The 144,179-nt window shown below is 40.0% G+C and overlaps 2 protein-coding genes across 4 annotated transcripts; both read right to left on the bottom strand.

Annotated features, from left to right (window-relative positions):
• Positions 1-51,641: 51,641 nt before the first annotated feature.
• On the bottom strand, positions 51,642-80,397 carry mrpl23 (mitochondrial ribosomal protein L23). Its single transcript, XM_052120276.1, has 5 exons — positions 80,276-80,397; positions 79,141-79,263; positions 75,780-75,862; positions 71,891-71,964; positions 51,642-52,394 (listed from the first exon to the last, which is right to left on the bottom strand). The coding sequence occupies exons 1-5, from the start codon at positions 80,290-80,292 to the stop codon at positions 52,230-52,232; spliced, it is 462 nt and encodes a 153-aa protein (XP_051976236.1). The 5' UTR covers positions 80,293-80,397; the 3' UTR covers positions 51,642-52,229.
• Positions 80,398-86,376: 5,979 nt separating this feature from the next.
• On the bottom strand, positions 86,377-140,238 carry LOC127637943 (SITS-binding protein-like). Of its 3 annotated transcripts, XR_007969822.1 has the most exons (11): positions 139,281-140,236; positions 136,412-136,583; positions 110,253-110,460; positions 109,020-109,170; positions 94,646-94,840; positions 94,269-94,537; positions 93,864-94,000; positions 92,730-92,851; positions 89,616-89,795; positions 88,134-88,431; positions 86,377-88,013 (listed from the first exon to the last, which is right to left on the bottom strand). XR_007969822.1 is itself a non-coding variant. In XM_052119210.1 (10 exons), exons 1-10 carry the CDS (start codon positions 139,749-139,751, stop codon positions 88,255-88,257), a joined length of 2,082 nt encoding a protein of 693 aa, XP_051975170.1. In that variant the 5' UTR covers positions 139,752-140,236; the 3' UTR covers positions 86,377-88,254. The 3 variants fall into 3 exon arrangements, 2 of the variants coding, with proteins under 2 accessions (XP_051975170.1, XP_051975171.1); XM_052119210.1 differs by having other exon boundaries at positions 86,377-88,431; XM_052119211.1 differs by lacking the exons at positions 86,377-88,013; positions 88,134-88,431 and having other exon boundaries at positions 89,622-89,778; positions 139,281-140,238.
• Between the last annotated feature and the right edge of the window lie 3,941 nt (positions 140,239-144,179).

Genomic DNA, 144,179 nt, shown 5'->3' with positions numbered 1-144,179 from the left:
ATAATTAGTGACTCGAACAAAGGAAAACAGCCAGCGATGCTCAAGGGAAGTGCAAGCCCTCGGAGGAGAGGAAGTGATGACACAGCTGGTGATGCGGCCGTAAAGCAACACCCAGACATTTTTACACCCATCAGCGACAGTTACCATCCAACATGGCAGAAATGTAGCTTTATACATTAGGGCAGTCAAAACAAGCTCAAGTAGGTCGAGTAATATCTTCATTCATTCTGTTTGCTGCACTTTTGGTTAGACTTTCTTCAACTTTTCCAAAGTGTACCATTTGTATGTGTACCTATTTAGGTGTAACTGTAAACTGCACAAAGGAAAAAGTTTAAAATCTTAGCATTCTATAAATGTGGCTATCCGTACGATTGTTAATGTTTTGACAGGAAAACTATTGTTGTAGCAACGGACGCATTTACATAATTTTGCAATAACATAAGGACATTACATAACAACTAATTTGTTTCAATTCAACTGCAGCTCCCATCTTGGCCCCATGATTTTGAGACACCACGGGGCCAGCTGAAATGGCTCTCTGAACTTCTATGCACTTACAAACGTCTTGGGTTCAACAAACAGCTGGGATCCCAATAGGCTGCCTTAGACCTATTGGCCTCCTCACCTATTTTCCCAGTGTGAGCTCTATAAAACAATAAAAGTTAATGTAGTTAATGATAGACATTTACTGGTAGATGACATAAGTAAATAGAAGTTTACTTAATTTACTTGGTAGCAACAGTTTACTTACCATATTTTGCTAAGATGCTTCGGTAAAAACAGAAATGTGAATGTTGATTAATAAGCTTGTTAGCAATTAGATACAATGCTCACACCAGGGATCATTAATTGGTCACACTTTATGTTAGGTGGCCTTAACTACTATGTACTAACATTAAATATATACAAGACTATGTACATACTGTTTGACTACATGTTGTTCTGCAAAAGGCCCACATTTGTTGCTACTGAGATTGAGGTACGGGTGGGTTTAAGAGTAAGGATAGTTTAGGGTTAGGATTAGGAGTTAGAGTTAGGTTTTGGGGTAAGGGTTGGGTTAGGGGTAAAGTTAACAGTGTAACTATAAATGTAATTAAACGCAAGTACTTTAAATGTAATTGCAATGCAACAACATGTATGTACATTATAAGCCAATTGTATCAAATGGTTAAGTACATAGTAGTTAAGGCCACCTGATATAAAGTGGGTCCCATTCATTTTTAAACTGTTTGTAGCAGTAAACTAAAAACACACTAAGGAAAGCCATGAGGCCAACACACCTTTGTCCCATTATCTCTGAGAAATGATGACTAAAATATTAGAAAAAGAAAGTGGAGATAATTTCTTCCTTGAAAATATAAGGGCAGCAATTATTGTAAACCAACATTTATTTCCTAACTAGCTAGCTCCTACTGTCTGAATATTTTAGCCTAAAATTAGCCTATTTTAGCCTAATTTTAAAACCATGTTACTTGCAATCTTATGGAAGCTAGATCCTGCCACGGACTAAAAAAATAGATAATTCTGACTCGATATCTTTATTTCTCCTAATTATGACTTTATATAAAGTCGCAATTCAGAGAATTAAAGTCAAAATTATGAGAAATAACGTCACAATTGCGAGATACAAACTCAAACCCGCATATTTCATAGAAATAAAGTTGCAATTGTGAGATATACATTTAAACTCACAATTTCAAGATATAAAGTTGCTCTTCCGAAAAATTAAGTGGCAATTGTGAGATGTAAACTCAAACATGCAATTGTCATATAAAGTCGCAATTACGAGAAATAACTTCACTATTGCAAGAAATAAATTCACAATTGCGAGATATAAACTCGAACTCGCATTGCAAGATATAAATTTGCACTTCCAAAAAAAGTCCCAGTTGCAAAATATAAACTCAAACATGCAGTTGCAATTGCGAGATTAAAACTCAAACTCGCATTGCGAAATTTAAAGTTGCACTTAGGAAAATGCCTAGTTGCGATATATAAACTGAAACTCGCAATTGGCAGATAAAAAGTTGCAATTCTGAGAAATAAAGTCAATATTAGAAGAAATAAATTCACAAATGCGAGATATAAACTCAAACTCGCAGTTGCAATTGTGTGATTTAAACTCAAACTTCCAGTAGCAAGATATCCCCCCTATTTAATTATTTCTGTTTCCTCCCCTTGTCCCCTCCCTCATCCAGGTAGACGGGGATGACCTGATGGACAGACAGGGAGAAAGGCACGCCCCTCCCCAGGGAAGGGGGGGGGGGGTGTACGTCATGCCGGGGGCTCCCCAGCCTGAGAGAATGAGGGAGGAATGTGGCAGGGTGGAGGGCGGGGCCGGGTCGTGATTCTACACACCCGGTCCCTTATCAGGCAAATTAAGCCTCCGAGAGGGATGAAGGCCAACTGCGGAGGATGGTGCGGGAGAGAGAGAGATCATTTATGGATATGTCCGTCATGTGTGTGTGTTTGTCTTTATAAAATATAACCATTAAAATCTAAACCATTTAAATATTATTTATATATTGCACAGGAAGTTCTTGCCCCTATTTCGCCATTGCAAATCCTTTCTATCAAACTAATAAGAGAAGTTATGTTACACAACATTATCTCGCATTTGCACTCGGTATGGACAAAAGGGTCCAGAGTTAAAAGTCCCCTTTCTACTGGTAGTGGTGGCGTAGTGGCTAAAGCACAGGGCTGTTAATCAGAAGGTCGTTGGTTTGAACCCCACAGCCACCACCATTGTGCCCATGAGCAAGGCACTTAACTCCAGGTTGTTCCGGGGGGATTGTCCCTGTAATAACTGCACTGTAAGTTGCTTTGGATAAAAGTGTCTGCCAAATGCATAAATGTAAATGTACTGGTCAGAGTGGATTGTGAGGGAGGTTAATTCACTCGGTGACTGTGAGTGGAGTGTTGCAATCTTTTGAAAATTTGGTTCAACATTTTGGGATTCCCAGATCTCAGTTCTCAGCATTTATAGCTGCGCCACCTGCCCTGTACTATATTTGGGAGTAGCATACACCCCCCTAAATCGGCAGATACTCTGGGAGTGGTGATTACTGCTTTTGGAAAAGGTCATGAGGCATCAGTGTAATACTCCCTGCTAATCCAGTGTCTAGGGGATGGAGCTTTATCTTCTGTCAAGAGATTATGGGAGAAAGATTTAAACGTGTTATTGGATGAGGGAGTGTGGGCTAGAATTCTAAAAACTGTCAAGTCTGCATCCAGGGATGCAAGGGTGGCCTTATGCCATTTAATATTTTACATTGATTCTGTTGGACCCCCTCTAGATTGTATAGGCTTGGTCTTATCACCACCCCTGCTGGTGATGCCAATCAGAAGATGGAGTCACAACCCATGTTTTTTGGTGGTGTGTTAAATTCCAAGAATTTTGGTTGAAGGTTTAGAATTTTATGTGTGATGTATTGGGCACTCAAATTTCATTTAGCCACAGGCTTTGTATTTTAGGTGATGATTTCATTAATTGGGTCCTAACCAGTGTTATGATTGGCACACACATTTATTTTAGTTTTTTTTTCTCCCCAATTTGGATTGCCCAATTCCTAATGTGTTCTAAGTCCTTGTTGTGACGTAGTGACTCGCCTCAACCTGTGTGGCGGGGGACGAATCTCAGTTGCCTCTGCATCTGAGACCGACAATCCACGCATATTATCACATGGCTTGTTGAGCGTGTTACCGCAGAGAAGTAGTGCATGTGGAGGCTTCATGATATTCTCTGTGTCATCCACGCACAACTCACCACGTACCCCACCGAGAGCGAGAACCACATTTTAGTGACCATCAGGAGGTTACCCCATGTGTCTCTACCCTCCCAAGCAATTGGGCCAATTTGGTTGCTTAGTAGACCTGGCTGGAGGTCACTCAGCATGCCTCAGATGTGACTTTGCGACTTCAGCTACCCAGGCCCCCGGCAGACAAATTGATTTAAGGGGATGGAAGTCGGCTGCAGTGCCCTCATTTCAAAATGGTGCACGGATATGGGGAGGGTGGCGGCTTTTGAGGAAGCGTCATGTAGATGGAAGGGGAATTGGGATTTGTTTGATGGTGCAGCTATTTGGTGTTTTTGGAGGCTCTCAGGGAGGGGCAGTGGAGAGAGAAGTCCAGTTTTAAATGTGTGTGATTATAATGTTGAGGGTCAGGGTGGTGTTGGGGATTAGGAGGGGGAGTGGTAATAGTGGGGGTTTATTCTGTGTTTATTTGTTTAGCTATTCTTTGCTATCTATATGGCTCAATAAAAAAAGTTCATCAGAAAAAGTTGCACTTCAGAAAAAAGTCCTAGTTGTGAGATAGAAACACAAACTCGCAATTGTCAGATATAAAGATGCATCTCTGAGAAATAACGTTTTTAAAAGTTGCGAGTAAACTCGAACTCGCATTGCAAGATATAAATTTGCACTTCATAAAATTCCCAGTTGTGAGATGTAAACTCAAACTCGCAACGCATTGTGAAATTTATCTGTGAAATAAAGTCACAATTGCAAGAAATAAGTTGTGACGGCGAGATATAGTCACAATTGCAAGAAATAAAGTCACAATTGCAATATATGAACTCAAACCTGCAATTTTGTTCCACAGGAACCAAATTCCTGAGATTTGCTATCAACATTTTATGAAGGCAGCTCCTTTCACTGATAATATGCTGAAAGAAAAAACAACAGTATCAAAAACAACAAACTTTACACCCTATTTGTGGCAAGTTCCAGATGCTCAATCATTGGTAGCTGGATCTTATGCGCCAGCCGTGGCCTTGATTTCTCTCTAGAGAGGGTCATTTGGTGGGGTCATTAACACTATTATATGCATCGGGGAAGGTGTTCTTTTCCTTTTCTATTCTTTCAGGGGGAAAAGACCCCATGGAGGCCATATCCTGCCTGAAGGGGAGGAACATGTGGCAATACGACTCACCAGCAGCACATGGAAGAGGTGTGATGGTAGGTCTTGCCTTGAAGGGGAGGAGCTCTACAAACACAGCGACTGGGGTAGAGAGAGCTCTGCCCAAGGGAGACACAGGTCTGCCTACAGGGAGACTGTTCCACAGAAAATACATCACAGGGGGTTACCATAGAAACCAGACCTGTGGAGCACCTATCACAGTACAGGGCATATTAGACCTCATAGGGGGTCCGGCTGCAAAGTCATCCGCCGAATTCACAAGCCACAGGACTAGGGAGGAAGGACATCCAGGGTTCACGGGTTTGTGAACTCGCATGGGAGAAGCAGTGAATGTCTTCAACTCACAAAGGGGAAAGGCGCTATATGCAAGCGATACACCCGGCCAACTGTTAGGGATTACCGAACTTAACTGTTCGTTCTTGACTAAACACGGGACAAAACCGGCTCAACCCAGAGATTGTAAAATCTCACAAAGGTATTGGTATTGCCCAGCCCAATTCTCTGCAGATGACTGCTAGAGAGGTGCCATTGGCCACGAGGATGCCACACTTGCCCACGAGGATGCCACACTTCTTGTAGAGTGTGCTCATTTTCCCAAAGGGGCAGGCTGGTATGCAACAGTGATGGCATCCACAATCCAGTGGGCAAGCCTCTGTTTGGAGACAGCATTCCCTTTCCACTGTCCACTGAAGCAGACCAAGAGCTGCTCAGAGCATCTAAAGCTCTGCGTGCAATCCAAGTAGATGCACAAAGCATGCACCGGACACAGCAATGACAGGGGCAGCGCTTGCAGGCTCACCACCTGATCCCTGAAGGGGGTCGTGGGAACCTTGGGCACATGGAAGTCTCAGGATCACGTGAGAATCTGCCAGACCGAACTCCAGGCAAGTGTCTCTGACAGAGACTGGTCCCCAACCAGTGAAATCAGGACGGCCATCTTCAAGGAGAGGGCTTTTAGCTTGAGTGACTCTTGTCTTGTCATGTCTCTCCGAAGGCCCAGGAGGACCACAGAGAGATTCCATGAGGGGAATAGGTGTGGCCTAGGAGGATTAACCCTTTGGGCGCCTCTGGGCGCCTCTGAGGAACCTGATGATCAGGTCATGCTTTCCTTTGGACTTACCATCCGCGTCGTTGTGGGCCACTTATACCTTCAAGGTGGAGGGGGACAGCCGCCCCTCCAACCTCTCCCACAGGAAGGAAAGCAGTGACCTGACTACGCATCTATGGGAGTCTTCAGCTTGGGAAGAACACACCCTTGTGAACAAATGCCACTTCAGGGCATAAAGCTACCTAGTAGAGGGAGTTCTGGCCTGAGTAATCATGTCAACCACTGCCGGTGGTATGCCACTTTTGTCTTCTGCGTCCCTTCCAAGGGCCAGACATGTAGGTTCCAGAGGTCTGTGCGCGGGTGCCAGATAGAAGGTCCTTCCTCAGGGGAATTTGCCAGGGTGGTGCTGTCGCAAGGAGTGTGAGGTCCATGAGGTCCGAGTAGGCTCACTGGGTAAAATGTGTATTTGTACAGCTGTGTACCAGAGGGAATACCAGAACAGGCAGTGGAAGGATTCCCAATAAGTGAACAGATCTACCTGTACTTTGCCAAATCGTCTCCAAATCAGCTGGACCACCTGGGGGTGGAGTAACTACTCTCCACTGAGTGTTGCCTGCCACAACAGCGCGTCCACTGTGGCGTTGAGATTGCCTGGGATGTGAGTGGTCCGCAGTGACCTCAGACGCTGCTGACTACAGAGGAGATGGAAGGTGAGTTGCGTCATGTGAGGATTGATGTGCCAACACAGCCGTGGTCCTGTCCAGGAGCCAGTGGCTGCGTGCCCATTGCACACGGCACCCCAGCCTGTCTTGGAGGCCTCTGTGGTGACCACGACGCATCTGGACACCTGCTGTAGGGGGACTCCTCAAAAACATGAGGTCTGTCCAAGGGCTGAATAAGTGGTGGCAGATCGTGTGATAGCTACGCGATGTGTGCCATGACGCCATGCCCATCTCGGGACTCGAGTCTGAAGCCAGTGCTGAAGCGGTCTCATATGCATCAACCCGAGAGGCGTGACCACTTCCGAGGATGCCATATGCCCCAGGAGCCTCTGAAAGTGTTTCAGTGGAACCACTGTCCTGTGCCTGAATGACTTCAGGCTGTTCAGCACTGACTGCACATGCTCGATTGTGAGGCGCGCTATCGTTGAGACTGTGTCTAACTCCATGCCGAGAAAAGAGATGCTCTGAACCGGAGAGAGCTTGCTCTTTTCCCAGTTGACCCGAAGCCCTAGACAGCTGAGGTGCATGAGCACCAGGTCCCTGTGTCCGCACAACGACTCTCGAGAGTGTGCTAGGATCAGCCATTCTTCGAGGTAATTGAGTTGGTGGATGCCAACTTCCCTTAAAGGGGCAAGAGCTGCTTCTGCAACCTTCATGAAGACCCGAGGGGACAGAGACAGGCCGAAGGGGTCCTTGTACTGATATGCCAGGCCATCGAAAGCAAACCATAGGAAGGGTCTGTGTCAAGGTCACCTTCAGGTCTACAACCTTGAACCCTTGGCACAATGAAGCAAGGGCTGTAGAACCTTTTCCTCATCTCGGCTGGAGAGACAGGCTCCATCACCACCCACAGGGTGGTGCCATTTTCACTCTGCACCAAAGTGAAGTGGATGGCGCTAAACCGGGCCGGCGCCTGGCGAATTTGGATGGTCCTGACCAGCCACCGCTATGGGTTGGAAAGTGCTAACCACTCGTCCAAGCTCCAGGCGAGGAGCATTAAGGGGACGATCACGTCTAACGTACCTTGGGGGGGGCCCTCGTGGCGGGACTGGGGGGGATGATCAGGCAACGCCATGGTGAGGAATATTGCTTTGACCCGAGGCAGCTGTGCTGAGGGGAACTTCAAAGCACTTACCTTGATCCACGTAGCCACAGGTGAATCTGGATGAATTTGAAAATAATAATAGAGGTTTGGAAACATTTCTAGTCATTATTACAGTGAAAACGTGAAAATCTCCCACAAGGACATTATATATAATGCTGAAATATAATGCCTTCTTTTGCTATTTAATAGCTTTTAAAGTCATGTGTGGTTTCTAATTTCAGTGTAGTTACAATTTTCAGTTTAGTAAGTATTTAGATCGTAAGTTATGTACAGCAGTACCGCCGCTCTCTAAATGCAGAGGACGCAGCCTACGTAGGGCACCAACTCTGGTCGTGGAACACTCACTGTGTCTGAAACCACCCCCTATCCACTATATAGTGCACTGTTTTGAGTTTTCGCTCTTTTGTTGGGGTGTCTGAATTCTGAGTGAACCATTCTTACCCACAATGCACTCTAATTTTAAGTGTACATATCAAGTACACTTGTTGACGATTGATTTCCCACAATCCACCATGGGGAAGATGTACAAGCTAGGAGTTTACTGCTTCCTTCACTCCTGCAATATTTTATGTAATGCTGAATGTATTATATAACCTTTTGACAAATCATTACTTGATTAAAATAACACAACATATAGAGAGACAAAACATACAGATACGTTATAAAATGTACTCTTTTTTTATCAAATGTGTTTACTCTTTATATTAACACACAGAATATATTAAAACTAACAAACAGAATAAAGATTTATTGTATTAATATATTATTTAATATAAATAACAAATAAGGCCCAAGTATTTTAACATTTCATATGTGACGTTTCTGCACCAGCCCCAGAACTAAATGCCATTCACTATACAGAAAATAGTGATTGATTGAACATTTGTGGACACAGCCACTCTCATCGGCATGATGGCCTTGCGCCTGCACATCTCACATGTGCTCCCCCCGCGCACCTCGCTGTGCACGTGCAGAAATGCTGTCTGTTCGCGCTCCAGTTGTCGATCACCTGAATGGCTGTGATTTACGCTCAATTTGGATGTTTACATGGATTTACACAGCTAATCCACCTGAAGTAGCTGTGATAGATTCCAGTACCCCCGCGAAAAATCTGAATGAGAGTGGGCATTCCAGCTCCTTTTATACCCATATGTCCAGGGGAGTGGAATGCAAATTCCACTTGCCAATTCTCATTGGCATTTTCTCAAAGATTGAGGTGTTTTGGGGCGCTCAAGAGCGACCCTTTTGTCACTACATTGACACAACGTTGAGTGAGTGACAGAAGTGGAAGTTAAATCAGGCCCTTTATGTTTTCCAAACATGAAAAACAAACAAATCAACAAAACAGATAATTTAGTGGGTTTAGTGCACTATAACTCATTCTTTGGTACAAGTGGTTCAAATATACATGAGAAACTACAATATTTTGGTGAGAGTTATTACAACTGGTTTTACTTACATAATACTCTGTAAGTACATAGTAAATGCCTAATTTATGAAAACAAACAAACAAACAAACAAACAAACAAACAAATCCCAAAAAACAAAACAAAAACAGAGCAGGAAACCAAGCCAGGTCTTTGGAAAGCACTGGATAGGCCCTTCCTTTGCAGATGGGTAAAAGTGGGCATAACTGCTCACATTTATTGTCCAGCCAAGAGTCAGAACCTAATATTTCTTGGACGTTTGGACAGATCATATAGACACATCACAAGGCAATTCTTTGATTCCAAACATCATCTCACGCTTTTGATGTCAGTAATGTGCTCAGTGGTAAATAAACCAGATGCAATGCATCTCCCAGTGTTGTGGAAGCTTCTTCGAAACTGTATCTTCCCAGGCTGCAATCTAATAACAATTTAAAGTAGTTAAGTTACAGGCATGCTACTTTAAACAAATAAATAAAATAGCTTAAGGGGGCAACTTTAAATATAATATAATATAATATAATATAATAATTATTTGTTTAACAGATACATTTACACTTAAACAAACTAGAATAATTTATTTAACCTGCACTAATTTACACATTTCCCTAATTTGCTATGAAAAAAAGCAATACATTCTTTAAACAGAAGTTGCAATAAAATGTACTTTCAGGCCTCCAAACTCTCAAAGTGGAGGGTAAATTCATTGAAGGGAACTGGGCTTAGGGATGATTGCTTCTAATAGAACGTACCCATTTGATGTCACATGGAATCCAAAGCTGTCCAAGCCTTTTTTATAATAATACAGACATTGGCTTTATCCACCCATGTGCTAAGATACGGTAACCCACATCGCTTGCAAGCCACCACAACGTGATAAGGTAGTGAATGTCTCTCACAAATCTGGGACACTTGAGCAATTTGAGTGCTTAAATACAGGTGGGGGGTGCCCTTTAAGCATTTCTCCATATGGCCCGGTCCCCTGTGGAATGTCATATATATAGTAAATCATTAAATATTACTCAAACTAAAACTAATAGGCCACACAAACATTTTTCACAGCCTCAGATATGCTCAAAGATCTGAATCTGTGTGCTTTCAACACTATGTACTTTAAATAATATTTTTTTTAAAGCAACACTACTGTATTTTGGTCCCTATCGGCTTTTTCTATCTGTAATTTGAAGTACAATAGCCGCATTTCCACTATTAGGCCAAATGAGGGCATGCTAGTGCATGTCAGGGCCAGTTGTGTTCCCATTCTCACTTCAGGGGCTTTATCGTGCCTCCTTGTAGCCAACGGCTAAGCGCCCAAGCCCGCCAATTACCCCTGGGCCAAGATGGCAATTGATGTGTGGTTAATGGCAAAGGCGAAGTTTCGCTAGTCAGGTCAGAGGTTTCAGCACCAAGATACTAATTTCCCAATTTTTCATATCTAGCTACCAGCTTACTTCAACAGATTAACAGAGAATGGAAAATTGTGAGCACTGGTAAATAGACAAAATAGGCTCTTCTGAATATTTGGGCTGATGAAAATGTGCAAATCAAAGGTTCCTGCTGAAACAAAGTCAAGTCAACTTTTATTTATAGAGCACATTTAAAAACAACAGAAGTTGACCCAAAGTGCTTTACAGATCAAACAAACAAATAAATAAATAATGACAGAGTGAAATAAAAACAGATTGATTTAAAGTTAAATATTAAACATAATAAAATAAATAAAAATATTTAGATACAGCATCATGTATATTTATCCATTTCAAACTATTCAATGATCTTGCTCTCCTGCAAGTCCACCAATCCAAGGTGCTAAAAGAAGTGCATGAGGGTTGTTAAGCCCCGGGATTGATGCAGGAACTGCGCTCTGAGACCGACCTCAAAAGTCATGGCGCAGTCTCTCGGGCAGGCTATGTCCACCTTGTTGGTCAAATTTGGCTCAACCTGGTCAAGATGAGAGAGGCCGACAAGGCACGTTTCCTTGACGCCCCCATTTCCCAGGCTGGCCTGTTCAGCAACACCATCAAGGACTTTGCCCAGCAGTTCTCGACAGTGAAGCAGCAGACGGAGACCATCCAACACATCCTGCCCCGGCGCGGCTCAAGATCCCACACCCCGTCAATGGCGTCCTCCTGCAGCAGCCTGCCCCACCAAGAAGAAGGCTTCGAAGTACCCCTGAGATGGCCGACCCAGGGACCAGGAGACTCGCTGTTCTGGAGCTGGTGAATAGACTACTCCATCCCCCGGTAGGAGGCCCGGTAGGAGAATCTTTTGTTCCCTTTACACTTAATTTTGCTGCATGCTCAAGTATCTGCGGTACCCAAAAGTTTAACAAAAGAGCTGTTTCCTTATTCCCTGAGTCCCATATCCGGTGTGCACGACCGACACTATGACCACCGTCCACCATTCCATTTTGGCAAGTCCGGCGCTCCAGCTTCTCCTTCCCCGACCGATCCTCTGGTGGGTATCAGGAGCCAGGTATGTGCTTCGATGTCCCTCGACTCGGCCACAGGGCTCAAACCCCTTCAACGTGTTGCCTCAGGCTCCACCCCGGCACGAGGCCCCACCCAGATGTCAGATGAGATTTTCCCAGGCTCAGTTCCCCTTGATGAAGGCTGAGAACACCGCTACCTTGTGCACGTAAATCGCTACCCTCCCATGGAAGGGTACGATAGAGCCTGCCCCTCCGGCCGAGCTGAAGAAAGGGTTTTACAGCCCCTACTTCATTGTACCGAAGAAAGGCAGTGAGTTGCGGCCAATCTTAAACCTGCGAGTACTGAACCGGGCCTTACACAAACTCCCGTTCATGATGCTGATGCAAAAACGCATTCTAGCGAGACATCAAGATTGGTTCACGGCGGTAGACCTGAAGGACACATACTTCTACATCTCGATTCCACCTCGACGCAGACTCTACCTGCAGTTTGTGTTCGAGGGTCAGGCGTATCAGTACAAGGTCCTCCCTTTCGGCCTGTCTCTGTCCCTTCACGTCTTCACAAAAGTCGCAGAGGCAGCCCTTGCCCCGATAAGGGAAGTGGGCATTTGCATCCTCAACTATCTCTATGAATGGCTAATTCTAGCTCACTCTCGGGATGTGTTGTGTGCACACAGGGACCTCAGCCGGGTAAGGCTTCGGGTCAGCTGGGAAAAGAGCAAGCTCCTCCCGGTTCAGAGCATCTCTTTTCGATGATGGATGCCTCATGAACGATCGCGCACAGTCAGTGCTGACCTGTTTAGTAACCAGGACGTTTCACTTTCATTTAAATGTAAGAAATTGTTTGCCAGCCAATGTTTAATATCTTTGAAGCAATTTATGGAGTTCTCAAATGAACAGTTCTTGAATACACTCACTGTTAAATACAATTGTGAATCGTCAGCATAACAGTGATAAGCTATGCTGTACTTCTGAAAAATAGAACTCAGAGGAAGCATATACAGGGAAAATAACAAGGGTCCTAAAATCGACACCACTGTAATTGAGCCGACGTAGAAGAAAAAATTACCTAAATTTACAGAGAATCTTTTAGACAGGAGGTAAACCACTGGAGGGCCATACCCTGGATGCCAACCATACATTCAAGACAATTAAGAAGAATATTATGGTCGATAGTGTCGAACGTGGAACTGAGATCTAATAAAACAAAGGCGACCGGTGAACCTGAATCTATGGAGAGAAAAATATCATTAGTGACCTTCAACAATGCAGATCCACTACTGTGCAAGGGTCTGAAACCAGACTGAAATGTATCTAAAATGTTAAATGCATTTAGAGAGGAGTAGAGCTGCAAATAAACAACTCTCTCCAAAATCCTGGAAACAAAAGGCATTTTAGAGAGTGGTCTGTAATTGTTGTGTATTGCTGAATCCAAAAAAGCTATTTATAACAAAGAATGTAAAATTGCATTTAAAATGTTTAAAATTACTTGGAACAACTCCACTTGCTAATGAGCTGTTAATTATAACTGTTACATTGGAATTGATAGTCATGAAAACTTCTTTGAGAAAGAATATCCAGCTTGTAACTGGAACACTTCATCTTAGAGACTACATCTGCTATCTGTTCTGACGTAACTGGTTCAAAGTGAGTCAGGGAGCTGGACGGTGAAGGAATTAGTGGTTGATAAAATTTTGTAGGTACAATCACACCTTTAATCTGCACAATTTTGTGAGTAAAAAAGTTTACAAATGTTTTACAGGTCTCTTAGTTGCCATCCAGAAAAGCATTTTTAATGGGTTTAAAAACAGAATCAATTGTTTTGAACAACACTTTTGGTCGATTTGCTTTATCAGAGATTAATGTAGAGAAAAACGTTGCTTTTGCTTCCTTTACAGCTCTCTGAAAGTTAAACACACATTTAAAATATCATAAGAGACCTGAAGCTTGTCTTGTTTCCACTTGCGCTCAGTTTTTCTGCACTCTTGCCTGAGAGCGCAGGTGACGTCATTTAGCAAAGGCTGTGAAACACCCTTAATTCTCCTTAGCTTGAGCGGAGTGGCATTATCAAGCATAAAAGTAGAATATTTATTAAAAGCCTCAACCAATGATTCACTGGCGAGTACAGCTGAGACATCATCTGTAAAATGCGTTAGATAAAATTCTAAAACAAAGTTTGGCAGTAGATGAGTGAATGGACCAGAGGTGACACAAGGGCTGATAAAAAGTAGGGCGAGGACAGGTAGATACAGACACAAACATAATTGAATAATGGTCAGAAATGCCAATATCTAAGACCTCTAAGTTGGATACAGAAAAACCATAAAAACATGCTGCATTATCTGCCTTACAGAAACTTGGATGTCTGCGGAGATTCCAGACTCTGCTATTGAACCCATGGGGTTATCTGTGCACTGAGCAAATAGAGTAAAAGACCTCTCAGGTAAAAGCAGAGGTGGTGGTGTATGTTTTATGATCCACAAATCCTGGTGCAATCAGAGGAACATACATTCAATCAAGGCTTTCTGCTCTCCTGATTTGGAATCTCTCATGCTTCTGTGTCGACCATTCTAGCTACTGAGTTAATTCACAGCAGTCATTATCACAGATGCGTACACCCCCCCACAAGCCGACACAGACCGGGCACTCAAGGAACTGTATGAAAGCATAAGTGAGCAGGAAACCGTGGCCACGTTCATTGTGACCAGGGACATTAACAAAGCCAACTTCAAGTATATAGCACCGAAATACTACCAACACATCAGTAGAAATCCCTCCCCCACCCACCATTTGGCAAATCTGACCACTATTCCATTCTGCTTCTGCCCGCTTACAGGCAGAATCTCAGTATTCAAAACCATAGTGCCCTCCAAGCTTGATGTGAAACTCCAGGCTCTGGGCTTAAATAGATTTCTGTTTAACTCCTTTGTTATCTTGGCTGTGTCCTTAGGGTTGTCAAGCAGATGCCTGGTGGTTAGAGTAGGCAGCAACATCTCCTCATCACTGACCCTCAACACTGCAGCCACACAGGGCTGTGTTCTCAGCCCGCTCCTGTATTCCCTGTACACACATGACTGTGCGGAAACACATAGCTCCAATGACACCATTAAGTTTGCTGATGATATGATTGTGGTAGGTCTGATCACTGACAATGATGAAACAAGAGAGGAGGTGCACACTCTAACACAATGGTTTCAGAGCACAACCTTTCCCTCAATGTCAGTAAGACCAAGGAGCTTGTGGTGGACTTCAGGAGAAAAGACAGAGAACACAGCCCCATCACCATAAATGGAGCACCGGTGGAGAGAGACAGCAGCATCAAGTTGCAAGTTCGGTGTCCAATTCACTGATAAATTCATATGGTCTGTCCATACTGAGGCCGTTGTGAAGAAGGCTCACCAGCATCTCTTCTTCCTGAGATGGCTGAGGAAGTTTGGAATGAACCACCACATCCTCACAGGGTTCTACACCAGCACTGTAGAGAGCATCCTGACTGACTGCATCACTGCTCTCAACCTCAAAGCCCTGCAAAGTGTGCCAGACACATCACACAGTTTTCTTATTTTGTGTATACTGTATATTGTATATTATTTCTATTGTATACAGTCTTCTTATTTTCTTCTAATGTATGACCTATATTGTGAGTAGGACCAGTGACATGTCGTAAAAAATGTAAAGACTCAGTGAGGGAGATAAATTCATTTACCAGAGGTTTTGATGGACAGTATATGTGAATATTAAAATCCCCAAGTATCAGGAGTCTATCAGCAAGAGACACCAGTCCAGAGAGAATGTTCAAAATTGTAGGATGAAGTCCTTATTAAAGCTGGAGGACATGGAGAACCGTAGCCGGCAGAATAATATCCATATCGTTGAAATCCCTGAAGGAGCAGAGGGACAGGATTGGTGAAATTCCTGGATGGGCTCTTTCTGAATTTGCTCGAAAAAGCAGGTCATATGCTGGAAAACGAGCGAGCTCACAGGGTTCCTGCTTGGCAATCCATGGAGGGAGGCAGGCCCAGATCAATTCTGGCCAAATTTCTGAGATTATCTGATAAAGATCTTGCGTTATGCAAGGCGAGGAGAAACAGAGAAACATGATCGATTCAAGGAATGCAAAAAACTTTTACACCAACGGAAGGTCGCTTTTAAACTGATATTCCCAGACAAATTGAGAATAGATGCTAAGGGTGGCCATAAAACATTCACATGCCCACAGCAATTGATGTCCTTCATTAAGTCAATAAAATTAGTCATCTTGTTGTACTCACGTTGCACCCGAGTGGACTGGCTCACTGAACATTCACTTTACTGTTTGAGAATTCTGCGCACTTTGTTTTAGCTGGTTCCGTTTAGTGGCTAGAGTTTATTTTGTAGAGTGGCACACCTTCAGAACAGTTTTGTGGAATAATCTAGATGTTCTTTGTGCTTAATTCTCCTGTTGGCTGGGGTTTGTTTTGTGGAGTATTTCTTGCAAAGACATTGAAGTGAGTAAGTCATTAGCTTGCACTTATGTTCAAGCCAAGTGGACGGCTCACTGAACATTCGCTTAACAGTTTGAGGATTCTGTGCACTTTGTTTGTGCTAGTTCTGCTTAGAGGCTGGAGTTTATTTAGTAGAATAATACATTCAGGACAGTTTTATGGATGAAGCTACATGCTCTTTGTGCTTATTCTGTCTATTGGCTGGAGGTTTTTTTATAGATTATTTTTTGCTGTGTAATTCTGTCTCAAAATATGTATAGAAACACTGGACTTGAGCAATCTATAACAAAGTTGTCGTGGGAAATCTCGTGGGCATGCATGGACTGTTTGAGTCTGGAGGGACAGACACCAGTTGGCACTGTCACGTGCTGGGTTAATGCGCAGGTTTTTTCTTTTTTCTGTTTGTTTGGTTCTTGGGGATGTTCAGGTTTTGATTGTTACAGGAATGTTGGAATATGGTCTTTATAATCATATTTTTGACACACAATCAATTTTTTCCTTATATGTCAAAATGTCAAATGTTAATATGAGTGGAATTTCTCTCTCCACTTGGAATGTTAATGGGTTGGGGCACCCCATGAAAAGAAGGAAGGTTAATTCTCTTCTTAAGCATAAGAAATATGATATAGCATTTCTTCAAGAAATGCATCTTTCTCCACAGGAAGCTGAAAAATTTGGGAGGACATGGAGTGGACATGATTAAGAGCAAGGGAGTCATAAAGCTGATAAGTAAATACCTACAATTCAAGGGAAAAGTCTTATTTTGGCTAATATTTATGCCCCTAACGTTGATGACCAGGGCTATTTTATAGATCTTGAAGGGATGTTGCAAGCCGCTTGCACCCCTCATAAGATTATATTGGGAGGAGACTTTAATCTTTTGATGACAGTCCTTGATCATAGTGAAGCAAGTGTGCAAGCCCCTAGAGCAACATTGACGCTTCACAGGATGTGTAAAAATCTTGGTCTTACAGATATTTGTAGACTTTTGAACCCATCCATATGTTTTTTCATCAGTCCATAAGACTTACTCTAGAATATATTTTTTTAAGTCCCTCATTTCATCTGTTGTTGATTGCTCAATTGGAAACATTTTAGTCTCAGATCACTCCCTGGTGTGTTAAGAGGTGTTGCCACATATGAAGAAAAGGAAATGATATAGTTGGCACTTTAATGTATCCTGAATTCCAGCAAATGTGAAAGGCTGAAATCAATGTCAATATGGAGACCAACTGGTCATCAGTATCTGTGGGCGTGGCTTGGGAGGCACTTAATGCGGTTCTTAGAGGCCGGATCATACAGTATGCCACATTCATCAAAAAATACAAAGCAGAAGAACTCATTGATTTGGAAGGGAATATTAAAAGTGCAGAGGCAGAGCTGGAACACTGGATGTCATCTGGCTAGATATATAAAAAAGAGAGTCTTTTTCTACCTTTCCCTCAGTGAAATCTGCTGGTGGTGAAATATGTACCTCAGCCACTGATATTAATGATGCTTTTAAAAAATTATATCTTGATCTTTATAGTTCCACATCATCGTCTACTAAAGAGGATATTAGAAACTTTATGGAACCATTAGAACTTTATCGGCAGAGAGAGAGCTGGCACCTATTTCCGGAAAACGCTCCAGGAAAGGTGACCACTGGAGGGCACCGCGCAGCCAGTAAGCAGACCAGCGACACCGTCCGTTCGAGAGGAACCCATGCCCACGGACCCAAACCACCCTGAGGCCCGAGTTTGGCTGTCAGGTTGCATCATTCACTGAGAAGTGCCCCTGGAAGCCCCGGAAAGGGAGGTTAAGGTCGAGGGCCACTGTGTGAAAGCCCTCCTGGATTCCGGAAACACAGTAAGCCTAGCCCAGCCCCAGCTAGTTTCCTCCCGACCACACAGCAAAGCCTCAATCCCCATTACCTGTGTGCAAGGCAACACACGCAACGTTCCAACATGGTCAGTTACCATCAATGCCGAACCAGGAAGCTGGCCAGTGGAGGTTGGGATTGTCAAAGATCTGCCGGTGCCCCTACTCTTAGGACGAGACTGGCCAGGTTTGAACAGCTGTTGGCCGAAGCTGTCCAACCTGCCAGCCGCCAGGGGCAATGCTGCAGGGGACCCTGTCCAAGACCACTGAGGCACCCGGTGTTGCTTGCCACTGACAGTGAGCAAGATGGTGAGTTGAGAGTGATTGCTCCTAATGGATATTCTGACCTCTTCCAACAGAAAACAGAAGGGGGGTGTTCGACAAGGAACAACGGAAGGACGGCCGCCTAAGTAACTGCTGGTCCCAGGTCAGAGTAGTCAACGGTAAGGTACAACTTCCTGCCCCCACCCCTCTCCTCTATTCATTTTGGAAAATTGTCTGCTTTACTGTGTCACTCACAGGCAGGGGGAAAAGAAACGCCTCTTGGGGGTGCATTTGAGGATTGAGAACACCATCTGACGAATTAGGGACCGGTTCCATTGGCCCGGACTGGATGCAGAAGTGAGGAGCTATCGCCAGAGATGTGTGGCCTGCCAAAAAACGACTCCAAGACGACCACACCCCAGCCTACTCATACCCCTGCCCATCATCGTGTTGCCCTTTGAGCTCATCGGGATGAACCTGGTGGGACCACTGCCAAAGCCATAGTGGGTTATGCAACTCGGTACTCTGAAGCAGTGCCACTGAGTAAAGCCACCTCCAAGAATATCACTCGAGAGCTGTTACTGCTGTTCAGCCGATTCTGCATCCCAAAAGAGAGCACTCCAATAATATGGTAGTAATCAATACATTGTATTCTAAAGCCGCTTTTTGTATTGTCTTATCAATGATAATCTCTTCTGCCACAAGAATGTAATGCATTTTAATTATCTGAATATGTAAGAAGATAGAGAATAATATATATTCAGATAAATAAAATGCATTACATTCTTGTGGCAGAAGAGTTCATCATTGATAAAACAATACAGAAAGTGTCTTTAGAATACAATGTATTGTTTACTACCATATTATTGAACATAAGTCAATCATTGACATACAGTTCACAGCAATCCATTTCACAAGTGAATTTGTCAATCAGTTTGAGAATTATTATGAGGGCTTGTTTAAGGACCCGTCAATTTCAACAAGCGTCAGACATGCTTTTTAGGTCACTGTGTCAAGTTAAATATAGTTTAATACTTAGAACACATTTTGTTTCTCATGGTCTGAGAGTCCTTCAAGTGCCGGGCTGTCATGTGCCTTTTACTGAGGAGTGGCTTCCGTCTGGCCACTCTACCATACAGGCCTGCTTGGTGGAGTGCTGCAGAGTTCGAATTTGCACTCCATCAACTGTTTTGAACGCAGTAACCCATGTCTGTGTTGTTCTGTCTGCTGAAGGGTTTTTTTCTTCACTGTATAAACTGTGCGTTGCCACACAGCTAAAATTTGAATTACTGCCATCTGGAGTAAACAAGTGGTACTACAAGCTTGAATTTCTCAAGAATCTTCCTTATTACAATCCGGGCACATTGCGATTAATTACGTTACTTTTTTAACGTGTTATTTTAATAAAATTATTTGCACTGAATTAAAGCTTTAAATTGACAGCCCTAATATATATATATATATATATATATATATATATATATATATATATATATATATATATATTTTTTATTTATTTATTTTGTTGTGACTTTAGCTTTGACCACAGGGATGTTTGTTGGGGTCAGGGTGGGGTTGGGGATTGGGAGGGAAAGGGAATAATGGGGGTTAAATGTTGATTCTGTACATATATGTTTTGTTTTTCTGTTTCATTTGTTGGAATCAATAAAAAGTGTTAATCGAAAAGTTGTTTAAACATAGGCCCCTAACACTTACTTACTTAGTATACTAACTTTAAACCATTACTTATACTACACATAAATAACTAATTAAATTCATGATGTTTAGCAAGAGGGGAACTGGCCCCTACAGTGAGCCTGTTTTCCCCAACGTTATTTTTCTCTATTAACCAACATCGTATGGAGTTTTGTGTGCCTTGCTGCAATCACCTTTAGCTTGCTCATTGGGGTCTAAATACAAATATTATTTATTTAAAGGCACAATTAACAAATCACATTTTTATCAAACCGCACAATGATGACTCTTAAGACATTACAGATATTACAGCTTCTTTTTCTGTTAAATCATAATTTTCTGTAAAGCTGCTTTGACATGATGTGAGTTGTGAAAATTCCTATACAAGTCAAATTTCCTTTATTTAAAATGTGCCTTGACTTAAAATGTCATTCATGGTGGCTTGCATGTTCACGTGAAAACAGAATTTTCAGATTTGGTGTGAACTATTCCTTTAAGTTAGTTGCGTCAGTACTTTTAGTTACTTATTCCCCATCACTGGTGCCTCTGTGTGTAAGAAAGGAAGAAAATGAAAAACAACAATGAGCTAGTCATCTGGGAGAAGCATTCCTTAGTTGTTTAAAAAGGGAAAACGTCTTTGGTGGTTTGATGTGGGGAAGCCCTGTTGGTTAATTGAGAGAAGAAATAAAAAAACATCTTCAAATGTTAAACTGGAAAATCCATGACATCATTCCAAAAGAAAGACACAGAGAGGGGGAGAGTGGAATGAGTAAGAGCAAAAACAGAGAAGGGTCAAAAATTTGTTCTGATTAACAAAGGTTTCCAGTGAGTCACACAGTGGGTTCCCTAAATGAAGGGAAACAGTTGTGCATGTTTGCGTGGGTCTCGTTTTCACCCCTTTGTCCCCCCTACTTTGTTCAAGGGGCGACTCGGGTTTGTGTTTAAGGTTCATTGTGGTGGCAATGTGAGCGCTGTGTGATCTCCTCTCACTCTGAGAAGTTTGTGTGTGTGTCTGACGGGAGCAGAGGTCATGCTAAGGTTCTGATGAAGTCAGAATGTAATTATCCCTCAATGAACCAAAAAAGAAAGTAAAAAAAAAACAGCTGCATGTTTTTGATTCAGACTCAAGACATATAGATACAGGTATGAATGGCTCCCTCTTTTTTAGTTGCTTGTGGAAGTGAGATTGTTATGATGTGAGGTTGTTTTTTTTTTTGTTTTGTTTTTTATGGTGTCCCCTACATATACTGTAATAAAGCAATGAGCCACTTGAAGGCATGCATTTACAATGATTTTACTATAGTAAGAAGCATTTTCGGCCACAACTCTTTTATAACCCTGCTGAAAAGACCAGTATGCTGGTCACTAACTTATATTATTTTATATGTTTTGAATGCAGGTCCCTCAGCATGAGATGTGGTGTGCAGGTGACTCCACTAGACTTCATCAGAAAAATTATGCGGTTCAACCAGCTTCACCAGCTAGGTTCTGCTGGTAAAATGCATGGCTTTGCTGGTCCACCAGCTCCACCATTACAAAACCAGCACTAATTAGCTGGTCTTTGTAGCAATAAAAATATAACAATTTTCAAAACTTTGTATCTATTAATACTAATAATGAACAACCCCTTCATCGAGTAATAACTCCCTGCTGAAATAAAATAAATGAATTAAACCGGCCTAAAATGGTTTGCTGTTCTTAGCTGTTTTAAACTGGTCTTATTTATTTAAAATTATTTAAAACTGGTCTAAGCTGGTCTTCCAACCTGGTCAAGCTGGTGTCCTAGACATCATCTTTACTTTCTTCAGTCTTGAAGAATGGAAAAACCTTGGTAACTTTTGTGTGTACTGTCTGCCACATAAGCCGCATCGACATGCCCTGTGTTTGATACCTGTGCGTGTCCTACCCACGACAAGGCATGGTGCTTCTCGTCCAGTATGTGACCGCCTTAACACTTTTTTTACTTAAATAATTTTAAAAATGTATTTAAATCTCCACTTTCACATTCTTCTTCTTTTGTTTTTGGCAATTTGCATTCTTCGTGAATATCGCCACCTACTGGGCAGGGAAGAAAATTCTAGCAAAAAAAGGACTTAAATATTGATCTGTTTCTCACCCACACTTATTTATGCTTCCTTTATGTTCATTTTGAAGCTTCAAAATGTTGGTACCCATTTACTTGCATTGTATGGGCCTACAGAGCTGAAATATGATCTTCAAAATCTATGATTGTGTTCAGCAGAAGAAAGAAAGTCATTCACATTTGGGATGGCATGGTGGTGAGTAACTGATGAGAGAATTTTCATTTTTGGGTGAAGCATCCCTTTAATATGCACAGTTTTCCTGAACAACCACTGGGCGCCGCTATGATGATTTTGTTTTGTTGCTGAACTGTTTTCTGGTTCTGGTCTCCATATTAATTTTTTTTACAATGTAAAAAATATCGAAAAGAGTGATCAAAACATAGAAAAAGAAATAAAATTGGAGTAAAAATTACACGTTGATGAAAACACTGGTGACCGGAAAATGAAAACATGCTTCCGTTATGAGTCATGAAACACTTCCATGTTCAGGGTAAAGGTGGATTCAGAATGTGCGGTCACAGGTGTGCATTTATTAGCATTGTACATTAGCTTTAAATGCAGTTCAGAATTCAGAGTCAGAGCTATAAACTTAATATAAGCAGTTATGAAACATAACAATTGATTTTAAACATTGTTACTATGGAAAGCTTGTAATGATGAAGAAATTTAGCAGAAATTGAATAGGGGGCGGCACACCAGGTGGTTAAATTTTTGTGATCTTGCTACTGCCAACTACAAGAAAAAATCCTGAAGGATTTGAAAGTCCTTTAAAAACAAAAATATTGGGCAAAACTATATCACTTCCAAGAAACCCTCCTCATCATCATCTCCCAATCTGCCATTTCCAGACATGTTTTCCAACCCTTGACATCCACAGATACTGTAGCCACCAACAGTAGCCATGCAGTAGATTGTGGGAAACCGCACAGTGAGTGCAGAGCCGTGGAGGGATAGAGTACAGACTTATATAGATAAGTTATTGGTGTCTGGGGGAAAGGCACAGTGCACTTTTTGTTCCTGAAATAGGGGTCTTGTTACCCCACAAATAAGGAAATACGGAGAATAAGAAACATATAGCACTAAGTATGTCAAAGTGTAACCCGCTCACACACACACAAGACGAGACAGTCACAATGTAAATCAAAACTGCTTTTATTTTTAAAGAGCAGACGAAGGTACAGTGGGGAAAATCCAGAGGGAGAATGGTCGAGGTAAGCGTAGGGTCGAGAGCCGGGGAAACAGGATATAAGAATGACGAGACTAGTGGGAGCAAAAGACAGGGGAACAAGGGGAGCTGGCAAGCTAAGAGGAAGACAAGAGGAGTTCAAAACTAGACGAGACTAGCGGGGGGCAAAGACACAGGAAACTAAATACAATAACCAACCCCCGTGAAACGGATGTGCTGTGGTATTTATAGGGGAAGGTGCAGGTGTAAACAATGAAAGGTGATGAGACGAGTGCAGGTGAAACTAATGTACAGGAGGATTGGAAGCGCGTGAGAAACTCGAGGAAGGGAGATAACCTACGAGCATGTGAGCGAGTAGGAGCAAAAGTGGGCGTGAGGGCTTGAGCGAGCAAAAAGACCGTGAAAAGCTCGAGGGGGCGGAGCGAGGGAGTGAGGTCGAGGGAGTGAGTGTGTGTGCGACGAAGCGGGGATGGGGCAGAGGAGCGGGGTTCAGTGACAGTACTCCCCTCTGAATAGGACGGCTCCTGACGGCCGCGGGAGGCGGTGCAGGATGATCGGGGACAGACAAAGGGAAGTGAGACAGTCCATGGGCAGTTCAAGGTAAGGTCAGGGGGAACATAGTGGACAGGCGGGTGGTCGGGAGATCTAGGGGGCAGCCATAGGGCACAGACTGGGTCAGGGGGTCTGGAAGGCGACTGGAGGACAGGGACTGGGTCCGGGGTCTGGAAGGTGACCACCGGACAGGAACAGGGTCAGGAGGCCAGGGAAGAGGCCACAGGACAGGGAGAGTGTCAGGGGGCCACCGGACAGGGTCAGGGGGCCAGGGAAGAGCCGTGAAAGGCGGAGCCGTGGAGGACTTGGGAGACGGAGCCTTGGAAGACGGAGCCGTGAGAGACTCGGCAGGCGGGGTACTGAGAGGCTGAGGAGGCGGCGCCATGGGGAGCCCAAGAGACAGGGCAGAGGGAGGTGGTGCCGCAGGAGGCTCTAGAGGCGGAGGCCTGGAAAGCTCTGGAGGTGGAGCCGAAGGAGGCTTTAGGGGCGAAGGCCTGGAAGGCTCAGGAGGTGGAGCCGATGACGGTGGCACCGTGGGAGGCTCTAGCGAAGTAGGCCTGGAAGGCTCTGGAGGTGGAGCCAAGGGAGGTGGCGCCGTGGGAGGTCCCCGAGGTGACGACCTGGCAGGCTCTGTAGTCTCGGGGGGAGGAGCCGTAGCAGGCTTGAGGGGTGGAGCTCTAGAAAGCTCTGGAGTCTTTGGGATCAGAGCCGTGAGAGGCTCGGGAGGTGGAGCCGTGGGAGGCTCTGGAGGGGAGCCGTAGGAGGCCCGAGAGGCGGAGCCGTAGAAAGCTCTGGAGTCTTTGGGAGCACAGCCGTGAGAGGCTCGGGAGGTGGAGCCATGGGAGGCTCTAGAGGGGGAGCCGTAGGAGGCCCGGGAGGCGGAGCCGTAGGAGGCTTGAGAGGCGGAGCCATAGGAAGCTCGGGAGTCTCTGGGAGTAGAGCCGTGAGAGGCTCGGGGAAAAAGGTCGTGGAAGACTCGAGAGGCTCGAGGGGGGGAGCCATGAAAGACTCGAGAGACGAAGCCCTGAGAGGCTTGGAAGGGGGTGGAGCCCTGAAAGACTCGAGAGGAGAAGCCCTGAGAGACTCGAGAGGGGAAGCCCTGAGAGGCTTGAGAGGGGGAGGAGTCCTGAGAGACTCGAGAGGCAAAGCCGTGAGAGGCTTGAGGGGTGGAGCCATGAAAGACTCGAGGGACGGAGCCCTGAGTGGCTCGAGGGGAGGAGGAGCCCTGAGAGGCTCGAGAGGGGAAGCCCTGAGAGGCTTGAGAGGGGGAGGAGCCCTGAGAGACTCGAGAGGCGAAGCCGTGAGAGGCTTGAGGGGTGGAGCCATGAAAGACTCGAGGGGTGGAGCCCTGAGAGGCTCGAGGGGAGGAGGAGCCCTGAAAGACTCAAGAGGCGAAGCCGTGAGAGGCTTGAGGGATGGAGCCATGAAAGACTCGTGAGGAGAAGCCCTGGGAGGCTTGAGGGGTGGAGCCATGAAAGACTCGTGAGGAGAAGCCCTGGGAGGCTTGAGGGGTGGAGCCATGAAAGACTAGAGGGGAGAAGCCCTGAGAGGCGGCGCTCTGGGAGGCTCAAGAGGAAGAGCTCTGGGAGGCTTGAGAGGAGCCCTGGGAGGCTTGGGAGGAGGAGCCTTGGGAGACTCGAGAGGCGGAGGCCGCGAGGGCTCTGAGGGGTGAGCAGAGGCTGGCAGAGCCGTGGAAGACTCTGGGGGCGGAGCAGAACCCAGCAGAGCCGTGGAAGACTCTGGGGGCGGAGCAGAACCCGGCAGAGCCGTGGAAGACTCTGGGGGCGGAGCAGATCCCGGCAGAGCCGTGGAAGACTCTGGGGCGGAGCAGATCCCGGCAGAGCCGTGGTAGACTCTGGGGTCGGAGCAGATCCCGGCAGAGCCGTGGAAGACTCTGGGGGCAGAGCAGAACCCGGCAGAGCCGTGGAAGTCTCTGGGGGCGGAGCAGAACCCGGCAGAGCCGTGGAAGACTCTGGGGGCGGAGCAGAACCAGGCAGATCCGTGGAAGACTCTGGGGGCGGAGCAGAACCCGGCAGAGCCGTGGAAGACTCTGGGGGCAGAGCAGAACCCGGCAGAGCCGTGGAAGACTCTGGGGCGGAGCAGAACCCGGCAGAGCCGTGGAAGACTCTGGGGGTGGAGCAGAGGTCGGTAGAGCTGTGGAAGACTCTGAGGGAACCTCTGTGGTCTTGAGCACAAGACGAGACTGGGGAGAAGGGGCCCTCTTCCTTCTCTTACGTCTTCGGCCAACAGGGGACATGGCCATGGGGACAGTCGAGGCTACAGGCTCTGGCTCGCTGACAGTGGCGGACATGGGCGCTGGCTCGTTGGCCGTGGCGGGCATGGGCGCTGGCTCGTTGGCCATGGCAGGCATGGGCGCTGGCTCGTGGGCCGTGGCAGGCATGGCCATTGACTCGCTGGCTGTGCCAGGCTTCGAGGCTGGGGCCGTGACAGGCCTCGGGACTGGGGCCGTGTCTGGCTTCAAGACGGGGGCCGTGTCTGGCTTCAAGACGGGGGCCGTGTCAGGCTTCAAGACGGGGGCCGTGGTAGGCTTCAAGATGGGGGCCGTGGTAGGCTTCAAGACGGGGGCCGTGGTAGGGAATGCTGGTTCAGTGTCTGCCTCCCCTACAGTAAACGAGGAACCAGCGTACAGTAGGGCGAGGTCAATAAACTGAGCCAGGTTAAGGGAGCAGCAACCACCAGGCATAAATGATGAGGCTGGCTTATTCAGTCCATGTTGAAAAATGGTTTTCAGAGCCACCTCATTAAAATTCACCTGGTTGGCCAGGGCACAAAAATCCACAACATAAACCTCCAAGGGTTGACTCCCCTGACGCAACCCCACGAGTCGGGCCGCTGGCTCCATAATGTCGAGGGCGGGGTTATGAGTTACACAACCGCTGCCTCGCATAAAAAACCCTTGGTCAGTGTCCGAAGAGCCATAAAACCTCTCCGGGGGTGGAGAGTGCACAGCGCTCAGAAATGCACTGGAGGCATAAACGGGCTCAGGGGCAGACACAGGTGAAATAGGGTGAAACAAATCAGAAATAGCGATACCTGCGCCCTGGGCGTGAGCGTGGTCATCTCTCACTGTAGCTCCTCGCCAATGTGACGGCTTCTCGCTCTAGTGAGCTGCGAATCCTTAGCTGGGGCATTGTGACTGTCTCACGGTGAGGTTGGTTATTCTGTAACCTGCTCACACACACACAAGACGAGACAGTCACAATGTAAATCAAAACTGCTTTAATTTTTAAAGAGCAGACGAAGGTACAGTGGGGAAAATCCAGAGGGAGAATGGTCGAGGTAAGCGTAGGGTCGAGAGCCGGGGAAACAGGATATAAGAATGACGAGACTAGTGGGAGCAAAAGACAGGGGAACAAGGGGAGCTGGCAAGCTAAGAGGAAGACAAGAGGAGTTCAAAACTAGACGAGACTAGCGGGGGGCAAAGACACAGGAAACTAAATACAATAACCAACCCCCGTACAACCTACCTAAAAAAGTAGGTGTACAACTCTGACTTTTCATTATCCAGTCAACCCCAAACCCCCCACCACCCCCTCCAAATTTTTTGGCGGTAGAATATGCTGTTTCACTTTGAACTGCATCAACAAAAGCATGTACAACAATTCCTTAGTCTGCTTTGCCATTATGTCTCGAGTGCTCAAACGTTAGATGTTTGAGGAGGAAGCGCTGTCAGGGTCGTGGCAATGTTCATTATTGCATTCATTCCCAGTCAAAAAATGACACAATATAGCAAAAAATTATAATAATAAAAACTATTTCAACTGCACTCTTCTGTGTGCTAATGAATTTTAAAGTTACTTGCACCAGTGCTAATACCTAAAAATGTAGGAATACAACTTGATTCCACTGAAACTTGTAGTACCACATGTGACTGAATTGCGTCACATAACAGATGGAAAATTGGTTGCCAATGCTGTGCTGAAATGTTGTTGAAACAGTTCTGATTGGGTTTGGGACAGCCTCCAATATCCACTAATTGCCTACCAGGAATATACTCAAACAAAAAATTATCTTTCTATTTTGTTCATTATTTTTCCTGCTCATATAACTAGCACAAGAATTGTTTAGTTTTTTCCTTAAGGTGCCCTACTTGGCTGGTCTGACCTATATTGCTGGAAAGGACAGAAGTCTGTGTTCAACCCTCTGAATGTTTGTGTTACATGCAATTTTGTCTTCGTCTGTGTCAGCCACCTGGATGACCTGGTAAGGAAGGATTACTGCTCATTGACAGCCCACATAACCTTACAAAAATCGAGAGTTCAATTCGTAACTGATTATTTTGACATGCAAATGAGCTTTGAGGCAAACTTGCGGCAAATTGTCCACTGTTGTCAAAGGTTTGCTGCATATTCACCACTACCGATGATGAGCTACAACCTTCTGGTAAACATTTGTGGCAAATCACAAGCTCATTTGCATGCAGTGTTGCCAACTATTTTCAATGGAAAGTAGCTAAAGCCTGCTCGAAAAGTAGCTAAATGTCGCCAGATGACGTCATGCGTCATTAGCATATTAATGACGTCATCGCGTCGTATTTGCATTCTGCCTAATTTGTCGGTACTGTAGCCTACTTCAGTTTATAATAATGGTTATCTCCCCTAAACCATGCTCATACTGTTTTTATATAAGTATATAGCCGAATGTCCAGTAAAACGGTTCTCAATTACATATTTTCTGTTACGGAACGGAACGGAACTTAGCTAACGTTACATGTTTATGAGTTTGAAGAAGGTTTATTGTTGTGTTTGGATAAGTAAAATGTATAGAGTCTGTAAATATACGATCTGAAGTCGGAGAGTTCAGAAACCGAACCGGAATGAACTAAAACTCTGATTAGTAGTGAATATAAGCACATGCCAGAGAAGGCAGCTGCTATGTGATCACTGATTCGTTCCTGCTAACACAGCGTGCACATGGGCAGCTCATTCATGTCTATGTCCGCTGGCGTGCAGTCAACAGAATGTGCTGCTCCTCTCAGCCGCTCACTGAACAGAGCAGACGCAGCAGGGAAGTAAGACCTCACGCTTGCAGTACTGGCGATATTTGGAATTTGGAAAGTTGCTAAGGTTTGTCCAAAAAGTCGCTAGATTTGTCGCTAGTCGCTTTTTTGAAAAAATGTCGCTAAAGGGGTCTGAACAGTCACTAAAAATAGCGACAAAGTCGCTAAGTTGGCAACAATGTTTGCATGTAACAATAATAATGTGGCAAGTTTGCGGCTAGTTTGCCAGATCTCTAGATGTTTTGTAAGAGTATTTAATGATATATACCATGGCTTTTACAGTTTTAAAAGGGCATTGACATATCTCTGTGGCATAGTAGCTATCTAGGCTAGTATCTAAAAACTTGCTGTTTCAAATTTTGCATAATCTGAGCTGGTGTCTGAATTTGTCAGGTAAAACATGATCGTGGAATAGCATTTGTGTCAAAACATTGTTCTATCCCTAATTACAAATGATGTGGCCTTCACGTGCTATTAGAATTGTCCTACTATTCTTTGTGGTTATGTTACATGTAATGCTTTGTAATTAGTGGGCGTCCACATCCTCCATTATCTCGATGACTGGCTAATCCTAGTTCACTCGTGGGACATGTTTTGTGCGCACAGGGACCTGGTGCTCAGGCACCTCAGCTGCTTGTGGCTTCGGGTCAACTGGGAAAAGAGCAAGCTCGCCCCAGTTCAGAGCATCTCGTTTCTCGGTATGGAGTTAGAATCGGTCTCAATGACGGCGCGCCTCACCAACGAGCGTGCACAGTCAGTGCTGAACTGTCTGCATGCGTTCAGACAGAACATGTTGGTCCAACTGAAATCCTTTCAGAGGCTCCTGGGTCATCCTCAGTGACGCTCACGCCGCTTGGGTTGATGCATATGAGACCACTTTAGCACTGGCTACAGACCTGAGTCGAGAGACCAGCATGGCGCCACGGCACACACTGCGTCCTTGTCACGCAGCCTTGCTGCCGTTTCTTCAGCGCCTGGTCAGACCTAGCGTTCCAACGGGCAGGAGATCCCCTTGGCCAGGTCCCCAGGCACGTCGTGGTTACGATAGATGCCTCCCAGCGGCGTGTGCAATGAGCCCGCGACTGCTTTGGCACATCAACTTTCTCGAGTTGCTGCCGGTACTACTTGCCCTGAGGAGGCTATTACCGTTGATCTGGGGCAAGCACTTGTTGGTCTGGACGGACAACACAGCGACGATGGCGTATATCAACCGCCAAGGCGGCTTACACTCTTGACGTATGTCGCAACTCGCCCGCTAGTGCTGCACGATTAATCATATCATAATCGCAATGTCAGCCTGTGCGATTATATGGCGGCTGGATCGTTCTGAAGGTGGGTGATTCCTGTTTCAGTTTCTGCCTGAAACTTGGATCGCACGCAGAGCTTTAGAAGCTCTGAGCAGCTCTTTGTCTGCTTCGGTGGACAGCGGAAGGAAGCACTGTCTCCAAGCAAAGGATCGGCCACTGGGTCGTCGATGCCATCGCTATGGCATACAATGCCCAGCTCGTGCCAACCCCTGCTGGCCTACGTGCCCATTCTACCAGGGGTGTTGCAGCATCTTGGGCGTTGTCCCACGGTGCCTCTCTAGCAGACATCTGTAGAGCTGCAGGCTGGGCAGCACCTAACACCTTTGCAAGGTTTTATAACCTCAGGGTTGAGCCAGTTTCTTCCTGTGTGTTATCAGGTGACACAAAAAGGTAAGTTTGGGTCAGCTGGCTGGGTGTATCGCTTGTGCATAGCGCCTTTCCCCTCCCTTGAGGCGAAGATGTGTGCTCTTTCCCCAGGACGTTCTTCCTCCCTAGCCTGGTGGCCGACGAGTCTTCGGAGGTCTGCCTGTCTCGCGCCAGTCTGTGTAACTCGGTTCAGCTCTTGTGGCGTTTTCCATTGGGACCCCTAGTGTCAACTCATTGACACAATGTCGAGTGAGTGATAGATAGGGAACATCTCGGTTACTGATGTAACCTCCATTCCCTGATGGAGGGAACGAGACGTTGTGTCCCTCCAGCCACATTACTGAACTAACCGCTGAAATGGCCGGGTCTTTGGCTCGGCTCCTCAGTGTGATACTTGATGTGCACTTGCAGCATCACTCCTTTTATACCCATATATCCGGGGAAGTGGCATGCAAATTCCACACGCCAATTTTCATTGGCCTTTTCTCAAGTTTGGGCCCCCAAGAAGCGACCCCTAGTGTCAACTCATCGACACAACATCTCGTTCCCTCCATCAGGGAACGGAGGTTATATCAGTAACCGAGACAATTTATCCATCTTTTGTAGCTAATTGTCTTATGTCCTATGCAGGGTCACAGGACAAATCAGATATCCTTACCCTAAACCAACACCTAAACTTATCCGATTAGTGTTCTTAAATCAAATGTGACATGAAAAGCACATTTTCTGAAGTAACCAAAGCTTGCGTGCTTGACTAATCTCGAGCCGTGGTCTTTCGAGTCTAAAGTCCAACACTCTCTCAGGTGAGCTATCTTGTAAGTCAATCATGTTGGAATAAGTCTTTTGGCACAAATGTAGGTGGGTGTGTAATACAAGCATTGTTTCGTTTTTTTAAAAGATGTGTTAAGAGTAAAAGTGTATCGATATCCTAACATAGTAGTGTGTGAGTAACAGAGCAAAAATGTATTGCTTAAAAAGTCATAATCAGCCTTTTTGTGTGATTTGTGTGAATAAAATGGAGTGAATAAAAAAAATATTAAAAATTAATAAAGTGAATAAAAACCATAGTTGTTATAGTGCCCTTGAGTTAATTTCACCAAGAAACTGCAGAAAAATATAGAATTCGGAACGTAAAAGTCTGTTTGTCAAAATTAAGTTAGAGTAACAATCATTCTACGAGACTAGGTTGGTTTACGGCTCTCATCCACACTGGAAGTGTTTTCCTCTACTGAAAATAAATGTAAAAACGTTTTTTAATACCATATTCTTTGGAAAATCATGATGTTAGGAAACTGAAGATGTTTCAAATGAAAACAGATTAGTATTGACATTGCCTAAGATATACAGTAGATACGAATGTCATTGAAGTCTCAACCCTAACCCTAACCATAATATCCAATTGTTTGATTGGAATATTGTTCCAGAGCCAACAAAATTTAACTCAGAACCATGTCCTACTTGGTGAAATCCCAGTTACCAACTGTAATAGGTGTACTATCATATGCTTTGGGTAAAAGCATCTGTTGAATGATTGCTTTTGTGGTGGGGCTGTGGAGGATAAAGATAACACTAATACTACGAAATGAGCAAGATAGAAAAGATGACTATACCACCCCATTTCTGTGAAAAGGGAAATTACTACCCAAAATAGGGCACACAGATTTGTTACCACAGAAGGCAGGAGACGACGTGGGTATCAATACAAAAATACTTTTATTTCACAGACAATAAATATATAAAACTGTTAAAATGACAGTGGTGCAAACATTCATTTAGACCCTCTACAATGCAGCTCAATGCAACAACAAAATAGAATACCAACACAAAACAGAGAAGACTGCGACAGCTGAGAAGTGAGTATCCTAAGACCACACCACTCACCCAATTAAACTTCATTCAATCACTCCCACAAACACACACACTAGGTGAGGGAAAAGTGGTTGTCAGTGGCAAAACACTCTGTGAGAGAAACACCACCACCAATGGGCAAGGACAGCTAGCCTCCCCACCCCGGGGCCTTCAGCTCCTGAAATAAACAAAAACATTGCAGTTAGCCACCAGACACACATTCATCTACACAGATTTTAGTAGAACTCAAGACATAAAGAGGTACACATTTGGCATTTCACTGACAACAAGTTACCAACAAGTTGTAGCTCAATAGGTTCACACCAAATGACCAGCAATGCCCAGACACAACCGTAAGGTAGATAATTGCTATAAAGAGAGGAAAAGAACAAAAACATCACACACTACAAATGAAAATTATTAATTGGGCTTCATCCAAATTAAACCAATATGATGAAACAAACCCACGTATACAGCAAATTAACCCAAAGAAAATTAACACATCTGAGCCAGGCCTTCACCAGATTCTCAGATCAAAACATTAAACAAAACAGAAATAAACAAAAGGCACACTTGGTGTTCTTAGGTAGTGTACAACCAAAATATCCCACTCAGTGCCTCAAGGAGAAAACACACACAAACAACAAACAGCGGGCGGTAACACAGTGGGTTAACATGCACAGGTAATGGTACGTTTCACAAATTTAGGTTCTGAAACATGAGCCAATCTTCCACTCAGCGTTAGCGTGAAGCAAAGGACCACAAAGAATAATAAACCAAAAGGAGCAACAGCAGAACAAAACAGTGCCGTCTCATGGCGTTGTCTGAGGAGCACTTGCCCCACGGCCCTAAAGATGAAACACCCTCAAATGAGCAGATTGACACACTAAAATAAAAAAACAATTAATTAATAATCAAAAACTCAACACACACAATGCTGAAATAATTAAATATACCTACCCAACAGTAAATCGCCAAAACCCATAGATCATATGGTTACTTACATTGTTGCCCATGACAGCCAAACCGTGAGTATGCGAGTAATACACGTAAACTACAATATATTTTAGAAGCATAAATTACCGGGGACCACACTAAAACAAAACATTAGCCAGTTGAAAATCGACCGACCTGGGTGTAATGGACAGCCTGCACTCAACTACAAATCTTCAAAAATATGACACTAATCTGGCTACAATAAACTTTAACAGTGCATATTCATCAGCAACAACATTAACCAAATGGCTAGGTACATACCTCCCGCAGAGCCACGCGCATACACACAGGGGCAGACGTAACGATGACGCATACACAGGTGCATAAACTCTGCCTTAAATAGGTAGGGGACGACCGGTAATAGGCTGTAGCTACCGTCGTTCCTGTGACAACCACAAACATTAGGGCAGGACCTAACCTACCTTGCCAAACTTACTTGGCTGTGCCCAAATATCACTTTAAAAGAGAATCACCTACATATACACTACATAGCCAAAAGTAAAAAATCCCTTATAATTATTGGCTAGTCCCCTTAATTTCAGTGAAGTCAAATTTTAATGCTGAAGTATAAAATGACATTCAAGAGAATTATGTGGTTCCAACTTTGTGGCAACAGTTTGGGAAGGGAACTTTTCTGATCCAGCATAACAATCTCCATGTGCACAAAGCACGGCCCATTGAGATGATTTACTGAGTCTGGTCCAAAAGAACTTGACTGGCCTGCACAAAGCCCAGAACTTAATTGAACTATGAGATGAATAAAAAAGTTTTTGCCAATTGCAAGCCAAGTCCCATTGCCAAACATCAGTGCCTGACCTCACAGATGAGGTGAGGACTAGCTCCCTATTTATACAAATGGTTAAATACTTAACAAGCACTTATGGGTGTAATCTTTGGGTGTCCCCATACTTTTGCCATGCAGTGTACCTCAATACGTATAACAGAAGAAGTATAACTCATGACATATATTGAAGAACATTTTGATCTGTGGTCTAATGGTTCAAGTCCCACCCTGCCTTAACAATGGTTAGGAGTTTAATGCCAGATCATGGCAACCCAGGAACTGGACAGTTTTTGAGGACTCTACTTTTACCATTATGCATTATGCTCTGGGGAATGTGGTGCACTGTCTTGGGTTAAACATATCTGAGGAAATTCTCCAGAAAAACTCATACATTCATCTTTTCAATAAATTCTTACATTGACAGAATGGTAATGGAAATGCATTGCTGCCATGATCCACATGAGTTTCAACAAGGTAGTTTTGTTTGTGTTCAAATATAAGTAAATTATACCTTCAGGATGTAATTATGATAAAACCTTGCTTCAGCCAAACTGAGCTTGGAAATCTTTGGAAAAGCTTTAATTCAAGCCTCTTTAGAAGAATGTGACTGTTAGACTGTGAACAAGGTACAGTACATTATACAAAACACTAAAATCAGGTTTTGTGAAACTAATTTAGAAACACTGAAAGATTGTTAAATAAGAAAAACAATTGTTTTTTATCATCTTGGTATTTTTTAACAGGTTTTTTGCTAAAGTTAGCACTTTGCATGATTCCTGATGCCACTCTACTGATGTTGTTAATAACTTACACCACCAAGAACACCATCAAGACCAAAATTCAAAAGGTGTATATAGAGGGCTAAAGGGTTTGACCATTTTATTTGGACAATTAATGAATTTGATCATGAATCACTTAATGGATTCTAATAATTTCAGAGTAAGACAATTTGTCATTTATGTGTAAGATGTTCCTTTCAGTCGTCACAATCAATTCCATTTCGCAATCAGTATTTAATACAAATATTGGCCTCCAATTCATTAAAGGATAAGCAGTACATTACAGTCTTCACATCTTCACAGCCCACAAAGAACATCACCTCCAAAAATGGTGAACCGTTAACTATCATCCCTCAAATTATGAGGAGGTCAAAGAGCCCCTTAGGCAACCTCACAGTATGGAAGACTCCTAAATCTGACCAGCTGCTGCATTGCTGTAAACTTCCGACAAATGTTTTGTAAAGAAAGATCCATGTAAGGTCATTGGTCTGGTTGCTCTGCTTTGTGTACCAATGGCAACTGTCCAAACAGCACTTTTACTTGAAATACCTCCATTATGAGACACAAAAAGTATCAGTGTGTATAAACTTATTCCTCATAACAATTGCTGTTTATTTTATTAATATATCAGTAGGCTATGCATATACTATTGTGGATGCTCTTGTGTCCTTTGCTTTTGTGGAAGACTGAAAACATGTTTTAGTAGGAGGAAACAGGAAATTTGGTTTATTTGTTTCATGGAGACATCAAGTTTTGAATGATCTTCATAAAACCAAAGTAGTCACAATTTCACTAATCACACACTTTGGCTGAATTGTGACTTTCCATTTTTAATTCAATCCAATCCCAAAGTGATTTAAAGGCAATGCCATTTTGTATGTGTTACAATACTATGTTCTATCCCAGCTGAGGATGGCTGTTCCCCCTCAAGCATTTAATTGTCCGCCCAAGACATTTTTACACTACCACACGGGACAAAATGCCTTCAATACATAACATTTCACCATCCAACCAGTACATTATCAATGTTCCCCTCGGGCATTTCGTGTCTTGATGCTAAAATATGGGCCAATAGGCGCTCTATGGTAAATTTCTGCCAAAATACAGGATGTCCCAGCTAATACGGTTTGCAACCCTAATTAGATGTACTGTTTTTTGTATTATGTATAATGTTGTATTTTACTCTACCAAGCTACAGTATGTACCAAGCACAAATTTGATACAGCATACTGAGAGTACTGTACTGTAGTCACAGAAGTATTTCTAGAAGTAATATATCCAGAAATGTATATTTTAGAGGAGGGATTGTTCTACAAGTCTAAAAGCTTGATCATCAAAACCTCTTGAAAGTACACATAAACACTTCTCAGACCTAACATGCATGGTTTGACCTAGTTTTGCTAGATTACTATAAAGCCAGGCAATGACTCAAAAAGCAAAAATAATGTTTTATATCCTCATTGTGTGACCTTAAACTTGTCTTAAAACATAAGAGCTTTTGGGGTTACTTACCAATATATTTATTGTCAGCATAATTGATAACTTCTGATGGATGACATTTCTCTGTTCGCTCATAAAACTAAACACCAGGGGTGAGTTGTGTCTGTGGGGTCAATCATCTGTTTAGTTTCTGCAAAAAACAAACAAGATTTTTGACTGAAACTTGCTCTGTAAACGCAGATTTGCTTGAAGAAAGACAGCTTTGAAGAGCCTTTTTCTAGGAATTCTTGTGCAGATTTCTAAGAATTCAAGATGTGGTAAATGTGCTGACCTCTGGATAAGGTTTCAGGACACTGGGTCATTAAAATGCAATAAGACATGTAATCCATGATCTTTGGCCAAAATATACATCATGCTGACCTCAAAGCAAATCATTGGGAAGGCTGCTTAGACATTATAATGTAATATCTGATTTTTGTTGTATAAAAATCAGGTGTTGTAGAATCACCTGTTCATTCAGCCTCTGCATGAAAAGAAAATCAAACATCAGTTTATGAAAAGGACAGTTCCAACACTTAATTCTGATTGGATGAGCTGGTTCAAGCCATCGTGGAATGCAGATAAACACACTATTACCACATATTCTATGTATATTGTGCCAAATTGCTATTTTGCTTGGCAACAATAAACAGCCTAGAGTTAGACTAATGATCTACAGTAGTATATTAACAAATGTAGGTATTTATTGAATATTGGTGTTTTTAACATCAGCTCTATTACAGGCATTTTAATAAAGCATTAACTAATAAATGTGCACAAGTTGCGTATTTATGTGTGCAATACAATTCTCACATAAACGTTCTACCGGATTCATGACGGGTGTGTTTGGATGCGTATTTCATTTTAACTTTTGTTCTATTGTTGATGAATCTGCATTTATTTGAAATGAAGTTGCACATCCCTGCAGATAGTAATTTGCATTAAACAGTAAATTATCTGTATATAAGGGTTTTCCGCACACTACTCCTGTTCAGCATTTTATCACTCTCTGTAAACAAATCCTTTATTATTTAAAATTATATCTGGTTTTATTTTATCTTATATTTTTATTTCATTTGTGTGCAAACTAGTTGATGAATCAAGATTTCTGAGTTTTAATGTTAGCACACTGGTTTTAAGCATAAATTCTGTATTAACATGGTTAAGAGGGTTTTAGGTACTCCACTCATGCCTAAAAATACCATTTATCCATGGTAAAATCATTAACACATGGCATATTGTGAATTCATGCTGTAATATACAGTACCTTCATAATGAAATCTACAAAATAATATTTGACAGCTATTAGGTTAAGTGATATTCCCAATGTATTTTAAACAAATGCAATATGCAGTACCTGCTGTACAGAGTTAGAAAATACAGTGTAATGACTTTCAACCCTTTAAAAAGTTTAAGTGCTCTCTGTCGAGCTCCTTTACATCAGTTTTTCCTCAGCCCGATACAAAAAAGGCCTGTTGCCAGTAAACATTACACATGAATCACTTCTATTTGTACTGCATGATCTGGAAGCTGCGATTAGAGATGGTGGTAGAAATTTGATGAGTGATTTTTATATTCACAGTAAAGTTATGCTCCATGTGGAGAAAGGCGAACCCATTTGCCAATTCACAATTATATGACTTCACATTTAATGGTGTGCAAAACATTGCAGTGCAGGAAGTTCCATTTTACATTGTTTCTGCCCCCATTAAATGTTTAATGTTCTTGTAAAAGTAGGGGGGAGAGAGGTTTAAAAACACTCTCCAATCGGCTTACAAGGGAAAGCTGAATCATCTGACACGTATGACATGTAGATCCAACACAAGAGAGCATGAGTAGATTCAATGTGATGTGGAAACAAAAACTATAGCTATGACACTCCTGTAGCTCAACTAGAACAGCATGGAAATTTCGATCCCTTTAAAATAATATTCCAGGTTCAATACAAGTGAAGCTCAATTGTATATGGTAAAAAACTCAGTGTTTCAAAAGAATAGCCACAAGAGGTAAAAAAAGATATATGTGTTACCATAATTTAAATATAATGAATTTCTTATCTGTGTACAGCCCTAATTCCAAAATAGATGGGACAGTATGAAAACTTACAATAAAAACAAAAAGGAGTGATTTGTAAGTTCTATTCACACTGTGCTGTATTGAAAGCACAACAACAAAACAGTATTTGACGTTTTACCTTGTGAATTTAATGAAAATATACATTCATTTAAAATCAGATGATTAAACCCCCCAAAAAAAATTATTTTGGAACAGTCAAGTGTTTACCACTGTGTAACATCATTTCTTCTAATAACATTTATTAAGCATTTGGGCACTGAAGACACAAATGCACCACACATTCTCAATTTGAGACAGGTCAGGACTGCAGGCAGGCCAATCTAGTATCCGCGCTCTCCGCTTACGCAGCCTCCTTGTAATCCGGCAGTATGTGGTTTTTGTGTCCAGCTGGAAAATGCAGGGACGTCCTTAGAAATGACTGTGTCTGGATGGCAGCATATGTTGCTCCAAAATTTATACATATATTTCTGCATTAATGGTGCCCTCACAGATGTGTGAGCTACCCATGCCATGGGCACTTACACCCCTGGCCCATACAGACATTTACTTTTTGGACCAAAAACTTGATTCCAGTGTTCTGCTTCTGAATAACGTCTGCATTGTTGGATGTGAGTAGGAGGGATTAGAGGGACATGATATGTTGAAATTCCTGGATCTTTCCGAATCTGCTTGACATAGCAGGCCATAAGCTGGAAATCGAGCAAGCACACAGGGTTCCTGCTTGGCAATCCGCAGAGGGAGACAGGCCCCAATCAATTCTTGCCAAATGTCTGAGATCGTCCGATAAATATCTTGTGTTATGTAAGGCATTTTCTTGTTCCCAGACTTTACAAACTTGATAAGAGAGAAACATGATCGATTCAAGAATGCAAGAAACTTTTACTTCAATGGAAGGTCACTTTTGCACTAATATCCCCGCCCAGATTGAGAATAGATGCTAAGGATGGCCATAAAACTTTCACATGCCCACAGCAAGCGATGTCCTTCATAAAGTCAATGAATTGGTCATCTTATTGTACTCAATGTGTAGCCGATAGGACCGGCTCACTGAACATCTGCTTGACTGTTAGGGGAATCTGCACGCTTTTTTTGTGCTGGTTCTGCCTAGCAGCTGGAGTTTATTTTGCAGAGAAACACACCTTCAGGACAGGTTTATGGATGAATCTACACGCTCTTTGGGCTTATTCCTCCTATTGGCTGGAGTTTGTTTTGTGGAGTATTTCTTGCAAAGTCAATGTAGTGAGTAAGTCATTTTCTACTCATGTTGCAGCCGAGTGGGCCGACTTACTGAACATTCGCTTGACTGTTTGCGTAATCTGTGCGGGTTTTTTTTGTGCTGATTCCGCCTAGTGGCTGGAGTTTTTTGTAGAGTAACAAACTTTCAGGACAGTTTTATGGATGAATCTACACACTTTTTGTGCTTATTCAGCCTATTAGCTGGAGTTTGTTATATAGATTATCTTTTGTTGTGTAACTCTGTCTCAAATAATTTGTATAGAAACACCTGACTTGAGCAATCCGATGGCAACGTGGACAAGGGGGTTCTCGTGGGTGTGCATGGACTGTTTGAGTTTGGAGGGACGGACGCCAGATGGATCTGTCGTGTGCGGGGTTAATGTGCATGTTTTTCTTTATTCCGTTTGTTTGGTTCTGGGGGATGTTCGGTTTTTGATTGTTGCACTAATGTTGGAATGTGGTCTTTATAATCTTGTTTTTGACACACAATAACTTTTTTCTAATATTTCAAAATGTCAAATGTTAATATGTGTGGATTGTCTCTCTCCATGTGGAATGTGAATGGATTGGTACACCACATGAAAAGAAGGAAGGTTATTTCTCTTCTTAAGCATAAGAAATATTATATAGTGTTTCTTCAAGAAATGCATCTTTCTCCGCAGGAAGCTGAAAAATTTGGGAGGATATGTGGTGGGCATTTTTTCTTTAGTGCTGGCTCGAGTAAGAGCAGGGGAGTCATTACGCTGATAAGTAAACATCTACAATTCAAATGTGTCAAACGGATTAAAGATAAATTAGGAAGAGTCATTATTGTTTTAGCTGAAATTCAAGGGAAAATTCTTATTTTGGCTAAAATGTATGCACCTAACATTGATTATCAGGGCTTTTTTGTAGATCTTGAAGGGATGTTGCAAGCCGCTGGCACCCCGCATGACATAATATTGGGAGGAGACTTTAATCTTTTGATGGACTCAGTCCTTGATCATAGTGAAGCAAATTGTGCAAGCCCACTAGAGCAACCTTGACGCTTCACAGGATGTGTAAAAATCTTGGTCATACAGATATCTGGGAGGGGCTATACATTTTGTTTCATTAGTCCATAAGATTACTCTAGAATAGATTTTATATATATATATATATATATATATATATATATATATATATATACTATTATGCCTCACTCACCCAAAATCCAAAGCACAAGAACTCGTTGAATTGGAAAGGAATATAAAAATTGCTGAGGCAGAGCTGAAGTGCTGAATGTCATCAAATGGCCTCAAATAAACCAGATTTAAATACAGATATAATACTATTTTGTCAGGGAAGGTGGAATTTTAGCTATTCAGGGCAAGACAGTCTTGACAGTCTCCAGTCTTGTGGGACAAATCGGGGAAACTTCTGGCTAGATATATAAAACAGGGAGTTTTTCTACCATTCCCTCAGTGAAATCTTCTGGTGGTGAAATATTTACCTCAGCCATTGATTTTAATAATGCTTTTAAAGAATTCTATATTGATCTCTATAATTCCATGTCTTTGTCTACTGATGAGGATATTAGAAACTTTGTGGAACCATTAGAACTTCCTAAACTGATGAATGAGCAAAATACTTCTCTTGATTCTGAGATAACCTTGGAGGAGCTTGGCGAGGTAATTAAGGCCTTGCCTACAGGCAAGGCTCCGGGGCCAGATGGCTTTGCCGCTGAGTTTTTAGATCTCATGCTACAGAACTGACTCCACTTTTGATAGAGGATTCATACTAAATCATTAAAGAATAGAAAGCTTCCACCATCCAAGATGCAAGCCCGGATCAGTCTGATTCTTAAAAAGGACAAAGATCCTAGCGAGTGTAAGAGTTTCCTGATCCAGCTAGACGTTAAAATATTGTCAAAGATTTTGGCTAACAGATTAATAAAGTTATGACATCTCTTATACATATAGATCAGGTGGGGTTTATTCTGGGCCGTAACTCTTCTGATAACATTAGGCATTTCATTAATGTCATGTGGGCAGTGGCAAACAATCAGACTCTGGTCGCTGCCATCTCACTTGATGTCGAAAAAGCATTTGATATGGTAGAATGGTATTATATCTTTATGATTTTGGAAATGTACAGGTTCAGGAATACTTTTATTGGGTGGATTAAGTTACTTTATAGACACCCAGTAGCGGCTGTTCAAATGAATGGATTAATTTCAGATTATTTTACTGTGGATAGGGGCACCTGGCAGGGTTGCCCTCTTTCCCCCTTATTGTTCTGTCTTGCCCTGGAACCATTAGAATAAGGTTAGAATAAGAAAGAAGTATGATTTTCCACGGGTGGTGGAAGGTGTGGCACATAGGCTTTTGCTATACGCAGATTACATTTTTATTGTCTCTGACCCTACTAGATTTATGCTTGCCTCCACAGAATTATTTAATCCTTTTCTTAATTCTCAGGATACAGAGTGATTTGGTCTAAAAAGCGATTGTGAGCCAAAGCTTTGGCTCTGACAGCATAAGCTTTGGCTCTCTCTCAGCTGCGATGAGCCTTAATCCTGAAATTGTTCATTTAAAGCCATTTAAAACAATGTCCTAGCTTAAGTAATGTAGTGGTAATACGAGTGATCACGGAGGCTGTTGTATGTAAACAATGACTAACAGATTCACTTTATGTCACCAACTGGCTCATATTACACACAAAAATGATCTTTTGCCACCACCTGCTGGCTAACATATGTAATTTCAAAAATAAAGACAGTAACTCCTAACAGATATGCACTGCTCTTACACCTTAGTTTAGAATGGCACGAACACAAGCGGATTGATACACACACAGTGAAGCGTCCGAGTGGTGATAATGTCAGACCAACAGTGCTCATGGAATGTCTTTCGTCCAATCAGATTTGAGGACCGGACCTAACTGTTGTATATTTATATAATTTTTTATGTGTGTGTGTGTGTGTGTGTGTGTGTAATTGTTGAGGGTAAGGGTTGGGTTGGGTTGGGTATTGGGAGGGGGAAAGGGAATAATGGGGGTTAAATGTTGATTTTGTGAATATAGGTTTTTCTTTTCTGTGTCAATTGTGTGAATCAATAAAAAGTATAAACTATGCCCATTTATATACAGCAATGTAAAATATCAATAGTCCTACACATTCACCTATACACACTCATACACTGAGGAAATCCCTGAGTTTCAGCTGAAAGGGAATCCCCACTATTGAAGCACAATTCCACTGCAGCTTGCAATAGAAAGGTAAGGAAACAAACAGAGCAACAACTTTGGAAAAAAAGCAAAGCAACAGAGAATAAATATTGAAGTCTTCCTCAGATACCATATTTGTTATGTACCCAAGCGTCGTGGGAATATTACATTGTTGTGGAGAAACCTGATTTTTGCTTTATTTTAAGAAAAGGAGGGATGAGTAAAAATAATTTTTAGTGGTAATCAACATTATGCCACAAATGCTGTCGATTGAGCTTAACTTGTATTGAACCCGGAATATACCTTTAAGCTTTCTAACTGAAATGGAACCTCAGTCATGGGTGGTATAAGGGTAATGGTCATAACTAAACTCTCTGATGTCAGCAACAACATCAGAGTTTCAACAGAGTTTGTCATTAGCATGTGGCTAACACAACAATACTCTAATAAGCATAACACTCATAGGACACACAGACATTAGGTAAAATAGACAATTTAAATTAGATTGAAAATGTTTATTATTGATATTTACGGAAGAGGATTAGGGCCAAGCAATAATTAAAAAAAATAAAGCCATCTCGAGATTAAAGTCATTATAATGCGAGATTAAACTCATTAAATTTCGAGAAAAAAGTCGAAATACAATCTTGAGAATAAACTCATTAAATTTCGAGAATAAAGTCGTTGTGTTTCAAGAAAAAACTCGTTAAGTTTAATCTCGCATTATAATGACTTTATTCTCGATATTTAATGAGTTTATTCTCAAGATTGTATTTCGACTTTTTTCTCGAAATGTAACGAGTTTAATCTCGCATTATAATGACTTTAATCTCGAGATGGTTTTATTTTTTTAATATTGCTTGTCCCTAATCCTCTTCCGTAGATATTTTTCTGTATTGAATTAATGACATTTATATTTCACAGTTTCCTTACTTCGTAAGACATCTTTAATATATTGTCCCTGAGCTCTTTGCAGTGCATCATTGCTTGTAGGAACGGCCTTTGTTTTCGGGAACAAGCATATGATGCCATAAAATGCTTCTTAAACAGAGATTTAGTGTATGTGAGATGCACAGAAGTTTGAAATGCATCTTCAGAAGAAAAAAAAAGAAAGAAAAAAAAACCTAACCCTGTCTACCAAATAATCATACAATAAAGTTGCCAGAAGGTGAAGGAAGGTAAATTTTTTCAGGGGCTAGTTGGGAAAACAACAAATGGATTAAGACATTGTAAGGTAAAAATTTAAAATTAAAACATTTTAATTACAATTAGATTGGCTGCTATGATGTTGTTGTGTGGTCTTTTTGTAAACAGAAAGATTTGCTTTGAGACTAGATGGATCCGTTCCCTTTGTCTGCCCTCCAAAAAACAGAATTACGCAGGACCCGGCCAATGTTTGCACAACACCAAACTCAGGACACCCCCAGAGGCAGAAAATGTTCGATCACATGCCTTGTCCTGGCCTCAGATTTGCGTAGCTAACGTTGTTTTTCCTTTTCTTGTTACTGGGCCCAAAATTTGAGGATTCGCTTACAATAACATTAAATAATAGCCCGCTATGTTTGATCTCACTGGCTCAAACAAAAATGTCTTATTGTCTGACAATAACAGCGTCAAGAACATCTATGGGAAGACGGCCAGTTTAAACTTTTAAACTTAGCCTATGTATGAACTTTAAAAGATTACATTCTTTCATACAAATTTTTGGCTCCAGGTTGAATTGACTGAAATACACAACAGTGTATTTTAATTATTTCCTGTTGAGTCAGTCTTAATATAATATCCAACCTGGTCTCATAGTGAAAATGTGACTCTATATACATTTTTGCAAAACTTGTTATACGTATCTCCAGTTAGAATTCCCTGCAGATTTCAGGTGAAATGAACACTAGAGGCACTACAACAACTGTGTGTTTTATTCAAGTTCACAAATTATGACTTTATAAACACTTATTTTTATCTCTATTACTCAGAACCTGCTATGTTATGATATCAAGACTCATTTACTCTTTTCAAAAATTATACATGTAATGCTTGTTTTACAGACCCACCTACATATGGTGGTAGTGCACCTCATAAAATATTAAACTTTGTACTCAAAGGACCACAGTTCAAAGCCAGACAAGAACTCAAGCTGACATGTGACAAACCAGAGGCATAAAAGCGACACAAATGTGCTTTTCATTTCACTTCTGCATTTTAAAACACTATCGGTTAAGGTTAGGTGTAGGTTAAGGGTATGGATGTCTGTTTCGTTAAACTCTCATTTCTATTTTCGTACACTATTGGTTAAGTTTAGTGTAAAGTTTTATGTCAGGAAGGTACATTTTATTAAAACCTCCATTTAAAATTCACCTTAAAAACATAATCTGAATACAACATCATTTTGCTTGGCTTTGGCGCCCCCTGTTGGACATTTCACTTGAAAAGTGCAGCCAAACGTGTTATTAAGCACGTAATTTCAGTTTTGCAAAAACAGTACAATGCTCATGTAAATTTCACGAAACTGTGGCATAACTCACCCTCTTGACTTTTTAACTTCTGAAATGCATTAAAATAAAATTCCCTCTGTTTTAAACCCAGTGAAGATGTGCCATTGGCATTTTTACACATTTAGACATCACATCTGAGCAGGAGAAAATCATATGATTGACTGGAAACTTGTTACCCCTTTGAAATAAAATGCAGGCATTGCACTACAACAAAACAAACTGTTCAAAAGTCCAAAAATATATTTGAGATACTGACATGCACTTTCTCTAATTTATTGTTCAGAGGTTGCTCTTTTCAGACTGATCTCAATGTAAATTTGGTGACAGCAGATCGAAAGTTCTTATGCCAATTGTTCTGCACTTACTGAAATTTTAACCACTGCCCCCAGTGGCCAAAGCTGGAAGTGATGTTCAATGTAAGGGCATGTGTGAGTTCCAGTTTCAGGGTGAGTGGTCCCAAAAATGAGTTGTAAAGCAAAAAATCTAATACAGTCAGCAGGAATGCATATTTTACCAACCCTTGACCCTAACCCCAAACCTAAACCTTACGGTCAGTGGAGTAAAAATGTTATTTTAATGCAAAAATGCAACCCCAAATCATGCTCATCATTGTTTATGTAAGCGCAGTTACTTCCTGGATATAAAATGCATGTGGATAGTATAACTCAGTAATTTGGTCTTTGAAGAATTTGATGAGAGATATTTGTTCACACTGAAGTCTTTGGCTTCTGATGGCATATTCTGGTATCTTGGCAAAGTTTGAGATCTGAAACTCTAGAGGAGAAACATGTGAAAAACAGAAGAATTAATTTGCTCACCATTTAATCTCATTGAGAATATTCTCCTGTCATAAGTGTTACTTACAAATTAGTTGATAATGAAATGGGCTTTAGTCTTGTGAAAATATGTTCCTTTCAAAATTTGACATACATGTCTACATTGCAGAATCATTATTTAAAATTGTTGAATTAATTATGTCTCCCATGGGTCTGTTCGACCATCTGCCTGATGGTGTAGAGATAGAAAGATGAGTCCTTAGTGTGTCATCTAAGTCTGACATCTCTTTCTGTATTTGTAAAAGACAATAAATTAGAGTGTTTTCACAGAAAGCGAGCTGTTTCTCCCGAGCCCATTAACTTAAACTACATCAGAGTTGACGCTAACTCCTGGGCACCATATGTTTACACCAGGGACTGCGTGGCTTCTGACACAACAAAGTGCCAGCTGAACTAACATAACCTGGATTCAATTCTCCCTCAACCATTTCCCATCCAGCATCCACTGCACACAAGTAGTACTGAGCCGTTTTGCCCTGGCCAAGTATTGTGATTTTTTTTAGCTATATTATTTTAACCATACCAAATCCTGTACTGCCAAAAAACAGTTCAATTATAAGGAACAATTCATCAATCTGCAAGCTTGCAAGTCTTGGAACCGCTACAGCTACAGAAACAAATGCACTTCGAACAGTAAGGGAAAATCTGTCTTTATATTCCCCAGGCTTCTCACTGCCAAATTTGTGCTGGCTGTTGGCTGAGCAGAAATGAAATCGTGCTAGATTCTCCACCCCTGGAGAATAAGTCTAACCCTGCAAAGCGCAAATCAAACATACAATCGACGTCACAGGAAACCATTTTGAAGCCTAAAACCTCCCAATGGAAGATCCATTTGAGTGCAGTGGGTATGTTCAACTCTGCCCGCCGCTACGCCTCCCACTTTTAAGGCTTCAGCCACAAAATAACCCAAACCATACCACACGAACAGTGCTCCGAGGACAGGACTGCTTTCTCTTCAATCCCTCCCTCCCTCCCTCGCTCGCTATTGCCGTCTCTCTTTCTCGCCATCCCATCTCTCATTCTTGTAGTTTCCTCATCCAACACACGCAAACCTCCTCTCCTGTTCCCATTCTCCTTTGTCTACTGCTTATCAACAAACACATGATTGTTTTAAACAAAAGGCAATTGTGGATCAAGTTTATGTGGACTAGAGTTTGAGGAATGACTGCTCTTGATTAGAAGCACCCATTTGAATCAAGAGGTCTTTTTTCAGCACTCCCCTGCCCACAAACCAGGAGTTCTGGAGTCAGTAATGATCTTTATCGTATTGTGTTTAATTACCCAGGATCTATGTGAGGCCTGGTGCCAAGCCCTTGTGCTTTCGACTTAGAAGACCTCATGACCCCCCACACCTCCCCTTCCTGCCTGCTTGACATTTGAAAGATGGGTGGAAAGGTCAGAACCCAAGCAATCAAAGACATTTGTTTTGGCACTCCTTTCCCCATATCCCATTGGCTAGGGAAAGTCCTTGCCATCACTAGAGAAATGGCAATCGCATGCCTCCCAGAGAAACAAATAAATCCTTAAAGATCACTGTGGGTTGAGGCCACACATTTGGATCGTTATTTCAATGGCCTGGTGTAGGCACCAGTCCTCACCACTGAGTGAGCCAGACAGGCTCAGAGGTTAAAGAAAGTGTACTAGACTTAAATGAAAACCAGGACACATAACAAGGTTTTCCTCTGAGCAAAAGGATGTCTGAGGTTTCTAACTATACCCAATACTCACCATCCCTTCATGGGGGGGAGGGGGGGTTGCATTCCAATCACCTATCATCCCTTTCAGCGATTAACAATGGAGCGCTGCTTAAGCTATTCCCTGCAGTCTGTATGAATAAGGCCAACCACAGCATTCTCAGACATTTAAGGATCTCTAGAAGTAATCCTTAAACATTTATTGTATTTTCTGCCTGATATAACTTAATTGGACTAATATTTAAAGTTATGTTCTCAATTAAACTTTCAGCTTCCCCAAATGGCTAAACTCTTGGATGGAGATATCCTTCTTGCTGTTTGTGCAAGTAAAGGTGAAATGTTGAGGTTCCTAGTTTAAAACCCAGGAGAATAAATCGTACATTTGCCGCAATGTTAGTTGCCAGAGCAGAACTCAAATATTTTGATAGATATTTTCAGCACATCAATAAATTCTTTTAGAAAGGCAAAAAGAACACCAGTCTGATTTAAGCACCATATGAATTAAACATGTACAATAGGGCCTTTGCCAGTCTCTACAAGAAGAATAAACATAATCTAAATGATTCTCATTTGTAACATTCCATTGATTATGTATTTCAAAGGAGCAGATTGGGTGGCCGTGTACAGTAGAGACTGATTTCTGTTTTGACAATCCAACTCAATTCACTGAAACCCTTCTCTACCTTATTCACACATCAAAAGAGCCCCCCGCCCCCTATTCTTTGAGTAATTACGATTATTAGCTTGTTTAAAATGCAAATGCACTTCTTGAACAGCTATTTGGAACAAAGACCACCCAGTAGGTATAAGGCATTGTTGATTGCAGATATGCAGTAATGGGGTGTCGAGGGAACTTCTTTGCCCCTTCAAGGCCCACTACAATGCAAGAATTACAAGCACATCAGTGTCCCTATTTGGGTGTAATATAGTGTGTCAAGATGTGACAGATCTAGAGGAAGAAATGTGAATGTGCTGAATCATGCATCTTTACAGCGTTAAAATATGCAACAAAAATACAACAGTTTTAAGATTCTACAGATTAGATGTTTGGGATATGCTAGCCTTGATTAGAAGGCATTGTCCAAGAAATGAATCTAGAAAGAGTTTGTTTATAAATAGGTTTTTCTTCTTCTTCTTATTATTATTCTCAAAAGCCTACATTTTGTCAGACACTTACATAATATGCAAAAAAGCATAAACATAAAACACATTAGTGTATTGGCGAGTAACAGGGATGTAGGAACGATTTAGACACACTTCAAGACATGAGTCTTTGAAAAGTGATGATTACCAAGATGAGGGGAAGTTATGCAAGATGCTCACACTGGAAATCAAATGTTGACTTGGAACTACCCTGAAATCGACCCCATTCTGCTGAATTGGGTAGGTTGAATTAGAAGGTTAGGTTTAGCGTTGGGATAGTAAAGTATGCATTGCTGTTGACTATTGTGTAATTTACAACAACAAATACAACTTGTAATGTAATGGAGAATAGGTGCTGAAAGAGCCAATCCTTTTTGTCCGAATCGTACATTTTATTTTTTTTTACATTATACACCAAATGTATAATGGTGTGGTATCAACAAGCAAGGTGTTTTCCACATATGCAGCGTTTGTAAGGGGGAAGTTAATTTGCTATTTTATTGGTTCACAATGGTACAGTAATAGTATGGGATGGTTAACAATAACCCCCTCCTTCTCCTTTAAATACAGCTGTGTGTATAGGCACTTAAACATAACTTCCTGCTGGGCTAAAACCACTGCTCTTTGTGCACTAGGCCACAAGTGAAAACGTGGGGTAACAGAGTGCACTGGCTGCGCTCAAATGAACCAATAGCAACCTGAGGGTGTCAGGAATGTCTATGGCTCTTGTCCAACACTCCCGCTCATGATGAGCCTGCTCTGGTTGTCTTAGTGAACATCTTTCAGAGACACTAAAATGTGTAGTGTGTGCAGGGTTTTCTCAAGGTTTGTGTTGCAGCTATTTATAGGAAGAGTATTTATTGTCTCTTCCATTGCTGGCGATCACCCTAGGCGGCACTGTGCCCTGGAACTAAAGGAGCATCATACATTATTTGGAGCTCTTGAAGCTTGCCAAAATCAAAAACCATCCCATTCTTTCTCGTCACTTAAATTAAGAGTGTTCTAAGTTAGAAAATTTGCTTGGTTTGAAGTTGTGGAGTGATGATGTTTATTTTAAAGACCCAGATGTGTCTCTCCAAGGCCTACGTTTCACTGAAAAACAGCCACATCCATGAGTCAAGAATGACAATATATTTTATTATCAGGGGACGTAGCCCCCATTACAGTATGTAATGGCAGACCACACAGGATGCTTGCAAAAGCACACATTTATTAAGTGGACAATAACTAAGAAATGTTCATATTGTTAAAAAGGTTAGTTTATCTTACTTGATTCTGTAGATCTTATAAATTACACTAAATTACTCTGAAGTTTGCAATATGTCATCTGAGTAGCATGTATTTGGAGAACGCTGACCGAGATACTCCCTGCCAGTAGACATTCTGCAGGTATGCTTTAATGCGAAACACAACATTTTTCCAAACATTGTCCCATTTTCATAATTCCGAGCAGGGAAAATTTAAGGAAAGGAAATTCCAAGCTCACTTTGTTTTTATGATATAATTTTATATCACATAATGGCAAGGGCATAGATTTGTCAGGAACATTGTGGGGGATGGAACATGAAAAATGTACAGATATTTCAATTGATCATGGCATAAATAATGCAGGGAGGGGGGTTATGTTGCAGCAAGTGACAGAAAATGCAGAGTACAACTTTCTCATCTTCTATATTAAGCCGATGATGTCATGTCAACAGCAAACAAAAAAAAAATGATGAAATGAAAAGGAAAGGGCAAAGATAGATTCTGTTTTAAATATTCAACCCTCTTCCATTAGCTTTCCGTGGACGGACAGCAAACACAGCTCACAATGTCCATTTCACAAGACGTTAAGAAGCGAAGAAGCTAAAAGGGACAAGATAAGACAGAGGGGGAGTGAGAAAGAGAGAGACCAGAAAACGTGTGTCAAAAGACTGGCCCATTGTCTCAAAGCCAGGAGCTGATATTTTTTAGCAGATAGTTTGGAATTCCTTTTCCCAAACTCTCTAAATTCTAATATCACTTATTTATCACTATTGGAAGAGAATCATTTTAAAACAAAGCATTAATCCTGGACAGCAACCATACTATTACTCCTTAATACTGCTGTTCTGAGATCAAGGCTTGCAAACCCAGAAAGTTATGGCCAATATCAGTGAGTTAGGAACATTATGTGACCAAATAAATAAATTGATGCCAACTGTGTGTGTGTGAAGCGGAGTTAAATTCATTGTGTTTCAAAGTTTTTATAAGGTTTGGGCAAGAGAGGTAAGTTGATTGGGTTGTTGTGGGGAGGGATTCTGGGATGAAGGGGGCCAACCTTGGCAACTGCTCCAAGATTTCCCGAACATAAAGTGGGTTCTCCTTATTCATTGAACAAATGAGGACACTGGACAAAATCCATGGCTCTTTGTCTTTTTTGTTGTTGCCTAAAATCCAATTAGTTTATTGCTATGCAGGGGGTACTTGATTCCAACCACAAAATGGTGGGCAAATGTTATCAGTATTGAAATTATGTCTGGTGAGCAGCAGGTTGGCTGTGTGAGGTAAGCCTCTTTGGAAAAACACCTGGCAATTGATCATCCAACACATCTGTAGGGAATAGCTAACTTTAGAAGTTTCAAAAAGCCAACAAAGTTTAGGAAAACAGAAAAACATGTCACGTTGTAGTTTTATTGGAAAATGAAGTATGCAGGTTTACACAAGAGCATGAGGAACACCGGTAACAGGATTTGATTTAACATGATTTCTTACAGAGAATGTAGCTACTTCATCAGTTTGTTGTTTTAACGCAAGTAGTTCATGAATGGTCTTGAACATCCACAAGGGGATAGGGAATACATGTGGGATGGACTTTAAACTAAAGGAATCCAGTGTGCTGCAAGACCTCTGCAAAGACGTTTGTTCAAGCAAGCTTTGAAGACCTGTGGGAAGAGAACATCACCTGAAAGACTTTAAACATAGTTCTGGAGTGATCATCTGCAATGTAGGCATTAAATCTCTTTGACAAGGTATATGGTTCTGGGGGAGCTATGGGTTTCCAAGCCTTCTCTACGGCAGTCTCACTTTCCATTGAGTCAGATCAGATCACTAAAACGGCCCTCTACGGACACCAGTCAGATCACTGTAAATGGCTCTTCCTGCACAAATACATAATCTAAAATACACCACATTTTTTATTCAGCTGTTGCGTCTCTGAAGTAATTCTTCATGCAATGCTTGTCTGTCTATAGGCCAAACCACTCGGTGACTCCACCTCTTCTGGGATCTGGTTTCTGCCTCTGACGCTCGTCCTCCATGAACTTCTCCTGCATCTCCTCAACAGAGCCTTCCTCGTGCTTCTTGTCTTTCTCTGGAAAGATATCTGGGAACTTGAAAGTCTGCTGTTGAGCCTGTAAGAACAGTAGGAATTGTTTTGGTTTAAGGGGAAATTACCAACGCAAGGTTCATACTTAACATAGGCTCATTGAAACGTTATCCACTCACCAAACTCTTATCCTAATAGCCATATTTTGTATTTTTTTTTTTTTTTTTTTACACAAGTGTGTTTGTTAGGCTTCAGGCTCTTTTAGCACTGTGGATTTCTAGGAAGTCTAGAAATCATTCAAACATTTTGCACACGTCATTGTAAAAATACTAATCATTTTCACACAAGTATTGCAATGTTTTATGTTTATTTTAGGTTTAGATTATCATACTTTTAAACATGAAATAAAAAATGTAAATGAATTTTCTTAGTTTAATACTGAAACTCTGGGTCTGGGACAAGGATAAAACAATAAAATCTATACATAAAAAGGCATTTGAAAAGACCAAAAAGCCTGATCTTTTTTTGCACACATTACACGTTTGGCTGCAAATAAGATGTTTTAATGATTAAAACGTACCTCCCTAACTTAAAACTTCAGCCTAAATCTAACCACTAGTGACCTAAAAGATAAATGACAGCCAAACAAAACAAACATCCTTACCCTTAACCAATGCCTAAACATAACCTATAAGTGTTTTAAAAGCAAATTCGACATGAAAAGCACAGTTACTGAATTAACCACATCATTTTGTGTCACTTCTATGGCCTCACTTTCACTCCGAGCACCCTTGGTTGGGCTCGAGGTTCAGTGTCCAATGTCTAACACTATCAAGTGAGCTAGAGCAGAAGTTATTCATATTGGAATAAGTGATAAGTGTGTAAATGTAGGTGGTAGGGTTGTGCCGATGGGCGATATCATCGTCCATCGTGATGGCTGACCAACATCACGATGTCGAGCCACCATCGTGATGCCACGCCCCCTTTTGCGAGTCTTGCTAGTGTGACTCACTAATCCTAGTCTCGTCTATAGTTAACCTAAAAACATTGCAGGGATTGCTCTGTAAATTAAATTGAGAATATAACTAATGCATATATGCTATTTTAAATACTGTGGTATATGCCAGAGACGTGACGTGTTAGTCTGTGAAAATACCGTGTCAGGCAGGCTACACAAATATTGATCTGGACATTGTTAGCTTCTTGTCTTTTTTTTACATGTCTTACACTGTACATTTAGATTAAAATATTTTATGTTGTAGGCTACAAGAAAATAGCCTTTATTAATTAATTATTAGTAGTTGAAGTGTCTCAGAAAAAGTTGCTCATTGTCACATAGAGCTATGTACTCTTGTATACACTGAAGCGGCAGTTTAAGATCAACCCAGACCAGCGAACGTCAAATAACTTTTGTCTGGTTAATACTTTTAAAAAAAAATTTCCTTGGCCATAAATCCACAATGTCAAATCAAATGAAAGAAACAAGGTGAATATGAATAACACACATTTATTAAAACATAGAAGAACAACAAATGAAACGGGAACAACACTCAGACCGAAACTCGGCATTAACATTTCACTTATAATTAGCAGCACAATTAACTTCAGCACAGGCTACAAAATAAATTATGTTATTGAAATATTGTAAAGTGGTCATATGAACTACACAAATGAACGTTTAAAAAATAATATTCAAAATCGAATAGCTCCGCAACGGATGGCGAAAAATGCGTAAAGAAGTCTAATATCTTTCCAACATATTTCCAACAAGAAGTCTAATATCTTACCAACATATTCACTTTATCTGGTTTTAATAAGCTGCGGATTGGAGTAAGTACACTACCCGCTGTGCTGAAGACCCGCTCTGATGGAGTACTGGTAGCACACATGCACAGATATTTCCGTGCTAATCTTGCCATGAACGGAAACCTTTTGTCGTTCGTTTTCCACCAAGTCAGCGGGTCCTCTTCCCCATCAATGGCCATTTCCTGCAGGTACATGGTCATTTCTGCCTCGACCTTTTGCTCATCAGTGAGCGTGGCTGTGGCTGCTCTCTTCACAAGAAGGCTGCCCAAAGACGACTTTTTTTTCTTGGGCGCAATATATTAAAAAGCCCGGATTAGTACTAATTAGTTGGGCTAGTAAAATAACGAAATTATAGTTTTTCAGTAGAAAATAAATATCTACGTAAAGAGATATATTAAAATAAAAAGTGCTTAAAAGTGCACAACTCTTCTTAAGTGGAAGAAATATTTTTCCCCCTTACGTGCAACCTATTGGAAAGCCGGATGAGTCAGTTGGGATAGTAAAATAACGAAATTATAGTTTTTAAGTGGAAAATAGTATTTATGTAAAGAGATATATTAAAATAAAAAGTGCACAACTCTTCTTAAGTGAAAGCTAAAAAAAAAAAAAATGCTTCACGTGTCGTGCAACCTACTGATAAAGCGCCGACGATGGGTTGGGTTAGTAAAATAATGAAATTATAATTTTTCACATAATTTTTGAAAATTATATGAAATTATATAACCCCCCCCCCACCGACGATATCATCGTCCATCGCGATGTTTTACTGTCAACATCGTCAACTGCCAATTTAGGGGACATCGCCCAACCCTAGTAGGTGGACTGTAATACTGCCGTTAAAATGATGCGTTAGAGTAAAAGATTTTTGATATCGTATCATAGCAGGGTGTCAGATTTAGTGCCAAAAAATACGTGTTTATAAAGTCATAAACAGCCATGATTTGTGTGAAAGTGAATAAAACGCATAGTTGTAGCAACTTTTAGTGTTAATTTCACCAGGAATCTGCAGCAAAACATAGAAAGCAGCACGTAAAACTCAGTTTGCAAAAATGTAGTTATATTAATGTGAATTCTGAGGCTAGGTTGAAAAATTTATGTCAATTGAGCATCAATTGAAAAATGTCCAATTCAGTTTTTATGAGACCTTCATATAACAAAAAGAAAAACATTTAAATGTGTTCATTTGAATAAAAATCAACCCCTGGGACATGAAAGTGGTCGAAGATTTAACATGGATAAGATGTGACTTATCCAAGCATTATTTTGCATCACCTTTAACATCAGGGTGGGTAAATAATTAAAGAATGTGTTTTTGGGTGAACTATCCCTTTAACTAATATATAAAAATATCTATTATAACTCATTTTCCAGAGTACAATAATAATTTTTTACTTTTTAATATTATATAAACCAGTTAAAAACCCATTTCAGTGGTCAAAAGACTGCTATTTCAAAAATTTGGCTACTTAAACTCCATAGTCTAATCACTATGAGGGAAGAAATTTAAAGAGGAAATGAGAGGGAAAACTTGACTATAACTAATTTCTTTCATACATTCCACATTACTGGTTGTGATGCCCCACGAGGTAGCCACACATCAATGAGCGGTAATGTTACATACCACACACGCACACATACACACGTATCTGCTTTCTTTAATTTATCCGGAACATTGTTTGAGCTTCTTATTTTCATTCTCTTAATGGTCTCTGTATTCATATCGTAGGTATTATGGTAATTATATTTAGGTATTTAAGTTCTAGTGCATCATTGACTAGTTGGAGTGCACACATTCTAGTTTATGGTGTACGGCATATACTGTTATTAATATTGCATTTTCTGAGTTTAAGTTACCGCTGTGGTGCTGAGGAGAGGATGGCTGGAGCGGTTGGCTGTGAATAGTGGTCCGAGTGTTTTAAGGACCGGCATGTCGCTTCAACCGCTGCTTTAGTTCCGCTTGCCGCTATCAACAAGCAGATTGACTGTGGGGAAATGGGGTGGTTTGTGTTGTGGATTTTCTTTTCTAATTTGTTGGTTTTCTTAATTGTTATTTGTTTATTTCTTCAAGATATGCATTTAATTTTATTCTGATTCTTTAACTGGGCTTGTTATGAATTTTGTAATTGTATTTGAAGTTTGTGTTTTCTGTTTTCCCCTTGTGTGTTAATGTGGACTAGTCCGTTTGTATAAATGTGTCCCAGTTGTTTCATTCAGCAGGTCAGTTCAGTTCTCTCATATTCCGTTATTGGAGTTTAGTTTTGTTCTGTTGACCCCTTTTACATTTACATTTACGCATTTGGCAGACGCTTTTATCCAAAGCGACTTACAGTGCACTTACTACAGGGACAATCCCCCCGGAGCAACCTGGAGTTAAGTGCCTTGCTCAAGGACACAATGGTGGTGGCTGTGGGGTTCGAACCAGCGACCTTCTGATTACCAGTTATGTGGTTTAGCCCACTACGCCACCACCACTCCCATTGGTCTTTTATTGGCCTGAACCTGGATTTGGGTTATTTGGACATTATTTTTGTTTCTATTTGAATTATTTTGGTCTGATTAATTAAACTATTTTGGGAGACAGTTTTTGTCACGGCCCTCATTCCTTGACTGCGCGGTCCCTCACAAGTGGTGGCAGCCCCAAAGACTTCTCCAACAGAGCAACCTGAGGAAGTGTTCCAGGAGCTGGGAGAAGATGGAGCAGTACAGAAAGTGAGGGAGGTGGATGATATGGACCCTGGAAGCCGAGAGCCCACACTTGCAGACTTGACTGGTTTGTTTCGAGCTCATATGGCAAAGATGGATGCCCAAGAAGCTCACATGTCTCAAGAGTATTCTCAGCAGGATTGTCGCTTTAAAGTCCTTCAACACCAGTTTAGTCTGTTGCAGCTGGAGGTGCAGGCTCGTACGACCCCAACTCCCAATCCACTGCTGACGGCTGGAGAGCCCTTGGAAGGTCCTGATGATGAGGAAATTGTCTCTAGCCACCTGCTGTCTCAGTCCACTACCTGTCAGAAGGATCATTCAGAAATTTGTGCTGCAGGTCAGTGTCAGTTTAAAGAGCTAAGACTTGAGAAGTTATCGGAATCTGATGACATTGAACATTATTTAATTACCTTTGAGAGACTTGCAGCTGTTTGCCGGTGGCTGAAGGAGGATTAGGCCTTCCGTTTAATTCCTCTCTTGACGGGTAAGGCCAGAGCGGCTTATGTGCATATGGATGTGGATGATTCTCTTGAGTATGAGGAAGTTAAGTCTGTAATCTTAAGAAAATATGACATCAACCAAGAAACGTATAGACAACAGTTTCGTTCTCTGGATGTTTAACCCTTTGAGAGTCCCAAAGATTTATATGTGCGGTTAAAGTAACTTTATGGGAAGTGGATTCAACCAAAAGCTAAGGCGGTTGAGGAAGTTGGTGAACTCATAATTCTTGAGCAATATCTAAGAATGCTTTCTCCTGAGCTCCAGGTTTGGCTGCGGGAACATGATCCTAAAACTGCCGCACAAGCCGCGACCCTGGCGGACGTGTTCGTGGCTGCACATAAGAGGAATCAGTCATGGGCTTGGAAAACCAGCAGAGATGACCGCAGACTAAACCTCCCCCAGCAAAGCCAGAGAAGTTTTTCCAGTGCCAGTAAGCCTACTGGAGGAGAACCTGCATTTGCAACTTCTCTCAAGAGTCACAAAAGAGTGCCAATCTGCTATCTGTGTGGTCAGGAAAGCCATACGAAACCAATGTGTCCTAAAAATACAGTCAAGACTACTCACCTATGTTATGTGCCCAGGGGTTGTACGGGGCCACCAGTAAAAGCTAAGTGGTCACCACAGATGATAACGGTGGAGGTGAATGGAAAGGAGTTGCAGGCCCTGGTAGACACTGGGAGTGATCAGACCCTAGAACATCACAGGTATATACCATCAGCCCTACTTAACTTCAGTGACAGAAAAGCTATTTGCTGTGTTCACTGTGATGAAAAACTGCTTCCTACGGCAGATGTGTATATCAACATGAAAGGACAAGCTTATCTCCTGGATGTGGGCGTAGCGGACAACTTGCCATTTCCTGTGGTCTTGGGTCATGACCTGCCAGTGCTCTGGGACTTGTTGCAGCCAGTACCCTTTGTGTAGTATGGTCGTCACCCGGGCTAAAGCAAGCAAAGGGGAAGAAGGGGAACAGTTGCTTAGGGCCCTACCTTTCTTTAATAATGAAGAAGAAATCATTGACTCTGCTAAGCCCAGGAAATCTCGTCGACAGAAAAGGTTGGAAAAAATTTTATATAATACTGTTAAAATGCCATATGACTCCCTCTCTAACTTTTCCTCAGAATTTAAGCTGCCTAATAACATCGCTCAGTTACAACAAGAGGATACCAGTCTTGTCCCTTACTTGGAAAAGGTAAAGCAAGAGGATGTAGAGAATGATATTGATGGTGACCTCACAAAGGAAAGATACTTTCTTCAACAGGGGATACTCTACCGTCGACTTGGGTTGGTGACACAGCTGGTGGTACCGCAGTGTCCGCAAAGTAATTCTTATTCTGGGCCATTCGATTCCCTGGGCTGGCCACCTGGGGAAATGTAAATTCCTCGCTAGGATTAGGAAATACTTTTATTGGCCCGGCTTGAAATCAGAGGTAACACAATATTGTAGAAGTTGCCCAGAATGTCAAAAAGTCTCTGCACATGGCCCTTGTCGGGTTTCTCTCCAGCCACTTCCAATCATTGGCACTCCATTTGAAAGACTGGGAATGGATGTGGTCGGGCCTTTGGAAAGAAGTTGCGCAGGTAACAGATTTATGCTTGATGTAACAGACTATGCTACAAGGTATCCAGAAGTGTTCCCCAAGTCCATCAAAGCAAAGAATGTGGCGACTTGTCTTGTGCAATTGTTCTCCAGAGTTGTATTTCCTTGTGAGATCAAGGGATTGTGTTGACGCCTGTGGAGTGGTGATGGTGTAGTGGTCTAAAGCACATTACTGGTAAACTGGTAATCAGAAGGTCACTGGGTCGAGCCCCACAGCCACCACCATTGTGTCCTTGAGCAAGGCACTTAACTCCAGGTTGCTCCGGGGGGATTGTCCCTATAATAAGGGCTCTGTAAGTCACTTTGGATAAAAGCGTCTGCCAAATGTAAATGACTAACTTTATGTCCACCCTTTTGAACCAGTAATACAAGCAGCTGGGCATTAAGAGTTTGAGAACAACTCCTTACCACCCCCAGACGGATAAGCTTAGAGACAGATTTAACCAGACACTTAAACAGATGATTCGCAAGTTTGTCTGTGATTCAGGTAAAGATTGGGACCAATGGCTTCCCTACCTTCTGTTTGCTTATACAGAGGTGCCACAATCATCTACTGGTTTTTCCCCTTTTGATCTCTTATATGGACATGAGGTAAGAGGTCCTCTGGCTTTGCTTCGGGAAATATGAGACGGGGACCAGAGAAGGGATGAGCCGATGAAGGTTGTGTCCTATGTGGTGCAGATGCGAGAGCGCTTGGAAAAGATAACTTCATTGGCCCAATCTCACCTGGCTGAGGCACAAACCCGCCAGAAAACATGGTATGATCATTCTGCTTGTGAGCAAAGTTTTGAACCAGGTCAGAAGGTCCTGGTGATGCTACCCAGTAAAGTAAGCTGTTGGCCAAATTGCAAGGCCCGTTTGAAGTCTGAAAGAAACTTGGGCCTACCACCTATGAAATTTCAACGTTGGGCAAAGATGGGTCTACCCGAATTTTGCACATTAATCTCCTTAAGCAATGGGTCCCCCGTCCTGATCCGAATGTACAAATCTTGATGATTAGGCAGGTGGAGGAAGAAGAGGAATTGGATGACCAATACTTACCCCAGCCTGCTCTAGGAGATGTCAGTCTGCATCATTTGTCCCCACAGTGTCGGCATGAGGTGAGGGCCCTTGGTCTAGCTGGGGTTCTCTCACAATATCCTGGATTCACAACTTTAATAGAACATGACATTGTGTTGAAGCCTGATGCTATTGTAAGGAGAATAAGCTACAGGGTCCCAGAGCATCTCCAAGAGTCACTAAAGGAGGAAGTCGCTTTGATGCTGAGGGATCATCGAGCCATCCAGAAGTGAATGGTGCCATCCTGTGGTCCTAGTTCCAAAAAAGGATGGCACCATAAGATTCCGTTACATCAATTCTGTGACAAAATTTGATGCTTATCCCACTCCACGTATAGGTGACCTTATCGATCGCCTGGGTACCCAGTTTCTGACGTCCATCGACCTTTCAAAAGGCTATTGGCAGATCCCTTTGATTCGAGAGTCCCAAAAGCTCACTGCGTTCAAGACCCCATTGGGTTTGTTCCATTTCAAGGTCCTTCCTTTTGAGTTACATGGGGCACCCACCAGTTTTCAAAGACTCGTGGACCAAGTATTACGAGGATTAACCTTTACAGCTGCTTATCTGGATGACATTGTGATTTACAGCAACACGTGGGAGCAACATCTGAAACACATCCAGGTGGTTCTGCAACATCTCCAGAGAGCTGGTTTGACGGTTAACCCACAAAAATGTGCCATTGCAAAGACTGAGACTGAGTGTCTGGGATTTGTAATTGGTGGTGGGGTGATCAGGCCGCAGGTGGAAAAGGTCCGGGCCATTGAAACGTGCCCTCAGCCACGGACACAAAAGGAACTGCGATCATTCCTGGGCATGGCTGGATTTTACAACAAATGTATCCCCAACTACTCTAGCATGGATTGAACATGGATTTGGGTTATTTGGACATTATTTTTGTTTCTAATTTAATTATTTTGGTCTGATTAAAAGACTATTTTGGGAAACAGTTGTCGTCACGACACTCATTCCTTGACTGTGCGGTCCCTCACACTGGTTAAACATGGTGACCTTTTCAGGAGCTTTGACATTGCCCCTGAAACGCTCCAGAACTACATCAATCACTACATCTTAGTTGCCCACAAGGAAAATCTAAAATGTTATTTCAAATCAAGCTATGAAATTCATGCTGGCCTGGAATGCAGATCCATACTAAGACATATTATGGTAATGGATCTTTTTTAAGTATATAATTGAGAAATAACGAATTTGAGTTTTATTTTAATGTGCTATTCAGTGACATTAGGGGCCAGTGGCAATGCATTGAATGATCATTAATTCACATTAAAGATTATAAAAAATGTTCCCACAAAATTTTAAATCCTTTACACGTAAACAGTGGTGTTTTTCACTAAATTCTATTAAAGAGAAAAAGCGCAGGCCTCACACATGACAGTAACGAGACCACATGCTGGTGCTCCTGGTAGTATCTGTATCAGAAATTGCCAATGTTTTCCACTGATGAAAAAGGTGTGGCAGCAGCAGGACCAAGCTGGGTGGATTTCTGCAAGTTAACAGCTAATGAAAAGCGGTGCCTTTTCGAATGAAATGCTTCTACGGATCCCAGCACTTCTTACAAGATTAACTTTTGTTTTGGCCTGTTCTTTGAAGCAAATTAAGTTTCTTTTAAGTGGGCAAAATGAGCAAAGAATAGTGGAAGAGTTAAAAAAAAGAAAAAATTTAACCACTTAAAATCAACAGCTTGGCCTCCAAGGCTCTGCAGTGGTGCTCCAACCCTACCATCTAGGAATGCGAAACCCCACACTATAAACACAGAGTCCAGCCAAGTGAAAGTACAAGAACCAAACGTATTAAAAACAGGACCATAGTAACAGAGTACTGAAACAAATGCCAAAAAATTTCTGTTTCTTCACCTGTAGTAAACTCTCCTGAAAGAAAAACACACTGAGGCTGAAAACCGGCAGGGGGACCCGTTCGCATGACAATCCAAAAGTTGAGTTCAAAAGTTTGGATGCTTTTCATAAACACTCAAACCATTCTAGCACCAACAGAGAGGGGCTGATTAACAAAAACAGAAAAAGGAAAAAAAAAAAAGGGGCCAACACCACACGATTGTCTACCATATTTTAATCAACAAAACATTAATGCATCTTAAACAATTCCCTTATTGTTGGCAGCAATCGACAGCAACACATGATGTGTAAGAACGTTTGTCATGGGCTGCTGAGAACATTTCTGCAGTTCAATTTAACAGAAGAGAAAACCATTAATATTACCATTTCAAATGTACACAAAGCGTTGCATATTCATCTGGCTGCTGGTTTGTTTACTGTTCAATGTTTTGGAAATGTTGAGGAGTCGTCTTTAGAAACAGCATTACATATTTTTACTTTAAGGTGCTGCATGCCATGTGAAGGTTGAAAACTTGAAGCCCCCCAATGTGTAAAAAGGGACACATAATAGAAAAAAAGGAAGATTAAAGCATGGAACAAAATTTTTGTTGTTGTGTCCAACCCAACATCTGTCCATGTTATCTTAGACCCTCCTCCACCTCCCCTCTATAATTCAGACCCTCAAATTACACCATTAACTGTACATGGAAAAAAGTCTCTTTCTGAGACCCTGCTATAACACGAAAAGTCTCTAAATCAATTTCTAATAAAAAGCAAATTAGCAGTAGTGTCAGAAATATTTAAATGGAAAGTGTAATTTTGTCCTACTTGCCTGTAATACAATCCATACAGACTTTCCATACATATCTTATGGGGGGTATCTGTTTATAGAACATGAACTAGAGTTTATTTTAATGAGCCAAAACATCTTTTGTAATTCTGAATGTGTCTAAATAATTTTCAGTGTTTTTCAGGCAAACATCAATATTATTATTGTTCATACTTGGGTTTAGGGGTTTTACAAAATCCCTTAAGTATTAAACGTTGGTGCGTACTCTATTGTTTTTCATTTTTCCACGTCGATAACATGGGCAAAGAAATCCCATAGATTTACACTGAAGGGCATACCTGAGACATACACTCACTAAGCACTTTATAAGGAAAACCTGTACACCTACTTATTCATGCGATTATCTAATCAGCAAATCGTATGGCTGCAGTGCAATTCATAAAATGAAGCAGATATGGGTCCAGAGCTTCCGTTATTGTTCAAATCAACCATCAGAATGGGGAAAAATGTGATCTCAGTGATTTAGAGCATGGCATGATTTTTGGTGCCAGACGGGCTGGTTTAAGCATTTCTGTAACTGCTGATCCCCTGGTATTTTCACGCACAACCGTCTCTAGAGTTCTAGAATCAGAATAGTGCCAAAAATAAAAACATCCAGTGAGCAAAATGCCTTGTTGATGAGAGTAGTGTTGATTAATTACGATACCAGAATTTCTGAAGGTACCAGAGTAACGAGTACCGGGTCTACACGGTTCCCAATCAGAGTTGGGAACTTTAGAATGCTCACAAGCAAAGTAGCTGCAGCTGTGGAGTCTCAACTTAATCTTGTCGAAAAGAAAAGTGGAAAAAGCCAGGTTTGGACATTTTTGGGATTTGAGGCTGATGAAAAGGGAAACGTCATAGATCAGCAAAAACCTATTTGTAAACGCTGCTTTCACAATTTTCTGACAAAAAGAGGAAATACATCAAACTTAATAAAGCACCTGAAAGACAGACACCCGGATTAATTCAAGAAAATAAAGCAGGTGAGTTTAAAAGCATATTATCATTTCCATTAGGGCTGAAACGTTTAGTCGACATTATCGACAACGTCGAAAATAAAAAATTGTCGAGAACATTTTTCGTTGTCTAATAGTCGTTTGATCTCATTTAACATAACATGAAATCACATTAAACCGTAATGATGAAGCATAAGAGCAGCACTGCAGTTCATGCCTGACGGAGGAGAAGAATTACACAGATCACAGTCCAGATGCACTCTAAATTTTCCAAACAGCTTCAGGTGATGTAGTTTGCAAAGTATGAGGGAATTATAATGCAAAAATACCAAACAAGTAAATACTGAAGCACTGTCGTTGTGGAATAAGCGGAGGCGGAGCTCTTTAAAGGAAACATGCGTTACATCTTAAATGCAGTTATTTTAATGTGTAATAGCTTTACTAAAGTTCAAATAATACAGAAGCAGCTCATAACTATAATAACTCAGAAACTGGCATTTCTCTGTGTGGTCGGTGCCTCTTCTATGAGTTGCACGAATGTCCCGATCTAAGGGGGAGAGATTGAAACTGCACCCGGCTGAGAGAGACTCTGCCTCGGGGACGCGCATCCCTCGAGCGCAGACGCTTAATGCAGCTAGATCAGAACGCGATGGCTCGCGACGTATTTAATCATAATATATGTCACTGTGCATATCTTATCGTGAAGAAAAATGGCAATATGCAGCTTTACTAATGAGAGCACTTTGCGCATTAGTTAGGAAATTGTTTTTTATTCATTCTATTGTATGTTTATTTAGTTGTTTTTTTTTAGTAATTGGTAAAAACTTAAAGTAAAAGTTGAAGCAAATCTTATATAAGTGTTCAAAAATACTTTAAGCATACAGTTGTTATAATTCAATTCTTGAAGTGTTGCTCAATGGTATATTTTTGTTCTTAGTTCAGCTGTTAATTTGTTAACTTTGTTAATAAAAGTGTGTTGTTCAGTAACCTGTTTTTGTGTTTTGCTTTGGTACCGAAAATGGTATCGAGTACCGTGAAATTTCACTCTTATTGGTACAGACTACTGAAATTTTGGTACCGTGACAACACTAGATGAGAGGTCAATGGAGAATGGCCAGACTGGTTCGAGCTGACAGAAAGGCTACGGTAACTCAGATAACCACTCACAATTGTAGTGAGCAGAATAGCACAACAAGTCGAAACTTGAAGCAGATGGGCAACAACATCGGGCACTTTATTAGAACCATGTTGTTCCTAATAAAGTGCATCTAGAAAACCTACAGATTAGATACACTCACCTAAAGGATTATTAGGAACACCATACTAATACGGTGTTTGACCCCCTTTCGCCTTCAGAACTGCCTTAATTCTACGTGGCATTGATTCAACAAGGTGCTGAAAGCATTCTTTAGAAATGTTGGCCCATATTGATAGGATAGCATCTTGCAGTTGATGGAGATTTGTGGGATGCACATCCAGGGCACGAAGCTCCCGTTCCACCACATCCCAAAGATGCTCTATTGGGTTGAGATCTGGTGACTGTGGGGGCCATTTTAGTGCAGTGAACTCATTGTCATGTTCAAGAAACCAATTTGAAATGATTCGAGCTTTGTGACATGGTGCATTATCCTGCTGGAAGTAGCCATCAGAGGAGGGGTACACGGTGGCCATAAAAGGATGGACATGGTCAGAAACAATGCTCAGGTAGGCCGTGGCATTTAAACGATGCCCAATTGGCACTAAGGGGTCTAAAGTGTGGCAAGACATGCCCCACACCATTACACCACCACCACCAACCTGCACAGTGGTAACAAGGCATGATGGATCCATGTTCTCATTCTGTTTACGCCAAATTCTGACTCTACCATCTGAATGTCTCAACAGAAATCGAGACTCATCAGACCAGGCAACATTGTTCCAGTCTTCAACTGTCCAATTTTGGTGAGCTCTTACAAATTGTAGCCTCTTTTTCCTATTTGTAGTGGAGATGAGTGGTACCCGGTGGGGTCTTCTGCTGTTGTAGCAAGGTTGTGCGTGTTGTGGCTTCACAAATGCTTTGCTGCATACCTCGGTTGTAACGAGTGGTTATTTCAGGCAAAGTTGCTCTTCTATCAGCTTGAATCAGTCGGCCCATTCTCCTCTGACCTCTAGCATCAACAAGGCATTTTTGCCCACAGGACTGCCGCATACTGGATGTTTTTCCCTTTTCACACCATTCTTTGTAAACCCTAGAAATGGTTGTGCGTGAAAATCCCAGTAACTGAGCAGATTGTGAAATACTCAGACCGGCCCGTCTGGCACCAACAGCCATGCCACGCTAAAAATTGCTTAAATCACCTTTCTTTCCCATTCTGACATTCAGTTTGGAGTTCAGGAGATTGTCTTGACCAGGACCACACCCCTAAATGCATTGAAGCAACTGCCATGTGATTGGTTGATTAGATAATTGCATTAATGAGAAATTGAACAGGTGTTCCTAATAATCCTTTAGCTGAGTGCATATTACTTGGAATAAACTTACTTTGAAACCAATCAGCAAATAGTTGTAAAGTTATCAGGCCAACATTGTGGTGGCGAGTTTCCTTGAGAAAACGTAAGAATCTTGTTTTGACAACTGTGGCAAAATATAAAATGGTAAACTAGGAAAAGATTTGGTTGATTCATGGGGCCTTTCTAGTCCACACTCAAAGATTCTCAGTCAGTAGATCTGTGCATCGCAGTCACTATCTGTAACACCCTAACTCTGCCACTTTTGGTGAACTCCAGTGACCCACGTCCCAAAACACTTCCACCATCAGTCAAACAGGAACAACTGGCATGACTTGGGCCAGTATGAAAGGATTAGCAGTAGATGGGGTTTCCATACAGAAAGCACCACCCGCTCCTCTTTAGTCGCTGCCTCATCACCACTGTTTGCTCTTCAACGATGATGGCTGAACAATTAGACAGAAGCACAAGCTACAATTTACATGCAGGTTTTCCAAAATGTGTTCAAGTTTCTTCATCTGCCCATTCAAATGTCAAGAGAAAATGTCTCCTTTAAAGAAGAAATGATATAAAGCAAGAAGAAATGCAAGAAACAAACTGAATAAATAGGTTTGGGAAAGTAAATTAAGAAGCTATGGTGAAGTACAATTCACTGTCAAAGTCCTCTCCCGCAAAAATGCTTGAAGGAGGGGGATAATGAACAATATTTCCTCAGACACACTCATTTTTCTTTTCATGTTTATCTGTATTTCTCCTTGGCCAACCCCAGCTGCAGGAAAGGAGAAAACCATGACAACTGTGATTTATTTTGCACCAAGGAGTTAATGGCAAGCAGAATTCATAAATCTGTGATTGTTATGTGTATGGGTCTGCATTTTCAATATGGTTAATGATGAGGGTATTTTTGCGTAATTCTGGAAGTCTATTAACAAGTTCATTACCAGAAGGGAAAGTAGGAAATGTGAAGAAATGCTTGTAAACAGCTCCCTCTGCCAGTCTCACTGGGTGGGCCACACTGCTACTTCCTCCCGCAGCCTTAGCTGACAACAGATACTCACTAACCACAGATATTTGGCTGCCCTTACATACCTCATATCTCAGTGTCTTCACACACACATACCGAAAAAATTAGCTTGAACTGAGTCAAATGTGAGAGCGATGGTGGGATAGAGGGGACAAGCTCCTGATAAAGAGATATTTTGTAGCTTTAACGGCTCTTGCAAACACAATATGAGGCAGGGCGGGCAAGGGTGATTCTATTGCCAGACATAAATTCTACTGCTCTTCTCAGTAGCAAAGACCCAGGCTGAGACAAACAAATGGAAAACTCCAGACTTGACCCCAAGGGAGGAGCTGAATGCTCTCAATGAGGCCATGACCTCCACTCCATCCCAATATACTTAAATTGGTGTGACCTTTAAACCACAGTGACCAATAAAAGGCTGTGTGGACTGGTTTGGTTATAAAAATATGAATGCGTTTTAAGTGGTATGCAGCCTATGGACACCCTAACAACAATGTAGACAATGGAAATATTTGAGACTATTCTAGCTGAGTTGATCTTGGTTTGCATCATATTTTGTGATGTAATAGAATAACACCAGGTTGAGTAAATAAAATAAAGCATTTTTATTTCTGGAAGAACTATTCCTTTAAAAGTAGCCCTAATGGTGAGTGCAACAAAACAAACTTGACCATGATGTCGTCTTGACAAACCAATAAGGAAAAATTATCTGTCTTGAATTTCAGACATAAAAGGCTCCTATACGTATGGAATGGGACGCATGAGGCAAATTCATTACACAAAAAGCACTGGTCTGTCTTTGAATCCAATTTGTTTTTCCCACTGAGAAGAACAGCACTGAATCAATTGCTCTAATGTAAAGCATTACAAAAAAAACCGACAAAAACTGGCCCATCTGGGCACATGCCAGTCTGCCTCGCTCCACTCTGACGCCTTGTCTGCCTCCCAGCAGAGGACTAGTATTTGTGCAAAACACGCTTCCTTTGTGTATGGGTATAGTGGCCCAGCTGTCAAAACCTGACTGCCCACAGCAGTAGAGAACATGATTCATGCAATGTGTTCCCCATGCCAATACACAGCTGCCTGCCAAACATGTGGAGGGGTCCAGTGCCTTTGTTCCCAAAACCAATGTATATAAACCCCAATGGCAGTGGAAAGCATGTGGGGGGTAATTCAACAAAACGTATTATATTTCCTCATTGAGGACAGCCATAAACCAGACGTTTTTGTACCAGTTACTGTAAAACAGAAGCAGGTTTCCACTGCAACTGGGAAACTGTAGACAATTGGCTGGCACATAATCTGGCTTGTTATATCATTACGGTCAAGTCGGGCAGACTAAATGGGTTCCAACGTTTCCCATTCAGAGCGGTATCAGCCCTTGCATCATTTCTAAGCCACTGAGTCACCCATTCCATGCTCGCCACGATGACAGTTGTGACCAGTCGACTTGTTCAGACTAGCCAGAGTCTCTGCTATTTTTTGGTTCCACAGGATTTTGAACCCCATCAACAGCAATGAAAGATAAACCATACCATGTTGAAATTTCACTAAGTGTCAAGACACCTCTCCATCCATTTCCTTTGTATGACACAAAAAGAAAGAGCAGGAGTAAACGGAGTGCGAGACAGGGCAAGAAAGAAAAAAGTAAACTTCCAGGAAAATTGAGGAGGTGATACCAAAACAGGAAAAGCATTGCCAGCATCTGAGGAATGTTTTAAAAAATGATATCAAAATAAGGCTGGGTGGTGCCTGGACGTTGAGAGACTGAAAGAAACTGTAATGGGGTGGGAAAAGTTCAGGTACAATCAAAGGGTTTTAGGATGGTAAGTGTTTAAGTAATACTAAATGAAAGTGACTCGAGAGGAAATGCAAGAAATAAGCCACATAGCTAATAAAGGAGGGAGGAAGGGCTTCAATATCATCTCCTTTGCTTGCGTCTACTGGCACTCAACGGAGGCAGTCTCATAGTGGACGTCCACTAGGGAGCGGAGTGTGTGTGTGTGCTTGCTTCAAACAGGATGTCAGAAACCCCGCTGGCCTTTCCATTATTCGTGCTGTGCTGCTCTCAATCGAACACAGCCTTTCACAAGGCCTCATGGTGGATGAAATATTGTACATTTGACAATATTAATAATAATATCACTGTAGCTAACTCCCCCCCCCCCAAACAAATTAAATATCCTTTCTACTCTAAAGCAACAATGACTAACAAACATCTCACACTGAATGTGAAATAAAAAACTGACAAAGACATACAATACATGAATTACGTATGCACTTTTCCTTTCACAACTTTCAGTACTCTGAACTGCATGGAATCCATGACAACACTGTTGTAGGTTCCAGCATTCACTCAATACCAATGAAGCCAAACGTTGCCATCTAGTGTTGATAAGATCAAGAGTTGAACTTCCACGAATCATCAACTTCAACAGAAATTGCAAGGGTGTTAATTTGTGCAGGGCATTCCTTCGGGGTGGGGGTACAGTAAGAAAACCATTGTAATAGAAAAATAATAGAATGCCTTAGCAAGATTGTGTTTCACTTGCTTTTGTTCTTGGGTAATTGAGCAGAGTGCGCTCACAAGTTCAGGTGGAACATAGTGATTTGATCTGAAAGGTAGCCTGGCTGATACAGACTGAAACACAGCCCCCCAAAAAAGCTCCTTTTTTTGAGACTCAGCAACAAGCTCTCAAACAACAACAAACATCCATTAGCAGCAACAACAGTTGCTTTGTCTGGGGGTTGTTGTCAACAAACTAGCAAACTTGACCGTGTTCCTGCAAAATCCCAAAATCACATCTTGGCTTCGTGGGGCAGTTAGTTTTTCAATGAGTTAGGTTGACAAGCAAACAGTTAAAAGTTTTTCTTGGTAACTTAAACAACCATATAGATCAGTCAAATCTTTAAGGATGGGGGCAAGTGGTTCTGATAGTATAAGTTGTGTCGGATAGAATAGTTTGCATTATGCAAGCCAGTCAGGAAAACAACAGACACAACATCAACAAACAAAATCTTTATACCAGAACCTATCAGGTCATGGCCTTGCAAAAGGGTGAACAGGATATCATTGTGTCTAAGTAGAGCATTACTTGCAAAGGCACTCGTATGCAAAGCCTTGATATTCTTTCAAGATTTTATGTTGCTAAAGATTCCCCTGACCCGAGTCTGGACCTCCCTTGTTCTGGCAAAGCTCCACGGTGCCCTCACTCACCTCACTAGCTTAATGCGTAGACTCCATCCGTAACCCCTCCTTTTCCCCGCTAAACTCTCTCTCCTCCCCACCACGGGGAGATCTGATGAGAGAGTGGCCGTCAAGAAATCACTACAAGCCTGTAGTTTGTAAAATGTGGGGTGTTCCGAGGGGGGTGGGTGGGTTGGATAGCAAGAAAGTGTTCCCCTTCGTACTGCCTCTGGAATATTAGCTGATGTAGTGCGTTTTGGGGGATGGGCCGGGGGGGAACCGTTGTGGGTATACGACCACAGCACACTCCCCCACATGTGGTGTAAATTAGGAACAATCTTGTTTTTACCCACCACTGAAAAGAAAGGAGGGCTTTTTTGGGCAGTGTTTTTTGCCTCTTTGCCGACCTGCTGCAGGAGAAGAAAGAGGCCGGAAATTTGGTTTCATATCAGTGTTTTTCGCCGCAGTCTGAGACTTTTAGATCTTGCGTTATTCACACATAAATAAGTATGACTTTCTGAAAGTTTGAACAAGGAAGTAATTCTCTTCTGAATCTGTGTTTGAACAAAGACAAATGTTAAATTGAGGGAGCAAAGCCACCCAGGAAGTCATTCAACTCCTGACAAAAGGAAGTTCACCTTTAAATATTAATTTGTGTTTTGGTTTATGTATCGCATTAAATGCTGCTCTGTTTTGACTATTTTAATTATTTATCCCTCCCTTGATTGATGGCTGAAAAGTATAAACAATCGAATGCTTCTCTCTCTCGCTCTCTCTCTCTCTCAAACTAAAAACTGTAAAGAAACAAAAAGGCAGCTTTCCCAATCGAAACAAAGGAGATCAGGTCATGGTATTTTCATGACGGCATACTTCAAACGCTGTCCGTATCAACAGCCCAGGGCTCAGCCCAAATGCAGGTGTGAACCCAGCAGAACTGTTCGCCACTGGATCACGACCAAGCTCAACGTTCTGATGCCCCAAGAAACAACTCTCCCATCCACCCATGATAATAACCACAGCTCTCCCAGAACTTTGTATTATAATCCTTACAAAGTCTGGCATGTAACCAAAGCCGACCACTTGCCTTCTTGGCTAGAGCCAAAAACCCAAACTCCCATCTTTCTCAGGAGGGCAGGGACAAATATGTGGGAGAGACAAAGTAAACAAGCAGCAATGGGATTCATGGAGTCGACCACAATAAGGTGAGGGTTTTGCATCAAAGTGTACCTGTGCCTTGGGGTTTTCTGAGAGAACATAAGCTGTGACAGGCCCTCAAAACAAAGAAGAAAAACAAATGTGATGCTCAAACACCCAAGCGTCTCGTTTTTCAAGGGGGTCTTGTTTTGTTTAATACCTTAGATAAAAAAAAAAAAAAAACGCATCCCTTCCAACGTGGCACGCATAATCAAAAAAGTTTATTTTACGGCTGACGCCCTCCACTTTGAATTGTTCTGTGCTAATGATGGGGGCACTTTGTGAAAATCAAAATGATCAGCAAAAGACCACAAAAACAGACAGGGACTTTGACAATAGATGCCGGGCCCTTTAAGTGTGGGCCCAACAGAATAACACTCACCAGTTGAATGTATGCCATTTTGTAATCTGGCCTCTTCACCCGCTGGTTTAAGTGGTTTCTTTTCTTGTTTGTACCTAGTTAGGAGAGAAAATGGAAGTGATGCATATTTAGTAAAAATGTTTTACAAGACTATTGCATGAAAAATAAAGTTATGGGTGTCATTTATGGAAGTTAAGATATGTCCTACTATCCCAGACAACGTCTACATTAATCAAGATAAATTTGAAAATTACATTTTCTTTCTGAAATGCTCTCCATCCCCACAGCCATTTTCAAACGTTTTCCATAAGTTGCTCATCCACACTGAAATGTCTGAAAATGCTTAAATCCCCTTACAGAGTTTGCCCAAAAAATAAAAACTTAGCGTGGCCCTGAAAAGCAATTGTCCTTGTGTTCCTCCGCCAGACAGCAAATCAGACTAACCTTTCCAACGCCTTTGAAAGAATGCAATGTGAGGGTTGTAGAAAGTAACATTTATCTTAAAAAAAAAAAAAGCACAACAACACCACTAAAACATGGGCTGCCATCTTGATTGTTTTGGATTGAATGGATGAATTGACAGCATTACATGAAAACAAATATGTAATTCTTGTAGAATATCTTAATTTTCCCAGTCCACACTACATCACGAAAATGGCGTGTTTAAATGTATCCACATAGGAGAGCGTTTTCTAAAAGCTCAGTTTTCGCTGGACAAAAATGGCATCTCAGTGTGGATGGAAGACAAAAACAGAGAAAAATATGACATTTGAAATTGCAGTTACAGTTATAATATAATGGGAAGTAACACTAAGACTAACAGGAATAAAATAAAATCTAAATGTAAAACATTATTAGGCGGAAATGTACTTTACACATTATGAAAATTGTATAAAATCATGGGGAAAATATCTTACAATGCAACTTCACAATGCAAAGCATTGCAAAATCTTAATGGCAGTACATTATGCTTAATTTTCTTTTCTTTTTGGAGAAATGTTTTTGTGATACATTCACCCATATCCCTGACAGAAAATTTAAAGACTGTGGCTCTAAAACCATGCTATCTTTGTTTGAGCAGCCCAACATTTACAACATTGCTAAACCAGTGGCATGAGTTTATAATTATTGATAGTACCAATAGTAATATAATTAGTAGCCTTATTATTTTTGCTATTCTGATTGGTGGAACAGATATTACATACTTCAGCTTTAATGAAAATTACCCATTTATTGTGAGAAAAACATAAACGGAGGGGAAAAACATTGTTCCATGTAAATTCGCATGTGTGTTTAAGTAATATGTGCAGCCTGGAAAACCAGTGTACACAAAATTACTTTCAACTGATAATATTTTTCAGAACAGCTATGATATCCATCATACTGTCTTTTGGGGCAAAGGGGGGCTGGATTTATCTGTAAGCCCATGTCTTCAGTCCTGTTAACTGTGGAATGCATGTTAACCTTTTCCCAGCTGCCCCATGATGTCATTGTATGAAGCCTGCAGGGTAATATACCCAAAAACCCAGAGGAAAGAGTCAAGAAAAACAGCTGACAAAACCCAAAACCACTAATCTCCAGGAAAACAAGAGAGTAAATGACAGACAAAAAGATTAAATAATTAAAAACTCACCACTGAAACAAAATGACAGTCTATGGACACTGGAACAAGTGTGTTGTTTTAGTAGAGACATTTAACAGAATAAATTAAATAAGAACACCTGTCCAACAAGATATTTGGTTCAATATGAGAGACGTACTGGAAGGTGCTTCAGAGAGTCTAAAGGAATAGTTCAACCAAAAATGATAATTTTGTCTTAATTTACACACAAGTTGTTCCAAACACAAAGAAGTTTAGCTGAATGGCTGAGCTGTTCTCTTCCATACAATGAAAGTTGATGGGGACCAGGGGCTGTCAGGCTCAAAAAGGGCCAAAAAAACAAAAGAACAGACTGAAATTTAAGTCATCATTTATTAGTCGTTGGGGAGTAAATAAACCTTGCCTTCACTCCATTATTCATTGACATATTTTTGTCTAGTTTTCCAATAAAAATATCTAAACAACTCTAAAACAAGATACATTTACTTGAGGAGCAGAACATCAAGACAATAATACCAATTGCCAACTGGGTAAGAAAATTTAAATGGATTCAAATATAGTCTATTTCATAGACTTATTCAATTTAAAACAACTTTATGTTGTTAGGTTTCAAATGATATGAGGGTTGTTAAATTATGATAAATTATACATTTTGGGTGAACTACCGTTTTGTAAGAATCCGCTCAATTGAAAATCAATGGGGCTTTTGTGGGATTTCTTATTGTACATCATAGATGTTTGGCAGCCTTCCTATACCATTCTAAGGAAACCCTAAAAACACAAACACTCCCTCAATTTGAGGTCATCCGAACAGCCAACCCGCTAAACAGGTGAGAAGAGCTTTTGTTCATGCATGCGAACCCGGTTTCCATTACCGCACTCCCACCCAACACATTATATAGTATAAATAAATATTCAATCAGGTCTCTTTTGATGTTGTGCATTGACTGGCTACTATTATGTAACAAATCCCAGGCCTGAGGGGGTAGTTATAGAAACCCCTTCCAAAATATCCCTGAGCTCAGTAGGAAAAAGAATAGACGCCTTGAGCCCGAGGATTCCGCTTTTCTCCACATCATTTACACCATCAGCAGTGTGGAACCCATGACGCAGAATGGGACACCTTCCCTGGCGTGGTCTTTTGCACATAATGGGTGTTCCACGTTTCTTCCAGCTTTTACATTGTGGTTGTAAAAACGGCTACTTTGTTTACTGCCCCTCTCAAGTGTTGGCATGGAAACCGCATGGAAAAATCCCAGTGGCATAAACCCAACTGGCAGCTCATAAAAGTGGTTCCCTCTGCGTTAACCAGACGGTAAAGCCCGTAATAACACAGCCTTTATTTACCTACCCTTTGCCATTATTATTCACATATACTGATAGAACTGCCTTACCTTAACCACAACTTTTAAACACTTGGTTGTGTAACACTTTTGGCACACTTTGTGAAGAAAAAAAACAGGGCAGGGCACCCTAGGACAATTGACGTTTAGAATGCCTCAGCAACAGACGGAGAGATAAGCAGCTGTGAGGGGAATCACGCAAACCACTCCTCTCTTCCTCCCTCCCTCCCTCGGTGACTCCCACCAGAGTTCTCTGATTTAGCCGTGTGTTTATACGTATATTTCAAACTCCTGCTCAGCTGTTGAGTATTTCCAAAACATCTTGTCAGAATTGATCTTTGACTAACATGCATATCACCACTTTTAAGGGGATTGAGCACACCAGGAGTGCAAAACAAGAGATAAACAGATCATTGGCGAGTTGTTATATAAATGCATAACTCTAAAACCTTAAAGCAGGAGAGTGTATTATTTTCAATGTTTAAATGCTTTCTCCTACTACTACAAGTAAACCATTCATAGGTTGATTTCCTCAAACTGTAAACATAGGGTCTCTGTGGCGCTTTAATAATTGCTGTTTGTTTGAGTGGCTTGTTCATGAATTTATGAAAAAGTATGATTGTAGAGAGTCATTCATGAGGAAAACGATCCAGAAATATTCATCAGGAGAGCACTACCTGATTTGGGGCGGTACTATTTGTACGATCAACAGCAGGAGGGTGGAGTTCCCCTTTTCAAAGTTCTAAATTCTCATTTGCATCCACACTAAAGGAATGTTCTGGGTTCAATACTAGTTAAGCTCAATTAACACTTTGTGGCATAATTGTTGATTTTCACACACAAAAAAAATATTGACATGTTGCTCGCTCGTACGTTTGGACCGACATGTAGGACATGAGTAAATAATGATAACGTTTTCTTTTTAGTTAAATTATTTAAATGAAATAACAGAGAAAATTGTACTCACAGTATTGGATCCTTGTGCGTATGGCTGCAACAGGAACACTGTAGATATTCTCTAGATAGTTTCTCACATCAAATTTGGTCATTCTTGGAGAAAATTGAAACAGACAGCAATTCAGAGTTGCCATGGAATAAAGAAACAAGATATGACAATCTATGTCATGTTAAGGTCATGACAGAGACACTGTTTTGAGCTTATTTGTTGCAGGTTTGAAACACTTTGTTTTTTGGGGACTAAAGTTGGCTTTGACATCATATAATGCATTTTGTAACATGCTTTTATGAACAAACAAAGGTAATTTGTGTTCCAGTTTCCAGTATGTTTTCAGTTACAGAAAATCCAACCAGAACCGTTCACAAATGTGTTGCTGGAACTAAATGCAAAGAACATACTGATCTGCTTTTCAAAATGAGTATGTTTGTCCACAAGTCAGTCCATATAATAAGCATTGATTTCTTTCTTTTGCAAACGAAAGAGTTTCCAAGAAACCCATCAAACAGATCCACTTTTGGAAAGAGTATTATTGTATGCACATCATTCAGAGTCAGCACCAGAATGTGATGCCCAGATTTCAATGAAGTGGAGTGGAGGTTTGGCGGTGTAATTTATGTGAGAGAGGAGAAGCGCACAAGTGTGCATTTGTCTGGGTGAAAGTGAGTGAGAGGGCCATTCCTAGAGAGCAGAGCACTCGAGCCACAGTGCGAGTAGTAAGCAGACCTAATTGCTTTCTGAGATCACAGAGTGGAGAAGCAGAGATCTTTTTGAATTCCTGCCCCCTGGTGACCTCTGCCAACAGGAAGCAGCTTTGCTTCCCTAAACACTTCTAGAGCTTTAAAGAGCTCTATGCATGAATGTCTGTTACTTGTGTTTAAGAGGAAGGTGAGAAAGTGTATATCTCTTATTCCATTTTTTATTTTAGACCATGGGTTTTCAAAGTCTCAGACAGTAGGCCCTCTTCTGACAAAACTTATGAGAATAATTCCTATTATGGTATTTTTATAACATTATTGTATCATATATACACATATATATATATATTTTACACACACACACACAACCAGTCAAAAGGTTTGAAACAATTGACTGAAATGTTTCTCATGATCTAAAAATCTATTTATCTGAAGGCGTATGCTTAAATGTTTTAATAAAGAAAAGAAGCCAATAAGTGCCCAACATAGATGGGAACTCCTTCAATACTGTTTAAAAATCATCCCAGGGTGATGAGTACATGTCTGCAAATTCTATGCAAAGAGTGACTACTTTGAAGATGCTAAAATATAACACAGTTTTGATTTGTTTTGGATTTTGTGAACATAATTCCCATAGTTCCATTTATGTTGTTCCATAGTTTTGATGACTTTAATAGTATTCTAAAATGTGAAAAAAAAAAAGTTATAATAAAAACATTGTAAGTGTTCCTTGGTGATGAGAGAGGTCAATGGCCAGACTGTTAACTCAGATAACCACTCTGTGCAATTGTAGTGAGCAGAATAGCATCTCCGAATGCACAACACGTTGAACATTGAGGTAAGTGGGCTCCAACAGCAGAACACTGGGCACAGCAAGTACACACACACACACACACACACACACACACACACACACACACACACACACACGCCATGTAAATGATAAATCAATCAAAATGTAAACAAAAAAAACTTGCAACATCACATGAGCCAGTCATCTTTTCAAATTCCTTGTATTATACTCTATTGAATCAATCAAATGAAGCACTGGGTACCACAGTCGTGACCTTCAGCAGATGTAAACACTGTCTTGCACAGCTTATCTTTTTAAGCACTGACGTCTTGAAAAGATAGAGGCCTCCTTGTTGTTCAATCCTCTCTAATGTGAGTATGAGCTGCACCCCACCCTTCACACATAAACAGTCCACGCACTCATCCCTAAACATTTTCGCTCGTACTGCCTGTCTCAAAGCCTTTCCAAGTAGGTGACTCAGAGGGACAAAACACTCCAAATTTTGAGGAAATCCAAAAAAGGGGGAATCTTTTGTTAGCCGGTGAACTCTAGGTTACATTCACACCACTTGGACTATAAAAGGCGGCAAAAAAGTGGACAATAAGCTTTAATGAACTAAAGATATCATTAAAACGAAATGATTTATAAGATATGCCAATACAAAATGTTGATAATGGATCCAATTTTTAAAAGGCACATAGGAACTTGGGAGGTAAATAAACGAGGTTAAACAAATCCCGCAGACAAGAGTATAAACACTTTGTGAAGAGGCACTCTTTCACAAAAACAAGTGCTTTAAAATTCTTTGGCACTAATAAACACTATGCAAACCAGGTTGTTTTCAAGCAAAACAACTCATTGCCAAGTTGGAGAGTATTTGTAAAGAGTAGAAAGTGAAGTGAGGCATGTCTTTAATGTTTTAATGACACCTCTATTGCTTTGTCTACTTTCATACTGTTTATGGTGGGACTGTGTCAGACGTAGCTCCGAATGAGACAAAACAGTTCTTTAGGTCCATTGAGGTGCAAAGGTTTCAAAACAACACAAAAATACCCTCTTCCTCTGAATAGACAGGCACCGAAGCATGATGAGGATGTCTGGTGCGGATTAAGACACTTAAGGTCACAAAACAGTCTGTGTAAAAAAAATAAAAAATAAAGTGCAGGTTGAAAAAAAACCTTCCACTGAGCACTTACGCAAGTGATAACATATAGCCCAATTACAAACGTGTGCGGTTTGGAACACGTACTGGCGGAATAATAACTTAAGAACAAGGCTCTACCGTCACTGACTTAGATGAACGCCCTGAGGTTCTCCAGAAAACAAAGCAGACTTTGTGCTCTTGTCTTGCATGGACTACGATTAGACCCGTTATTAACAGTCTGACTGCCTGTTTCGTATTAAACTGCGGCAATGCAATAATTACGGCTGTATTTTAAGTGACGTTTTACAAACGTCACCAATACAGGCACAAGATGTTGGAGTTTAGAGCAGCTGAAAGACCTGTAAACACATTTGAAAGAGTCATGGAGTAATGTTAGGGCATGCAATCAAGCATGGCAATGTTATTCAGGGTTTTGGTAAGAAAAAAAATTGCTTTGGATATTCCAGTCTACAATTGTGGCTGTTAAGCTTTGCTTTAAATGCTTTTATTTTTTGTGATTGTGTGAACAATGTTATTCCCACTATGCAATTCTCACTGTCAAAACAAACCCCATTCCTGGGATTTGTCTGCCACCTAGTGAAAATGTAATAAACTACAACATAGTAAATGTAGAAATTGTGTTACTCATAAGTTTAATGCAGTGAGTGGTAACTAATGGCTGTTTACAAAACTGTAAACTGATGGAAATGAAAAAAAAGAAAAGAAAAGAAAACTTACTCTAAAGGAATGCGAAACTGTACTGTATCAGGCGGCTGTTCTTTTCCTGGTCTGACCAGGGTCAGAGAGAAGGTGGGCCGGAATATTCTCAGCTGAGGGTTACCCAACTGGTACAAGGGATATCTAAGAATGTGAAAAAAGATAAAATGACATGAAATCACATTAAAGGAAATTACATTCCCTTATCATTTAAAGGTCTGTCAGACAGACAGTCTATCTGTAGATAGATTTGAAGGACAGACAGACAGACGGATACATAGATAGCTCTGAAGGACAGACAGACACACAGATAGTAGTGGTGTAACTGTTCGAATTTCTCACGGTTCGGTTCACAGTTTGGCATTTGATTTGTTCAGAAATTATATATATATATATATATATATATATATATATATATATAAAACTGCTAAATCCAACGAATACTCAATTTGGTAAACACTTTAACAGGTTTGCCCTTAGTTTACAGCCGCGCTAGGAAACAGGGAGAACTCAACCGCCCGTTTTAAACCCTCACAGGTAACATCTGTATCAGCGGTTCGTTTTCTCTGGTGGCCGTTTTCAACTTCATACAACGCGCGCAGAACTATGATGTCATCAAGTTGACCCACGTGAAACACAGGTAGAGCGTGTCCATCTACAGAGACATACAGGTGCAGTGAGTGGTAACTGCGTGTTTATTTGGCTTTGTTTTCTTCGCCAAACCCTGTGCACCAGATACGTCATTAAACGTGAGGTGAACCGACCGCGGTGCCAATGCTTACAGAACCGTGAGTGGCAAATCGAACGGTTCGGGTTTTTCTTGTAACCAAGAACCGTTACACGCCTAATAGACAAGATCGACAGACAGACAGATCTAAACGCATGGTATAACCGTGGAGCCATGTGCAAAAAACCCAATTATAATCAGGAGTTAGCTAACCACTTTGGAGGAATAGGCTTCAACAATATTAAATTAATAATGTCTCACAAGAAATCTGTGGAGGTCATCTTTCATTTTTCTACAGGTTTCTTAAGTAGAAATTGAAACACACCCATTCTTTACACAAGACAGCAATGCATAAACAAAACACCAGTTAAGATTCACATCATTTAGACCACTGCTCGATTAGAGAGTGCCTATGGATAAAACACTCACATTATACGTTTAGCCATTTCTTGTAAAGTACTTTAGATGTCCACAGTCACATGTGTGGTTGTAGTTTTATTTTCATGTGTTCAAGGTCCTCCGTGCGTCTCTGCTGTGAACCTTGCGTCAATAAGCGCCAAAATATCAAACCCTTTCAAATTAAAAGGCCTCTGTTTATTCCAACAATTTCAAATAATTAATTGTGACAGAGGCATAAAATGTCACTTCTCTCAGATATTTGAGAAAAATTTTACGTATAATATGAATTACAAATATAAAGTTCAATATTAATGAAAACTTTTACACTGAAGGAATTGTCATGACGTCACCTGTCGTCGTTTGAAAGTGCCCTATTGTCCTTAATGCCACATTTGTATTTTCGCTCGCATTTAATACTTAGTACAAACGTTTACATTACAATAAATTTATTTGAAAAAAAAAAATGCTATTTTTTCCGGCTTTGTTCATTCGATCACAGGAATTGTTGACGTGTACCTTTGAGGTAGTAATTGATATGCTAAAATGGCCTGGTTAAATCGGTCTAAAACACAAAAATAGCCAATGGAGTTATGAATGTAACATGTTATTTGGAAAATATTTGTCAAATTTACAGTAAATATTATTGTTAAATTTCTAGTATTGGCTTCGAGTCCCCCAGTCCATTCCATATCAAGTCCGAGTCTTTAAACAACCGAGTCGGACTCAAGACCGAGTCATAACAGGCCAAGTCCAAAATTAATCTGATGAATCTGAATTAAAATTGCAACCTCAACATCAATATTTTAAGCTTATTTTAAATTTCACAACTAAGAAAAACAGTTTGTCAATATAAATGTAACAAAATAACTTCTTTTGCATTTCATACATTTTATGATTATGCAGTCAGTCTGAAATCTTTAAATACCAACCAGAGAAAATGTCATTGAAACTTTTTCCCTGACTATTTAAAAAGTTACACAGTTAATTCATCAAGCTATAATGGACCAGTCAAACTGACAACACTGTGGTGACCACAAGAGACTACAGAAGCCGACATGTGTAGATACATTACGCCTAAAAAGACTTCACCCCATGTGAGGGTTTATATCCAATATTAATACTATATTTATGTTTTTTATTTCGATATGCTGTTTTTAGTATAGCTACTGTGAAAGACATGTGGGTGACACAATGAAGTTCTTGATTTTAAGTTTTTAACCACGATGAAACCGCAATGCTCAAATTCTTGGCTGAACAAATGCCACATGCAATTTTACCAGTTGTCAGGTCCCGTGTCATGTGAAACATCTAGTTTCTATTATATTTGACACATACCCATCTTTATATTTTCGTTGTGCCTGCCACTTCGGTAGTCGATGTTATACAATAGTCTCTGTAGTAACATTCAAGCCTATTGGTTGAATTATGAGTGTGCCCGTGCATGTGCGTAGCCTATGTGTGTGTGTGCGTAAAACAACTCTGGCTACATCAACAACTTCAGGGGCTAATACAGCTGCATGCAGACAGAGATGTGTTCATTCATTTCTGTTTTGTTATTTATTTATTTATTTATTTATTTATTTATTTATTTATTAATTTCATTGCATCACAAATGTCATGGACTCCCAAAGGCTCGAGTCCGAGTCAAGTCCTAGTAAAAATGCATCTGAGTCTGTGACAAGTCCAAGTCCGTTAAAATTGGACTCATGACTCAGACTCGAGTCCGAGTCCAAACTCGAGTACCCCAACTCTACCAATTTCTAAAACTCACATTTCAAGATTTAAATTTCATTGATATGCTCTGTTATGTTGCTTTAAATGCCTGAATTATTGTATGTACAGTACATAAATTATTAATATTTGAAGATAATGGAGATAATCTTGCTCAACAGGCTATATATACATAAATGTGTAAGGACCTCTCTCAGCAGAAGGGGGAAACCTTGCCCACAGTAGAGCCACACAAAAAACACTGTGATTTGCATACTTCAGCTCACATTGAATCCATATGACTGTCTGCTGAAAGACACACCTGTCAAAGCCCCAAATTCTTTACTGCTTTCATGGCAGGGTTGTTTTGACCCTGGCCTGTAATTTCAAATGATGGGCTGTTGTGAAGGGAAGTTTCCACTTAAAGTAAGTCCATTTACAATACAAGTTAAGCTCAATAGACAGCATTTGTGGCATTATGTTGATTGTCACAAAAATCATTTCGCTTGTCACTCGTACAATAATGTACTTATTTAATGGGACCAGTCCATAAACATTACAATGCACACCGTTTCAAAAGTATAGCCTCACGATGTAAACATTGTACATGTTAAAATGTTTTTAGTGTGATGCAATTGCTTACTAACCTTGTCTGTGTAAAAAGTGTTTTACGATGATTATGTTAATGGAATCCTTGTGCTGATACTGGATTTACATGGTCATGACATGAGTTGAAAGATTTGATTGTATTTTTGCACAGACATGGTCGATAATCGATTCTACTACACTAGTCTTATGTTAACTCTTCTAGTGTACTTTTGAAACAGTGTGTATTTTTTATATTGCTTCCAGTGCAATGCCTAGCCCAATAGACTTTCATCAAATTTCCTAGAAATAATCTCACATATAATTTGCCAATAAAATTGGGCATTGGGTAAAATGAACCCATTCTAGATCTGTAAAAAAAAGGGCAGTTCCCACTATAGACATTTACAAAACCACTAGTGGCTCTGGGTCACAAGGGATTCTGTTGGTCCCAAGATAAATCATGCAGACCCTTTAAGCCATTGCAAAGTGACAAATATCTCAGAAGGGCAAAACAGGAAGTGCACACATGATATTTTTTTGCAATGGTGCTCCCAATGATGTCATGAGTTAACCCGTTTCTGCTAGCTTAGGTTTCAATATTTTTAACTTGACACATGTTTCACATTTATGTGGGTTCCATCAGTTATGTGCGTAGTACATTATTATATAAATCAGGGTTTATAGAAATATGTAAATCAGGACATATTGAGTAACTTAAGATACATTACAACACCTGAAGTACATGGCATGAAAAGGGTTAAAATTACCTATATTTCATTAAATAACAGACAGATTGTATGTTCAGAAAAGCACACTAAGATGCTACTTGTACCATTTCTGCACTATGCAGAATGTGTTCTGTGTGCAGAAAATGTTCTATGACTGCCATATTGGCAGGGTTGGGAGGGTTACTTCTGAAATGTATTCCACTACAGATTACAGAACATTACAGAACTGTCCGTTGGATTACTCAAGGTCAGTAATGCATTCTAAATACTTTGGATTACTTCTTCAGCACTGGAAGATTTCTTTCAATTATTTTGACAATAAAAAATCTGCCAGTACAGTGAGACAAAATACACATGTTAAAAATACATTCTCTGAAAAACCGAAATATCTTATGCAGTGTTGTTTCTAAATCAAGATCAATCAAATTTGAAAAAGTTTTAAGGATTTTTAGATATTTTTACAGGAAAACAATACAAAAATGATTGTCAAGAATATGATTTTTGCCCTAATATCAAAGTTCTTACTAGAAAAAAGAAAAATTATGATCCAACATGAATTTTTCTTGATAACAAATATGATCGTGTCTGTTAACGTGCATGTAAAATGGCTAGAAATAGCATTTTAACTTAGCGTAAAACTGACAATTTACAATTTACAAAAGGTTTATTTATATTTCTTCTGCTCCAAACTTACTTCAAACGTACTTCTCTGTCTGCTCGTATGAATGTAACACATCATAAGAAAGTGTTTCATCACCGTTCAAATACACTTTAGATCACATCATTTATATGTATAAATGTTTTCCATCTGAAAGCACTAAATATTAAATTACACAAATGTCAAATTAATAAAATGCAAAGTAATCTCTTGAGTAATGAAAATACTTTTTGAATGTAACTGTATTCTAATTTCAATTATTTAAATTGTATATTGGAATAGAGTTACTTATATTTAGTATTTTAAATACTTAATCCCGTTACATGTATTCTGTTACTCCCCAACCCTGCATATCGGCCAGCACAAAATTAATAGAAAAATACTGCACTTTTAAAGTAGCAAAAACCAGCTTACATGTTTGCTACACTATAGCTAAAATAAATTATCATTGAGTAGCAAGAACTTTACCTTTCCATTTGTGTGTGTGTGTTTGCGTGTGGCTTCCAGAAAAGCCTGTAATGAAATAGGGCCAATGTAAGGTGAGTTAGGGGCTCCTAAATGTGTTTCCCATATGATTCCCTTTGCATGCTCTTTGCTACTATAAATAATTCTTTTTGGGTTTAAGTGGAATTAGTGCAGGTTTTCATCGTCAGCAGAGCCCTCACTTAAATATCCCTGCACAAGCAAGCAAACAAACTATAGAGATATCTGATGGTGGTGATGGTGAATGCTTCTACAAAGGTGAGAATCCCAACACACTGTCAAATAGCTCACAAAGAGCCACCAGCAGAGCACGCACACACATCAGGGGGGAAAAAATATAAATTATATGTAGCATTAAGAAAATAAAACCCATTTGCCAACACAATATTTGCATAGTGACATTATTTTCATATTATACCCCCAAATTCTCATTACCTTAATGCATCCGGGCACCCATTCTCAGTGGTGATTATAAGGTATTTATACATCATAGGGGTATATGTGATACAGTTACAGTATTTATTAAATGAAATACTGTAACTAAATGCTTTATAACAGTAAAAAAGATACATAAAATTTGGTACAAATCACACATTATGATGGATGAGAACTTTACAATAAACTGATAATATACATATAAAATATAAAATAATAACAATGGAAAAAAAATGGTGATTGTAAAGTACATCTTAGCAGTATTTGTTGTAGTTAAAATAATTGCAAGGCAGTTTTGTTTTATAATCAATACAACAAAATGGCTTCATTAAAGTAAAAATAACTAATCCAGTGATTTTTGGTATAACAAATATTATAATTTACCATTTAAATAATAAAATGGGAAAGAAGATTATTGTAAAGTACATCATAGCAGTATTTGTTGTATTAAAAATAACAGTAAAAATAACTAATTCAATCATTTTTAGAATATCAAATAATATTCAAATGTAAATATACTTTACAATCACTGATTTTACATTTCTTTAATCAAATTGTGAAGTATTTATACATGATATTCATAATAGTATTTTTTCAGTTTACAGTTATTTTTATTGGTTAATTATCATTGAAAATAATGTCTAAACACAAAAAATCTCCATAAAAATAGTCTTAAAAATAGGGTTAATTTCTGTTTAGGCACTACTTGTACTTCATTTATTGTTTTACTTTAATACAGAAAAATTGCCGAATTATAGTAAAAAAAAAAAAAAAAAAAGAAACCCGCAAACAGTTATTTAAAAATACTATTGTGACGTTAAAAATACTTTACAATCACCAGCTTTTCCAATTTCTTTATTTAAACATCTTAATAGTTTTTGTTGTTCTAAAAATCATTATATAACAGTTATTTTTATTACATTTTTATTGGTTAATTGTCATAAAAATAATGTTACAATGAAAATTAATTTACCTTTAAATCACTCCTACTACAGTTTTTACTGTAATACAGTAATAAAATGCAAAATTACAGTAAAAATAACTAATACTATAATTTTCAGTACAGCAAATAATAATATTATGTAAAAATACTTTACTACCACAATTTTTCTAATTTCTTTATTCATAGTCAGTATTTATACATCATAATATTATTTGTTGCACTAAAATCATTGCATAACAATTATTTTTACTGGCTAATTGTCATGACAATAATGTCTCGATGCAAAAACTCTTTATGGTCCTAAAATAGTTTTAATTTATCTTTAAACATTACTGTACTTGTACTACAGGAAAACAATGCCATAATACAGTAAAATATCTATTACTATAATTTTTTTTAGTACAACAAATACTATTCTGATATAAAAATACTTTACAATCACAATTTTTCCAATTTATTTATTCAAAATGTAAAAGTATTTTTATATCATAATAGTATTTGTTGTACTAAATATCTCTGTATTTTAGTTATTTTTACTGCTTAATTGTCATGAAAATAATGTCACATAATGTCTTATTTCTTCCATTTCATTTTAGGGTGCAATATGTTTTCACATACAGTATAGTCTCCAAAGAACAGTTAAAACAATGGGTTCCTACAGTAACAAAATGTAAACTTTATTGCAGATTGACATCTCTATTTTTCAGATTTTACAGAAGATAAAAACATTGAATGGCACAATGAATGATATATGCATTATGCTGTGGACAAATTGTGGCACATGATTTATACAAAATGTAACTAGCAAAGATTATGCAGCAGGCAACATTTCATCGTATCATTGTCATCAAAGCGTAGCATTTTAATATAAAATACAGGGGGGGGGGGGCTCCAAAAACTCCACTTAATATAAGATCATCACAATTTTTCTCTTACGGAAATGCACTAATGAAAACAGCATCAAAAGCCACGAGATTAAGACACTAACGGTGTGCTGGGGCACAAGTAAGACATTTTCTCTGTTTTAGATTCAATATGTTTGACCTGAGAAACCTGCACTTACAGTAAACATTCTACAATCACAGTGAAGATTAAGAAGACATTCCTAGTAGGCCACACGTATCAGGTGACGCTGATCAACTTGTCGTTGTCTCTCTCTGTACTGTAGTTTCATATGGTAGTGACTGAAATGAAGTCTTTAAGTGCGGGGGCCCGTGATCCAAAGCTGGATCTTGTCAGGCACGATATATTCAAAGCTGAAGGAAAGTAGCAGCACCTCTATTATAATTGAGTATTTCTGAAATTTCTAGAAATGCATTATTGTAAAGAATTGATCTGTATTTTACTAAATGCCACATACACCCAGACACTACTTTGTTTTTCTTTTTTTTTAAGATATGAGTTTATGTGCCATTAAAATCATCAATGTATTTAAATGCAGAGGTTAAAGCATACAGTAAGCTATTTCATCTAATTGGCTGAATGATCAAGTTTAGTCAGTTTTGATTTAAATATAAAACTCTACCCAATATAAAATCCCATGTTAACTACGTTTAAAATCACTCATGTCTAGAAATATGCTAGTGGTTTAATCTAGTCAATTAGAAGACGCTAAACAAAATAATTATTAAAATTAGCATACCAAAAACTACCTTTATGAATGAACAATATATCTAATATTGTGTGTTGCATTTAAACTAAGACTGTTCAGCTATGAAATGAGGAGAAATCATCTATATTTTGATTGTCAGTGGCTCTTATACTGGTACTATTGATTGATTTTGTTATAGTTTAATTAATAGACAAAAGTAATTGTGCTATGTATGCTAAAAGCACTTCATTTCAATCTCCTCAATTATTAAGAGCTTGTAATCTCTCAGATTTTACAACGACAAACAAAACACCATGGCAATTTGAGGTACAGTTAAAACATTACACAGCTACAGCAAAATATGCACAAATTTCAAGAAAAAACCTCGCTTGAGAAGAGTTGAGACGAATCATAGTGAACTATTTTTCATCTTCATCCACCTTCAGCGAATCGTTTTTGCTTGTAGTCTTTCTCTGCAGAGACTTTTGATTATTGTTTGGTCTTCTTTGTAAAATTCCATTCGTTGTTTTTAAGCAAATAAAGGGTTTGATTTCTGGCTCCATGTCATGAGATGTGGACACAGTTAAACTTTAGGAGGCTGTCAGAATTTATCAAGTATAAACCACAGTTTTCTGAGGAAAAAAGGAAAGCTTGTGAATTAACAAAACAAATAGCAAAGAAAAAACGAAATGGATCTAAAAATCATGAGACAATATAAAACAAGTGCAAATGTAAAGTAATCTTCTACCTACTCTCAAGACTCCTTGAGACACAGATAATGGTCTTTTTGGAAAGTGCAATTTGAGATCAGCACAAGTGAAAACTTCAAAAAAGTAAAAAAAAAGAAAAAGGTAAATAAGTGGTAAGTAAGCCTTAGGATCTCCGTCGTATGAAAACCGGCACGTCCCCAAGGCCGACCGGGTAACTTTCCAGAAACGTCCCTCCATCAAACACTTGAGCATTGTTAGTGTCCTGCCACTGAAAGTCACTCTCTGGCAGGTAAATGTCTCTTTGTATAACTCCCTTTTCTGTCACTGGTGCTACAAGGACCTACAAGGAAGAAAAATATAATGGGTATACAATGATGTAGATCCTCACAAAATCCTAGCAGGTGTTTGACTTAGTGTTGGGGTTGGGACTTCAAAACATTAATATCAATCAATAATTTCCTTCTAACAGGAATGGGCGAATTGATTCTTGAATACCTCACACCTATTTCATACTACAGTTAGTTCCAGTCCTTGAATCTGATTGAGCAAGAGACGTTCCATGAGTACTGATGACTCAGAACGGCACACTTTTTGTCTGTTTGTATCACTACGCTTGTGTTCGTGCTGTTCTAAACTAAAGTGTTAGAGCAGCGCAGATGTGTCAGAGAGCTAGGATGTGTTTTTGTGTGACATTACAGATTTTAGCCAGCAGGTGGTGACCAAAGACAATTTTTTTATGCGCCATTTAAGTTTGACGCACATTGAGTCGGCGCACGCTAGTCAGCGAGCGTTTTTTCTGAAGTCATCTGCATTTTCTCTCTCTCCATGATCGCTCGGATTACTACTACAACATTACAGCTGGGAAAAACAGTTAAACAATAGCTTCAGCTTTAATGCTTACCACAAAACAGAGACACAACAGACGGAACATACTCAAGGCGGTTATATACCTGACAGCAGAGTTTACACTTTGTAAGGAGATGAAAATCTTCAACATGGCGGAGGAGTTTCTATAGTGAATGACTCATGCACCCTGGTATTGCTAAATACTCTGGGGGGACCCAACTCGGACGGCTATTTTTACAGAGAAAATAGGATGTATTTGACCAGAATTCCATTATCTTTAGCAAGCTGACTAACACTACACTACTGCTTGGGAGTCACGAAAGAAGCAGGTAATCACACAAGCTCTCTCTCTCTCTCTTTCCCTCTCTCTCTCTCTCTCTCTCTCTCTCTCTCTACACACACACACACACACACACACACACACATATCATTGTTTCTTCAATGACTTGTTAGAAACACTTGTTAGGACAGTATCTGTTAGTTTTAGTTTAGGGAGGTAGGTTTTACTCATTACAATATCCATCCACATTCACCTTAAAAAACGATTCTAATTACAACATTACTTCACTTGCTTTGCTTTCAAATATAATGCTAAATTAATAATCATAAATTTTATGCTAAGAAATTGCTAAAAAAAAAAAAAAATCTTTATTTCTTACCTCCCTTGAAGCAGCTTACCTCATCTCCAATAAGGAACTCGTCATCAATGGTGAATGTGACCGGGTTATCCGGGCTGAGCCACCAAAGTGGTCTGTAGATGGGGTTTCCATTAGCTTGCCATTCTTTTGCATATTTCAATATCAGAGGAACCACAAAGTCATGGTGCTTGGCTATGTAGAATCTGGTGATGTTTAGGACCTAGGTGAAAGGTAAAGCTATTAACATAACATAAATAATATGTACTGGCCCAAAGAAGTATTTGGAAACTTTGGTCACACTTAAAAAAAAAGAAAACTAATATATATATATATATATATATATATATATATTTTTTTTTTTTTAATTGTCTGACACTGTTCTCATCTAGTTTTGCTGTGGTTCATTTATAACATTCCTTGAGAGGACACATCCTTGAGTTAACATCCTTACCAGCCTCTGGTGACAGAAACAAAGCAAAACAATGTTTATAAAAAATGTATTCTCAAGATGAAAATTGGAGGAAAAAAGTTACATGAGATGAAATTTTAATGACTGCCTGAGTTCGGCTTAATTTTTAATGGAGAAAACAGACTTGTGGCTTCCATTCCCATTTTCCTCCTATTTAGACTCAAAATAGTCATTGATTTTTACAGTCTGTAAATGGGTGTTGGATAATCACACAAACTCACACACGTACTGACCTGACTCATGAGCCAATAACTCATTCAGAGTGGAAAATAATGGCAAATAAATCCTTTCTGTAGGATCCATCTACTAGTTTTAATACCAATTTCTGATTGATCTAAAGTCAACTAAATTTTAACATTTAACATGCACATGCAAAACTCACTGCCACATTGTTGAAGGCCTTACAACTTTCTGAGTATTTGCTAATCAATTGCAAAGGTGTTCTGATTGATTGCTAGGATGTTGCTAGGGTGTTCCGGTTGGTTGCTAGTATGTTGCTAAGAAGTTTTGGAGTAAAAGAGCCCAGTGAAAGTGTTTATGATGTTCTGAACCCTACTGTAGATACAATGTGATATGTGTGTGTCCCCTTTACAATGTAAGTCTTTGGGATTCTTTCATCTGTTTTATCGTCCTTTTGACAACAACTGTCCGATTGCTTACAGTAATTGCACATCTCTCCTAAATAAGCTTCAATAACTCATGTCCATGCTACAAACAATGTGGGATAAGCAGGGTTGGGGAGTAACAGAATACATGTAATGGGATTACGTATTTAAAATACTAAATACAAGTAACTGTATTCTACTACAGTTACAATTTAAATCATTAGTAATTAGAATACAGTTACACTCAAAAAGTATTTTGATTACTGAAGAGATTACTTTGCATTTTATTCATTAGTAATTTGTTTCATTTAAAATTTAGTACTTTCAGATGGAAAACATTTATACATATAAATGATGCAATCCAAAGATCATTTGAACACCGGTGAAACACTTTCTTATGATGTGTTACATTCATATGAGCAGACAGAGAAGTAAGTTTGAAGTTAGTTTGGAGTAGAAAAAATAGAAATAAACCTTTTGTAAATTGTTAGCTTTACGCTAAGCTAAAATGCTATTTCTAGCCATTTTACATGCACATGTTTCCAGATACGATCATATTTTTTATAAAGAAAATTCACGTTGGATCATAATTAGTTTTTTCTAGTAAGAACTTTGATATTAGGGCAAAAATCATATTCTTGATAATACTTTTTGTATTTTTTTCCTTTAAAAATATCAAAAAAATCTTTAAAAAAAGATTAATTTGATTGATCTTGTTTTAGAAAGTTTGAAAAACAAGTGAAAGAATCTACCAGTGCTGAAGAAGTAATCCAAAGTATTTAGAAAATGTTACTGACCTTGAGTAATCTAACGGAATACATTACAAATTACATTTTACAGCATGTATTCTGTATTCTGTAGTGGAATACATTTCAATAGTAACCCTCCCAACCCTGGGGATAATGTACATGTAATAATAAGTATGAGCAATAATAATAGTGATGTTTGGCTGAGCAAGCACCACTAATTACAACTGAAACCCTCTAGAAATATTTTTTTCCTCTTATTTATTACAATTAGTCATTGTCATTTTTTGTGCAATGTCTCTCATTGTAGTTGAGATTGAGTGTGCAGACCAGATGGACCCTTAACCACAGGTGATGCTGGGGAAAGGCCTAGCAATTACACTCTGAATTGCAAGAAAAACAGCCACCTGGAGGATCCTCTGTGCCGGTCCCAAACTCAAACTGGGCTCCAAGAGCTCAAACATATCAATGCATGGAACAAGATATTCTGGGATGAATTTAGCTAGTAATATGAAGGAGGACATTCTCATGATGCCCCATGGTGTGAATGAATATTATTTACCAAGTGTTATGTTAGAAGTGAAAAAGAAGACCCTCATGTTGTTCCAAACCTGTATGACTTGTTTTCCTCTTTGGAACACATAAGGAGAAATTTTAAATAATGTACTGGTCCCTCTAGTTCATGCAATTACAATAAATGGGTTCTGGAGCTTTCAAGCATTAAAAAGGCCACAAAAGCACCATGTGTCATAAAAGTTGTGCGGTGGGAACCTGCAATTCCTAATACCTAATAAAATACTTAAAATTTGTTTTGTTGGTGTAACCTAACGTAATCAGCTTAATTAATTGATTCAATAATATTTTGTACTTCTTGACAGTTAATTTAGGTGTTACAACATGAAACACATTATTGTTTTTAGGTTTACAGTTAAGCCATATGAAAGCTTTGGGTGAGAGTTATTTTGACCCCTTCTACTTCTATGGTACATTTGCATCTTTTTTACATTTTGAAACTATTCATTGTAATAGCATGGACAAGAACCACAAGATCAAAAATTATTACAAATTATTCTGAATCATTTCAGTTTTGAGGGGGCATCCTTTATTCTTTAACTCATAAAAGTGAATGGACAGCACATTGTGCATAAAACACAATCAGTATTTTTTCCACTCAAAGAACTTTCTGGAAAACAGATTATGTCTTTCTTTTATTCTTTCTATTGTACAACTTACTTGGTTCCACCGTATCCCCTCATTTCTGTCCACAATGTGAAAATAACTCAAATGAAAACCAAAACCCGAATGGTCTTAGGACCTGCCCTTGTGGCACTCACCCATTCCTTCTCAAAGACCCATGGAGGTGTCTGGAAACTGATGACAGGAAGGAAGGCTGCGATCCCCAGCCAGCGGACGAAGAGTTCGTCGTCTGCGACCAGTTCGGCAGAGAGAGCGCCACCTGGGATTAAGAGGCATTTATGTTTCTTCGTCAACAAACTGAATACAATCAAATGAGAATAGCAGAGAAGTCAATGACTTTGTGCAATGCATAACTTTGTTTATATTGCTTAAACTGTTTATTGTCTATATAGTGAATATTTTCTTCAAAGGAATAGTTCACCTAAAAAATGAAAAAGTCTGTAATTATTTACTAGCTTTTATGTTGTTCCAAACCTGCATACTGTTATTTCTTCCATGGAAAACAAAAGTTGAGACTTCACTCATCTCTTTTCCATTCAACAACAGTTCATAGTGATCAAACATGACAAAAAGCACCATAAAAGTAGTCCTTTTAATGTTTGCACTATATTTATAAGTGTTCTGAGGCTGTGTGTGAGGAACAGGTCAAAATGTAGTATTCACTGATAATCTTTCCCTATAATGAACTAGTAAAATCAAGAATGAATCGTTCATTTGTGCTGATTCTTTTCAATGAACCGATTGATCCATTTCTCGAAACAGACTCATCCAGTTCTAAAATGTATCTCAATGACTAAATGATCACAAAGGTTCTCACTTTAACAGCTTACTAAATGGAAGATTATCAGTGAATAATGACTTATATTTCCCTTTTTTGAGCTTGACAGACTTGATCACTATGACCTGCCATTGTATGGAAAAGAGGTGCTTAAAATTGTTCTAAATTCTCCTTTTTGTGTTCTATGGGGGAAAAAAAAAAAAAGAGTATACAGGTTTAGAACAACATGAGAGTGAGTAAAAGATGGCAATATTTTCAATATTTGAACTATTCCTTTAAAAATTTGTATGTATTGTAATATAGTGTAAGTGTACAATTCTATGTGCTATACAACTCATTAAATTAGCAAATATAGTCTTTTTGATTTTGTAATAGATAAAAGACGACTGCTGTGCTTATCTATGGTGTGCATCTTCATGAAACATAAATGTAGTGTGTAAATGCATGTATTTGTGTGTGTGTGTGTGTGTGTGTGTGTGTAGGCAGCTATTACCTACTGCATCAGGAATGAAGAAATGATATCCCAGAAGACTGTGATGCAGTAGGGATGGAATGATGCCCTTAAGGCCAGAGTAACTCCAGTCAGACTGTAGTGCACTCATACGGATGAAAAGCGGTTTGTGGCTGGACCTGTGCAATGGAAATTGCACAATTAAAACATGGTTCAAATCACATTCAGCATATCTGTAACGAAGACGGCTCCCATTATTCAATATGTTTACATGCACTTTCACATTTGGATTTCAGTTAGTCTAAAACAATAATTTGTCATTTTAAAATGTTGTAAACGTTTTGGTCCAACAGACTAAGCTTTGAGAAATCAGACTATCAGACCTAGATTATGCGTTTGAAGCTCGGCTTTGTCCAGCATGATTATTTGAACAATTAAACCAGATACCTTGTTCCTGAGGTGACAATGACAGTGCCCCCTGTTCTCTCTGCCAGGTCAGCAAGGAGTGTGATGTATTCATCCCCAACCAATGCCAGAGGGGTGCGCAGGGCCTGTACCTCGAAAGTGTTTCCCTCTCCACCTTCCAGGATGACATACTCCATGCCCAAATGACTATGCAAGCTGTCCACTTTGTCCAGAAACCAGTTAGTGGCTTCCGGGTTAGTGAGGTTCAGCTTCACACTGTATTTTCCTTTCCACTGAGTCAACAGAGGCACCTTGTGGAAGAGATTTATAGTATGATGTAGGGGACAGATAAAATGTACAAATATATTGCCGATGACCAGTAGAAAACCATGTGCAGGCAGAAAGAAAAACAGTTGTACCATTTGACCCTGTGGTCCTGAGGGCAGGCTCAGCCAATACTCTTTAATGCCTCCCTGCATGGAGCTCTGGAACTGCTGGGAGTCCACACTCAGGTAAGGGGACAGGGTGATGGAAATGTTTAGAAGCTTTACAAAAGGGAGGTCCCTGGTCTGTCTCTTAGATGCCCTTTTCTTGCCATTGAGGTAGCCTTGGTCCTATAATCAAGGCAAAAAAAATTAAGTGCTGAGAAGTAACTGACCAAAAGTAGCAAAGCTACAAATTTAAAGGGATAGTTCTCTCAAATTGTTTTATTCTCTTTTCATTTAGTCACCCTCATTCCAGCGCAGATATGTATGACTTTCATATGTCCGATTTTTAGAAGAATATCTTGGCTCTGTAGGACCTCACAATGCAAGTGAATGGCGACCAGAACTTTGAAGCACATAAAAGCAGCATAAATTGAATCCATATGACTCCAGTGTTTTTTTTTTTTATTTTCTCCCCTTTTCTCCCAAATTTTGGAATGCCCAATTCCCAATGCACTCTAGGTCCTTGTGGTGGCAGAGGACGAATCTCAGTTGCCACGCATCATATCAAGCGGCTTGTTGAGCTACCATGGACTTGTTGTTACCACGGAGACATAGCACGCATGGGGCTTCACACTATTCCCCGCGGCATCCACACACAACTAACCACACACCCCACCGATAGCGAGAACCATATTATAGCAACCACAAGGAGGTTACCCCATGTGACTCTACCCTCCCTTGCAACCGGGCCAATTTGGTTGCTTGACCTGGCTGGAGTCACTCAGCATGCCCTGGATTCAAACTTACGACTCCAGGGGTGGTAGTCAGTGTCTTTACTTGCTGAGTTACCCAGGCCCCCTCAACTACAGTGGTTTAATCTATATCTTCAGAAGTGATATTATAGATGTGGGTGAGAAACAGATCAATATTTAAGTCCTTTTTTCTATAAATCTCCACTTTAACTTTCACATTCTTCTATTGTATTTGGTGATTCACATTTTTCATCTTATGCATATCGCCACCTACTGGGTAGGGAGGAGAATTTATAATAAACAAGCACTTAAATATTGATCTGATTCTCACCGCACCTATCATGTCGCTTCTGAAGACATGGATTAAACAACTGGAGTCGTGTGGATTACTTTTATGCTGCCTTTATGTGCTTTTTGAGTTTCAACGTTGTTCAATGCATTGTTAGGACCTACAGAGCTGAAATATTCTTCTAAAAGCCTTCATTTGTGTTCAGCAGAAGAAAGAAAGTCATATACATCTGGGATGGCATAAGGGTGATGAGAAAAATAGTTCTCATCATGAGTAAATGATGAGAAAATGTTCATTTTTGGGAGAACTATTCCTTTAAATGGATAATATTAATAAAAAGTTCTTAAAAAGTCATTATTTAGTCACATTTATGTTGTTCCAAACTCAAAGGCCTTTCTTTTTTCAGTGGAATACATCAGGAAATGTAAGGCAGAATGATAGCCTCAGTCACCATTCAATTTCATTGCATTTGTTTTGTCCATAAAATTAAAGTGAATGGTGACTTAGATCTAACAGCATCTTACCTAATATCTTTTTGTTCCTTGGAAAAAAATAGTAAATTAGGTAAAAAGTTAAACAAATCTTAAACAGTGGTGTAGCCAAGGGTGTACCAGGGTGTGCAAATCTTACCCAAAATATCACCTTGCACACCTAAATGAAATGAGGATCCATGTGATGATGAACATTCAACACATTTATTATGGAATTTAATAATTGATTATAATGATTATAATAATACTCAATGTGTGACAGAGGCCATCTCAGATTGCATGCGTGCTCTCGCAACATGACTGAAGAAACAAGCATGAGGCGATTTGGGGATGGCAGTGGGCTCGATTTTGCCAGGTACGTCCCCACGAACCACCCGCCCCCGGCACACTCGCTTGCTTCCGTCTGGGCTCGAGGTGAGTGCGGCTCGCCTCACGGCCAGCCCACATTCTCCCTTGAGCCCCCTAAGTTGGATGATGATGTTGCCGCTGAATCGGAGAGCGTTCAGGCTTCTGACGTAAAAGACTCGACTGGGCTGCCACCAAGCCAGAGCTCCCTCTACCAGGCAGCTTTATGCCCTAAAGTGGTGCTTGTTCGCAAATTGGTGTTCTTCCCGGTTTGAGGACCCACCATGACGCAGTGGCAAGTGCTTGGATAAGCACGACTTGATTATAAGGTTCCTTAGAGGCGCCCAGAGGCTGATTACTCCCCGGCCAAGCCTGTTCCCCTCCTGGAATCTCTCAGTGGTGCTATCGGGCCTTCAGAGACCCCTCTTCAAGCCGCTTGACCCTGTTGAGCTCAAGGCCCTCTCCTTGAAGATGGCCCTCTTGCTTGTGCTAGCGTCCATCAAGAGGTTTGGGGACTTGCAAGTGTACTCTGTCAGCGACACTTGCTTGGAGATCGGTCAGGCAGATACTCACGTCATCCTACAACCGCGACCGGGCTACGTACCCATGGTTCCTACAACCCCCTTCAGGGATCAGGTCATGAACTTGCAAACGCTGCCCCGGGAGGAGGCAGATCCAGCCTTTTCGTTGCTGTGTCCGGTTTGTGCTTTGCATATCTATTTGGACCACACGCAGAGCTTTAGATGTTCTGAGCAGCACTTTGTCTGCTTCGGCAGACGGCGGAAAGGGAATGCCGTCTCCAAACAGAGGTTAGCTCACTGGGTCGTTGATGCTATCTCCCTGGCCTACCAGACCCAGGTCGAGCCCGCCACTTGCGGGTTCGAGCACACTCGACGAGAAGAGTGGTATCCTCGTGGGCACTGGCCAACGGCACCTCCCTAGCAGACATCTGCAGAGCAGTGGGCTGGGCAACAACCAATACCTTTGCAAGATTCTACAATCTCAGTGTTGTGTCGGTCTCGTGACACCTTTTTCTGGGAGCGTTGGGGAGGGTTACGTGCGGCCGATACAGTTGCTTCTAGCACGCAGTAGCTTGCACCTGTGTCAGCAGTTCACGTAACACGGTCTAGTGCGTGGCATTTTTAAATGGGACCCCTTGTGTCACTACATTCGACACAATGTAGAGTGAGTGACAGAAGGGGAACCTCATGGTTACTGTTGTAACCTCTGTTCCCTGATGGAGGAAACGAGACGTTGTTTCCCCCTTGCCACGACACTAGACCTACAACTGTGAACGGCCGTACCTTATTCTCAGCTCCTCGGTGCAAAAACCTGACTGACAGACGCACGCCCGCTTTCCTTTATACCCATATGTCCAGGGGCGGGACATGCAATTTCTGTCTGCCAATTTCTCATTGGCCTTTTCTCAAGTACAGAGGTACGTGAGGCTCTAAAGAAAGACCCCTTGTGTCACTACATTCGACACAACGTCTCGTTCCCTCTATCAGGGAACGGAGGTTACAATGTCTTGCACACCATGTTTTCCCATAGCACACCCAGAGCCCTGTTTCTGGCTACGCCACTGATCTAAAATACCAAACTCTCTCTCATATAAAGCTTTGAGAAGCCTGGATCAGTTTAAAGATTTGCTTTGATGAGGATTCCATTGAGACAGGATTCCTTAATTGGATGCAGACAGTGCTGGAGAAGAACCTCTGAATTAAATTGCGCTCGACCCAGGCAAACCCACATGCGCCTAGACCAAATATCAAAACTTAATGGCCATGCCCATGGACTTTGTGTGTATGACTTATGGTATAGTGCTGCACTTAGTGCTAGAGCTCTTAAAGTTGGGACAATTATGTTTTATATATTATTAAGTGGTATTTACTTTGTAAATATATATGTTTGAATGCTGTTCAATGCTGTCAGCCTAAATGAGATCCTCATTCTTTTTGTGCCAGATAAATGCTGCTTATGCAACTAGTAATCCAAAAGTAAAAATTTAAAAAATTACCTAAAAGGTATAATCTAACAGATTATGAAATTGACTAAAATGTAATCAGTACCTGATTACAATTCAAGCATAATCTACCTAAAACTGGTACTACTAATGTTCTTGTTAGCAAATCCACACTGTCAAATCCAAACATTCTGATACTGTATATGTGGGGACAAATTCATAATGTACTGTAGATCTAATGATAATCTAATACAAGAGACAACATTCTGTCTGACAAATCTGCTTCTAACAAAGCTTTAATGAGGTTAAAAGTGATGTTCAGCCATTATGATTTCATCAAAATCATAATCAATGCAAATTTACTGTATAACTTTTGTAAACAACATTTCATTAGATCTGTGTTCTTTAAATATGTGGTCTAATATTTGAGAGATAGACGTCCTCTTAAAGATGCAAAGGGGCTCTCTATAAAGTTTTGGTCACAAATAACCCTTAACCACAAACTGAACAGATCTAGACTTGTTTAGTACTATGGCTATTTGCCTACATTACAGTTTTGGCTATTGCTTACCTTTCAAAACTGAGATTAGACTTTAGGTTTGGCCTGAGAAAGAGTGATAAAGTTCAGCTAAAATCGACAGCTAACATAAAGTACAGCTAACATGTACTATATGTGTTTCACTTATATTTAATTCTTATTAACAAGGATGTAACCACATATTCAGGGTGGGTGGGGGGGTGGCAACCAAATATAATTATTTCATTTCAACCATTGAAAAACCCAATTCAGTCTATCACCAATCTGAATACTGGGGTTGGGGAGCCTTTCCCCCTCAATGTCTATGGTGGTTAAGGACCTGTTGTTAATCATAGATGATCCTTAATTTCAACCATATGAGTGCAAATTACTTTTATTAGTCCCATCTGGATTTCATTTATCTAAAAAAAGCTTTAAAAAGTTTTTTTTTCAGACATACTGAACTTGTTCACCTGCAGCAGAATCCTTGTAAAGGTTCTGGTAATTTTCTGTTCTGACCAGTAGTCGTAATATTTGACCAGTATTCTTAAAAATGTGTACATCTCTCAAGCTCTACGTAAAAACTTGTGCTGTCAAAATTAAAGCATTAACGCATGCAAAAAATTTACAAGTTTTAACGCGTACATTTACAACATAAAACAGCATAAACACTGGCTAGATGGGCAGAACCTTTGCGATGTGTCCGCCTGAACTCATTACACTGATGCACACACCACAAACACACACTAAGTCAGTGATTAAATTATGGAGAAAGGAGCTATTGATGCTATTTGTTGTGTAAAACAAAAAACAAAAAGTATTTTTCAACCTACGTAAGGCGCAGTTTATTTACCACAGAAGCACGGCAAGTCTTCTGTGGTAATTTAAACTATCACAAAAACTCTGCAAGCGCTTTTCATGTGGAGTTCAAAGCGGTGTTTGATGCTGATACACTGACACAAATCATGAACATGGCTTCACAATTGCTGTGGCCACAGACTACTGGCAGATTAATACTGTATAGGATGAGAGTTTGAAGAGATTGAATGCCTATTGCAATGAGTATACGTACAGAGACTAGTTCTTTCAATTAGTCAAACTACCACTTAGACTTTGGAAAATGTTTAATGTTACTTGAATTGGTGATATTTTAGTGCATTTCTATCTTTATACTGTGGAAGGCTTTGTTTGGAAAATGTTAATAAAGCATTATATTGTTACATATATTTTTTTATTTACTAAGAAGGATATACATGCATTTTGACAGTAAAAGAAGCATATTTAGGGTGAAATTTTAGCAATTTCAAAATCGGATTATTGACTGACAGCACTAGTAAAAACCTAAAAATGCTATCAATACGTGTATATTGTAAGTTTCGGTGTCTATCCAAACATCCATAAATGTATGTGTAAGCATTATGTACAAACATCTACGAATAGTAATGAGTATTCAGAGAAACTATATAATTGGTAGCATAAGGTAGCATTTTAATGAATGCAACAGCAGTCTGTAACTTCAGTTGCTTTAAACACAGTCAGGTATATGATAGATGAATGAGAGCAGTAGGGGTTAATGTCTAAAACTTCTATAATTTTGTTGATTATTATTAACAGTATGGAAAATATAATATTCTTTTTACCATCACTGAAAATAAAATAATAATAAAATCTCATAATATTTTTAACATGACAGCCGCTAGCTGTGCTACAGTTTCAGAGAAAATATAACAATAATGTAGTTTATATAAAGCATACTGTACCCCTACAGTGCTGTGCTTATGATAAATCTGTGCAATAAATAGAGAATACTGGCAAGTGTATTAATAACCAAATTTATTACAATTTATGGCTGAGTTTTTTCAAGCTAAAATGGAAACTAGTCAGGAAAACAGAAATACTGAATCAGGATGGTTTCCTTATTGGAGTTTTGTATAACTGTCACACATTGGATGGTTTTCCACTGCAATTTAATGTCAAAACATTTATTCAGTTTGGTCTAGGAGAGTGTGGTCCTTGTATCAAATATTATGCAAACAAATATGGATTAACATCTTGGTGGGTGATCTGACAGTCCATATTTTTTCATTAGTTTAAAGGTGAAGTGTGCAATTTTTTGGATATTGAAAATATATTTGTCCTAATTTAATCTGCTGAGGCAAATTTAAGGAAGCCATTTGTAAGTTGATTCACCCAATAAAGTAAAAACTGTGGCCATGAGTTTGGGATGGACCTATCTGTTCTACCAACCAATGGAGGATAGGGGGAATGTTTCGGACATTTTTAAAAACAGTAAATATTTTTGAAATTCCATTTCCATTTGATGACAGTAGCTGCACAAATTGCACAAATGGACTGGTGGTGGCATAGTGGGCTAAAGCACTTAACTGGTAATCAGAAGGTTGCTGGTTCAATCCCCACAGCCACCACCATTGTGTCCTTGAGCAAGGCACTTAACTCCAGGTTGCTCCGGGGGGATTGTCCCTGTAATGATTGCACTTTGGATAAAAGTGTCTGCCAAATACATAAATGTAAATAATTGCCCACTTTATCTTAAAATGATTCTTTTTTTCTTTAAGAAATAAATGTTACAGAGAAATTAAGTCTTAAACAGCTAAAATTTGTGTTTTAAAAACCTTTAGTTAATTTAAAACGCAAAACCTAAATGGGATGAAAGGAAAGATAAGATCGAGAAAATGTACTAGAAAAAAGACAATATATACCCGACTAAAGAACTAAACTACAGTCATGAGTTATTGTCACAGGAGGGCTGTACTTAGCATTACAACATTGACGTTAATGTCCTGATAAGCCTTTAAAATATTTAAGAAATAGAGAACATTCTTTTCCTGGCAGAGAGCTCTTTTTTTCTTTCCTCTCTTTCACCTGCCTTTAATCTGTTCGGAAGAATTCAGCTCCCCCCTTAATTCAAACTTGAAATATGTTAAAATGCATAAAGAATGATAGTGTATACTACACCAAATCCCTTCAACATTCTGCCTTTATCATATATTGAACACATAACAATTATGATTCCCATTACTTTTGTTGTCTGTATTGGTTATTACCCTCTATCTTGATTGAAAAACATCACCCAAGTAATGAAAGGTGGTGCTAAACTATTTATCCTCACTATGCCTGAAATAATCGTTTTAACAGTAATACTTGCATAATTTAACTTAAAATAAGTCTAAGATTTGGGTAAATATTTTTTAAACATTATTTATTGTTCTGAATTAGTCCTGGAAAGCTACCTGTGACTAAACAACACCTAAAAAAAGAAAATAGAACAAGAAGTCTGGCCCTTAGAAAATAACTGACTGCATAAATCAAACTACTTCTCATTTACTGATCTGTTATGGGTCATATCATGTAAATGTCGGTATAAAATATTGATACAGTATGATATTGGTCTTGGCGGACTAAATATACTATCACTGCTGCTACTGCTCCAGCAGAGCAAGTACAGAAACTTGCTACAGTTAGAAAATACACAGTCATACTATGTTAGCATGTGAGCATGCTGCTGCTGCTGCACAATTACATAAAACGCAAGACATGCTGCTGCACAAATATACATAAAAACAATCCCCCAACAAAGCAGGGAAGCTGCACAAATGCAACACATAAACACATAGCACAATCCCTCAACCGGGCAGATCTATCGCCAAGATTTGTGTACTGCTGCTGCTCCGAAGAGTCATGTGTACCCCAGTGTATACTAGCTAGGTGTGCCTTGGTGACAGGCCCAATTGCTTATCGCTAATAAACAAAATTTCTATGTGTGCCTCAGCCTGCTTAGCCGAATAGCTTAAACGGATAGTGATCTAACTCATCATATGTACCTGAGCCAGGAAAACCCTGAGATTATTTAACTAGTGACTAGAGACTAGCTATGTGTGAATTTATTTAAACGAATGACCTAAGATAGTGATGTGTGCCAGCCAGATTTGGCTAATGCTTTCCTTGTTAATAATGTGCTTCTGTGTGTCATGGTCAAAGCAGACCATATCATGCAAGATCACAGACGAAAAGCGCTACAACCACCTGCACAAATAGCATTTTCAGAGAAAACTTGCAGAGCGCTGCAGAGAAACCAGCTCATCTGCAAAACTGAGCCATTTAAATGTTAGACAAAGAGAGATACGCATGTTGATTGGCTAACTCTTAACAGTTAGAGAACCAATCAGCCTACACCATGAGAGCCGATTGCCTTCACATGTCACATGTGAGCGAGCCTATAGGCTAACAGATAACAAGTCAAAGATCTTATCATCTTCCACCACATAGTGTTGCATGACTGAAATTTGGCCATTTATTTTCTGCATGTTTTCACATCTTTAAGTATGATGTTTAAAATATGGTTGATTTATAATATGTTTTAAGATGTCAGCCTATATGTAGCATACTCCACGCAATGTACTGTACTAAAAGGCTACAATCATATTAATTTGGGCAAAGTGGTTAATAAATTGAGGTGCAGCAATCTAGCCATCTAATCTTTGATTTAACTATGGCTTTCTGAAAGAGTTAGCTAGCTAGCTTACTGAGCTCCAGCAGGGACAAACAAGTATGAGCATTAGATAAGTAATGTTACAGTAGCTGTGTTATCAAAAAGCTACCGAGCAGGCTATATAAAACCTGGGTAAAATATTTCTGATATCTAGCTTGTAAAATTTACAAGAAAATTGTTTTGTTACCCTATCAAGTATATAAAACATATTTCATTAAATTATGTTAATTAATATCCCCAAAATAATGTCAAACTATAAACTTACCATGTCCCATTGTAAACTGTGTACTACAGATAGTGTTTATCAGCTGGCTATAAATGTAAGGGTTTTATAAACCAGCAAACGGTTGTTTCTGCAGTGAATTGAATGAAGGCGCTAGTGATAATCTACCACAGTCAGTGCCCACTGCTTTTCATCACCGACAGACAGACTACCAGCCGAACAAAGGCAAAGTCAGAAAACGTATTTTATTTGTGAAGTTAAACATGTATGAATCTTCAAAAAAGATCAGGGGCTTAAGTCCCTGAAACCCCCCCACCCCCCTCGCAACACAACTGCAGAGAACAATTCATTGTTAGTTCTACTGTTGTGAGATCAATCAAGCATACGTGCAAAAGTAAATGTCTCAACCATTTATTCATTTTCATAAAATGTGTGATACCAGCATGTCAGTGTCCTCATCTAACTCAATGTGATATATGCAACATTTTAACAAAAAATGACAAAAACGGTCCAAAGATCTAGACACCCTGGAAACTATAGCAAAACTATAGCCTCTCTGCACAACTGCGTGAGGATGAAGCACACCAAACATATTCTGAAAGCTTTCGCATGACCAAATTGCTTTGCATCATAAACTGCATCTTTGTGCCCTCTTTCAACGTAATTTTAGTTTGAAAATGTAGAAAAATAAATCCCCCGGATTCGGCGTTGAGGTCCATCAAGCTATGTTTTAATGCTAGCTGGTGTCCTTGTTTGTGTTTTCTGCTGCCAATAGGTTTGTTGCCTGAACAGCTTGAGTTCCGATTACTGCCCCCTGCTGTCTGGGACTTGCAAAATAATGAATATGGTACTTCAAGCTCAAATTGCTCCGATGGTAGAATATTCCTACCTTCCTAATATTCTTAATTCTGACTAAAATCACTTGAAAGCTCATCAGATTAGAACTGTGTAATGTGGTTGGTGAGCTGTGGTGTTTATGCAAATCTAAATTGCCCATAGGTATGTGTGTAAGTGTGAATGTGTACGTCTGTGTGTGTTTGCCCAGTTGTGACTGGCCCCCTTCCACAGGGTGTTTCCTTGCCTTCGGCCCGAGACGGCTGGGATAGGCTCCAGCACTATGCGCGACCATATATAGGACAAGCAGCAATAGAAGATGGATGGATGGATGGTGTTTATGTGGAAGATGCAGGTTTAAATGATGTCTCTTCTCTACTGTCTTTCTTAATGGGCAAATGTGTGATTTCTGTGACGCTAGCTTCACCAAATGTAATTGCAAAAATAATGACTGTTCACAAAAATATTTTCCCAACACTCCCTCCATCTGCCACTGGTTGGCCAAACAGGTAGTGCTGCCCCAAACCCATGCCATTGGTTGAGCCAATGTTGCTGTCGAGACATGCTTAAACAAAAAGAGCTTTGATAGTGACCCAAAACTACAGTGGCTCCACTTTTTGGGGGGAATAAACCTAAGAATGGCTTACTTATAATTAGTTTTACATATTACGCTGAAATAAAAGTATTTTAACATTTAACATCATATATGATTAATCTTAATAAAAAAGCCCATTTCATTGTTTAAAAGCATACAGCTAACATAATAAAGATGGCCCACACTGGCTACACAATATCAGTTTCCTTAACATAGCAAGCACAGCTAATTGGAAGCCAGTTCCCTACCGCTGTTACAGTGAACCAGAGATGTGTGTCTTTGTCTTGGGGATCAGAACGTGACCTCTCCTCCACTGCTGCAGATCCGCTTAGAAAAATTAAGCCTTTCATGTGTTCAGCACTGACCAGCTCTGACTGTTTTGTTCTGTCAGACTTAACTTAACAGCCCAGCTGCTGGCTTTTAATGTGAGACACTTCAACTTGGACACAGTGTTCCCACGTCCCTTGGTAACTCTGCCTGGTATGCACCTCCGTGTCAAAGCAAAATGCGCTCTTGCCAGGACCAAGCATGAATTAGTGATTATAATGTGTACCTTCAGAAAGTTCAGCAACATCAGAATAAACCACACGAAAACAGGTTTTCTTTGCAGGAAAAGCATGGACTGATCAAATGTTTTACCTGAATTCACTCTAACTCGCTTTGGATAAAAGCGTCTGCCAAATGAATAAATGTAAATGTTATTGGTTGAGAAAACAGATAGTGCTGCCCCAAATTTATGCCATTGGTTGAGCTAATGTTGCCATGTCAAGCCACTCAAAAACAGTTTAAAGTCTTGATAGTGCCCCAGAGCCACAGTGTGGGGAACTGTTTAGATAAATCAACCTTAAAATATCTTAGTTATAGTTGTCTCTACACCTTTAAACTTTAGCACATGTGTTGGGCTGGGGTGCATTTCCCAAAAGCATCGTATGCCAACTATTGTTGCAAGTACATCATTACAAACATAGTTAAACAAATTGGTGTTTCCCGAAACTACAGTTCTCCACCTGTGGTTAGAAACATAGTTCCATGTTAGTTTGCTGTCTGGACATTATTTCAATTCGCTAAGGCTTCTATATCTTTTATTCCATATATCATTATTCCTTTCAAGACTTTGATCACGTTTACATGCATTTAAGAAAACAATTCCTGTGTTTTGCAGAAAGTGGTGTTCTGAAACATCAAGCAAACGCAAATCAAAGCAAACGGTGCGACTAGAACACGCGAAATTGCTTCATTCGCTTAATTTAAAGTTTAAAGTTTACATTTTTCGACCGCATGACGTGTTGTCGCGAAAGCCTATCAGCAATGAGATTGTCCAGATGTCACTGACGTAGTAGCAGAATAAATCTGAAAACATCAAATGCAGCCATTAAGGCTGTAAAGAGAAAGCACTTTAACACGTGCGGTTTCTGTTGGAGATCACGGCTTCTGTGTCCATGTTAAAGCACAAGTGCCATTTTTGGTGTGTTCCAAATGGGATAAATCAGCCTTCAAGGTGCACTGCAAAGAGAGAATAATCATAAAACACTGCCTGGCCAAAGAAAATAAACATTTGCATACTCTAATATTTCATATGACCGCCTTTAGCTTTGATTATGGCACGCATTCGTTGTGGCATTGTTTTCACTACGGTATGCCAAGCCACAACATATATTTCTGTCAATAGTTGCATAAATCGAACCACTCTGTAAAGTCTTCTACAGCACTTCCCAAAGACTTTCAATAGGGTTAAGGTCAGGACAATGAGGTGGCCAATTCATGTGTGAAAATGATTCCTCATGCTCCCTGAACCACTCTTTCACAATTTGAGCCCGATGAATCTTGGCATCGTCGTACTGGAATATGCCCGTGCCATCAGGGGGAAATACAATTTTAACCTGGTCATTCAGTACATTCAAGTGGTCCGCTGACTTCATTTTATTGCTGCATAATGGTGCTGAGCCTAGACCAGACCAATTGAAGCAATCCCAGATCATAACACTTCCTCCTGAGGCTTTTACAGTGGGCACTATGCATGATGGGCATTCTTACCCTATTAGAAGTTACCTCTCAAAAAAAGTATTTTGTTGACTGCAGGTAAATATCCACTTTATCCAACGATTGGTTTGTTTTCCATTTTCTGCATGTCCTGGTGCTGTTTTAGTGAGTGAGAAGCTGCCGCAAATTCTTCAGTGAGATAGCAGTCTCAACTAATCAGACTGAAAAGCCAATCAATTCAAACCATTTGCTAAACTGTTTGGTTAATTCACTGAAAAGAATCGACTCAGTAGAATGATTTATTTGTGAACTAGGCATCACAAGTTCTGATTCTACACAACAGACTGAAATGCAGGACTAACATCAAGATCTCTGATATTGTCAGTCAAAAGTGTTTTATCAGATAAGTCAAAGCTTTCACTGTATATATTTTTAAAAGGGACTCGACTGGACTCTGGGTTAAGACCGAGTCAAGCCCGAGTCCAATAACACTGTGACTAGCTAGTTAATTTCTCCAATGAAGCATCATTCTATGGTGTTTCAGCAGTGAGTTACGTCATTGTATGGGAAACTCACCCCTGAACAGGTCGCTCAAAACCAACAGAGGAATTGTCAAAGCACCAGTGTTTCTGGGAAAATGAACCTACTAATGGCTTACTTACAGTTCTCTTTGCATATTAAGCTGGAATAAGTGAAAGTATTTTAACACAAAAAGAGTTAAACACCTCAGCTTTAAGCTATTAAGAGTTCAAAATCTGATCAAACAAAGAACTTAAATCTGTTTTCAGTACAAAATGTCCTACATGTACAATATGCATTGTCTGAGAAGGATCTAATTTAACCAGATTCTAAATGCTGTAAAATAGTAAATTCAGATCATTTAAAATATGCTTATTCTAGATTGTCCACAAGTTATTTTTTAAGGGGAATTGTGCCATTACCTGATTCACATAATTACTGTAATAGATTGAGAGCTAAAACTATACCGACAGCATGTGCAATTAAACAGCATCATCAGCGGCCCTGCGACTATTTTGATGCTAAAACCATCTTTTTCCAGTGTTTATTTTGTATTTATTGATTTACTGTTAATAACTGATTACACTCTAAATAATTATATTTTTTAAAGTGATCGTTTTCAATTTCAAGTAGAAACAACAAAAGCAGCCCAGCTCGCTCTCCGGGCCAAGTGGGTCAGTGGTTTATTTAGGCGGAAAGGCCTGAAGGCCCAGAGGTCCAACAGGTGCAGGGACTGAGTCCCATTAAACAACTCACATTGGAGCAGCTCTCAGACCCAGAATGAAGGTTAGAAGAAGGGGAATAAGTTTAATCGATGCACACATGACTTTCCAAAGTGGCAAATCCACTTTTGCTTTCTTAAATACATTTTTAAATGTTCTTTATTTGCTTTTCTGGCCTTGGTTTAAAATGCCCCTCTTTCTTTCATTATTGTTTTCTATTTCTATAAATGTATACTGCCTTGTCATTTACAAAAAAAGAAAAAAAAGAAGAAGATTCAATATAGGAGTGTATAATCTACCACTATCTGTTTTAGGATTTTACAACTAAATTAGGATTTAAAATAACACATTCCAGCACCAGATCACCAAACATGATTAAAACACACAAACCAAATGGAAACTCATGCTCAAGAACTGGAGGTATTTCCTCTGTATTAGACACGTACCTGACTAATTATATTTCGAAAAGTCATGGGGTCAACATTGGCTAAGTCAAAAAGTGTATGATATGGTCATAGATATAACATGCATCCCCAGTTGAATATATAGAACAACCAAAGTTTGATTCATTGCGGGGAAGGAGGTAGAGGGATCATTCTTAAGGGGTAATGTGAGTTTCACCCACCATGTTGGAGAGGAGAGCTGTGGAATGTTCGTCGAGGCTGATGACTCCCTCCCCCAGGTGATGCCTCTTCAGACGGTTTGAGAAGGTTCTCAGCTCTCTCTCTAGCTTGGCCTCTGAGTCCACATTTGCTAGAAGCTTCCAGAAAGGCAGCCTGAACCGAAAGATTGGATTTGTTAGGATGCAGGTCTCAAATCAAACTGTGCTGAACCTACTCACACAACACAACATAATAATGGATTTAAGAATGGATACATAATAAAAAAAATAAGAAAGCTAAAATGGAAAGTTTTATGGTGTGTTCACGTACAACGTGAAGCGAGCGTTTCTCACGATTACAAACAAAGTCAATGCAAAGATGCAAATAGATGCGAATTGTGAATGAAGTGGTTAGCCCAACTCGAACCGCTTCATTCGCTTCATTAAATTCATTTTTTTTTTCAACTCGAGCAAAAAATCTGCCTGATGCATTGTCGAGAATGTCCGGATGTCACTGACATACTGATGTAGTAAACAAATTGTTGTAGCAGTGTTGTAGCGGTGTGTGGGCACCCAGAATTGTATGACAGAACGTCATACATGTACAGAGACCGGACAAAAAAAGACATCGCTTGGAGGAAAGTGAGTGAGGAACTTGGACTACCTGGTAAGTTCTGAAAATATGCGCTTCTACTTGATTCCAGCTATTAGTTGTACTTTACTATGAACCAAGTCATAGAACCCCCTCCTCCTGTCCTTTTCCGGAAGAGAAGGGGGAATACTCGCGGGTTAAAACACACATTTATAATCCAGCGGTCAAACTCACACGAGCAATGCGAGGCGAACATTTACTTTGCGTGGTATGTGAACGCACCATTAGGCATGCACAGACAGAAATTATGTCCAATATTCTTTTGTATCATATGGATGAAAACCAATAAAAAATTAGCTTTATATAATCTAAAATTATAAGTTAAACCAGGAATCAAAATGTCAAAATGTACAGAAAAAAAGATGGATAACTTTTAAGGAATTTATATACAATTCACAAAAAAAAAGAAAAATATATATTTTGAATTTAATTTTTTCACCAGAGACTAAAATTATGCCCTAATATTTTCTGCTTCCAATATTGGGCCGATAACAATAATTAAGAAAACTCAAATATTGGTCAATATCGATATGGTCACAAAACATCATGCACGTAAAATACAAATGTAACAAAATTAGATCGTTTTTTGGATGTTTGCTCTGTACCGTAAGACATCCATGTTTGGCAGCTCTCGACTGGCTGTTGAGAGCTGTTTCATTGACTCCTGATGGACTGCTTTAATGTTATGTCCAACACACACAGTGTACTGCAGAGGCATGTGCTCCATACTGGGGGGTGTCTGCAAACAGTACTGCTGTCTGCTTTCCATTCCCACATGTAGAGGGATGTTCGGGGCAACTATAACTGACACACCTTTAAAAGAAAAACAACAACAGCATTCACTGTTTATTTTTAATTACTTATGGCCAGCTTTTAATATGGTGAACAGACATTTTTGGGTTCAACATTACAGTGTCAGCTTATTTGATATATTGATGTTAATCTTTGTTCTTGATAAATCGATCAATGTATCGATACATCATGTTTCTAGGTAGTAGACAGATAGATCCAGGGCCACCGATAAGGGGGTACAACTGGACCTTTTGTCCTGGGTCTGTGCTTGATGGGGGCCTGGAGTTGAGGGGAGGTCCACTGAAAGTCTATTCCATATTGTATAGCACACATAACCGCGTACAGCGGGAGACACAGATATAAACATGGAGATAGCACACAACTGCAAAATCCGTCAGGGTAGCGCATGTTGATGTGATAACTGTCCGCACTCTTGGGTGAACTATCCCTTAAAGTTATGCATGTCCTACTTAACCTAGTGCTGTTATAGGGCTACTAAATATCAGGATGCTTGGAAGAGCGCTTGGCCAATCAGATAAGAGGTCATGAAATAATTGTTGTATAATGCTTATTGAATCTGACGTTCCAAGAGTGCCGATATACAGTGCAAACAGCACATGGACACTTGAAATCATTCACTGATTCGTTCAGTGACCACTTCTGGAGATTGCATAATTACACCAGTAGGTGGCAACAAATTAGTGTCTTTTATGTTATGACTGTGTCATTCAATCATTAACCCAACCAATTCGTTAAAAAAAATGAGAATGATTAATTGACTTAAAAGATCCATTAAAACAAATTATAATTATCTTACGAACGAAACACCACTATTTTAATATTTGTATCGCTCAACTTCACTGTGTTCGTTTCCTTCCAAATAGTCGTGGGTATTTTTGTTCATCGTTTATTTTTATTTAATTCGCTGATTTGTTCGCTATGTGAGTTTACATAATTACACCAGTAGGTGGTGACAAATTAGTATATTTTATTTTATTTTATGAGTAATTCAATCATTGACTCAAATGATTCATAAAAAAAAAAAAAAAAAACAGAGTCATTCAAAAATCAGAATGAGAATTGTTTTATTAACTTAAAGGGGTCATGAAGTGCTATTTTTTATAATAGTATTATCTTCCCTGAGGTCCAATGATAATGTTATGAAAGCACTCTTTGCACCAAAACAGTCACAATTTAGTAATATATAATAATTTTCCCTCTGTCTGAAATGCTCGGATTTGGCCTAAAGCTGCATACACACTGCCAGCGACATCGCGCGCGACAGCGACTCCATTCCATTCATTTTCAATGAGAGCACAGCGACTTCCGGCGACACGAGCTGTCGCGACCGTTGGCAACTACATGTGGGCGTGTCCAGCGACGTGACAAAGTTGAGACAAGTTCAACTTTATTCAAATGAAGAGTGACTAACGGAAGTGACAGCCAATAGGAGAGAAGACGGGAGAGCTCACGTGATCCTTCTCTCTCTCTCTCTCTCTCTCTCTCAGCTCCTGCAGTAACGGAAAGATGGATGAAAGGATAATTCTTGCTGTTAGCAATTTTCTAGTGCTCTATGATATGGATATGGTATATCCAGCCGCAGCTCTTGCACCAGCCTGTGGTACTCGCCGTGCTTACTCCGAGATTTAATGGTTTTGTGGACCCAGACAGACCGGCGTTTGTGTTTTTGCCGCAGATAAACAGCCGCTATGGCAAAGACCACACCTTGTTTCTCATTCATCTTTGATATAAAGCATTTTATGTACTGATTCCATTTATATTTAGTCTTGTCCCTCCAAAATGTTTGCTTTTAGCGCTAAGAAAAGCGATTTGCTGTCAAGAGCAATGGAATGACATCCGTGAATGTAATTTATAAACGTTACTAGGCAACCAGTAGTGGGAATGCCCACTAGCGACTTCACCGCCAGCCACTGGCGACCTGCAGCGACAAAGTCGCTGGCAGTGTGTACGCAGCTTAAGCGCCTCCTTAAAACTTCAATGTAAACGCCCATTGTTCTGATTGGCTAACATCATGCAGTCCCTCAAATTCAGCAACCTCCATCAGACGAACATTATAAAGCAAAATTGTTGTGTTTACACATTACACACATCCAACACATTGCATCTGAATATATTAAACTGTTCATATCAAGCACAATTGTTAACACTCAGTATCATAAAATATCAAACAGTCATGACATTTTAAATACTCACTTTATGTATTTTAAGTGTTTTCAACTGCGCCATCCTTCAATAACAGTTCCTTTGCAAAGCTTGAATCATATTATGACCGTTCATAAACAATCGACACTGACATGAGACGAAAAAAACAAACACATCACAGTCCAAAGAACAGTGAAATTACGCACACACAAACTGTAGGTGCAATGAGGTGCACATTGCCAGAAACAAAGAAAAACGTCCATCGTCAAAGATGTCCTATGTTTACATACAGTACACCAACAATTAAAAATAGTGCAGATGGGTGAAAGAATGTGCATCCATGATGTGTTTGAGCTCAAAGCAACACAGGCTGCAGCTGAATGAGATTTGCTGCAGAGAACTGCTTCTCCCTTTCAGAGTTGTAACTTGACACCGCATCTTTTAAAAGCGGCACAAGATACAGTATGTATCAAGCGGTCAAAGATGTCTGTCTAGTGCATGAATATATTCAAAAATAATCCAAAATAGACCAGATGGGTCCCCTTAGGTGTTATGTTAGGAATAGTAAGCAACACAAGGCTGACTCTCTTGACCTGCGTGCTAGTGGGTGGGGCCACGGGTGCGATGATGCAATTTGTGGGATGTGTAAATACAAATGAGCAATGTTTTGTGACGTCAAGAACAGACAGATTTCAAAATGAGATGTTTCAGCAGGGTGGCAATTATAAATGCTATTTTTAGACTGGGGAGGAAGTTTTGATGTCTGAAATGTACAGTATGTTTTTATAGTACAGTTACCTCTTATATGTCTAAGTATCAAGGACAATTTGATTCTCCATTTCATGACCCATTTTAAAAAATCTGCTTCAAAATTATTAATATTTGTATTAATTTTTTTTTAGGAATGAAACACCGACTAGTTCAAAATTTGTATCACTTAATTTCGCTGTGTTGTTTTCTTCCAAATCGTCTTGGGGATTTTTTTTCAGCATTTATTTTGATTTCATTCACTGATTCGTACAGTGATCATTTCTGGAGTTTGCATAATTACACCAGTAGGTGGCGACAAATTAGCTTCTTTTATGTTATGACTGAATCATTAATTAATTAACTAAACTGAATTGTTAAAAAGCACAAAGTCATTCACCTCTGAATTGGGAATCATACATTTTTTTATATCCGTTCAAAAAATCTGATTAGTTTAACAAACAAAATACCACTTATTCAAAACAAAGTATTGAAAGCGGAGAAGAGATCCAGTTCTGCTTGATGCTTTAGCTTCTTTTGAATTAGTTTTGTTTGTGGAGAAGACATGCACAAACTTACTGGCCTTTTTATTGTCTGAAATGTGTTATTTGAACTATATATGAACTGATGTATATAAGCAATATCACACTCAAAATTTTGTTGTTCTTTGTATAAGCATGGCTGTGATGACTCGTGATCATTTGATATTGCTTAATAAATGCTAAATTCTAATAAATGATACATTTTTTGCTGATCTCATCTTATCATACAAAACCGATAGGCCAGGTGATTTCAAATCACATAATACCTCCTGCCGTGACTCTATGTGAATGGCAGAAACAGCATGGTGGAAACCAAATACCATCTTTTGACCTGCCCCTGCCATTGCAACATGATGTATCAGGGAAATGCCAAGGCTTTGAAGTTTGTTGGACGGACCCTTTGGGATATATACGTGAATCTCTAAATTTTTAAAGGTTTTTCAAATATGTGAGCTGGGAGGAACTGGAGGGCTACTTCTCATGTCTCTCTGCACCTAAAAGTTGAGATTATGTGAAGCAGATAATTGTGTCCGCAGATGTCGCTCTCCTCCCTGGAATTCTTCCTGCTTCTCAGATTTCAGCAGTATGACAGTGTACCCCAGTGTAGACACATGTAGAACCTTCCACCAAACTGCCCCTCTCTAATTCTACATTTACCTCTACCTCTAAAGGCCTATTCATACACACCATGGAAAACATGAATGATAAGACAATAAAACCAATTATAATGTAAGAAATATCATACAGCTATGATCAATATTTTTTGGAGGCTAGGTAGATTATTACAATGTCAAACAGCATGCTTTTCATTCAGGTAGTGCTGTTATAGGCCAGCAAAATATCAGCACACTTGGAAAAGCACTTAGCCAATCGGATTAGAGGACTAGAAATGGAATTCCAAGAGTGCTGATATACAGTCTAACAGCACTAGCATGCTTCACATTTATATCCAAATCTGTTTTTTGACAATAACAACAAATCGGCAAAAATATAAATAATAATTTTGTGAAAATTTGTTTGTGAATATTTGATCCTACCATGTTTAGACTTTGTGTGAACAGGCCTTAAAGGAAAAGTCTCACAAAAAGGAAAAAAAATATAATAATTTACTCACACTCATATCATTCTGATTCCATATTATTTTCTTTCTTTAATAAACAGATAATGAAAAGTTAAGCAGAATGGTCGAGCTACTCTTAAAAATTTGCCAAAAACTTAACCTAACCTAACCTAATCTAACCTAACCTAACCTCACTTAACCAAACCTAACCTAACCTAATCTAAACTAACCTAACCTAACCTCACTTAACCAAACCTAACCTAATCTAACCTCACTTAACCAAACCTAACCTAACCTAACCTAACCTCACTTAACCAAACCTAACCTAACCTAATCTAACCTCACATAACCTAACCTAACCTCACTTAACCAAACCTAACCTAATCTAAACTAACCTAACCTCACTTAACCAAACCGAACCTAACCTAATCTAACCTCACATAACCAAACCTAACCTAACCTAACCTCACTTAACCAAACCTAACCTAACCTAACCTCACGTAACCAAACCTAACCTAACCTAATCTAACCTCACTTAACCAAACCTAACCTAATCTAACCTCACTTAACCAAACCTCACTTAACCAAACCTAACCTAACCTAATCTAACCTAACCTAACTTAATCTAACCTCACTTAACCTAACCTCACTTAACCAAACCTAACCTAACCTAATCTAACCTCACTTAACCAAACCTAACCTAACCTAACCTAATCTAACCTAACCTAACCTCACTTAACCAAACCTAACCACACCTAACCTAACATCACTTAACCAAACCTAACCTAACCTACCCTAACCTCACTTAACCAAACCTAACCTAATCTAACCTCACTTAACCAAACCTAACCTAACCTCACTTAACCAAACCTAACCTAACCTAATCTAACCTAACCTAACTTAATCTAACCTCACTTAACCTAACCTCACTTAACCAAACCTAACCTAACCTAATCTAACCTCACTTAACCAAACCTAACCTAACCTAACCTAATCTAACCTAACCTAACCTAACCTCACTTAACCAAACCTAACCACACCTAACCTAACATCACTTAACCAAACCTAACCTAACCTAACCTAACCTCACTTAACCAAACCTAACCTAATCTAACCTCACTTAACCAAACCTAACCTAACCTAACCTCACTTAACCAAACCTAACCTAATCTAACCTCACTTAACCAAACCTAACCTAATCTAACCTCACTTAACCAAACCTAACCTAACCTAATCCTAACCCAGTGAATGATGACTGAGACTAACATAAAGTCTAACATCTCGTTTTGTGTTCCACAGAAGGAAGAATTTCATATGGGTTTAGAACAACATGAGGGATTCAATTATTAAATTCAAAATTTTTGGGTATCGGTCCAGGGTAAGATTCTCATTTGAGTTTTTACCCTTTAAAAGCTTGGAAGCCCCTTTCTTAATGTATGTCTAACATACAGGAAGCGGGAATAAATAACTGTCATTTGCTGATGTTTAAGAGACTTCGGTTTGAGTTATGAGCAAGGTGGGTTCTACAGGAGTTTAAAAAGAAGGGGAGCAGTCTCTTATTTTTAGAATAACTCACCATGGTAACTACTACCAGGTTTCCTGAAATATTTTCCACTCTGTCTTAAAAGCAAAGATGAATAACTGCATCCCATCTCACTTCTTTCACCTAATATGGCCTGGATGAGAGCAGATAGTGGAACGCTTTCTTAACAATGAATGTAATGTTACTCAGAAATACATATGACTATTTAATACAATTCAAATCAGTAAGACATAACAGAAAATTATATATCTTGACATGAGGTTTTAAACAAACATTGAAGAATGAACTTGTACTGTATTTTTAAGCAGATTTATACTTTGTCTTATAAAAGTGGTTGGAGATTTAAAGGTGCACTCAGTATTTTTTTCCTCATTACAAAAGTTTTACTCCTAAAGAAATTAATAGTAATTTTGAAACATAGGAATAAAATCAAGAGAAATCACATGAGATGAAGACTCCAGTCATATCAGTAACCGTATAAATCTGTTGTATTCTACATGAAGAGGGTCCGCACATGGGGGCAGCCATTTTAGAATCACATGACCAGCTGACTACTACATGATTAATCTCAGTAACCGCCTTGATATTGGACACTTTCACTTTTGGATTAAATTAATATGGCTGACTGTGTAATGTGAATTTCTACAATGGCATCTAAAACTAAAAACATTTGATTTTAAATGATGCTGCATCCAAGCCACAAGGTGTCAGTGTAAGTCCAAGATGACACAAAGACAAAAGTTACTGAGTGCACCTTTAAAGGGACAGTTTGCATATAAGTTTCACATATTCAAATTTAGTTCAGCGTGTGTGTGTGTGTGTGTGTGTGTGTGTGTGTGTGTGTGTGTGTGTGTGTGTGAGCGTGTATTTATCACTTTGTGGGGACCAAATGTCCCCATAAGGATAGTAAAACCCGAAATTTTTGACCTTGTGGGGACATTTTGTCGGTCCCCATGAGGAAAACAGCTTATAAATCATACTAAATTATGTTTTTTGAAAATTTAAAAATGCAGAAAGTTTTCTGTGAGGTTTAGGTTTAAGGGTAGGGTTAGGTTTAGGGGATAGAATATAAAGTTTGTACAGTATAAAAACCATTATGTCTATGGAAAGTCCCCATAAAACATGGAAACACAACATGTGTGTGTGTGTGTGTGTGTGTGTGTGTGTGTGTGTGTGTGGGTGTGCGTGTGTGTGAGAGAAGAGTGAAAGAGAGAGACAGAAAGAGAGGGAGCCCAAGGACGATTTTCAATCGAAACTGAAATAAATTTAGAATATTATAGACATAGTTTGTTTTCATATCCGATGTACTTGTAATAAGTTGTAATATTTGGTTATTTTGTTGTGGTAGCCTGTAGGGCTCTTTGAAATAACTGAAATTATTTGGCGAAGTGATATGGAACCATTATGCAGTCAAGACCTGGAACTACTTCTTAACCGTGCGTTTACTTGAAAAATAATTGCACACCTAAATATTCACAGGAACAAGCATTTGATCTCTGTATGAATTATGTTTAAACAAACAGTAATCAAAATGTTGGGTTCTTTTTACATTGTGTTCATACTGAAATATTCATATTCACATGCACTGAATGAATAATAATAGGCTTGAAGTACTAATAATGGTTTAGTTTTATGTTTATATTGCACATCCAAATGTTACTAGTAACTAGTGCTTACTAGAGGACCTTTTCTATCCCCTACGAAGATATTACTATTATTAAAAAGCAATCATTCAAATTTCAAAGGATTATAATAGCTTTTTAATTGTGTAGCCTGTTACTTTTTCCTAATATTTACAATAGTGACAGTTTGAATAACAGAAATACAATTATCTTTAAGATTTTTACCTCATGATCTGAGAGTAGGTTTAAAAGACGTCATTACCAAATCAGTTTACATTTTGAGAATTTTAATTTAGAAACAATCCATTTCTTTTTATAGTTCAAAGTTAGTTGACAGCTGGTTTAACTTGTTGTGTTTGCAAGTACAATGTATATCAAATTTCTTCTCAAAAGTTTGAAACGCTATTACCATCACATATTATAAGAAAACCCAATTGAAAGTGATGTTATATACTAAATGTTTGAAGATTTTTCATTTTATTAAATATTAAATAGCCAACAAAATCTAAGAATCACCCATTAATTGTTGTCATTTTAATTTGGTTTAATTAGGAGTGCATGTGTCCTTTAAAAAACATATAGCTTCATATTTTTATCTGAAATTGTATGTTTCTAGCTCAACCAGGATTGTGGGGCTAACATTTTGAATATCACAAATCTAACCACTATACAGTAGTTTCTAAGTGACTGAAAACATCCCATTCATCTTGAAGTGACATTCAACATCCCAAAACTACTTCATGCATGCAAAGTTTGGTGAGTTTCCACCATAAGGAAAAGATGTGATTCTCACAAAACTTCTCAGGAAAATGACCTGGTCCTATTTTACTCTGAAATCAAAAGAAACAAATATAAATTATATTTTACACATTGAAAAAGAGACCTATTTTTAGGACCATTAAGATTTTTTACACTGTGACATTATTTTCATGACAGTTATACATATTTTACCAATGAATTCTCATTATTCCAGTGCTAAAAAAAAAGATGGCAATTATGATATGCTCATTACACTATAACTTGAATTTATATATATATATATATATATATATATATATATATATATATATATATATATATATATATATATATATATATATATATATATGCATTAATTCATTTGTACAGCATTTATAAATAATAGTTGAACTCTCTTGGTACTGCCTTTTATTTTCACTGGTTTTCATTTAGAAAACAGAATCTTTTTTTAATGTAATGTAGTAAAAAAATATATATTGTTACAGTAATGAAAATCACGAATGAAAACAATGAGAATTTAAGTGTTATAGAATGAAAGATACTATAACAAATTCTTTGCAAATTGACTTTTACGTGCCACTTTCTACGTTTTGCTGCAGTTTTCTAGTAAACGTAACACTAGAGGTGCTACAACAACTTTATTCACTTTCACACAAATCACAACAGCTGATTTTAACTTTATAAACACTTATTTTTCACACTATTTCTCACACACTGTTAACTTATTATATCAAAAGTAGTGCAGTCGGTCAATTCAATTTTGTATTTTTTTTTTTTTTGTAGTTAATCGCAGAACTTGAAAGTGCTGAAATTTGACACTATATATACTTATTTTCTTGTAAAATGCATTTATTTACATATTAGAAAAGAAAAGAAAACTATGAGTAACAATATAATTCTTTATTAACATTTTCCAAACAAAGCCTTCCACAGTATAAAGATAGAAATTCACTAAAATATCACCAATTCAAGTAATATTAAACATTTTCCAAAGTCTAAGTGGTAGTTTGACTAATTGAAAGAACTAGTCTCTACGTAGGTTGCATATTCATTTCCATGGGCATTACATTTCTTAAACTCTCATCCTCTGCAATATTAATCTGATGGTAGACTGTGGCTATCCACTTTGTTACAGCAATCGTGAAGCTGCGTTCATGATTCGCATCAGAGCATCAACGACAGCTTTGTGCGCCACTTTGAAATCACCATGAAAAGCGCTTGCAGACAAAAACAACATTTTGTTGATAGTTAAGATTTGGTGTACTTCTGTGGTAATTAAAATATGACAATACTTTTTTTTTTCTGAATTTGGGCTTGTTTTGTACAACAAATAGTGCTAAGAGCTCCTTTCTCCATCATTTGATTACTGACAGGGAAGAGCTGACAGAGATTATTTTATTTACTGAGTTAACAACCTACGATATTCTATCATAGCAGGAAGTGTAATGGATAACTAGCATTTTAAGACAGTACTGCCCATAGATTGTCTATGGGACCACGGCATTATGCCATTTTATGCTAAGCTTGTAAAAGGGCTCTGGTGCTGTTGTGTGTCTGTTTGTGGCATGTGCGTCAGTGTAATGACTCCAGTCAGACACATTACAAAGGTTCTGCCCTTCACACCAATTTTTATGCTGTATTTACAGGAAATGCATAAATCGTGATTAAAGAAAATTTAACGTGTTAAACTTTTAAAATTAATCACATACATTAATGCATTAATTCTGACAGCTCTAATCAAAACACTTTTACTCTAATGCATCATTTGAAAATGATACATTTTAACACTTGTATTAGAGACCCACCTAAATTTACACACTTATTCCAACATGAATAACTTGCGCTGTAGCTCACCTGATGGAGTTTTGGACTACGGTCACAGAGAGACAGCCACCAGCCCAGCAAAGGACGGTCACAACGAAAATGAAAGTGAATCAAAAATGCCATAAAAGAGACACAAAATGGCATGGTTGCTTCAGTAAATGTGCTTTTCATGTTGAATGTGCTTTTTAAACAATTAGGTTTAGGTGTTGGTTAAGGGTAAGGAAGTATGTTTTGTTCACCTCTCATTTATCTTTTGGAACACATTTGTTTAAGTTTAGGCTAAGGTTTTAGGTTACGGAGGTATGTTTTCCTCATTAAAACATCCATTTAATATTCACCTTAAAAACCTTGTCTTACTACAACATCATTCACTCGCTTTTGACACCCCCACTGGACATTTCACTGGGAAACTGCAGCCAAACATGTAATGATGCACGTAATTTTGGCTTGCAAAAATGTTTTGATTGTCCCATAAACTTCATGAGACTTAGAATAGTAAAAGTAAAACACTGGGTGATAAAATGCACTAAAATGTCCTGAAAATAATGTCACAATGCAAAATGTGGGCTTCATTTTGTTTAAGTAAAATATAATTAATTGTTTTTATTTTTATATTGACTTGGGGTTATATATGACATGGACATTTTCTTAACATGTTTTGTGAGAATCACCCTACAGCTCTTCAAACTCTGGAAGAATAATAATAACAGACCACAGAAAAATCTATATAAATTTACACTTAGATTAGATTCTTAATTAAAGGAATACAAATCCCTGCATGCAATTGGTAAAAATCAAAAATGTCCCTGTCTTTTTAAGAAATGACTCAGTCATCATGGTGAACCTTACACAAGTGTCAACAGTCCCAGAAAAGGACACAACTTGTCCGGACACTTCAATAATGTCTCTCATCAACAAAGTGGACAAAGCTATTTGACAGTGTTCGGCATGACCGAAGCCCCACATCACTGACCTGTTTAAAACCAATCTCGGATTTCAAGGCTTAAATGTAAACATACAGTGCTGAAAAGTTTACCTTTGGGTTTGCCCTGGGTTGCAAGGGGCTCATTTTACTGGCCTGCACAACAACATGCCATTCGGCTGCAGAACGGCAACTCAGGAAAAACAATTATCTTCATTATCAACACATGGCCAACCAATAGAAGCCAAGCTGCGGCCACGGGCAGCTGCCGGGTCGCCTTACGAATCTGAGCCAACATGATTGTCATTGTTATGCCACTGGGCACTATATACTATGATATGTCTGCGGTTACTTGGTAACGCAAGACAGCTGCATTGACAGGAATCTCAACATTTCACTCTTTAAAATGAACCAATTAAAGAAGGCTTTAAGAGGTCTCCAAAATCAAGGCTGTCCTCTAGCAAGGTGGAAAAGGGATTAAAATCATGCGACCCTTTCGGTTAAACTGCTCACACCGTTACATAATGCTTGGCAATCGTGTGCAAACTAATCAACGATCTAAGAAATCATAAATGGCCTTTGTTTATGTCACATGATGAATGTTATGTCCTTAGCTGATGTCAAGCCCTTTTGCTTTAATCTAATTCTGTTCAGCTGTCTGGGACACAGATTACCCCTTTCAACTTTTAGCTGCTGAAACTTGGATGCATTCATAAAAAGGTCACAAAATGTAGACACAAGACAATGCAACTGCACAAAAAAAAGCAGGTGACTGTGTTGAGTAAATAGGATTATTAATTGCTGGATTGTGTGCAGGTGACGATGTGCTGGGTGAGTGTGAAAGTATCTTAGAGTGGTAACCATGTTTAGATACCAGCTGCCCACCCACACAAACCGCTCATGGCACGCCTGGTGATCCGAAGCACGAGGAGTCATTGCCATATTATTGTCATAATTTTTCGCTTAACCCTTTAAGCTTTGAGGGTGTAAAGATTTCCTGTTTCAGTGGCATAGTCAAAATTAAAGGCTTGTAACAAAAAAAACAAAACCAAAAAACAAGGAGGGTCATCATTTTAAAAGAGAATATTTTTTATTAATGATATAGATTATGATAAATTATATTATATAATCTGACATTATATACCTCAGGGTGCAAATAATCTAGCTCCAAAAGCCTTTGTTTCGTTCCCAATAATGTCACCTGTAACTGAGTAAAAGTTTAAGTTGATACGACAAAGCAATCAAAAGATGTTGTGTTACAAAGAAAAATGATCCTAGTTTCCAAAAATGTCTCCAAGTGTCCAAAAACCTCTCTAAACAAATAAAATATAATAATTGTACATAAGAACTGATTACATATGCAAACACAACAATTACTAAAGGTTTGAATAGCATGCAGACATGATTTTAGTAATGAGATTTCACAGAATGAGTTTCATTCTGTGACATTTGAGTCATCATTGACGATCTGTGTTCCCACCATCGAGCCAATTGCCTCGCTGCTTTACCCTAAAACCCACCCCTAATACCCTGCTGGTACCAACGTCACACACTGCCCATTTCACATGCAAGATTAAAGCTCAAGCTGAGGTATCATGTTATCTAGTTATCTAGAATATTGAGTTTATTACACATTTAAGCATTAGCTAGCTTGCAAGATAACTTAACGCTGACAACTCACTGACTGTAACAGAAATGCTGTCCCGAGTGGTCTTTCTCTAACAGCAGGATGTCCCAGCACACCGCCCATGTTCTCGAACCATGGAAAGTTCTTCCTTTGAGCACTGCTTTGACCATTGTGCATCTTAACGGATTTGTAATTTGCTCACAATGTTTATAATTTTTCCCAGACCTGTAGCATTGTGCGCTGGATACACATGGCAACCTTGGTGCTGACCCACTGACCTGACTCAGCAAAACTCCGCATTTGACACTGACACCACCTCAATCCCCAGTTGGCCTTGTTTGGCCCAAAGGTAATCGGACGGCCAAATGCGTTTGGTCATTTGCCAGGATGAAGCCCTGAGGAGGCACGACGAAGCCCCGGAAGTGACAGTGGAAAGCAACTGGCATGCACTGGCATGCATGATAGTGGAAACACATTATCTTCATTATATTTAGCCTGTACTTGGCGCCATCTCCTGGTGGCCATATGTAATTAGAGTTATAGATCACATGAATCTTTGCCCAAATATGGAGGACTATCACCACTGGTTGGAGCAATCGGAATCCAATCCGATTAGTTTAGCGCTCCATGATGCTACAGCATTTCCAATGATGTCATCTGTTACAAGAAATCGAATGTGTTTGTATCCAGATAGCAAGATGCCAGATAGCCAGATGCTGTGAGCACATTGTGCTTCATGTTGGTTTATCTAATGACCTATGCATCCAATTACTTTGTGTGTTGGCTCGTTATAAAGATAATCGCCTCTAACTTCTGGTATGTGATTTTTTTTCTGTTTATATTTTGTACATTTATGAACAAAAATGTGGTAAATGAGCAAGACCAGTTCACATGAAACATGTATATCCAAGTTATATTCTTAGCTATTACTCACTATATTCTGTCTGTGAGTAAAAAAAATGTGCTAGTTGTATTCAAATCTTTGAGAGCTTTCCAACAACATATGACAAATTGCTATTTGATGAGTTTAATGTTTTTACTGATTACAAAAATATATACAGTGCAAAATTTATATAAATTATCAAAACAGAACTTTTCAAAGCACTTGTTCAGTTTTGGTCATAATGCCTACATGCATTGTAAAGTACAGATTCTAAGTTTCAAAAAAAAAATTACACAGTATTTTGTGTAGTTATTTATATTTGTATTAATATTTCTTTCTCATAGGCCCATCCAAGCATAAAGGGTTAAACATTTTGATTCAACAACATGATAACACAGGAGATCAACAAGTTGCTTTATTATGTTCATTTACCCTGAAATCGATCATATGACCTAAAACCTTCACTTTCATTCTGTTCCATGCACAGCTATTTTGGAGGTTTTGGAGGACTTTGAATGCAGCATTGTTTTTTATTTCTTTGGAATACATTTTTGTAACTGTACTTTTATCTACTTGTTACTTCTTTTATATTGCTGAGAATTAGTTAGGTTTATGCAAAGGTGTGGGATTAGGGGTGCAAAAACTATCTATATAATAGTGTAATAGCTCAATTAATTGTGACTAAATTTACATGTCTGTTACATGTTCTATATTGTTGATGAGTGGTGGTTAGGTTAAGGAATGGGGTTGGGTTAGGGGATCTATTTATATGATAGTATATTTATAGTAAAATAAATAGAGCTGTCAAAGTTAACTCGTTAAAAGGAGCGATTAATTAAAAAAAGGTTAATGTGTTATTTTTTCTTAATCGTGATAAACGCATTTACCGTTAATGAAGCATAAACCAGCATAAACATAGTCAGAGTAGGCCCGAACCTTTGTGATGTGTCTGCCCGAAATCCTAACACTGATGCACAGACACCACAAACACATTCACAACAGCTGTGCCAGTGATCAAATGATGGGAACATTAACGCTGTTTGTACAAAACAAGACCAGATTGGACTTGTGACAGAAGTCAAGTACTTTGCAGCCTCTGTAAGACACATACTTAATTACCTCAGAAGCATGTCAAGTCTTAACTATCATGAAAATGCAGAATCAGCCTTTGTTTCAAGCACTTTTTCTGTTGAGTTCAAAGCGGTAATAGACACTGGCATTGATGCCCTGACGTGAATTGTGAATGCGGCTTCATGATTGCTGTAGTAAAGTGGATAGCCACAGTCTGTAAAGGATGAGAGATTTAACCTACATGGGGACAACCTACACAACCTACATGGGGACAAGTTCTTTCAATTAGTAAAACTCCCACTTAGACTTTGAGAAATGTTTAATATTACTTGACTTGATGTTATTTGAGTGCATTTCAATCTTTCTACTGTGGGAGGCTTAGTTTGGAAAACGTTAACAAAGCATTATTGTTACATATTATTTTGTTTTCTTTCCTGAGAAGAGAATTTGTCCATTTTGACAAGAAAATAAGTATATTAAGAGTAAAATATCAGCACTTTTTTAAAATCTGTGATTAATTGCGAATAACTACAAAAAATTATGCGATTAACTGAGTCAGCACTAATAATAAAAAACAAATTTCAGTTAAACACACGTGATAATATCCAAAGATTGCAGAGCCCATAATGAAATAGTCCGAACATAGGTGGAACAGAATGACAATGGCCATTTCATGATGCAGGCAAAACGTTGCTACGGTGACGCCTCACTTGTAAGACTGCCCTGATTTTTACAGAGACAAGAACAGCTGATTAAATGCTTAGAATTAAATGTGTAATCAATAAATAATACAGCTTTCTTTAAAAAATTAGTACAGTAGAAAAAATATTAAACAAGTTTGGACACATTTAAGAGAAAATAGGTTTATAATCATAAAAATGCCCTTCGCATCAGTGTATTGACAGCACAGATTTCTGCTTGAAGGCAAAGGGCTTACTGCATCTACATAGGTCTTGCCCAAGTAGCAGTATTTGATGCCTTAGGAGTGCTGAGTAAAAGATGCTCATATACCTTTCACGCCGAAGTAGCTTTTGTCTGCACACTCTATAATTGTGACCGTACTGATGAAGTGCTGCAGTAATGTTTGTTCTTCTGTCAGGTTCTCTCATATCTTCACAGATGATGTGGAGGTCTGTCAGAGGACCCACTGGGCTCTTGCTCACCTTCCTGACCAAAGATATTCTTGGAATACCAAATTTAGCCAGATGACCAAATTCTAGGAAGAGTCTTGGTGGTTTGAAACTTTCTTCATTTGTCAATAATGAAGGCCAAAATGCTTCTGTGAAGCTAGGGTTTAATAGACTTTTCCAGCTCAATACATTGACACAATCCCCTACTAGAGGTCTACAGTGTGCTTCATAAAATTCATGGCTTGGTTTCTGTTTTGTGAATTATGTTTGATGACTATAATATAATATGCTTAAACAAGTTAATTTGCCAAAGGACGACAACCAAAGTCTACATACCTCTCAAAGATGTGGTTTGAATATTTATTAAATACCCCATGATATTTTGACCATTTAATTTTTTCTCTTTAAAGGCGGATGCACACGATTCTGCCGTCTGAGACAAATTTTGCGAATCCTAAAAGATTTCTCTCGTCGCAGGGCAAAATCGGCAATCTTACAACGTTCAGTGTGACATGTTCACAGACGGCCGAATAACAGCCTTTGTGATGATCTTCAGCCTCTGATGAAGTTCTGGCAGTGTAAGAAATTTAGCATCATAGCCATATAGTGTGACTGCTATTACAACGGGATGAGATATTCCGCTCCTCTCTCGCAACCCAATTCACTTGGAAAGAAACCTGCTCCGTGTTTGCCCCACTGTCGCAACATTTGTGCCCAGTTATCTCTCTTCTTAAGCACTTTCAATGTTTTTCCTTCTTTTAATTTTATATAAAATGTTTTAATATACAAATAAGCAGAAAATACTTGGAGAAAAGTGTAAAAGGTCAGCTATATGAAAGTATTATTCTCTGAATTAAATAAATAGCTTGCAAAACAAAAATAAATAAATGATTGCAATTTCTAGTTATTTTTCTTTATATTTATCATGCATTTTCTTTACAACATTATTATAATGAATATTTTACTTTTAATAAAACATTTTAAACATCTGTAAACGTCTTTAGTTAAGATTCACATCACTCCATTTTTATTTATAAATAAATAAAATAAAACAGAAAGACTGAACAATTTATACTGGTAAGTATTTATGGGACGTTTTAATCCAAATCAGCGAATACAGTTGGATACAATTATAGAAATCTATATCATGTTAGTGTAGCCGATAGGTTAGTAATCTAAATGAGGAGAAAGATGTACTATATTCCACCTTTTTTGTTTTCTCCAATGTGAACGGAGAAGTTGGCACAGTGTGCCATGGCGATATCAATGCGTTCATATCGCACAATCTGACAACCAACAATCGTTAAGGACTATTATAAATCGTACAGTGTGCACCCACCTTTAGTCAATGTCTATTAGCTTTGAGGAGATCTATAGTGTATATGCTAGAGTAGGATCTGAGTAGCAAGGCAGAAGGAAATAAAGAAGAATTAAGACAGAATTACACCAAGATGGCCTATAATTCTGGGAAATTACACTGACCTGCATCTGACCAATGTAAATGTCACAATGGGGTGTCCAGAAAAAAAAAAAAAGTTTACCCAAAACCCCCACGACAGGCAAGCACATTCCAGAGAAAGAACTGTTACCATGGAAACCTGGGTTTTCCAGAAATCAAAAGAATCTCCTTTGTTCTGTTCATTCAGTCAGAACACATGAACACTTAAAATTATATACTGAATGACCATCATGTGACAGTTATACCCATCACATGCTTAAAACTAACTGTTCAAAACAGAGAGATTGAACAGACTGATCACTGGATCGGAACTTTTGGAAACTCTATTTAGCCGGACCAAAACTATTGTTCTCTTACGAGAGGTTCTCTCATATTGCGTAAGCTAGCTTATGCTACAGGAAAGATTCATCTTTTCTGAGATATTGAAGCCAAAAAATTATCCTTAATTTTGTATCATTTGTCAACGCAGTGCAGCAACTGCAGACCTTGAGCGGGCTAGTTGCGAGCTCATTGGTTGCTCTGCGGCAACTGCTGCAGCCTATAGACGAACTTGGGCGAACTCGCGTCCAATGAGAGGCGTCCGCGCGCTTACTGCATCAAAGCCCGCCAAAATGGCCGTGGCTAGAGTACATATAAGCATAGTTCGTAGGCTGGAACCCTGATTTTCATCTCTTCAGCGAAGCTCTTCGCATCTCTGAACTGAAAGCCGCGTCGCCATTCGAGGGGCATCTAGCAAGCTTGGACAGCGCTCGAAGAAGCCGGCCGCCTCCGCCACCTTCAGCCATCCTGCGAGCTACGCCATCCGGCGACGTATCCTTTTTAGAGCAAGCTAGTTCTTAACGAACTTCACAAAAGAGTAACGAGCGTCTTTTTAAGATGCCTCGCAGCACTTGCGCTTCATGCCGCGCCCTCTCAGCGCCGGAGACCGCCACATCATCTGGCGCTCTCTCCTGGGACTGGGGCATGCAGAGCTCGCCTCGCTGAAGGCGGATGCGACCTCTGCGAGGAGCTTCGATGTCGACCCTGCGGGCTCGACTCGAGCGCCAGAACCAAAGCCGCCGCCGCCTTCCGCTCGCCACAAGCAGGAAAATGCGCCGCTCCCAAAGGCTGCCAGAACCGGTGATAGAAGCGACTGCCTCGCCGAGCCTCTCCCTCGAAAGCATCGCCTCACCCTCCCCGCCCCGGACGCCGCAGTTGCCACCCAGCGGCCGCGACTGCTGCCATCTCGGAGGACGAGGTGGAGGATAAGGGCTGTTCCATCATGGCTTCGACAGCGAGGAGTGGTCAGGCTCCCACGCCTCCTCCTCGCCCAGGAATCCAGCAGGACCCCTGCCGGAGTCGGCGGGGAACTAACACGCCCTCACACAGGCCGCCGACCGCCTCGGGCTCGAGTGGTCACCGCCCCTGAGCAGGCTCCCAACAGACTCGACGGCTGCTTTCTTCAGAGCCGCCGCCGCAGCAACACCCGCGGCCCGGCCGCCCCTTCCTGCCGGAACTCCACACTGAGCTTGCAAAGTCGTGGAACGCGCTTTCTCGGCCAGGATCCGCTCCCACGCCTCCACACTGAGCTTGCAAAGTCGTGGAACGCGCTTTCTCGCCAGGATCCGCTCCCACGTCTCCACCTCTCTCGCTCGGTGGACGGCGCCACCGAGAAGGGCTACTCCTCCATCCCCCGGTCGAGGATTCGGTAGCAGCACACCTTTGCCCGCCCTCCGCGAGATGGCGGTCTAAGCCAGTGCTCCCGTCTAAGGCCTGCAGAGCGACTTCCGCCTATGTTGGCCGCGCCTATTCCGCCGTCGGCCAGGCCGCATCTGCTCTGCACTCCATGGCCGTCTTACAGATCCTCCAAGCGGACCTTCTTCGGGAGTGGGATGAGAAAGGCAGGCACCCAGAGGCTGTTGCAGACCTAAGAAGCGCAACGGACCTCGCCCTTCGCGTCACCAAAGCTGCAGCCCAAGCTCTAGGGAAGTGCATGGCCTCGCTGACTGTGACCGAGAGACACCTCTGGCTAACGCAAGCCGACATGGGAGAAGCAGAGCGCTCCACGCTCTCAACGCACCGCCTCTCCGACCGGTCTCTTTGGCTCAGCGGTGAGTGGCATTGTTGACCGCTTCAGAAGTCCAGAAAGCCACCCAAGCCATGAACCTCTTCCTGCCGCGTCGCGCTAGCTCCTCTGCAGGCAGCCCACGTGACCAGCCTCCTGCACGAGCCTCTTCACAGCACCCAGCTCAACAAGGTCAGACTTCTCAGCGTCGACAGGGCGGCTGCCCTCGATCAGGCTCAGACAGCCGCCGCAGACCGCCGCCTCAGCGGGCCTCGGTCTAAGGTTACGCTGAAACCTGAGCAACCGAAGTCCTCCTAGCCTTGTTGAAAAACGACGGCTCAGTCCCGCCGCGGCCGGACCACCGCCAAAGCTTCGCCCCTGTCAGTCCCCCTCTCTCAGGCTACTACAGTGGTGGATTCAGCAGCCAACAAGCCGGTGATACTGCCCGCTTGCCTGCACTCAAACGCCGCTTTCACGGTGACCCAAAGAAATCTTGTAAAGAGCAAACATGCCTTATGTGTAGAAAATGTGCCCACAATCCAGTGTTCACCCCTACACACAAGCATTACACTTCCGTGTTCCTATCAGAGCCCACTCACATAAAGCGGACACAGCCCGCTCGAGTGTTAGAGTCAATAAACGCGCCCACTAATCCGTGTGCGCGCCCTTCTCTGGCCGCTCTGTCACACGACCAGCCTTATGTGTAGAAAATGTGCCCACAATCCAGTGTTCACCTCTACACACAAGCATTACACTTCCCGTGTCCTGATCAGAGCCCAGTCACATAAAGCGGACACAAACCGCTCGAGTGTTAGAGTCAATAAGCGGCTCACGCAATACGCGCGGCGCCCATTCTCTGCCCGCTCTGTCACACGGCCAGCAAACACTTCTCTGTATGTAAGTCCTGTGCCCGTGACTATGCTCGCGCATCACTTAACAGATGTGACTCTTTCCCCATTCACCTCAATTGGGAAGTCACTCACAGAACAGCCGGTCCCTGCTGTCTGCGAGCAGTCATGCATAAGCACAGTAAGCGCGCTCACACATTCTGTTCAGCACGCTGTGTGCGGCAATCAAGGCGATTTGGCCATTCACCCTCTAGCGTTACGCTTCAAAGCGTGGGAAGCTATCCCAGGGATATCCAAATGGGTGTTAAGCACGATAAAACAGGGCTATTTGCTACAGTTCGATCGCCGCCCTCCCCACTTCACAGCGCGGCTCGAAACTATTGTGAACACGAAATAGCAAACCCTCTGTGCAAAAGGGCCATAGAGAAAGTGCCGCCTTCGCTGAGCGAGTCGGGGTTTTACAGCCGTTATTTTCTTGTTCCCAAGAAAGACGGCGGCCTCAGACCAATATTAGATCTCAGGGGTTTGAACAAGGTGCTTGCAAAAAGACCGTTCAAAATGCTTACAATCAGGAAACTCCTCGCGCATACTCGCCAGGGGGACTGGTTTATCTCTCTCGATCTGAAAGATGCCTACTTTCAGATTCAGATAAATCCCGTCACAGGCCATTCTTGAGATTCGCCTCGACGGCCAGGTTTATCAATACACCGTCCTTCCGTTCGGCCTGTCTTTAGCACCCGTACTTTCACGAAGTGCATGGATGCGGCGCCGCACCCCTCGCGGAGTCAGGGCTTGCGAATTCTGAACTATTTGGATGACTGGCTGATTATGGCACAGTCACATACGGAGCTTCTGTCTCACAGAACAGTTCTCCTCAGCCATCTGAACAGTTTGGGTCTTGCAGTCAATTGGACCAAGAGCTCACTACAGCCCAGTCAGGCAATTTCCTTCCTTGGAATAGAACTAGACTCCGTGGCTATGACGGCTCGCTTATCTACACAGCGCGCGCGCCGTGTTCAGCGACTAGCCGCGTCTATGGTCAGTTCAGGAAAAGCTCCTTCACATAAATTGTCTGGAAATGATAGCGGTCGTGTACGCGCTTGTGCGCTTTCTCCCAGTCATTCAGGGTCACCACGTCCTGGTCCGTTCGGACAACAGATCTGTGGTATCCTACTTAAACCGTCAGGGCGGTGTCAGATCCAGGAACCTCTTCCATCTGACGAAATGCATACTGAGTTGGTCCCAGTGCCACCTGCGCTCGCTGAGGGCGACGCATGTGCCAGGCCACCTGAACGACGGCCCAGACAGACTGTCCAGAGACAATATTCCTCCAGGGGAATGGTCCCTGCATGCTCAAACAGTCCAGAAGTTATGGCGCATATTCAGCAGAGCAGAGATAGACCTCTTTGCGTCAGAAGAGAACTCTCACTGCCCAATATTTTTCTCGAAAAGCGAGGACGCGCTGGCCCAGGACTGGCCCAACTGCCCGCTTTACGCCTTCCCTCCCGTCTCACTATTGCCACAGGTAATGCAGAGGATCAGGGAAACGAGCCACTCGGTGCTCCTCATAGCCCCGCGTTGGGAGAATCAGACATGGTTCCCGGAGCTTACGCAGCTGTCACTGACAGCGCCGTGGCCCATCCCAGTGAGAGCAGATCTCCTCTCTCAAGCTCGCGGCACGATCTGGCATCCCCACCCAGAGCGCTGGGCGCTGCACGCGTGGGTGATCAACGACTACCCGTCGCTCTGCCAGAAGGGGTAATAAACACCATCATACACGCTAGAGCCCCTTCCACGAGAAGACTCTATGCGTCAAAATGGTCTGTGTTTTCAAAATGGTGCACCGACAGAGACCTGGACCCACGGACATGTGGGGTGTCGTCGCTGCTCGTGTTTTTACAAGAGCTGCTGGATGAGGGCAGATCCCCATCCACGCTCAAAGTGTATGTGGCGGCCGTCGAGGCGTTCGCTGAACCCCTGCACGGCCAGTCACTGGGAAAAAATGAGCTGGTCATCCACTTCCTCACGGGAGCTAGAAGGATGAACCCCCGCGCCCCATCGGTTCCTATCTGGGATCTTTCTATAGTTCTCGAAACTATGAAAGCCCCTCCTTTCGAACCGCTTCAATCCGTGGATTTGAAATACCTTTCACTCAAAACCGTTTTTCTGACTGCCCTGTCATCAGTCAAACGTGTGGGAGACCTTCACGCGCTGTCTGTCAGCGCTGCGTGTCTTGAGTTTGGACCAAGTGACTCCAAGGTCATTTTAAAGCCTAGAGACGGCTATGTTCCCAAGGTGATCGGTACTCCTTTCAGAGCACAGGTCATTTCCCTATCGGCGCTGCCAGCATCCGATAGCGAACGCGACGCCAATCTCCTTTGCCCAGTCAGAGCACTGAGATTGTATACTGCGCGCTCCGCCTCTTTCAGACGCTCTGAGCAGTTTTCGTTTTGTTCGGAGGGCACACCGAAGGTCTCGCCGCCTCGAAACAGACACTGTCTAGATGGATAGTGGACGCTATTGCTGCAGCATACGCGTCAAAAGACCTGCCATGCCCGTTGGGCATTAGGGCTCACTCCACTAGAGGCATGGCCTCATCGTGGGCATGGTCCAGCGGGATTTCCATTCACGACATATGTGTGGCAGCAGGCTGGGCTTCCCCTTCCACCTTTGTCATATTTTACAATCTGGAAGTGCCCGCCCTGCAGGCAAAACTACTAGCGGTTTAATACGCTACAGCTCCCCTGGTGAGCTGCACTGATGGGACTCATTCCACACAGACCGGCACCGCCGCTCTGTCGTTCCTTCCCACTATGTGCTTATGTATTACACACACACTGGCCCGCACTCTTGCCGGCCAAATATTATTTCCCCACTCACAAGGGCTCCCCGGGTCCCCCACCCCCGGGCTCATGCAGTGGATGCTTGGCGCGCACGGCGTTGACAATGGGTTCCCGTAGCGTAAGCTAGCTTACGCAATACGAGAGAACCTCTCGTAAGAGAACGAATCGGTTACCTAACGTAACCTCGGTTCTCTCTAGATGAGGGAACGAGTATTGCGTAAGCTAGCTTACGCTACGGGAAAGATTCATCTTTTCTGAGATATTGAAGCCAAAAAATTATCCTTAATTTTGTATCATTTGTCAACGCAGTGCAGCAACTGCAGACCTTGAGCGGGCTAGTTAGCGAGCTCATTGGTTGCTCTGCGGCAACTGCTGCAGCCTATAGACGAACTTGGGTGAACTCGTGTCCAATGAGAGGCGTCCGTGCGCTTACTGCATCAAAGCCCGCCAAAATGGGCGTGGCTAGAGTGCATATAAGCGTAGTTCGTAGGCTGGAACCCTGGTTTTCATTGAATGAAGCGAAAGTCGCTCGTGGCGCGAGCACGGCCAGCTACGCAATACTCGTTCCCTCATCTAGAGAGAACCGAGGTTACGTTAGGTAACCGATTCGTTTTTCTATCATCTCCAAATGCACAAAACTGACTCTTCTTGGGTATTACAATGCATACACATATTATGAACTATAACACTATCAAAATACTCCATTGTATCATCATTCTACACTTCACAACACACATAACTGAGTTTCATATGTTAACATGCATTACATGATGCCTTACTGTGGTTAGAATCATAGAATGCTTGATTCTGACCTTGTGCATACATGATACTCAATTATTCAATGTATAATAATGTATATTCAATGTAAGTATATTTTGTTCATGAAGTAACCACAAAAATAATGTATGTCATGTTTCATATGTAAATGTTTGACTATTTAAGTAGAAAATGTTAATGTTAACAAGTGTCATGTCTCTTGCACCGATTTCATTATATAAATGTCAGGATTAAAGTATGTTCACTTTCTGAGCGGGAAACAGAAATCTTCACACACAAAGACTCATTAATCACCTTCAGAAGGAGGTACAGAGCGATGATCACATGGTATCTATAATGCTGCCTCTGATTAGCCTAGAGCCTCTTTGGGGTGTGAACAAACTGAAAGGGTTAAAAGGACCAGACTCTTCCCCCTTCGTTCTCGGCCTCTTCTCTCTTATTTGCGCACACATGAGGGGGGGTCGTGCGTCTCCCTTGCGGGTGGACTCACTTCAAAGCCCCACTTGATCATTCCAGCACCGAACTATCCAGCATCCACAATCTTAAACATTGACGGAACACAATCATTGACACAATCGTCAAAACATTGACGGAACCAAAGCAATGCAACTTTTGCTGGAAAGTGCTGGTATATTATTTAAATACTTTGGGTAATCCGATTGCAAATCGAGTTATACTAAATGAAGTATCAATGGTTCAGGACATGGTCTATAGACACCATTAAGTTCAATTTTCTCTGTTACAGATCATTTCATTCACCTTCTGTTACTGCTCACACACCAACCTGTTTTTATGTTTGCCTTTGTGTGTTAGTTTAGTTTGATGTTGTAGATTAGCAATAAAGTCTTGTTTGTATTCAAAGAGGATTTCAATGTGGTATATTTTGATTAAATATTCTCGTCAATTGATTCTTAAGATCAATGCTCCATCCTCGAACAATATTTCAACATATTTGTAATATTATTGTCAATGGCCATGGGAATAGTGTTTCTCTAAAGAGTTAACAGATGCATCAAATCAACTCAGTATGGCCGAGTGACTATACGTACACCTTAATTCTTTCAATATTCCCTGAATATTCCCTTCTTGAGCTAAAATTATTTGCATAAAATTGTGAGCAAAAACAACGAGCCCGTTGTATTACATATTTAATGGTGAAGAATTTTTATTCAGATTTTCGGTCATTATCCTTCATATAATGGCGGTTGAAAGTGGCCAAGATTCCTAAACTAATTATTTATAAATCAAATCCTACATACTATGCATGTTTTATACATTTCAATTTAAATAAATTTCACTTCCATTAAAACAGACAAAAAATAGGTCGGCAATCGATTAAAAATTGTATTCCCTGTGTTGACATTTGCTATATATCAAAGATACATCAAAGGGCTTGTGCCTTTTTCAAAAACAACCAATACCTTTAGTTTACATCACAATCAGCAAAATCACACTTGACAGCTTGTACCTTGGATGACACTTCCATAATTAATACATTTGATCCACTTCCTTTGCAACCAAGTAATGTTTGGTAAAGGAAATTAAGTACAAGGGTTAGTGTCATTCGCTCAGGCCAGGGAATTCTCCAAAAAAACTATTTTATTGGGTTTTCTTTAATTCTGCAAAAATTTCTAAAAACTTGCAATTTGTCATCCATTGTGAAATAAGTCTACATCACAAAAGATTTAAGAAAGTGGCTCAAAAAATGTCTGCAAGCACTATGCATCTGTCCATAAACATCCCTCAAGTCAAACTAACAGCGAGACATAAACACACTGGTTATTTAAATCTGCAACTGGCCTTGTTTGTTAAATTAACTCTCAATAGAAACATGAGCAACTGCTGACAGATACCAATGGCTTTATTGAAGACGCAAGTCTGCTGTCCTTTGTTTTGCAATCTTTCACCAAGCATAAGTGACCGTCCGTATTGTGTTACGCTCTCTATGTACAGTAGGTCCCCGTGATCTCAGGCCAGAGGCAGTTTTGCATTGTGTACATAGTCACATGTGGATACATGTCTGGACTTGTCAACAATGTGTGAAAGAACAGTGCGATCTAATTGAATGAGGGGGGTGAAAGTTGGCAATATGGTGCTCTCTTGCTTACCTGAAGATCCCAGGAAGTAGCGCTCTAAAACTGATCCGAAGCCAGAGGGGTTGTCCCGAAGATCGCTGACTGTGAAGGGTTGCATGGAAATGTTGGCCTCGTTTATCGGCCAGTTGTGCGCACGGACACTGGCACCTCCATACCATGAAATATTCACCATGGAGAAACAGTCCTGAGAGAGATAGAGATAATTCAATAGACAAACAATCAGAGAATGTCCAATATAGTCTCATGACAACTCATAATAATTTGTATGAGATGGTGAAATTGTGAGGTATTGTAACACTTGGCTTGTGCAAGAAGACAACACTTTTATTCCCATATACCAACAAGGTGCATCATACAGAATTTCAAATCAAATTTAAAATTTTATACATTCAATTTTAGCTATCCTCCTATACAGCACATTACTTTCAGAAAAGAAACACATGTGTCAGTGAACAAATTTTTATCAATCATAACATGTTTATTTATGCAATAAAAATGACTGTATATTTGTTGCTTAGTTTATTGTTTATAAAGCTTAATACACATGAAAGATCTAATTATACATTTATTAATAGCACCTCCAGATAGATCCTATCAGGTCTCCATGAGTGAGCATAATCTGTTCACAACAGCACAGATCATGCATCTCCAGCTAAGCAGCTTTCTGCTCTCATAACACATGAAAGTAAGAACAGAACCTAAACATCCAAGGAATTGACCGAAAAGTGTTCTTAAGGCCCAAACAGTGTTGCCAACTATTTCTCATGGAAAGTCACCAAAGGCTTGCTGAAATGTCTAAAATAGCTCAATCATGTGATGACGTCATTTATATTACATAAGACGTCAAATTTACATATGTAAATTAACTGGCGTAAAGAGCTATGACAGTTCTTTAAAGGTGTAGAACCATTTTTATTATAATTGAACTAATGATTTAACAATTAGTATTTAACTACTAATCTTTTAGCGATCACTAATTGAACTTTTTTTTATTTATTATGTTTTGTAATTAAACTGCATTATTGAACAATGACAAATTCCAAAATTATCCTAGCAATAGTAAGTAGGGGTAGGCAGTGGTGTAGTTTTGGGGATGTTTTTAATTATTCTTTATTTTTAAACATGGCTCTATATGCCTTATAATGCCTCACATTGTGGAGATGATATGTAATATATATTATTTTTGAACATATCTGTTGTGTGATGCTGAACCATCAGTGTGTATTACTTGTGCCAGTGTCACTGTGTCACAATGACTTTTTGACAGTGACACCTCATCTGTTCATATCACTTATCTCTACACTTTATAGATTATAGATAAGGGGTTCAAATCCTCTCTCTCTTTCTCTATATCTCGCCCTGCTAGACAATTTCTTAGTGCTGATTTATCACTGTAGGCTGACTTTTCTTTTCTAAACGGACGTTAATTGATGCGCGTGAATTGAGGTTGAGACTGTCGCAACAAATACCAACAACACGTAAGCTTGTCATTCATTCGATTTATAGAACATCCATATGTACATAAATCCAACTGCTGATTGCATGCAGATCAGTCATATTACTTGAAACACAGGGGGTGCTAGAACACAGAGAAAAATGAGACATCATTCAAGATATAGCTATGTTTTTTGTGTCGCCAGATGTGGAAGAATTTTGCTAAAGCTTACTACAAAAGTCCCTAAAATTGTGACTAGTAGCTAGATGGCTCTTTTACTCGCTACGGGGGACAAAAAGTAACTAAGCTGGCAACACTGGGACCAAACATACTTCACGCAAGTATGCAAATGCAGACAGGAGTGCTTCGCCAATGCATGGCCAACACGTGGTCACGTTGTATATACATTATGTGGCATTACAAAGCATTACTGAAGTAGGAAATGTGGGACATGAAGGGATTAATTGTTGAAAACTTCTGAAGTGCATTAAGATTAAGTTCTCACTGAACAAAGAACAACTTTGTCTCATTGGAAATCTGTGAAATGTATCTTTGTCTAAAGTGGATATTTACTGGAGGGCCCTGCAGAGTTTAGTCCCAGCCCTGCTCCAAAATGCCTCCTTGTAATCTTCAAGCACTCCTGAAGATCTTGATTAGCTGCTTCAGGTGTGTTTAATTAGTGTTGGAGCTGAACTCTGCAGGACTGTGGCCCTCCAGGAACCAAGTTTGACACCCCTGATGTAAAAGCAGATATGTGAAGTTTATAATGTTATAAAAGCACTTACATTAATTCTTCTGTTAAACCTTCTGTTTAAATCGTTGTTTTTACATTAGTTTTAGGGTTTTAGGCTTCACGCCTTATATCGTCATAGCAACAATGTTGTAAATTGGATTTAACTTTACACAGAAAGGGTTAGTAAGTGATTTTATCATGCTAAAATCACGTTAACACACATATTTTTATGTATTGTGGCTATACTCTTGAAACAGTGAGTATTTTAACGTTTACTGATTGGCTCCATTCACTTCCATCATAAGTGCCTCACTAGAACCCAGATTTTTGCATTTTATAAAGAAAAGAAAGGGTCAAGTCAAAATACATTTTTGTGGTGATCAAAATTATTATGAGTTTAACTTTTAATATAGGCTACCCCGGAATATTTGTTCAAAAATATATATGGACAAATATATATATATTTTTTTAAGTTCAAACTTTTTGATTCATAACATTATAATAACACTATTATAAGCTAATAACAATCTATAAAAACCCATTATACGTTTTTAGGTCACATAAAAGTGTCCACTAATTAAATATAAATACAATTAATGTCCAATGAAGCAATGAATCACGTGTTTAGAAGTCAAATGAAAATGTTTTTCCAAAAATCTTAATCAAGACTGTGAAACAATCATTTGAATGTATTCTTAAGACATTGTAGCTACCTTTAGGTCCACATGACAGTGAATTGGAGTCCAGGTTACACTGTAGCACTCAGTATCTGATTCCTCCTCTGTTTCCAGAGATATCTTCACCTCTGCCACCGAATCCCATGTGTAGCAGAATTCGGTTTTGTTGAGCCAGCACATGTTCCTCACAAACGGAACCTCAATATCAGGGTTCCCCACATTCCCCACGTCAATCTCCGCAAACGTCTTGTCTTCAGTAAGTGTCTGAATGACCAGAGTTTGCGTCCGTCTCTCCCAAATAAGCCCACTAAAACTCCCCTTCAGGATCCAGTTCTTGTTGGGCTGATCCACAACTTGCCAATAAATTATCCCAATTGTCATGACAAAAAAGACAGCAACTCCCAAACAGGCAATAGCCCCCTTCCAGGTTTCGTTCATCTCTTTCAATCCAGTGTCCCATGTCACCTCTGGGATTGGACTCGGGTTCCTATTGCGAGTGTGTGGCATGTTGAATTCAGAGCAGAAAGATCAGAAAGCTCTAACCAAAAGTGATGATAAAAAGTGATGTTCTGTGAACTGAGACGCGCAGAATCCTCATCGTGTATCGGGTTTTCAGTCTGACGTGTTGCTTTATTTTAGAATCCGAATTTTTGAATTTGAATTTTGAATTCGAATTTGACCTAACTGCACCGGCTGCCTGTCATCCAAGGATTAAAGTCGAGATCTCCAAGCACAAACATTCCGAAGCAACAAAGAAATGTAATGCATGCTGCTACTAAATGTTGTATAGCAAGTTTAAAGCATTGATCGCACAAGAGTGAGCAGCCTTATCCGCGTTTGGCAGCAATGCCTACAAATAGCTCCTCAGCGGCTTATTTGCTTGGCCAGCACTTTCGCCCGGTGCTCTGACGTAACTCCATACTGCTTCTTCAGAAAGGTACGAGAGAAAGTGATTAAGAAACCGAGAGCTTTGCGATTGCCGGGGGCCCCGGTCAGGGGCCGTACTGGGCACAGCGTATGGAGAGTGGCCCATTCTCTCTTTCCGGACTGCACAACCTCCAGAACGAACGCGCATTTGACATTTGGAGACGCGCGCATTCAGAGTGATGGGTTTACTTCTGAAGTAGGCCTAGCTTATTGATTGAATGCATGCACTTATAACATGCATCAATCCCTTCGATTATAACATGCATCAATCCTTCGATTATAACATGCATCAATCCCTATTCCCTGTATTTCAATTCAGTATGTCCTTTAACTGTTATAGCAGGTGCATGAAGAATGCCACAAACTTTCTAAACACTAACTTCTTTGTCAAATTTTCACAGGGAGTGCACTCTGGTGAGGGAGTAAATGAAAGTTGTATCTCAAATGCAACATAGGCTTCATGTATGTTTAAGCTTAAAAAATACTAAATCAGAAAGGTATGTTCTAAAATGTGCTCAAAATGCAATATGTTTGGCACAGCACAGTTCCTAGTAGTGTCCGAAATTGTAATTAGTGCAATATCAGTTAAGAGGAAAAAATATTCATTAGCATTGAAAGGGACAATTCACCATTATTCAAAAGTAAAAAAAATTTTTGATACACCATAAACACAATACATTTTTATATGTATACACTAGCCACTTGTAAATGTTTGAACACACCTGCTCAATTTTGTATTAATACTGTTTCCCACAGTTTAGAATAGTAATAACGTCATCAAAAGTAGTATATTAACACAAACGGAATATGGGAATCACACTGTAAAAAGCGTCAATCTGCACTCATTAGCCTAAGAAGCTACATCTATCTGATCTAACTCTTAAAATTAGTTTTGCAGTATTTGTGTTCTAATTATATTATTATTACTTTAATATATATATATATATATATATATATATATATATATATATATATATATATATATATATATATATATATATATATATATATATACATATTCATTTATGAAAAATGAAACCACGTAAAATACAAAAAATATTTATTTAAACTAAAAACAAATCTTATATTTTAGCTACTTCAAAGTAGCAAATCTTCACACTCTGGTCATTCTCTCAACCAACTTCATAACTTCATCTCACTAATGAGATGCTTTTTTAAACAGTATCGAAAGAGTAAATAAATAATTACTAGTAAGAGTTATTTCTATCAGGAAGACTCGCAGACTTGAGTGAGATTTAAAATGACAATTATTTGATGAATATAAAACAGAAACGTAATGTCTCTCTTTGGCGTAGGCCCTGTCTGGCGGTCCGAAGAAGTTATACTCGGAACCATCAGATCCTGCCGGAGATAAGAGGCAGGGGTGAGGAGCCTACCCCGTGCAGGACGGTACTCAACTGGTGGTGGTGGGGTGGTGGAGGTTGCCGTGTTAGCACACTGAAACAGCAATGTGATAGATGGTGAGAAGACTTAGAAAGCAACAGCTTACATGTGATTGGCTGGGAATTACCCAGCTAATGGTGCGATGATGTACAGCTGCTTATCTTCCCACTAGAACTATGCTGCGCTTACATTAAATTTGTATTTCTCAAGTTTTTCCTAGTAAATTTGAAGGGTATAAAACTAAGTAAAATCTGCGTAACTTAATGACATAATGATTAAAGTGTGTTAATTTAACTTATACATTTCAGTTAATACAGTTAATACATTTGAGTAACCTTTACTTAAAAATCTGATGTACATGGTACTTAAATACATTTAGTCAAATTTTCAGAGTATACTGGACATTTCTTGGCTGCTTTCCTTAAAATTTAAATGTTAGTTTTGTAATAAAAGTCATACGTAGGCACAATTTCCATTTGTCTACAAAACTAACTTCAATCATTTAAGCATACACTTTTAGATCAAATCATTTGAAAGGTCCCAAGAAACAAATTTAACCAAGTTTGTCCAAACTTTTTACTATAAAGTGTAAAGATAAGTATTAAGTATAAATGTTTAAAGGCTGTGCAATTTATGGCACTTAACATAAAAGAATGTGTCAAAGCAGATGTATGATGCACAAGCGTTATTGTGTGAGCAGAGGGGATATGAAGCACGAGCAGTGGGAATCCCCCCATGACTGCAAAGATTAATGGCATGAGAATGTGGATGACTGGAGATGGCACCTTTGGAATGTTGTCTGTCATCAGCCATTGTGTTTGGGCTTACTCTATGCTCCTTTCCAACTTTGAACCAAAGATCACTCATAAGAAATAATAAGACCACAGAAGTCTGTTATTGTAGACTCATAAAATAAAGAGCCATTAAATTAAGAAGAAAATTACTCAGAAGAAAATTGTTTGAAAGAGCAAGGGCAAAAATAAGACAACCATTACTATCATAAAAGCAAAGATATGCTAACTGATTCGACCCTTAAAGGAATATTACAGGTTCAATACAAGTTCAGCTCAGTTGACAGCTCTTGTGGAAAAATGGTGATTACCACAAAAAAAATAGTTTTGGCAAGGCCAAAGGTTCCATCTGCAGAACTGCCGCTCACTGGATTTTTTTTATTTTTTATTTTGGCACCATTCTGAGTAAATTCTAGAGACTGTTGTGTGTGAAAATCCCAGGAGATCAACAGTTACAGAAATACTCAAACCAGCAAAAAAAAAAAAAAAGTCTACGATAACTCAGATAACCACTCTATACAATTGTGGTGAGAAGAATATCATCTCAGAATGCTATTGTATTCAATATTTTTGTATGTTGTAACTTATTTACTGGAGTAAAAACTGTGACAACTAGCTCTGGCCTCACATAATTTAGATGTTAAGCTGCCTCATGAATCACATTGTTTTGGCTACATCAACCTGTGACTCTCAGTTGCCTAAATATATTTTTCTCAGTTGCATTTTCTGCTCAAAATATTTTTTTTTACTAAGCCTTCCAAGAGAACTCAAAACGAAAGTAGTTCAGATGCAGCACTGATGTATAAAAGCGGTCAATGGCCTAAATGCCTTGAAGATTAGTTGCAACTGGCTCAGATTCTGTAAGTCAGCCCTTTTGCACCTCAGGATTCTGCTGGCAGGGCAGTGGTCATTGGATAAGGCTGTGGGAACCTCACCTTGGCTGTTCACTCTTCTCCAATAATCACATAACCACTAGACGGCTTCACCTATCAGTTGACTACAGACTGCTCACATTTATCAAGTGTTCCTTTCACTCATTTGGCCTTATTCATTTATTTATTTATTCTATGTACACTCTCAGAATTCTTTTTACTGTTTAATGTATAAGGGCTGTCACTGAGGTGGTCCCATTAAGAGACCCCTTTCTGCACCTCAAGTTAAAATGTATAACTTGTTTTGGGAACATAATACATATTTGTACCCAAGGACCTATTCAAGGTACAATTATATGTTTTGTTGCTCTGGGAACAAAGAAATTACTTTTTGTCTCATATAGTGTAAAAATACATACCCAAAACAAGGGTACCACCCCAGTAATGGCCATTGCACTTTAAACAGTATACTTAAAAAAATACTGAGAAAGTTTGTTGAGATGGACAGTTGCAGAGGCAATTGTGTGTCCTGCGTTTGTTATCTTGTGTCTGCATTTTTGTGTGTTCAACATGTGTGACAAGTCAAGTTCAACTTTACAGTGGCCATGGCTCAGGGTCAGAGTTGGGCATGCTTTGGGGCCATATCCAGAGGAAGAGTCTCAATTTACACATCAACTATATGACTCTGTTGAGAAGTGCTATAAATAAAGACTTGACTGATTGGTAACTGGCTCTGCTTTCCATGGAGTGTGAGCATGGGACGTGAAAAACTATCCTGAATCAGCCTCTTTTGTCAGACATTAAGGAAATGTATTGTAAATAGTATGCAAAGTAGAATTTATACATACTCTATATTGTGTCAATGTGGCTGACAACCACATTGCTTTCCATGAGACACTTCTGGCACCAATATAGTGACACAAAGGGGGAATCCCAGTGTT

This window comes from Xyrauchen texanus, chromosome 46, assembly GCF_025860055.1.
Source record: "Xyrauchen texanus isolate HMW12.3.18 chromosome 46, RBS_HiC_50CHRs, whole genome shotgun sequence".
In the NCBI taxonomy this organism is placed as follows: domain Eukaryota; kingdom Metazoa; phylum Chordata; class Actinopteri; order Cypriniformes; family Catostomidae; genus Xyrauchen; species Xyrauchen texanus.
Note: the sequence above shows the minus strand (reverse complement) of the source record. Positions and strands in the feature narration are given on the sequence as shown.

Coding starts and splice junctions, on each gene's coding strand:
- mrpl23 (XM_052120276.1), bottom strand. Junction 75,863..79,140: donor CAGTTTCGCATTCCTTTAGA/GTAAGTTTTCTT, acceptor ATTTTCTCCAAG/AATGACCAAATTTGATGTGA. Junction 52,395..71,890: donor AAATGGCATACATTCAACTG/GTGAGTGTTATT, acceptor CTGTTCTTACAG/GCTCAACAGCAGACTTTCAA.
- LOC127637943 (XM_052119210.1), bottom strand. CDS start 139,751: ATGCCACACACTCGCAATAGGAACCCGAGTCCAATCCCAGAGGTGACA. Junction 136,584..139,280: donor ACTGTCATGTGGACCTAAAG/GTAGCTACAATG, acceptor TATCTCTCTCAG/GACTGTTTCTCCATGGTGAA. Junction 88,432..89,615: donor AGTTCCTTATTGGAGATGAG/GTAAGCTGCTTC, acceptor TCTTCCTTGTAG/GTCCTTGTAGCACCAGTGAC.